The sequence below is a fragment of the Misgurnus anguillicaudatus genome, chromosome 16 (assembly GCF_027580225.2).
Source record: "Misgurnus anguillicaudatus chromosome 16, ASM2758022v2, whole genome shotgun sequence".
In the NCBI taxonomy this organism is placed as follows: domain Eukaryota; kingdom Metazoa; phylum Chordata; class Actinopteri; order Cypriniformes; family Cobitidae; genus Misgurnus; species Misgurnus anguillicaudatus.
In genome coordinates this window covers 17,237,314-17,340,776 of record NC_073352.2, presented here as the reverse complement: position 1 = coordinate 17,340,776, position 103,463 = coordinate 17,237,314, and the positions used below count along the sequence as shown (strand labels likewise).

General features: G+C 37.8%; 9 protein-coding genes and 2 non-coding genes across 18 annotated transcripts; 3 read left to right on the top strand and 8 right to left on the bottom strand.

Annotated features, from left to right (window-relative positions):
* Positions 1-2,380: 2,380 nt before the first annotated feature.
* slc9a6a (solute carrier family 9 member A6a) lies at positions 2,381-15,013 on the bottom strand. The gene is made up of 16 exons (XM_055178482.2): positions 14,593-15,013; positions 13,700-13,899; positions 13,010-13,087; positions 12,783-12,859; positions 12,586-12,698; positions 12,373-12,478; positions 11,052-11,193; positions 9,556-9,661; positions 9,372-9,460; positions 9,110-9,223; positions 8,671-8,782; positions 8,357-8,510; positions 8,189-8,219; positions 8,015-8,097; positions 6,845-6,950; positions 2,381-5,684 (listed from the first exon to the last, which is right to left on the bottom strand). The coding sequence occupies exons 1-16, from the start codon at positions 14,867-14,869 to the stop codon at positions 5,391-5,393; spliced, it is 2,082 nt and encodes a 693-aa protein (XP_055034457.2). The 5' UTR covers positions 14,870-15,013; the 3' UTR covers positions 2,381-5,390.
* A 478-nt stretch (positions 15,014-15,491) lies between these two features.
* Positions 15,492-18,025, top strand: mmgt1 (membrane magnesium transporter 1). The gene is made up of 4 exons (XM_073854201.1): positions 15,492-15,653; positions 16,801-16,853; positions 16,960-17,064; positions 17,232-18,025. The coding sequence occupies exons 1-4, from the start codon at positions 15,575-15,577 to the stop codon at positions 17,385-17,387; spliced, it is 393 nt and encodes a 130-aa protein (XP_073710302.1). The 5' UTR covers positions 15,492-15,574; the 3' UTR covers positions 17,388-18,025.
* A 2,470-nt stretch (positions 18,026-20,495) lies between these two features.
* Positions 20,496-47,038, bottom strand: ints6l (integrator complex subunit 6 like). 3 transcript variants are annotated; one of them, XM_055178087.2, is made up of 19 exons: positions 46,981-47,038; positions 44,483-44,568; positions 44,290-44,367; positions 33,508-33,657; positions 32,351-32,440; positions 32,081-32,264; positions 31,714-31,842; positions 31,415-31,578; positions 30,359-30,511; positions 27,158-27,290; positions 26,913-27,007; positions 26,445-26,555; positions 25,927-26,142; positions 23,853-23,979; positions 22,868-23,010; positions 22,537-22,765; positions 21,988-22,353; positions 21,805-21,898; positions 20,496-21,705 (listed from the first exon to the last, which is right to left on the bottom strand). In XM_055178087.2, exons 2-19 carry the CDS (start codon positions 44,552-44,554, stop codon positions 21,603-21,605), a joined length of 2,637 nt encoding a protein of 878 aa, XP_055034062.2. In that variant the 5' UTR covers positions 44,555-44,568; positions 46,981-47,038; the 3' UTR covers positions 20,496-21,602. The 3 variants fall into 3 exon arrangements, with proteins under 3 accessions (XP_055034062.2, XP_055034061.2, XP_055034064.2); XM_055178086.2 differs by lacking the exon at positions 46,981-47,038 and adding an exon at positions 44,654-44,829; XM_055178089.2 differs by lacking the exons at positions 44,290-44,367; positions 44,483-44,568 and having other exon boundaries at positions 46,981-47,003.
* Positions 46,115-51,445, top strand: mospd1 (motile sperm domain containing 1). Of its 2 annotated transcripts, none has more exons than XM_073854199.1 (6): positions 46,115-46,272; positions 47,336-47,608; positions 47,944-48,024; positions 48,117-48,344; positions 50,416-50,577; positions 51,104-51,445. In XM_073854199.1, exons 2-6 carry the CDS (start codon positions 47,455-47,457, stop codon positions 51,133-51,135), a joined length of 657 nt encoding a protein of 218 aa, XP_073710300.1. In that variant the 5' UTR covers positions 46,115-46,272; positions 47,336-47,454; the 3' UTR covers positions 51,136-51,445. The 2 variants fall into 2 exon arrangements, with proteins under 2 accessions (XP_073710300.1, XP_073710301.1); XM_073854200.1 differs by having other exon boundaries at positions 46,125-46,272; positions 47,256-47,608.
* A 1,403-nt stretch (positions 51,446-52,848) lies between these two features.
* Positions 52,849-61,269, bottom strand: pabir2 (PABIR family member 2). 2 transcript variants are annotated; one of them, XM_055178102.2, is made up of 10 exons: positions 60,336-61,269; positions 59,853-59,928; positions 59,519-59,572; positions 58,413-58,456; positions 58,120-58,174; positions 57,732-57,836; positions 57,490-57,575; positions 57,331-57,395; positions 56,405-56,501; positions 52,849-54,620 (listed from the first exon to the last, which is right to left on the bottom strand). In XM_055178102.2, the coding sequence occupies exons 1-10, from the start codon at positions 60,452-60,454 to the stop codon at positions 54,485-54,487; spliced, it is 837 nt and encodes a 278-aa protein (XP_055034077.1). In that variant the 5' UTR covers positions 60,455-61,269; the 3' UTR covers positions 52,849-54,484. The 2 variants fall into 2 exon arrangements, with proteins under 2 accessions (XP_055034077.1, XP_055034078.1); XM_055178103.2 differs by having other exon boundaries at positions 57,331-57,392.
* Positions 57,909-58,046, bottom strand: LOC129422979 (small nucleolar RNA U109). Its single transcript, XR_008637611.1, has one exon. It is a non-coding gene; the product is annotated as a small nucleolar RNA U109 (small nucleolar RNA).
* Positions 60,011-60,154, bottom strand: LOC129422980 (small nucleolar RNA U109). The gene has a single exon (XR_008637612.1). It is a non-coding gene; the product is annotated as a small nucleolar RNA U109 (small nucleolar RNA).
* Positions 61,270-64,681: 3,412 nt separating the features above from the next.
* Positions 64,682-77,214, bottom strand: hprt1 (hypoxanthine phosphoribosyltransferase 1). Of its 2 annotated transcripts, XM_055178105.2 has the most exons (10): positions 77,045-77,196; positions 72,834-73,019; positions 69,745-69,851; positions 69,387-69,570; positions 69,062-69,127; positions 67,189-67,206; positions 67,005-67,087; positions 66,843-66,889; positions 66,493-66,569; positions 64,682-66,316 (listed from the first exon to the last, which is right to left on the bottom strand). In XM_055178105.2, the coding sequence occupies exons 2-10, from the start codon at positions 72,834-72,836 to the stop codon at positions 66,269-66,271; spliced, it is 633 nt and encodes a 210-aa protein (XP_055034080.1). In that variant the 5' UTR covers positions 72,837-73,019; positions 77,045-77,196; the 3' UTR covers positions 64,682-66,268. The 2 variants fall into 2 exon arrangements, with proteins under 2 accessions (XP_055034080.1, XP_055034079.1); XM_055178104.2 differs by lacking the exon at positions 72,834-73,019 and having other exon boundaries at positions 77,045-77,214.
* phf6 (PHD finger protein 6) lies at positions 69,745-88,242 on the bottom strand. 3 transcript variants are annotated; one of them, XR_008637330.2, is made up of 12 exons: positions 88,086-88,242; positions 83,096-83,249; positions 82,770-82,871; positions 82,513-82,646; positions 82,366-82,412; positions 82,094-82,257; positions 81,331-81,474; positions 81,106-81,210; positions 80,877-81,010; positions 80,563-80,692; positions 78,876-79,292; positions 69,745-69,851 (listed from the first exon to the last, which is right to left on the bottom strand). XR_008637330.2 is itself a non-coding variant. In XM_055178099.2 (11 exons), the coding sequence occupies exons 2-10, from the start codon at positions 83,225-83,227 to the stop codon at positions 80,563-80,565; spliced, it is 1,092 nt and encodes a 363-aa protein (XP_055034074.1). In that variant the 5' UTR covers positions 83,228-83,249; positions 88,086-88,242; the 3' UTR covers positions 78,717-79,292. The 3 variants fall into 3 exon arrangements, 2 of the variants coding, with proteins under 2 accessions (XP_055034074.1, XP_055034075.1); XM_055178099.2 differs by lacking the exon at positions 69,745-69,851 and having other exon boundaries at positions 78,717-79,292; XM_055178100.2 differs by lacking the exon at positions 69,745-69,851 and having other exon boundaries at positions 78,717-79,292; positions 87,970-88,086.
* A 587-nt stretch (positions 88,243-88,829) lies between these two features.
* On the top strand, positions 88,830-97,347 carry cab39l1 (calcium binding protein 39, like 1). The gene is made up of 9 exons (XM_055178101.2): positions 88,830-89,066; positions 90,609-90,778; positions 90,882-91,046; positions 91,187-91,305; positions 91,538-91,706; positions 93,573-93,632; positions 94,195-94,260; positions 94,578-94,721; positions 95,028-97,347. The coding sequence occupies exons 2-9, from the start codon at positions 90,662-90,664 to the stop codon at positions 95,217-95,219; spliced, it is 1,032 nt and encodes a 343-aa protein (XP_055034076.1). The 5' UTR covers positions 88,830-89,066; positions 90,609-90,661; the 3' UTR covers positions 95,220-97,347.
* A 593-nt stretch (positions 97,348-97,940) lies between these two features.
* ccdc160 (coiled-coil domain containing 160) lies at positions 97,941-98,882 on the bottom strand. The gene has a single exon (XM_055179080.2). The coding sequence runs from the start codon at positions 98,880-98,882 to the stop codon at positions 97,941-97,943; it is 942 nt and encodes a 313-aa protein (XP_055035055.2).
* Positions 98,883-103,463: the final 4,581 nt, after the last annotated feature.

Below are 103,463 nucleotides of genomic sequence, written 5' to 3'. Positions count from 1 at the left end.
CGCTGCCTCACAAGACACTCACTTAAACCAGGGATAATGTATAGGCAGCCAGCTACCTGTACATTATCGGCTTATTACATGGATATTTACATAATAAGTAAGGTAAGAAACATTTAATATTGATTTGAAATATTTTATTAGCTCATTTTTAACGAATGCAGACCTTCCGCGAGGAAAACCCAATTACTTTCGGTTTTAAGAAAAGACATTCAAATGGCACGAACACGCTATTTGGTTTAATCATTTGTAAATATGAAGTCATTTATGTTATTGAAAACATTTATATTTCATTTTTGTGTAATATTAAACTGTAACTGTCAAAATGATTTGCAGCATCTGGTTTACCATGTGTTATTAGTGTTTATTATTATCTGGGAATAACAAACCTGCAAATTTCGTGAAATGTCAGAATCAAGCAATCCAACAAGCCATGTAATAATATACAGTGAAGAAAAGAAGTATTTGAACACCCTGCCATTTTGCAAGTTCTCCCACTTAGAAATCATGGAGGGGTCTGAAATTGTCATCGTTGGTGCATTTCCACTGTGAGAGACACAATCTAAAAAATAAAAAATCCAGAAATCACAATATATGATTTTTTTAAACTATTCATTTGTATGATACAGCTGCAAATAAGTATTTAAACACCTGTCCATCAGCTAGAATTCTGACCCTCAAAGACCTGTTAGTCCGCCTTTAAAATGTCCACCTCCACTCCATTTATTATCCTAAATTAGATGCACCCGTTTGATGTTGTTAGCTGCATAAAGACACCTGTCCACCCCATACAATCAGTAAGAATCCAACTACTAACATAGCCAAGACCAAAGAGCTGTCCAGACACTAGAGACAAAATTGTACACCTCCACAAGGCTGGAAAGGGCTACGGGGAAATTGCCAAGCAGCTTGGTGAAAAAAGGTCCACTGTTGGAGCAATCATTAGAAATTGGAAGAAGCTAAACATGACTGTCAATCTCCCGCGGACTGGGGCTCCATGCAAGATCTCACCTCATGGGGTCTCGGTAATCCTAAGATAGGTGAGAAATCAGCCCAGAAATACACGGCAGGAGCTGGTCAATGACCTGAAAAGAGCTGGGAAGACCGTTTCCAAGGTTACTGTTGGTAATACACTAAGACGTCATGGTTTAAAATCATGCATGGCCCGGAAGGTTCCCCTGCTTAAACCAGCACATGTCCAGGCCCGTCTTAAGTTTGCCAATAACCATTTGGATGATCCAGAGGAGTCATGGAAGAAAGTCATGTGGTCAGATGAGACCAAAACAGAACTTTTTGGTCATAATTCCACTAAACGTGTTTGGAGGAAGGAGAATGATGAGTACCATCCCAAGAACACCACCCCTACTGTGAAGCATGGGGGTGGTAGCATCATGCTTTGGGGATGTTTTTCTGCACATGGGACAGGGCGACTGCCCTGTATTAAGGAGAGGATGACCGGAGCCATGTATTGCGATTGCGAGATTTTGGGGAACAACCTCCTTCCCTCAGTTAGAGCATTGAAGATGGGTCGAGGCTGGGTCTTCCAACATGACAATGATCCGAAGCACACAGCCAGGATAACCAAGGAGTGGCTCTGTAAGAAGCATATCAAGGTTCTGGCGTGGCCTAGCCAGTCTCCAGACCTGAACCCAATAGAGAATCTTTGGAGGGAGCTCAAACTCCGTGTTTCTCAGCGACAGGCCAGAAACCTGACTGATCTAGAGAAGATCTGTGTGGAGGAGTGGGCCAAAATCCCTCCCGCAGTGTGTGCAAACCTGGTGAAAAATTACAGGAAACGTTTGACCTTTGTAATTGCAAACAAAGGCTACTGTACCAAATACTAACATTGACTTTCTCAGGTGTTCAAATACTTATTTGCAGTTTTTTAAAAAATCATACATTGTGATTTCTGGATATTTTTTAGATTATGTCTCTCAAAGTGGACATGCACCCAAAAAGACAATCCCAGACCCCTCCATGATTTCTAAGTAGGAGAACTTGCAAAATAGCAACGTGTTCAAATACTTATTTTCCTCACTGTACAAAAAAAACAGCTACTGTATAACCACTGCACCCAATGTTTATGTGTATCACTGCACAGCACCCTTAGCAATGTAAACATGTGAAACAATCTGATGCTCTTCAGTTTAGTTTACTTCATAAAAGGTGTGTTGATACACGTTTTAGCTTAAAATGTGTATTGTGTGTTAATTTTTTTATAAAAGCAATAGTGCTGTATCGTGAATAGATCATGGTTAAGTCAGCTTTGCGTCATGTTTAACAATGCCCTCCAGCCATGACTTATTGCGCGATAAACCACAGCCTCTTGTCCCTTATTGCTTACATAAAATAGGTAATAGATGCACAACATCAGGCAAACAGGTTCAATTGAAAGCACGGGCTTTTGTTTATTGACCATTGCACGCACATAAACAGATGAGAATATTTACACAGATGTAAACAGTCAGTACCTGCAACACATTAGAATAGAGGCTGCACATAGTGTGACTAACACACAGTTACGTACCAGTGAAAACAGCACATTTATCATCCTACTGAAGTCCATTTATCTTGGTTCTGCTACTTTGCACTAGCTGGGATGCACACGTTTGTTAATATTTAAACTGTCATGGTTCATGTTTGACCTTTCGGTGTTTTGGAGAAACATCTATATTGCTTCAAAACAAACAAAAAAGTTTAACAACCTAAAATAATCACACACAAAATGAGCTTCACAGATTATTTACCGTAACAATATGTTTTAAACGTACAGAAACTTCTAGTTTACAATAAAGTCTGTACTCTGAAAAAGAATAAGATTCCTCGTTTACTACCAATACAAACATCATCTAACAAATTCACCCCTCAAATATGTCATCCTAAATTTATTCATTCATCTGAAAACAACGAGGGTCTGAGGATAATGATGCGTTGTATTAACAGGTAATTAAGGTACAGGGTTGCCAAGTCTGCAGTTTTCATGCATAATTGGGATACTTTATCACAGTTGCTATAATGTCACAAAAAAAAGAACTTGATGTTTACCAGAAAACCCACATGAAATGTGATTGGCTACGATTGGGTCAAGTCCAGTTATTGGGTTCAAAATGGAAAAAAAAATATTTTAACAAACAAAACAACCGAATTTTGGCTTGAAACAACCCAGCATTGTTTAAATAACAACCCATCGGGTTCGTCCTTTTTGACCCAACATGTAATTTTTTTTGTTTTTTGGGCTAGTTTTGAGTAGCATCTGGCCTGTTTTGCTATGACAACCTGGCAACCCTAAAGGTACAAAAGGCAAAAACAAAGAATGGAAGAGTGCAAATCTGCTATAATGCTTAATTCAATTGCCTCACATCTAAATACACACACTGTGCATTATGTATATTATTAAGTAGAAGCAAAGACTACAATACTGTGAACTCTTCATCATATCATCCTGCACAGCAGGAGATAACTGTGTAGAAAGCCATCATCACGCTCGAATAAGACGTGTTTCACTTTAATGGAAAATTCTCTCAACAAGCCAGAGAATGCACAACTTTCACCATACAAACACTGTTGCTATAGAGTAAACGACATCCAATGGCTCTCATCCAAACAGCGTTTTCTACACAGTCCACCAACAGCAACAAAAACCACAGCAACATTGACCAAATAATAAAAAAAAAGATTTGTTTTCTGCTACTGTTCCTTCATTGTTAAGCTGATTGTATGGGGATCAAATTTCTAAAACTGTTTCACAATCAAGAATTCTCTAAAATGTTTCATAAAGAACCATTAAAAACTCTTGCTATTTCTAAATAATATCCAAGCAATATCCAACGGATTGGAAGTATGATTTAGGATGCACCAATCCTTCTCTTGCATACTACTTTGGGTAAATAGCACTTAAATTGGGACGCAGGCTTAAATGTAAAGATCATACTGCAATGCCATTAGCGCAGAATGAATTCGCTGCATTCATAATGTAATGTAAATCTGTTTTTCAGATGTCAGTCAGTTGCAAAAAGGTCGAGTTTTTTCTTTCCGTAAAGTACGAACATGAAAATTCATTCAGCCCTTTTTAAATAAGTCTAAAATCTGAATAGCTACAGTATTACAACTCATTTAAAAACCACATCGGTGCTGCTGTGACATTCAACATTGATCTAGACATCGCCTTTTTAATTGATTAGAAAACGTTTTAATCAGACAATAAGAACGTTGGGAGGAAACAGTGGACGGTTATGATTTTCCTCATAACGCTTCATGCAGAATTAGGAATATAAAAAGGTACAGGCATAAATCCCATCGGGTTTTTTTAAACAGATCCTGCAATTTTAATTTGTGTATACTAGATAGCCCTATACCACAAAAAGTATGAGCACTATATAAATATTTTGTAATTCTATAATATATTTTGTAATTCTATAATAATGTAAAATATAATATAATATTATGTAATACCATAATGTTGTAGAATCTATATGTTTGTTGTTTTAAACATTCATAGTTAAACATGACATCTTGTTCTTTAAACATCTTAAACATTACAAGGTGGGATCTAGAAAAAGAAGAAACAGAAATATTTATTAACTATATATAGACTGTTTTAGTAAAATTGTTGAACACGAATGGCTCTCTTTCTTTAAAATGCATCATTTGACAGTGCAAACTAACATATTTCAAGACGTGAAAACCTTCACAGATTCACAGTCATAGGTCACATTAAAAGATCCAGACCTGTACCCGGTTACACACGTCTCTACGACCATGAATGACACCCATCTGCAGCCGGTCCCAGACAAACTACAAAGCCTCCATCTAGTGGACGGCAGATAGTGTCATTTTGTTCTACGTGAGAAACTACATTCGACAGGCACTTGATTGCAACCGCAGAGCCACTGTCTCGGTTTAGACTATCAGAAAGAGAGAGAGAGAGAGAGAGAGAGAGAGAAGGCAGTTAAAAGCGTTAAACCCACAGAAATGTTGCCACTTACTCTTCAGATCTCCTAAACAAGCGGCCACACATCAAAAGAAGACACAAATAAGCATGCGTGCCAGGTCAGGGCAATATGACGCCTTGCTTTACACAATACAAGTATGCTTATTCTGTTGTCATGGTAACCTTAGAGATGGTGAGGAACCAGAGCATGCTTCCAACCTTTAAGCTGTCGTAAAGACGCTGTTAGATGTTTTGTGGCCGAGCCACGAAGACAATGAATAAATAATGCATTTCTGTGATGTCATATAAAGAAGACCAGAATAAAGAGTGACGAATGAGGTAGAGACATCAAACCAGCGACTCGAGAGACAGGAAAGCTGCTGAGACTGATTGCTCCAGATGAGAGAGAGAGATGATAGAGAAAGAGAGATGGACAGGCTCGTGCTGTCACACTTTATCCCGTTCAGCTCATTGTTTCGGGCTTGTGCCGGTGACGGTAGGAGTCCAGAGACAGTGGGGGCTCTGAATCATCCATGGGAAGGACTAATCGGGTACCTCGGATCACTAGCTCGTGATCGCCGAAGGCCAGCTCTCGATCTAGAGCATCGTCAGAGTTCATTCCCATTCCACCCACCGGCGCCCCGCTCGTGTGAGCCCCCGATGCATCTGTGCTCACGGTGATGTCACCGTAGGAGAGAGTGATGTCACTATCATTAAGAATGAGGTCGGAGTCGTCGTCATTCAGCTGCCCCTGATTCTGAGAGAGAAAGATTTTGTTAATATGCAATCATTTATTATGATTATTACAAAGTCCCTTCCACTTAAAAGAACACTCCACTTTTTTTGAAAATATGCTCATTTTCTAGCTCCCCTAGAGTTAAACACTTTATTTTTACAGTTTTGGAATCCATTCAGCCGATCTCTAGGTCTGGCGCTAGCACTTTTAGCATAGCTTAGCACAATCCATTGAATCTGATTAGACTATTAGCATCGTGGTCAAAAATAACCAAAGAGTTTTGATATTTTTCCTATTAAAAATATACTCTTCTGTATTTACATCGTGTACTAAGACCGAGAGAAAATTAAAAGTTAAAAATTAAAATTTTCTAGGCAGATATGGCTAGGAACTATACTCTCATTCTGGCGTAATAATCAAGGACTTTGCTGCTGTAACATGGTTGCAGGAGGCGCAATGATATTACGCACTGCCTGAAAATAGTCCCCTGCAATTGAAAGTTACTAAGGGGACTATTTTCGGCTGCTGCGTAATATCATTGCGCCTCCTGTAGCCATGTCACGGCAGCAAAGTCCTTGATTATTACGCCAAAATGAGAGTATAGCGCTAGCCATATTTGTCTGGAAAATCGCAATTTTTAATTTTCTCTCTGTCTTAATACACGATGTAACTACAGAAGAGTCAAGTTTTAAATAGGAAAAATATCAAAACTATTTGGCCATTTTTAGTGTGATGCTAATGGTCTAATCAGATTCAATGGATTATGCTAAGCTATGCTAAAAGTGGTACCGCCAGACCTGGAGATCAGCTGAATGGATTCCAAAACCGTAAAAATCAAATGTTTAACTCTGCTGGAAAATGAGAATATGTCCCTTTAAGTGAAATTGGTGTGGCTTTAAAATGAGACATATAATATAATGCTTTTTTTTAAATCAAGACCTTTCTGAGGATAAAAGCAAATGTTTTCATGTCTTTGTTGACTACATTATTCCTCCATTTCCTATCTATTCACACCCATTGGATAATCAGATTTAGGTTTGGTAATTCAAGTCAGCTGTTAAGAGTTTGAGGGGCTCTTATGGTGTTTATGTAATTGCAGGGACTTTTGGTGTCCTAAGTCATAATTTTTTACTTTTAATAATTTGGTACTCATTGAATCAAAATATGTACATTTGACAAACCTCATACGCTTGTGTACTGGTGAGGCATCGTGCAAGAGGGCCACAGCAGGCAGGAAGTGTGGTGGTGAGCGGTGGTCCGCTGTGGGTCAGAATGGGCTTCAGATAACTGTAGGACAACACGGTCAAGGCCTGTCTCACAAATACTCATCAAAGCACTCATAAGACTGCGTGCAGACCACTGATCTATATAAATGACTGGATTGCGCATGACGTCACAACTGTGAAGCCACCGCGCCGCCATGTTGGTATACCCAAACGTTCTATTAAATCAATGGACGCGATCAGATTTTAATGATAAAACATCACTTTACTCGTCTTCGTTTTTATATCTGAAGTTACCCTGCACATTATTACAACACAAACGTCCTAAGCATGTACATAGTTATTTACTGAAAGTTGTACATTTTAGTTTTTAATCAGTTATTATACATTCATCTTCATTACAGTAACAGATCAGCAGACAGACCGCAGCATATTTAGAATTAATGACAAACGTGCTCATTCTGAAATCTAAATAAATAATCATACTTTGTACCGTATGTGCATGCAATCATTTGTTGGTTTTATGTTATCTAAACTTACAAGTTACCTCAACTTATTTAGAGAAATAACGCTGACCGTGTAGCTGAATGTCAAAAAAACTTTATTTATACCCGTGTCATTAACAGAAAACAGCAGACACACTAACCTTAACTTTTTTTTATAAATCAATTTTCCTGCCCTATTAAAGCATAAACATTGAAAATAACACCAGAATTAACAGTTCATTTACGTACACATATCCTAAAAATAATCTTGCGTGACTGATACGCTGTAAAGCAGGTGAATTTAAAACATGATTTTGAATGGAAGTCAATGACGCTGTCTGCCGGTTGGGTATACCAAGATGGCGGCTCGAACTCTGCGCTGGCTTCACCTCAGGCTGTTACGTTAGGCGTTCTATGCGCAATCCAGTCATTTATATAGATCAGTGGTGCAGACATAAGAACCTCTCAGCTTACCATTAGAAATGATGCCTGGCTGTGTACACAACCATACTGGTTATATTATTTCTAAAGTACATAGTATATGCATGCATAAAATACCCAGGTGGCATACGTAACATGGGATACCCAAAATTAGTGCTTCAACTTTGGTGGTCACCAATAGGAAACTAAATGCAAAGGATAATTGTGATCAAAGTTGTACCAGATCCTAAACAGCCATACACTTTCCTGTTTAGTGCTTCTCCTGTCCACTCCATCAGGGCCGATCTGCGCACAAACACACAGGATTATAATCATTTTAATGATTGCACTAAATGCAATGGCACTGTATGTCTATCTACAAAAGAATAACACTTACAGAGTGGTCCTGATCTGTGTCCACTCCAACACTGTCAGAAACAAAAAAGTATTTTACTAGAAGGAAGTGAAGAGTGTTTACATACTATTCTCTCTGTGAGGAATTGCAGAAATGATGCAAACAGGAACAACTTGTTTAAAAGTTATTCATATCTGAGGGCAAACTGACCGAATTTTCTGGCAGGAGAGCATTTGAGTCGTGCCACCGCCGCAGATCCAGACGGTGAAGAAGACCACCAGCAGTGTGGTGGAGAACATCATCTGCCGTGCATACGTGGCCGTGTCCCTGATCGACAGGGCAAAGGTCATGGCACCACGAAGACCTGCGGGACAAGTAGAGGGAAAATGCAATAACATTTTTGCACAGCTTTTTATAGTATTAAATGTATTTTATTTTTGTTTAACTTTATCTTATTTACACCCAGATTAGTTTCTGGCATGTTCTGTATCTTCTTTACAGCTTAATTTTGGCTGACCACAGACCTGCAAACATCATCATGTGCTGAAAGTTGGGGCTGATCTTGTGTCTGCGGCCCAAGTTGAGCAGGAAGGAGAGAGGATAGATGTTCGCAGCTCTGCCCAGAAACACAGCCACCTGGGAGGAGACGCTGTCAAGGAGTCACTGTACAAATCCAACTAACACAGCACTTTAACATTAACTTACATTAATGTCTTTGAAAACAGTGATAATATGTCCTTCCCAAGTCCTCTACTCATAAGTAACTGGTTCTAAACCATTGACGATGAGCTGTAATAGACATATCATTAACCAGCAACTTCCTATCTGACATGAACCAGAATACTTCCTAATGCATCAACATTTTCGACCTGTTGTTTGCATATGCTAAGAATATTTTATGTACTTAATACCTTTTTTTTGTTTTGCTTATATTTCTGTTTATAGGCACCAACTTTAGGATACGAATGCACCCACTATGAAGAGTGGGTTAAAGATGTGGTTCTGAAAGGTAAACAATGTCAAGCCCATGTAGGAAAATATGAAGTTCTCAGCCAAGAAATCCAGCAGCTCAAATAACTAAAAAAAAAGAGCACATGACATCCGTGTAAATCACAGTGCAAACGTTTAATATTTGAAAAAAGAAAAACGCAAAAATAAACATTAACCTCATTTGACATTGATAAAGGAAAACATTAACTTTAGACCGAATTTAAAAAGATCTTACTTGTTTTGTTCTGTCCTGCGACTCAGGGGAAAGGTTGTTAAAGGTGTAGTGGGCTTGTGTCATGCCACAGAACAGAACCGCAACCACACCTGAGTGAGCAACAACATCAACAGGACAGAAACTAAATGTATAAAGGGATTTTGGGATGTAGTTTCTAGTATATCATGCAGGGTCTAAAGCTCACCCGTAAATCCACAGGCCTCTGCCAGCAGGAAAGTGCTCCAGGACATGAGGAAGAACAGAGCCGTCTCCAGCAGCGGTAAATCCCTCAGTTTGGTAAACTTCGTGACGTGAAGAGGAATCAAGGAAAATCAGTTCACTATAAGAAACTACTAGGACGGTCACAACATTACACTTTCACAACACAATTACCCCGAAAACATAAATATTATAGCAATATTTATTAAAACATCTTAAAAAGAAATGAATTAAATTAACAATAGTATTAGTTAAGTTGATCTGTAGTGTTGTTTATTTTGTTTTCTGGCTATTGAATTATAATAAAAAGACAATGGTTGACGTTTGTAAGCATTTGACCCCTAGGGCAAAAATTTAAATGGCTGCTGAATAATTTACGATATTATTATGTGTGTCGTATAAACACAATATCTGTAATAATGGGGGGATGTATCACGGTTATTACAACCAATGCAAAAATATTGTGACACCCCTAGAACCCACTGTGACTACACTGTAAAAAAAAAAACATTGTTACACTTACATTTTTAAGTTTAATCAACTTCAATGTACAATAAATTTGAACTTTCTTGATAAGTAAGGAGTTAATAAATTCAGTTTAATTAGCTTAAAGGGACACTCCACTTTTTTTGAAAATATGCTAATTTCCCGGCTCCCCTAGAGTTAAAAATTTGATTTTTACCGTTTAGGAATCCATTCAGCCGATCTCCGGATCTGGCGCTACCACTTTTAGCATAGCTTAGCATAATCCATTGAATCTGATTAGACCATTAGCATCGCGCTAAAAAATAACCAAAGAGTTTTGATATTTTTCCAAAAATTAAAACTTGACTCTTCTGTAGTAACAATGTGTACTAAGACCGACAGAAAATTAAAAGTTGTTTTCTAGGCAATATGGCTAGGAACTATACTCTCATTTCTGCGTAATTATCAAGGACTTTGCTGCTGTAACATGGCTGCAGCAGGCGTAGTGATATTACGCAGCACCTGAAAATAGTCCCCTGGTATTAAAGGTAAGCAAATATCGAAAAAAAAAAATTTGTTATTTTTTAGCGCGATGCTAATGGTCTAATTAGATTCAATGGATTGTGCTAAGCTATGCTAAAAGTGCTAGCGCCAGACCCAGAGATCAGCTGAATGGATTCCAAAACGGTAAAAATCAAACATTTAACTCTGGGGGAGCTGGAAAATGAGCATATTTTCTAAAAAGAGGATGAGGGTGTCCCTTTAAGTTATTTCAACTTTTTGTTTATCTATAGCAACTCCTCACTAGTCGAGAACTTGAAATTGGTTGGATTTCAAGTTGATTAAACTTAAATATTTGAAGTGCAACAAGGAATAATATTTTTTACTTCTCATTGATAGCAAAACCAGAGGGAAACATGCAGAGAAACAGAGGAAATTGAAATTAAAACATAATTTTTGAACCCATGTCTTTAGAACGAGACCCACAAGGTGCAACCTTAAATCCACAAAGGATATCAATGCAGTTACGACTCCAGTTGCCAATCCCAGGGCAAAAGAGCCACTGAAAACACCCAAAAAGATGCCAAAGGACTTCAGCATGGCCATGCCTTCAAAAGTGTGAGTGTTATCTCCTGTGGGCTGATATGCTACAATTGACCTGAGAAAAAAAATACAGATTAACACAGATTTACTCAAACATGCTATTAAAATCTACAAATGAGGAACCCAAAGAAATCTAAAGAGATAAAGAATAAAAAAAAATGCATAATGCAATAAGCCAACAGCCCATTTGTTATTTTAACTTATTTTAATCAATTTTAGTATTAAAAGAGCCACTAGAAGTGTGCTAATGTTTTGGCAACAACTGAACTCTGACACATTTGCATCAGACAGGTGTCCTTATCCAACACAGATGTGTTTTTCATGAGGTCATATCATAAAAGTCATAGTTTTGTTTTTCACACCCATTCCCAACATGGAGCAACGTGAGGGTGAGTAAATATGACATAATTGTCATTTTTAAATATTGTTCGGTTTTAATACATGCTCTTTACTGTACAGGATAGTATGCTTTCAGTTAATCATAGTATAATACATGAAGCACAAAACAGCAGAGGAAAATTTAATTCCTCATGACATGACCCCTTTATTGTTGCAAAATGTCTTTTAGATAGGGAGGTATGGGAAACAGCAGTCATATTTTTTTAAAGCATCACAGCATCACTTCAAACTATAAAGCCAACGACTATCAGCAAATACCCACAGCTCTGCCCAAACCATACACTTTGCATAACAGCAACCCAAAAAAAATCCATATTATATCTACAGGTGGTTAAAATGTGCATGGAAAGAGATTCAGTGTATTTATTACAGGTGCTGGTGTGGAGCATAATTGTGGGTCATTTACTCTTTATCTTCTGGTACAGACCAGTCAATGCACATGCTAAGGATTCATTCGACAGGCTTAAAGCTACATCTGTGGCACACCCATTGAGGGACGATCCCAGTGTCTGGTTTCTGCCCTCAGAATGATAAGCCACACCTCCATGGCTGTGATGCCCCGCCCCACTTTGCCTCCCGTAATAAAGCAGCATGCTGGAGCAGATAGAAAGTCCGGTAGGGGAAGAACTGGGTGTTAAATATTAGTTTCTTTTTCTGCACAGAGCTGTTTATTGAATGTGATTAATGTTAATGTTAACACCTGACGTTATATGAAATAATGCTATCGAGTCAATTTTGCTCAGTCACTATGCATACAATATTAATATTATTAATGAAACAGTACTGTGTATGTGTGTATATAACACTGTGTAAACATTAAAAGTATATGACTTACGAGGATAACACAACAGCTACAGCATCATTCAGAACACTTTCTCCAAACAGAAGTGCGTACAGATCTGCATCCACCTGCAGCTCGCTGAAAATGGCCAGCACTGTCACTATAAAACACAACATTAAGTCTTCAATATCAAATCTTAGAAATAGTTAAATAAAATCCTTATATGAACTGTTAGCCTTAAACCAACTATTCTGAGGTCTGTAATACCTGGATCGGTGGCTGAGACAATGGCACCAAAAAACAAGCAGTCGGTGAAGAAGAATTCACCATCCAGTTGGCCAATTTGCTTCATCAGCATCACACAGCCATACATTAACAACCTGAAAAGCAAGCACGTGCACTTCAGAACGCAGGTTATCACGCTGTCACTAAAGCTAGCATTGAACGAAAGACTGTTAACTGACCCAATGATGAAACAGGACACAACAGTTCCCACAAAGGCATAAACCAGAATGGAGCCCAAGTTCCTGAAGAAATGCCTCTGAAATTAAATTGGAGAGATGAACGGATAAAAGCCTTTGATTTGTTTAAGTCTAATCATTAAGAACTGATTGGAATTGGATAAAGCGGTTTTGTTTGGCTCTGCAACCAGTCTCAACCCTGGTCTTAAAAAATAAAAAACAGCCCTTACCCGCTTTAAACTGTATCCAGCATGAAATATGATGGGAGGCAAGAGAATATTGAAGAAGACCTCTGGGTCAAAAGTCACCTGAAATACAAACAGATAAGGATAAATACATTTTTATATAAAGGGGCCATGGCACAAGACTTTTTTAAGATGTCAAATACATCTTTGGTATCCCCAGGGCACATATGTGAAGTTTTACCTCAAAATACCATATAAAAATTATTATAGTATGTTAAAATTGCCACTTTGTAGGAGTGTGCAAAAATGTGCCGTTTTGGGTGTGTCCTTTAAAATGCAAATGAGCGGATGAAATTTAAACACTGATCACAATAATGGTGGTTTGTTGCAATTTAAACTCAATTGTGCTTTTCTCTGCACTAAATGGCAGTGCTGTGGTTGGATAGTGCAGATTAAGGGGTGGTTTTATTATAATAAGAGCTCCTTATGACATCATAAGGAGAGCCAGATTTCAACAACCTATTTTTTCATGTGCTTGTAGAGAATGGTTTACCAAAACTAAGTTACTGGGTTGATCTTTTTCAAATTTCCTAGGTTGATAGAAGGACTGGGGACCCAATTATAGCACTTAAACATGGAAAAAGTCAGATTTTCATGCTATGGCCCCTTTAATATTATTCAATTTCATTTTAGGCTACTTGTGGCCTACATCGATGTTGGAATGTCACAGTTTACCTTGCGGAGCATCTCGTTGTCCTGAATGTTATTAACTTGATTGGCACCGATCTGTCCTTTCAGCGTGTACTCATAGAATTTACCACTGACGTTCACAAGCAACGTAGCTGGACTGGCATTGACATTACAGCTCAATGTAGCATTGCTCATATCACTGGGCAAATGAATGGCATAACGCAGGACAACTCCCACAAGCAAACCTATAAAGAAAGAAAAGTCAAAACATAATTTAAACACGTTTAAAAAGCATAATAGATTTCAGTATACGTAATATGATATTTAAAGTGTCAGGATTGTCATCCCAAGACATGAAATTATATTATAAATCTAAAATATATAATGTATTATGGCTTTAAAGACTTGCTTGTGAAATTGCTTGATAATTGTAGTTTTTTTACAGTGTTCATTCATTTACAATTGAAACATGAACCTTTCAATTTCATATTTTTCTTTTATTGTAGTAGATTTAAAACAATGCATTATTCAAAAAAAATTATGGTTGTATTACACTATTAGCTTCTGTATCTAAACAAGGTGACACGTTGCACTTTTGTGCAGAAAGGCAGATTTACGAATTTTACAGATAAATAACATTCACTTTTAAAAGCTTTAACTTTGTAATTACAATTTACATTTGCATTAGCTTACACAGCATAGTCTTTGATAAACAACATAATAAGAGCCTGCAGCTAGACAGCTGTACTTCACAGGCCCTGTTTTTAGTGGTGTCTGTGCTCCAAACAAACCTTTGAACAGTTATGATTATGCATGCAGCAATTCAATTTAAGATACCATAAGCAATTGTCAACTTTATTGTACAAACGTGGTTTTAACTAGATGACTCTTATTTAAGATCATAACAGAAGCAGGTGATTATCACGCATCCATCTCACCATATATCATAGCAAGTCCAGTCTCGTGCAGAAACCTGAAGCGTCGGTGTTTGAATAACCATATTGTTAAGATTGTCAGGGTGAGGAGCAGAATGAAGATCAGCAGGTCTGCACTGTCTTGTCTGTGGCTTTCTTCTGCTTTCTTTTCTGTCACGATGTTCTCCATTGAACTGTCTTCAGCCCTGCAGAAACACAGGCAGATGGAGGTCGCTACAACAAACAACGGCAGACTTTTCCAAATTCTCATTGTGATATTGATTTGATGTGAAGAGCCCATGTTGGCATCGCTTTAGGTTGAAAGGATCAGAGGCAGAGAAATGCACTATGCTCAGGATCGCTGAACATAGGCAGAAGCGCGTAAGCAGATAGGCTGCTGTAGATTGTTCCTGATTCCCGGCGACGCCCCGCCCACTGTCACACGACCAACCAAAAAAAGTGTTCGAGCCGTTCATATTGCGCAGCCGATGCGCATATTATCTGTTCATTCTGCGTTACCATTAGCAAACAACGACACATTTGTATTTATAATTAATTTATATTAAGTATAAGTATATTATTAAGTATATTAAACTCCCATTTAGGCAAATCCTCTATTGTCCTCGAATATTTAATTTTAACAACTCTAAGGATAAATGCTTTTCTTTTTTTTGTATGTATATAAATTATGGTGGGTTTTTTTTTAAATAGACGTTTGTTTATTTGAGTCTTTTTACATGCATCGACTATAATTTTTTAATTTATTTAAAAATCAATTACAGATTTACATGATTTAAAAAAATAACAGTCTTAAATATCATCAGTAAAATTGCCTTTTTTTACTTTTTACGTGACTTGTCACTATTTAAATTATTACTATTATTTTATTTAGATTTTAAATTATCTGATCGGCAACCGGAAGCGCGATTGTTGTGTCGGTGATGACGCAGCTCTTGTGGACAGCTTCACGCGCTTCGGCAGCTCGTTCATTAGCGCTCGGGTAAAAATGGCCTCGTCCTTCTGGAAAGGTGTTGTTGGCGTCGGCCTGTTAGCATTGGCACACGCAGCTTTTTCAGCGGCACAGCGTAAGTATTATTCATTTAAATATGAGCTTAATGGGGAAACGTGGATTTATTCAGGAAGCTGTTGATGATATGGGTCAGTTGGTGTGTGCGGCCTCTGCAAAGCTGAGTGTACATGACAGTTTTAGCAAGCACATTGGCTGCGACTCAAAACCTAGTTTACTACCAACATAGATAGCAGTTTTGCCACATTATATGCGCCGATCGAACCTGCCACGGACAAAAACAGTGCTGTCTAGTTAGGTAACACAGTGGTATTTGAGACGCAGGCATCGGCCAAGAAGTTGTTATTTTCTACAGTTTAATCATTGATCTTTTATGTAACTCTGCCAAGAAGTCACGAAAAAGATCGTGTAGATGTAGATTCAAGTTTTATTACGTTGTAATTATATAATATTTGATGTTATTCATGCGTATTGTGGCATTTTGTACAGTCATTAGATTGGCAATCTGTTCTCTTTAGTGTGTCAGTTTGTCTTATTCAGATTTTCACCAAAGACAGTTTGCTAGCTTCACAAAGGTTTTTAATTTAAATGTACCTGTAATAATCGCATCCAGCGTTTGTTATCTGCAAAATAGGGTCTGCCGTTAGATGCTTCAGACCCCTAACAGTAGTGGCCTATCTGTGCATGTACCCATTAAAGGTCCACTGTGTAGTTTTTAGGCATCTAGCAGTGAGATTGTGAATTGCAACCAATGGCTGCCACAGCTCACCCCTCCCTTTTAAAATGCATGGTGAAGCTATGGTAGCCACCACAGGACAAACACGTCATCGTCTGAGACAATGTTGTGACAAAACATGACAGTGTTTGTAGATAATACGGCCCATTCTACAGTAATTAAAACATAAGTTCATTTTAATAATTTAAATGACAATAGCTGTGTCCCAATTCAAGGGCTGGACCTCAGAAGGCGAATGCTCGTCTTTGAAAGTGGTAACCTTCAAAGCCCATGAAGAGTTTTGAATTGGGACACAGCTTACATTTTACATTTAAGATCTTGTAGAAACATCCAATACATCCTTTAAAAAATATTTACATGAGAATGTAATGACTTTTATTATGTAGAGTGGATGATATATTTTAATGCAGTGATTAATACATATTTTCAAGTATTTTAATTAAGAGATTGACCTTGTTTTGTCTTCCAGACCGATCATACATGAGACTGACAGAAAAAGAGAATGAACTGTTGCCTATAGATGTAAGTTGCACAGAAATGCATTGCACTCGATCACTTTTAATCAGCAACAATGTTATGCTTTATGTTATATTTGCCTCCATCAACTGTTCTTGTGTTATATTTTCAGATAGTGTTACAGACATTGTTATCATTTGTGGTCACATGTTATGGAATCGTTCACATCTCAGGCGAGTTTAAAGACATGGATGCTTCCTCAGAGCTTAAAAACAAGTAAGCACATGCAGATGAATTGTCCTTGCTGTATCAGTCATGCATTCTTACAAATGATGAGTTTATGCTCTTGCCTTTAGGTTTGAGCATAACTAAAGATGAAGAAGAAGTAGTAGTAGTAGTAACCCTCAACTCACCTGATTTATCTACTTTTTTGCTTTAACCAAGACATTTGACACGTTGAGAAATCATCCGTCTTTCTATTTGTTCAATCACCGAGGCAGAGTACTGAACCGTGCTCCAGAGCAAGAGTCTTCCACTCCAAGCAACCAGGCTTTGCCCTCCAATCCCCTGCGTTTACGCAAGCTGGAGAATTTTCACTGAGACTGGCCTTCAGAGGGCTGCATTGCCTGTTTTTCATTCATTCATTTGTTTGTTACATCATCAGCTGGACAGAGAAAATAAGCGATTTTCCTGTCTTTATGTATATGTGAATATGCTGTACAAACATGCATTTCTTTAATGTGGTTACTTTTTTTGTCAATGGACTGTGCCAACTCCTTTTCCAGCTGATAAGTTTGTAAATACTTGTTATTGCTTGGGAGTCTTACGTCTGTAGGTTACATCTGTAGCCGTCGAGTTGGCTCATCGAAAGGGTTTTAAGTCCTTATGTTGGGGCATAAATCCTATCATGTTCAATGTTGGTTTGCAAGATTTCGACTTTGCAGATGACCCTAATGGTAACAGGTTTTGCCCTGTACCCAGGTTTAAATTATGGACCATACATTATTGTTTTCAGAAATAGTACCTATGACTACTAAACGTTAAGTTTGTTACATTTTGGAAGTGAATAAAACATGTCTTAATAAGGGCATGATAGATGAAGTAGTTTAATAGCCATTTTAACAATGCTGTGAAGAAGGAATGGTACATTTTTTTTAGGGGGGCAATGTTTTTTTCATGTTAAGACACAACTCCTTATTTTTACCTTAATAAATTGACATTTTATTGATGAATTGTAACTCGATACCCTCTCATTTGTGCAATTTTTCTAAAGTCAGGAAAATTTGGAGTACAATCTCTACATATTTAGGAATATTATTGTAGATATAATAAATGAGTCATATTAATCAACTGTCATAAACTTATTTGGGTGTGGTACGTCAACTTGGTTACCCATTGTTTTTTATGCATAGAATAGACAATTGGTTTAAATTATAGTAATCCATCACTAAGCTTTTATTTGCTTGCTTTGGCAACCCCCTTAATTCAATTTCATACTGATTTAAAAATGAATGGAGAACAAACATACATTAAGAGAGGATTTTGTCAGTACAAGTTTAGCATAACTGCTTTAGAATATGTTTTTCTTGAGTGTCTTAAATATGTTGTTAACAATAACTGATTCCTGTAGTGCAAATGGTTTTTATTAGCAACCAGCACAAATGGTTCAATCCCAGGGAACACACATACTGATAAAATGTATAGCTTGAATGCACTTTGGATTAAAGCATCTGCCAAATGCAAATAAATGTAAAAACGAAGGTTTGGTCAGGTGTAGCAGATGGGCAGCTTTTGATTCTTTGCATGTTTGCATTATACATGCATGGTAGTCTTTAATTTATTTGAATACCTTTGCAAAAGGATGTTACCAACTTCGAAGGAATCACTGTAAGGCTGATTATAGAAGATAAGAGGCTTAAAGATTAGTACTTTGCTGTTATACGATACTACATTTTTGCCATCTGTTGTGTACTTAAGAAAAATTGCACATGTTCGGAAGCTACTAAAACGTAATAATCCACATACATGTTGAGAATGCAAGGGATAACAACCAAATATAGGCTACCCACAGTTTCAAAGACAAGGCTTGGGCTACTCCTAGACTAAAACACAAGTTTGAGCTGTCTCAACAGAAAATAACTTGCACTGACAGATCTTAAAATATGCCAGTGCCATTGATTTGTCTCAATATGCACACCAGTAACATCTTTTTTTAAGGCATGTTTATAAAAGATGCTTAAACATCTTCATTTAACTAAGGCTTGTAAACCAGGCCATATAAAACATCAGCAAAAAATATTGGATTTAAACTAAACCATTATGGGGCAGTTTTTAGAACATTTAAGTAGTTTTTACAAACAAACCTTACAAAAAACAATCACACTAATATGTGTTAAGATATATTAGTACAAGGTTTTTTTTAAGTTAAGGAAGCTAGGGGCTAGGATAAGCCCTGTCCAGGAAACCGCCCCCAAAAAGATCAGAATGTTTAATAAGGCAGACACTTGTAGTGTTATGAGGATTTTTGACTCATCAAATCAAATGCAAAATACTTTATAAGATTCAAATATCTATGATGGTAAAATAAGGATTCTTAATTATTGAGAAACATCTTTTGTTTAAAGTCTTGGCTTCAACTTATATACAATATTAAGAATTCACTACATTGGTATGCATCATATAGCAGAACACTATGCAACAACATTGCTGAAAAGTATTAAAGGCAATGTAAAAGTGGTCACCAAAGAAACATTTTGTAACATTTAGGTAATGATAATTTGTAGAGATGCACCAATAAACAGATACTGATAGCTGATTATTCAAACCGATATCTGCCAATGCCAATAGTTTGGTGGTTATATTAACTTTTAATAACTAAATTCTGAAGATTAAATGTTTTGAATGTTCTTTATTCATGTAATGACCATTAATATTAAACATTAAACTAGTGAAGCCTCTTTACATTTTCTATACGCAAAGCTTAAAGGAAAACAATATTTTACTATGTTCTTACCTAAACTTAGAAGAATGAATACATGCCTATCTTTTTTCAATGCATGCACTTTTAAACTTTTTATAGTGCCTCGTGAATGTGTTAGGATTGAGCCAAGCCCCATTCATTCCTAAGGATACAAACAAATGTTTTATTTCATGCCACCATACTTACTGGTGTAACTACTCATGTAACAGTCTTTAAATAGGGAAACATGGAAGTGTTTGGTGGCTTCCAAATTCATCCCTGTCTGGATCCCAAGGAACGAATGGGGCTAGGCTAAATGCCAACACATCCACGATGCGCTGTACAAAGATCAAGTGCACGCATTGAAAAAAGATAGGTATGTATTAATTAGTCTAAGTTAAAGTAAGAACATAATAAAATATTGAAAAATGGGGTGTTTCCCTTTGAATTCATTGCATTTTTCGGTTCTCTTTTGATTGACAGGATATATTGGCAACGACTATTGGCTGTTTTTAATCTATCTGTCCTTTTATCGACCAATACCAATTATTGACCAATATACCTGTGCATCTCTAGTAATTGGTAATTATTATGCATTCAAATTTCTTAATGTATAAATTGTGTAGTTACGTTTCCAGTTGTTGTGAATTAGATGTCTATAATCAGACTATACCTAAAAAAAGCATAACGACTACATTTCAAATCATATGTGTACAAAAACACAACAATGTATACAAATCATCGTCATTTTTATTTTTTTTATACTTTTCATAAAAAAATCATAAAACTTTTCTATATAACATCAGCTTACAAAATGTTTTATACAATTCTTAAAATATTTTATGTAGGAATACCATCCAAAAATAATCTATATTATTTATGAACATTAAAAAGTAGTATACATCTGTTTTAAAAACGAACAAAAAATGGGGTTACTAATGTAACGTACGTCTGTGAAATGAGTCTTGTGACGTCTGCCTCAGATGGGCAGGTGCATTGCTTGCTAATACATTATGATCAGATATTGGACAGAATCAAAACTTTTAATGCGTTTGACCAGTTGATCAAGGTTTTACTCAAACATGACATTTCTTAATAGTGTGGCGATTATTTTTCGTTCAAGGTGAGTGTGATGATTTTATTAGACACTATTGCTTGCAGGACACTGCATGTTGAAATGTATCTGAATGACACTAATCTATGTGACATTACATATCACCACATACAGTATACAAGAACAGGCCAGATAAGATTTCACACTGTATCCACAAATTCACAAAGACCTTCATAAAGATCTGACTGGATGAAAGATATGCAACTAGAAAAACTGCATGTGTTTGGGGGGAACATTTGTATATTGGCATACTAACGATTGTTATTGCTATTATAGTGTAGTTCTCCAGACGGCTTTAAAGGTCCAACTATGTTGTTGAACCCATTGGTTTGTGGGCATTTCATGCAAACACAAATCCGACAGAGATTTTCCACACTGTTCTCGATGCCAAAAACATCAGACAGACAAAATCTACAGACATTGCTTCGCATAACAGATACTGACCTCCGCCTTGTATAACCCTGTAATTTTACACAGTGTGAGAGGCTTGGCTTTTCTGGAGTGTGCTTAGTCTTTTATGGTTAAATGATGGTCTCCTTCAGGCCATCTCTTGGGAATTGACAGTGATTCACTGTCAAACCTTGAATACCTCCCTCCATTGTGAGCACCGTACCAAACTCTGGACCAAAATGTGGCCATATTTCCTACTCTTCCTCACTACAGCTCATCTTAAAGCACAAACCCGGGTGCTCGGCTGGCACGGCCACGTTGCTTCTCGTGTGTCTCTCCGTTGAGTGTCTCACTATCTGCCGTGGACGTTGTTGAGCTGTGCAGGCAACACCTGGCTGTCTTCGATCTCCTCCAGAGCGGTCTCAAGCTGTTGGATCAGCACACGTTTCTTAAACCTGAGACAGGGAGAGAGCGAGCTTAAGCTTACTTAGATGCTTACTTTTATGTTTAAAGATCACATGGTGACCTCCGTACATGATGAGATGCTCTTAAACCTGGCTGCCTCTTTGATGGCATGATGAATGAAGTACCTCTGAACTGATGCTGGCCCTTTTACCTCCTCCAGTAATCTGAATATTGCCTCATAATCTGAACAAAAGAATAAGCAATAGATTTTAGATGCACACCCCCTTTAAAATAGTATGTAGAAATGAATGTTTTGTAATTATAATACTCACTGCGGCCAGGCTTGCGGACCTCTTTCATGACTCGAGTACGCAGCTCAGCGTTACTGCCCTCCAGGGGAATCATAAGGATCGTGCCCTGTGCCGGAGTGTCGCATTCGTTGCCCTCCATCGCCTCCTCTTGGCTTGGAGGACTCAGGTCCTCACAGTTCGGTAAGTGATCAGAGGGTATCTCATCCACACAGTTCTCCAAGCCCATTCTCTCTTCGCCAACATCTGGTGACTCCTCCTCTTCACTCTCCTCTGGAGGGGCAAAGCCTTCAACGCCATCCACTCCTCCTGGCCACCCGTCTCCAGCCTCCCCGACCGGCACTTGCTCGCCATTACTTTCTGTGCTCACTACACTGTTTCCCTCTGTTCCTGTATGAGAAAACACTTAACATGGTCTCTTGACAGATAGAGGCAATGCAAAATCTCAAAATGTTTGGGAGTCTTTCTAGGCGATTTATTTAAATAATCAACTCAAGAGCCTCATTCAGACTACAAGCACACAGTCTGGGTCAAATATGATTAAACCTTGGCTCATTTTGATTCAACGCTCACCTTTGTGGAGTGGAATGGGCTTGATGATTCCTTGCTGGCCCTGTGTCCCTGTAGGGCCCTTGCCCAGTACGTGATTTGTTATTATGGGAGGTGTTTGAGGCCGGCGCAGCAGAGGGGACATGCTCCTCCGCCTCTTTAGGGCCGCCCCCGAGTTCGGATCGCCCGTGTTCCCTCGCTTCTTATTCTGTGGACCTGCTACAAACTCATCTGCTTCGTCTATCATCATTCCCTGTTGTCAAACAACAAAGTAACACACTAGTGAGTCATGTCTAGGCTTACCACAGTAAAACCTAGTGTCGTACAGTGAAAACAATGTTTAACAAACAAGCACCTTCTTGTCCTGTTTGAACGGGTTGCCAAACGTGTGCAGTCGTTTGGGCTGATCCGTATCAAGCTCACGCAGAGGCGATGGCATCATCTTCAGATATTCTTGATAATTTCCCATTTGCGCCACTGGAATACTGTGTAAGGAATCTATGGAATAAGACAACACTGGAATAATGCAGTAATGCATTGGCATATTACAGTCAAAGGCCCATAAAAGAAGATGTTGATAAAACAATTAATGTTATCCTTTAATTAATTAAAGGTATAGCGGAAGATTTTTCTAGAATTATTGAAAAGAACCGCCCCTCCACTTTAAAAAAAAATTCACATGCACAACACTCGCAAGAGGGAACGCCTATTAAACGCGTGCACGAGAGAGAGCATGCAGGAGCCTAGTTTTTCTCTTTGCTCTGTTTACCGTGTCTGTGTGGTTCGCAACTTGTGCCAGGGCTAGCATCGCTAATCATAGCTTACATCAACTTTTACTAGCAGTGATTTTAAATGGATTTCTCCAAATAGCATGCCAAACTTTACCTGTCGAGTAGAAACTTTGAGTGGGAAGCCCAATCTGTGCTTTCTCCCAAAAACACTCTGGTCTCGTTTCTTTGTTTCTCTTCTTGTCATGCAATTCGTAAACACTTTTTCTCTTGTGACATTTTGAAAAAACATGGTGAGAACACGAGCTTCAATGAATGGCTAAAACCGTAGCCCACCACACATATACACGTGAAAGTGCGCATGTGCAGAAAGCAAACCTAGGGACGAGCACGTACGACTGCCTTACGTAAACATATCACCAGAATGATTGACAACTGGATAACCAATAGTCTAGATGATCCACCCGGAAAAAGAAAATCTTCCGCTATACTTTTAAAGAAATTGTTTTTTCTTATAATTTATGCCATATGGTTGTTAACCTGTATGTTGTTTTAATAAATATAGGTCATTATAAACCTTGCAAAAATACATTTGTGCCTTGCTTAAATTACCATCATCTTGGCCTCTAATTAGCTTTTGTGTGGTCTTCAAAAGGTTGGACCGCATTCGGGTCACTTGATCAAGAAGATTCCGTCGTGGAATATCATAGGCATTCCGAAAGGCCTGAGGCTTTAAATCCTGTAAAAGAAGGATTATAAGGTCATTTTAATAAGGATTATTAAGTAATACACTTATGTTCATACACTGTAAACTGTCAATTTCTTCCCGGATGCAACTCATGGTAAATAATGTAAAGTATGATTAAGTCAAACTTAGGTGTCCTCAACTGCTGTGTACTTAAATAAGAAAAAGCATTTAATACATTTTACTGTGTGGATGTATGACCGAATATGTATGTGCCTAATGTACTTGGCCAGGGTTCCTAAAGATTTATACGTAACAATCTTGCTTTATTTCTTTTATGGGCAATTTCAGTGCAGGAAGTACAGTGGAAGTCCTTATATGGGCACTTTAACCGGTATAGCGCATGCACACACCAACCAAGAGCTGACACAAAATCAACATCACCAAAGAAGTGTGAGGGAAATGTAAGCTTATTCAGCTTTCCAAAGAACCCAGCATTATGAAAACAATAGACGTAGTTTGTTTATCCGGGTAGCAGAGGAGTTGTGTGTGCATGTTTGTTTAACGGTGGATTTTGTTGAAATGGGGCGGTCCAAACCGAGTCGCATCAAATATCTGTGTTTTGTTGGTAATCAGCACGTAGGTCCATATAATGTAAACGACACAAACATGTAGTGAATCAGAAGCTATCCAGAGATAGTGTTTTGTGTGTGTTGCTTGCTCGGGACTCGCTCCGCCCGCGGTACGCCTCCAGGAGCTCGGGCTTCTTCGGAAAGAATCAGTACAGATGATCTGTATTTTATGAAACTTAAGACTCATTGGATATATGACGGATGTAATACTACTCTATATGTACTCAAGATTAACATGAGATAGGCAAAAACAGCGTGTGTTCAAGCGTGCCACACAAGCCCTGAAAAGTGAAGCCAAAACGTGTCCATCACCCCCCAGTGACTGGTCCTAGTATAGGTCATAAACCGCCTCCCCCATGTAATTCAATGGGAATTGAGATCAACTAAACAATTTAATTACACTTCAATTATCTTTTTTCCAAAGCTGGTTTCTGTCATTTACTGTAGTTTTGATCACATTGATGTAAATTCAAGTGTTTGTTTTTAAAATAAATTAGTTTTTAGGTAGTTATTTAATGCTATAAAAACATTGGTGTCACGTCATGATATGCACATTTTTCGAGAGCGGGGCCTTGATTTCGCGGCTTTACTTCCTGCTCACTACTGTGCAGGACTGCTCCCTAAATCGCTACTGCGCAGACTCAAGATGTCAGCGCCGTATCGGGACACTGGCGGCTTCACTTTCCACCAATGTAAGAGCGAACTGGCGTCGTCTATCTGTTTTTTCACAGTCTATGTGTGTGTTATGCAAGCTTTAAATGTAAGTACAATGTATACATTTTCTTATGTGCAGGGCTGGAAATGGTAGAAATTCATTGGGGAAACTTCAGTTTGGAGGGTGTAATTTTAGCTGACTTCTTAGATGGGTTTAAAATAACATATTACAATTGTTTGTTTCCTCCTAAGTGTTTTCTTGAGCATTTAAGTCACACGATACATCAGTCATACAGTGCCACTCAGACGTGTCACGTGTCCCTCTCGAAATTCACCCCACGGACTCCGTCCGCCCCGCGTTCCCCTCATTTTCAGCCTTGCTTATGTAAGTACATAGTAGTTAAAGACACTTAATATAATGTGTGGCTTATTGTGACATTATTATGCAACAGAAAGTGAGGAAAACAATAAAGTGATTCATCTTAGGGAGGCAATAATATGAGAAGAGCAAAGTTACACAATTACACAATCCCAACAGGTATTGTCTCTTAAATTTGTTGAAGGAATGACAGAGAAAGAAGTGAGCTTTCAACATGTTCCTCTCAAGTATTCCCAAAAAAAGCTGTTATGACAGAGTTTGAAAGATCTTTCCACCAGCAAGTGAAGATGAACGGGAATATGATTTTATGCTCTTTTGTTAGTCTATAATGTGTACCTTATTAAGCAGTGCAATCTGGAAACCAGCAAACTCTTTGAAATTCATGTCGATGAGCCGGAGGGGAACCTCGCCCGTGATGCCCTGCAGGAGCTGCTTAAAATCCCGGCGGTGTGCCAGAGACAGGGCACTCGAGTGGTTCTTCACCTTAATGCCAGTTTCTGTTGGAGGCTTTTTTCCGACAGACACAATTAAACGGTCCGATTCGATCTTTGCCTGCAAAGGCAAATAAAAACCTGGTTGATACAAATCCTGAATCACTCCTATACAGAACAGATGGGGGATATTACTCCTAATTGTTTCAAGTAAATGCATCTGCACTCAAAAATTGATTTTTCTTGCTTGCTTTATTAAAATGAGCTTGAAACATTTCATCACGCATCCTTGCACCCAATCTATTAAAAATTGTCAAACAGCAGTTTACATTTGCCTTGGGACTACATGGACGTAGTTAATGTTGAAACAGCCTAGGTGAATACATTTTTATGCAGTGAACTGTCATGAGGAGCTTAACCCACCTGTTGACTGAGCTTTTTAAGGTAGGAAATGACACTGTAACTTAGGCCACAGTCCATGTTGTCAGAGATGAGATTCGGGGCTCCCATCATCCTCAGTGCCTTCTTGAGAGGCTGCAATCAGACAGCAAAAAGACAAAAAGAGATGATAATGAGGACGCACTCAGCATAAATTGGCACATATGTGACGCAGTCTGTGAAAACCCAGCTAAAGTCGTTTTTTTTGTGATGCTGCAAATAACATTTTGTAAAAAATATAATCTTGATATCTTGATCATGTCAGGGATTGAAATAAATGTGAAATCAAACTTTAATGCTCAAAATCTCATAATTAGTCTGGATGTTCACATATCAGATTATAAAACAAATGTAACTCATAAGTGCAGGTTACAAGTGACCCTTGATTTTATCTAATGCCCATGAACTGTACATCGCCCCATTTGTGAAAGTGGGTAAGCAAAAACATCTCACCAAGAGAAAGTAAGGTGGCATGGACTTCAGATACATTTCAAAGGCCTGTCGCCACTTGAGGTTTGGCTTAAGCTTGTGCACTTTAAACAAATCATCTGTAAGGGGAAAATTAGATGATAAGTATGCACTGCATTATAGTGTAGCTCTGAAATGCATTCATTAGAGAAAATCAGATTTTTAGCAATGTTAATTTAGAACAACAAATGCAATGTATATACAAAACCACCACGTTAAAACACACTTACCGAGGAGCGGCAAAAGAACAGGAAAGTTGTAAGGCATGACGAAAAGGTTGACACAGGTGAGCGTAGTGCTGGCTTTCAGGTAACCGAATGGATGGGCAAGTTCACTGTGTTTACCGCTGCAGTTCACAAACACCTGGGTGACAGGGGAGAGAAGTTAAATACTGGTTACCCTTTCCTGAGATCATTCATCTCACATTATGTGTGTGGAAGAGGGTTCCTTAGAGACCCGTGTGCTATAATTGTGTCTAAATTGGCCTATAAATGTACAAGTTGGTTTTAATTGATCTACCGTTTATCTGTATTATATATATATTCCCCAGTGAGGAACCATGTTGCTTTGTAACTATGACAAAAGGTTTGTGTGTTTGTTAAGATATATGATCTTGAAAAAAAAATTGCTAAATGTTACTAATACAGGTATTTCAAAATTATATGGAAATACATATGAGGTGCTCAGGTGCAAAAGCAGCTAAAAAATTAGATAAATGTTATTGACCAAATGCTCTCAGCACATATTATACGTTCATCAAATACTTTCGCTTTAAATTTGCATAATCCCAGCCTCAGACCATTTAGAAATACTGGATTATTGGCAGAATCCCTTAAATGATTAGTTCACGTTCATAGGAAAATGTCTTTCTTTCTTCAGTCAAAAAGGAATTAAGGTTTTTGAGGAAAACATTCCTGAATTTTTCTCAATATAGTGGACTTTAATTGACCCCAATGGTTTGAAGGTCCAAATTGTAGTTTCATTGCAGCTTCAAAGGGCTCTAAACAATCCCATCTGCGGCAAAAAGGTCTTATCTGGCAAAACGATAAGAATTTTTGCAAAAAGTACAAATAAAATTCTATATATATTTCAGATTGTTTATGATGAAATAGAAGGGTTTTGACTGAAATTTGGACATATGATGCTGGCCCGAGTATTTTCGGGTGTTTATTGTATCACCTCCCACCTCTACAATGGTTGCATAGGTGCACTGGAACAATCCTTCCTAATATGCATTAAACTTTCGTTTACAAAGACGTGAAACTCACCAAGTGGTCAGGGGTGTTTACTGATATGCTCACACAAAAATCTTCCGTTGAGAGCTTGAATAATAGACACTCCAGCCCAGTTGGTGGCGATAATCTGCCTTTGCAAATTGCAAGAACAGAAACAAGGTTCCCGGCGCGGAGTAATACCGTACCTCACAGCACATCTAATACAAGTCAATGGAGTTGGACAAAAACTACCATAAAACTTGTTGGAGAGCGTCTTTTGCAGCGATTTTTTGTGTGGGCATATCGGTGAGCATCCCTGGCCACTCTGTGAGTTTCGCGTCTTTGTAAACAAAAGTTTAATGCATTTTATGAAGAATTGTTCATGTGCACCTATACAGCCATTATAGAGGTGGGAGGTGATACAAGATACACCCGAAAATTCTTGGGCTAGCATCATATGTCCAAATTTCAGTCAAAACCGTTCTATTTCATTATAAACAATCTGAAAACAGGACTTTAAGTGTAAAATACCGAACTTGTCCTTCAACTTCTTGTCCTGCACTCGTCTTGTGATGCGTGCCCGTGACTTTACATATAAATTTTTTGTTTAATTAATTTGTTACATATATTTAGCACTTCTTCAGCACTCAAAGTACTTTACATATGAAAGAGGGATTCTTTCAACCAGCACCAATGTGCAGCATCCCCCTGGATGATGCAACGGCAGCCATATTGTGTCAGAACGGCCACCACACACCAGCTAATTAGTGGAGAGGAGACAAAGTAATATCGCAAATTAGGGGATGATTAGTAGGTCAATGGGCAAGTTTGACCAGTATGCCGGGGCATACCCTACTATTTTTCCGAAAGACATCCTAGGATTTTTAACGACCACAGAGAGTCAGGACCTTGTTTTAACGTCTCATCCAGGCTTCTTGACCTCATCACTATACTGGGGTTAAGACCCACACAGACCACAGGATTAACCCCCCCACTACTGGTCTCACTAACACCTCTACCCGCAGCAACCTGGTTTTCCCAGGAGGTCTCCCATCCAAGTACCGACCAGGCTCAACCCTACTTAGCTTTAGTGGGCAACCAGTCTTGGAATACAAGGTAATATGGCTGCAGGATTTTACGAACTCACGTTGAAAGGTAACGCATGATGTATGCGAAACTATTGTCCAGTGCTTACAAGTGTGGAGAAGGAGGAGCGTTTAGAAGATGTTGTATGTGGAATGATACTAATAAATTTTTTTTTATTTAAAATGGTCCATAAAGTACGTGTGCGTTTTGCATACTTCATGCGTGACCTTTCGACGTGATTACGTAATATGTAAGGTCGTGGACAAAGGTCGCTAGTGCAAGATGAGAAGTTGTGTTTACAAAGGACTTTTTTCAGAGAAAATGATTATAAGACCCTTATGCCTCGGTTGGGATCGATGAGCCCTTTGAAGCTGCACCGAAACGGCAACCCGGGCCATTTTCAAACCATTGGGGTCAATCGAAGTCACCTATATTAGGAAAAATACTCAAAAAACGTATTTTCTTTTTGACTGAAGAAAGAAAAACATCAAATTGGATGACATGGGGATCAGGAAATTTTCAGAAAGTGAACTAATCCATTTTTCACCAACTAAGTGCACTAAGGGATCTAAGTGCACTTAGTGCACGGAAGACCAATTTGAGTTGTTTACCGGGTTAAAGGGGGTTTACCGAATATTAAATGTATTAGGCTACTGACCGAATTTTTGAGCCTTTTACCTTTATTCAGAAAGGACAGTAAACAGTGCACCTAGAGGGTTTTGCAGCGAAAGACATTTAAAGTTGTTTAATACCAACGAAATTACTAAAGTGACATTTGTGAAAATAAGGCATTTCAATTACTAACCAATAAAATAAGAGCCTGGTTAAAATTTATTGGAGACATGTCAGAAGGTTTTGCATCTGAAAACACAGGCCTTCATACAACCTTGACTATAAATATTTAAGCCATTAAACTTGTAGTTGATACATACTGTAGGCGTCTGTATTCTACAGCCCAGTTAATAGGAAAAGCTAAACGCCCACTGTTTCTTCCTCCTCTTTTCGTAGCAACACCGGGACATATTTCACTGTGCTGTAACCATCATGCAGTCTGACAGCTGTAGTAGATGGTTGCATGCTAAATACAGATCAGATATAACAGATTATAGGTTGTGTGAAAAACTCTCCCACCTGCCAGCACATATGAGGAGATTTCCTCTCCAGGATGTATTGTGTGAGCGGCGAAGGCTCCAGCTCGTATTTGTCAAAAGGCAATTTGTCGATAACCATCGGCTCACAGTCGACACAGGAAAACCTCACCACAGGATGGGCAGAACGAGGTGGCTAAAGAGAGAAAAGATGTGTCATTAGACAGAAATCCTCTACAATGGGGTTTTTACAGGATATATGTCAGTTAGATTACAGTTTATCCCCTGATCACAGAGCGACTGGATGATGACCCGTGTGTTTCTGGCACATGACAAGACAAGCTGTTCATACCCTCAACAGATATGAGTGAATACTAAATAAACCAAAGAAACAGAGCTGAGATGTGAAAATTATTTAACAGTTATGTAAAGGAGTATGTATGCCCTGTATGCTCTTAACCACATCTGCGCCCACTGTGCCACCGATTGGCAATATTGACATGATACCCGAGATGTCATGATGAAGGAAATGAATAGGGAAAATTACCGTACGTTAAGAGGCAAGTGATAAGCGCTAAAGCTCTGTTAAGACTGCATCAGCTCTATTCTGTTGCCAATCGCTCTTGCAGTGCCCACAAGCTGAGCCGAGCTGTGGCACTTTGGCACAGCACCAACTGCTGTCTCTACAGTGCACTTGTTCAAGAAAGAATAGACAGCGATGGGGTGGGAAACCTCAGGACACTGAGGCTTTTTCTCATGTTACCACCTCTTTATCTCCTTTCAGCCCCCTTATCTTCATCCCCATTCATTAGCAATGCTGGAGCATGAAAGCGATCCTTTAGTTTGCAGAGGTCATTACCTTTGGCTGATGAATTGCTTCATCTACTCTCTAGCAGCTGATACTAATACACATATCCAAACTCTTTGCAACCCTCTGCCTGCTATTTTTCAATTTTTTAATGCACAGAAATATAAGTTAAACAACATTTAAGTGGAAATTGGTTGTGCAGAACAAAACCAACCATGTGTTGTCAGTGTCATAAAACCTCTGCAGTTATGGCTCGTGATGAGTCTACTCTGAAAGATTATTATTATTTACCAAATTGGGAGAGTTCTGGTCCGGCCAGAAGGATTCTGGGATTGGCCAGTGACCCACAGGTACCCCCGTCTTGGGGTTGGGTCGGACATAAATGAGCTTGTGGCAGCTGTGCCAGGGTTGTGGACTGAAGGTGGTCAGAGGACGGGCTGGTTCAACCAAACCATCTGCATGAAGACAATGTTAAGTCATTGGTTAAAATCATGTATTTATTACATTCGATATATGAACAAAGCTTGCATTTATTCACAGTATCATCATAATATCTTTATGCACCATATTCAGTGCCTTCTTGCACCCACCTTCACCTATTGCAGGTGGATCTGGACCGCTTTTCTCAAAGTGTATTACAACTCCACTTAAAACTTTCTGGACGAGAGACTCAAGACACTGGTTCAGCATCCGTTGTGTCCTTACACAGTAAGAACGGCCTTGTAGAGAGAGAGATAGTGGGAAAAAGATACAGCTGAAAATTGATATAGCTAGCCGCCACCATATTTTGTGCTTTAGATGCTGTCCCAACCAGGTTCTTAACTTCATGCTTCGTCAGAAAATAGCAATTATTCATGTTTTACGAAAATACGAATTGTCTAAAGTGAAATATTCTTCCTCTTTCAAACTTTATAATTGACAGACGCTTAAGATTATTGACGTGAGCTCTGTATATACCTCCAGTGACCTCACACATCTGAGTGATAGCAGACTCGTCGGTGGGCACACTGCCCAGCTGCTCACTGTCGGGCACAGCCAGACCCGGCATACGAAGCACCAGGGCGAATAGTCGCTGGTCCCAGCGAAACGGCTCCTTAGTCAACTCACTGCCCGGCAATGGAGAATTCAATGGCAGGTGTAGCTGATGGAGAAAGAGAAGGGGATTAGACAACACCTTAAGACTCATCACTCGAAACTGAGGAACATTCATTGACATTTGTCTCTCACCTCCTCAGCGACCCCAGAGCTGTGCGTCAGTTTGTTTCCATCTGTAATCGTAATAATGACTGATGGCTCCAAAAAGAAAGGGTTGCGACCCTAAAACAGAGGAACACTGTTTAAGAAACCACCAAGTATTATAATCTCATACAATCTCTAACATACAGTGGGGTGCAAATATCTGAAACCAACTATAAAAATGATTTTGCCCTATTCTGCTGAAAATATGTTACAGGTATTTTGAGTGCAACCTTATTAAAAAAAAAATATTGGACACATGTTGATTTAACACCTACATACACAGCACATGTAATAAATGAATAGTTAACCCAAATATGAAAAATCTCTTATAATTTACTCACCCTCATGCCACCCCAGGTGTATATGGCCTCCTTTCTTTAGTTGTAGCACGTCAGTAATGTCGAATCTCATTGGTTCTTGCATGTCTTGTGAAAAAACAAGTCGTCATATCATGCAAGAACCAATTAGATTCAACTTATCGTGCAAATCTGTATGTTACCATGGTAGTCATATACATCTACTGTAGGATGGCATGAGGGCGAATTTTCATATTTGGATGTATGACACAGATGCATCTCTCTATCTGTTCTGCAGGGGTCAGCACTGAGTTTCTCACCCTGACTTTCACCCTGACCCACACTCTCTATTTGAAATTTGCTATTTTAGGTAATCCAGCCTGTTCTTATAGAGTTTACAAGAGAGACCTTACAGATAGAATCTGTATATAAACTCAACCATTATGAATTACAAATAAATAAATAAATATTTTAAAATTGTGTATACAGTGATCTAAATAATAATACATGAAGTTACTGTTGTTGAAAACATCTCCACTACAAAGCTTTCTTGGGCAGCATCAGGCTTTGGACTACAAATATTTTCCCATATGTTAGCTGGGTCACTCTCATTGCCATCTGGCAGATTTTAGATGAGCTGTGATATGGTTATTTTTAAGCAATGGCCTTTATCCAGATACTTTATAGAAAACTTCAATGCATACACAGAATGTAATTGCACTGTTTTAAACTTATTTGCTAAGTAAATGTGCATGTACTGTATACTGTAGAGACTTCAATTGAATATGAACGTTTGTTGAATACAGATAAACAATATATAGGTAATTTATTGAATAATGTCATTATTACCTGGCCATAGTTGTCGATGCCAGAGACTAATCTGTTGAGATTAAGCAGATCGAAGGCAGCGCGGAGAGCGTGACCTAGTGTAGACAATCCAGACGCCTGCAGGTTCTTCAGCTCACTCATGAATGTTGCATGATTCTCTTTCCAACCCGCCTACCATATACATCAAAACAAATAAACAGATTATGTGAAAAATACCTATATGCAATAATGGAAACATTCATGTAAGTCACTCAAATACAATAAAATACTATATACATAAAGATGTATAGCCAAACATCAAGTATAGATGTGGCACTTATTTTAAAGAAGGATAGCCCTTGCGAAAATTAACTATGGTTTTATTGTGGTAAAAGTGTAGTAACCATGATTATTATTATTATTATTTTTAACTGTAGTAAAACCATGGTTCATTTTCGTAAGGGAGCAGAAACACACGCATATATTTTCACAAGATCAAGTTTAAGGATCTGAAATTGAAAAACCAGTACACATAAATGTACAGTTAAAGGGGACATTTCACAAGACTTTTTTAGGGTTCAATTTTGTGCATTCTGACTTTTTGAAACAGTTTAAGAGTTGGTTTCCTCATGCTAAACATAGGCAAAGTGTTAAAAAAAGCAGTTGGACGTGTTACCGAGTATTTCTGTGCCGAATGCCAGGGTTCGTACAAGTTTTAAAAATTTTTTTCGAACACAGGTCTAGCTGACATATCAGGTGTGTACGCCATACATATAATTTCTTTTTATGGGCATTTCCCCCAGAAAGACACGCCCACGCGTCAATCAGCTTGAGAAGATAAAAACCGAGGATGCTAGAAGTCACAGGCATCACTTCACGTGACAGCTTTGTTTTATATCAAGACTCAACAATGGCACAAAAAAAGAAGTGTGTTTTTGGATGTAAAGAGAAGTAAGCCAGCATTATAGAAATAATGGATATAGTTTGTTTTGCGTGTGTGTTTGTTTAACGCTGGATTTTGTTGAAAAGTCCCAACCGGGTCCTGAGTTGCATGCGGTAAGACAGACTTCTGTTATGTTGGAAATAGGTGTGTAAGTGCATAATATATAAACGCCATGAACATGTTAGTGAATGATAAGTTATCCAGTTAGTGTTGTATAGTGTTGCTTGGCTTTAAGCTTTAATATGTAAAATAAATATTTGGAGTATGTATGTAAAGTTTTAGCTAAAAATTGCATATAGTTCATTTATTATAGCATGTTAAAATTGCCACTTTGTAGGTGTGACAAAATGTGCCATTATTGGGTGTGTCCTTCTAAATGCAAATGAGTTTGTGAAATGCAAACACTGATTGCAATAATGGTGGTTTCTTGAAATTATTTTCTATCTCTCTGCACTAAATGGCAGTGCCGTGGTTGGATAGTGCAGATTAAGGCGGTATTATTAAATAAGATACCCTTCTGACATCACAAGGGGAGTCCAATTTCAAATCAAGTCTCTATTTTTTCACATGCTTGCAGAGAATGGTTTATTAAAAGTTAAGTTCCTGGGTTGTTCTATTTCACATTTTCTAGGTTGAAAGAAGGACTGGGGACCCAATTATTGCACTTAAACATGAAAAAAGTCAGATTTTCATGGTATAAAAAAGAGACTATTTTGACACGTTTTGTTTCTCATTGAAACTTGACGATAGCGCAGTGTTTCCCAACCCTGTCCTGCAGGCACACCATCATTAAACATTTTCCGCTTTTCCACTTGTCCTATTCAAACACACCTGAATCCACTCATCAGGTCATTAAAAGATGGGAAATAATGAGATCAGAAATAGGAACAGGGTTCGAAAACGCTGTTTACAGTATGCTACATTACACATGTAGTTACTGTGCTAGGACACCTGTGTGAAGTTGAGGGGAACTGACTACATTCACAAAACTGACCTTGGGACCAGTTGGTCCAACTTAAAATGTATATTTTTTTAGTGCTTGGCAAAGATTAATCACATACAAAATAAAAGTGATTTTTTTTGCATAACATATTAGTGTGTGCTGTGTGTAATTATTATGTATATATAAATACACACACATATATGTATGTATTTAAGAAACAAGTGTATATATATTTATTTATATTTTTATATATTCTATATTATATCTAAACAAAAAATGGATATAGAACCCAGTGGCGCCCGCTGACTTATTTTTTCGAGGGGCGCACGATGCGAAGTTCGTCACCACATGTATGTAGCCCGTTATTTTTGGGGTTCGTAATTTCAAAATATGTGTTCAGCGCATCGAGTGAACCTATGTGCATCACGTGTCTTGTCAAAACAAGTGCCCGCCGCAGACACGTCCAAAGGGTTTATGATAAAAGAGACGTTCACGTTTGCCAGATACTCGCATAATCTCATGCATAATCAAAGTTTAGTGTTAAGGGAGTGTCTTTCTAGCGTGTATTTTGTGAACGTGTGCGTCTCTTTTATCATAAACGGTTTTGACGCGTGTGCAACAGGCACTTATTTTGACATTACACGTGATGCACATTCACATGACGCAACAAACACATATTTTGAAAACACAAGCAACACTCATGACTCTCAGAACACATATTTTGAATTTGCACCCCTCAGAAGAGCAGTCACAAGCCACCACTAAGAGAAATAAAAATGTTCTGTAGTATATATATGGATGTGTGTGCGTGTTTAAATATACATAATAATTACACACAGTACACACACATTTATTATGCAAAAATGCACTTTAATTGCGATTAATCTTTGCCCAGCAATAATATTTTTCACTAAATGGCTTTAGTGTGCAAATCTTTTATGTCCACATATTGCATGTACCAACATGATCAAATTTTACACACATATACTATTACACAACAAATCATTGTGGCTTTCTATTCTAGTGCCTGTCAGTCATATTATATCTAGCAAGATCAAGTGGCCTAGAATTACAACATAATAACCTACAGTTATTAAGTAACGTACAGATTAAGCTTAGGGGGCATGAGATAAACTCAACTAGACTACCTACACAATGAGTGAGAGAGAAAAAGAGAGCAAGCAAACTAGGGAGAAACATAAAAAAGAGCCAGAGAGACCACAGGACAAGCTTTGCAGTAGGTGTGGTAGACAGGGGTAATGGGTTCGAGCACCAGAGAACATGCATACTGATTAATTGTATAGCGTGTAATGCACCGTAAGTCGCTTTGGTTAAATGTCTGTTTTTCGCATGTGTGCATGTGCATGTAGGCAGGCTCATAAAAAGCTGCACAGATCCGCTTCATACAGCTTGACTTGTACTATCTTTAAAAGACATTATGTGGTTAGTGTGCATCTGCCCCTGACCCACATTGCTCCTCGCTGCAAAATAATGCAGTTTTTACTGTACTGCTGCTTACTGAAAGTGAACAAAACAATACAGAAGCCAAGATAAGAACAAAGGTTAATAGTTCACTAAAACTAATGTTAAAAATTATTTTGGCTTTACGTTTTATTTACTGAATAATTGTGTGAATAAATTAACATTATATCATCATGCATACATTGCAAATCCAAACAAAGCAATTTTCAATCTTTGACATTGACTTTACTCAGTCAATGTTAAAGATATCAAGGTTATATTTCACAGCATGTTCTTTACATTATGCAAGATGGTAATATAATGAATAAACATAAATGATGTAGAAAAAAAAAACTTAAAGGTGCAGTGTGTAACTTTTAGAAGGGTTTCTTGACAGAAATGCAATATAATATACATAACTATATTATCAGTGGTGTATAAAGACCTTACATTATGAACTTTATTGTTTTTATTACCTTAGAATGAGACGTTTTATCTACATACACCGCGGGTCCTCTTACATGGAAGTCGCCATTTTGCACCGCTATGTTTCTACAGTAGCCCTAAATGGACAAACATTTGAACGCATTTCATCACCAGATTGTCTCCCATGACAACACGTTTGTCCTGTGTCAGGCATCGCAGCTTCTCTCTGCGTTTCGAAAATGGAGGATTGAGCCTAGGTTGCAATGCGCAATTTCACTGCTAGATGCTGCCAAAATCCACACACTGCACCTTTAAGCTGGGTTTTCAAAGACTGCGTCACAAATTTCATTTGCATAAATGGCTGAAAATAAAGTTATTTCGATTTATAGTTATTTTACTTGTAGAAATACAGCACGTTTGTTTTTGAGATTAGGGATATGGTGTGAATTAAAGGTCCACTCTGTAGATTTTTAGTGGCCTCTAGCAGTGCATTGCAACCAATGGCTCAGTCCACAGCATTATCCTTTTGAAACGCATAGAGAAGCTACGGCAGCCACCACAGGACAAACATGTCATCTTCTGAAACAACGTAGTGACAAAACGTGCTCTGTAGAGAAGTTTGTCCATTTAGGGGTACCGTAGAAACATGGCGTGCAAAATGGCGACTTCCATGTTTGGAGACCTATGCAGATAAATTCTAAGGTAATAAAAACAATTCAGTTCATTATGTAAGGTCTTTATACATTACTGATAGTATAGCTATGTTTATTATATTGCATTTCTGTCAAAGAGATCATTTTAAAAGTTACACAATACACCTTTAAGGTGAATCTAAAGTATTTATAACTAGCTGTGTATATATAAATCAATAGAAGTCTATTGAATGTCCTAATTTAGACAGCTAACTATATAAAGTGTATGTGTATGTGTGTAAATGTAAGTGTGCCTTGGTGGGGCACTGTGCAGAACAAATAAGGCACAGATTTGTCAGTAGGGGACATGAGAGTTCATGTCTCTATCCATGTATGGGGAAACCTGTCAAGCAGGAGATCTTCTAACTGGCACTCAATAATTCAAGCAACCGAGTAATTCAGTTTTTCCCATCCGTCTTTCTTTCCCTCCGCATTAACAATTTATTGGCTCTGAAGAAGTGTGACTGCAATCAGACCCTCCTTTAATCACACACTTACCCGGCGAGGCAGAAGAAGATGGGAGGGTATATGGATACACATAAAAGCAGAGATAAAGCATAATACCCCAATTGTAGCTTTAGGAGAGGATATGTAAAATCAAACCCTTATTTAGAGAAAGAAATACAATCAAAAATTCCTAATAATGAGCGGAAAGGAAAACATTCCCAAAATGTCTCGTTTTGCAAGTATAGCCAATATGTATGACCCATATATGTCCTCCAAACATTACCAATGCTAGATAAACAGAAAGCTGCTGTTTATTTAAAGGGAGCAAATTATCTATCTCGTCTTTGTCTCAGAATTAGCATGCCATAAAACACGGCCCCGTCTCGCCTCTACAAACGCAGGACAGGTGGTGGGAACAAATGAGTGCTTTACATAAACTGACAGATAAGGACTTGTTCCCTGTTAAGCTCCTGATCTGAAGAAAGCAGCAGCCATACAAATCCAGCTCTTGTGATCAGGGAATCATCACAACGGAAAAGCATGTGATGACCCAGAGTGGATTCATACGACTAACACAACACACACACAGGTTAAATACTCTCAGGAGCGTCTGCCCTTATGGCCTGAGTATTATTCCGGGATCAGGTTGCCTCGTTTTGGGTTTTATTCTCGACTGCTGCCTAAAGATTGAGCTGATCATAGATAAAAATTGCTCTTGGTTACACAAAACCACTGGGTCGGCTTGCAGGGTGATCATTGTAGTCTTGTGTGATGATAAAGACCAGTTACTCAAATGGTATGAGTGCTGTTAAACAGCCAAAGCACTGATCAGGACAGGTCCAAACGGATCTATATTAACATTGAGTTCTTCATCTAAATATTTGTAAAGATCATGAGGGTTTGATTCACAGGAACACACCATAGTGATTCGAAGGAACCCTGAATGCACTGGAAGTCTCTTTGGATAAAAGCACATAAATAATACAAATGGAATGTTAAGAAGTTATAGCTAAACTCACAGCACAAAAAGCCAGACAATATATGTGCAGTTATATGACCTCTGCATGTGAAAAGGGGGTTTGATGTGGACTTACACTAAAGAAATATCTGTCCTGCATATCTGTCACGAGAAGAAACAAAAGCCACTCCCCCTTAACAAGATTCAGAGCAAGATAAGTCATGGGGCAGTCTACAGGATAAACATGCCTGAGATAAGGCCACTGTTCACAAACCAGATGCAATATGCAATATGTAATATTACTGTGGACCTGGAAGGTATTTGAACTCCAAAAATGAATGAGTTTCGTTGCATTAGATAAGGATCAAGCCATGTGGCAACTGCAAACAAAAGATGTTATATCTTTACGCAGCTGGCTTTAGGTTCATTTTAACTGGCAGCATAAAGTCAGTTCCCATAAAGTGCCCTAGCAGTTTAAATTAACTATTGATCTGCTCCACTTAATTTGACAACCAAGTATATTGTTTGATAGTGTAATTTCTAAACAAAACCTGTATGAAATGGTTTAAATATTACGGAGCCTCTAGGGGGACATGGAACAAAAATTAAATAACGTTTAGTTTCGCGTGCGCACGTGAAAATACCGCGTTTAGTTTCGCGTGCTAGATTTTTTTATTCCAATGTCACCTTAGGGGCTCTGTAAAAATATATTAAACTTTTTTTGACAAAAAAAAAAACATTTAGCTGTTTGGTTGCCAATTGTTTTGATATTTTGATATATGTGACCCTGGATCACAATATAAGTAGCATGGTTATATTTGTAGCAATAGCCAAAAATACATTGTATTATCCCTAGAATATCAAAAGTGTCTAAAGGTGGTAGATCTTTTTCATATCTAGCCCCTAAGCTCTGGAATGATTTACCAAATAATGTTCGAGAATCAGACACAGTCGATCACTTTAAGTCTAAGCTTAACACATTCTTCTTTAACAAAGCATTCACATAAAATGTCAAGTAAATGTACCTATCGCGCAACAGCTAGTTTGTCCAGAACAAAGCATTCACATAACTCATCTGGGTAATATACTTATGCTGCAATAGTTAGCCTGTCTGGAACCAAGCGGATTTTAAACCACAATACTGTCTGACACTTGCATTACATGCGAACGGGCCCTACGCTAATAGGATTCTGTTTTTCTCTCCCCGTCTCGTCCTCGACCCCGAGGACAATGAGACAAACAGACCCAGTTCCTGCTGCTGTGAAGGTCATCACGGATCTACTGACCATCCTTCAACGTGAAGCCCAGCCGATACGCGACCAATGACCACCGGCTGAAGCAGTTTAATCCGCTTACCCGTTTCCTATCCCTATATTGTGTTTATATATATAAAAATATGTATCTCTCTCAAGGGTTTTTCTCCTCCTAGGAGTTTTCCCACAGGGTTTCCTCCTAGGGTTTTTTTCATCCCTGGGAGAGTCAGCCAACATTGGCTTAACTTAGCACTTTACTATATACGTTACATTATTACTGCGCTCGCTTGTACGGTTTATTCTTAGCCGCTGTTGTCGTCTTCTTATATTATCTATAGATTACTCTGTGTTTTTCCCTACATATATGCATGTAAACCTGTTTTAAAACAATTAACAATTGTGAAAAGCACTATATAAATAAAATTGAATTGAATAGTAATTTTTTATAAAGGCAAAAATCATTAAGATATTAAGTACAGATTTTCTCTACAGTTAATAATAAAGTTAATTTGTAAATTTCCTACCGTAAATTTATCAAAGCTTTATTTATCATTAGTAATGTGTGTCGCTAAGGACTTCATTTGGACCACTTTAAAGGCAATTTTCTAAATATTTAGATTTTTTGAACCCTCAGATTCCAGATTTTCAAATAGTTGTGTCTCTGCCAAATATTCTCCTATCCAAACATTTCGTAAATGGAAGGCTTATTCATTCAGCTTTTAGATGACATATAAAGTTTCAAAAAATGTACCCTTATGACTGGTTTTGTGGTTCAGCTTCACGTATAATATACACGATTCTGCAAAAGCCCTGGGCCACCACCAGATTTATTGTTTTAGCAAAGTTTTAATGACTATCCATTTACTTTCACTTTCTTTCTTTAGACACAAACAAAACGTATATAAAATATGTACACAAATGTTAAAAATGGCTGCTTCTGGCAAAAGTCAGTATTTAGTATGACCTTGCTTGCACTAAGGACATCTTGAACTCTGAAGTCCTGAAGTCATTAGATTAAAAATTAGATTTTTCTTATTTATGTTTAAGAGATCTGCTATTGTTTAAGTATAAGGAAATATTACAGTAAATTTTTGACATTTAGCTTTTAATTTTATTCTGTTTTTTAATACTGCATACAATTTTTCCCAGTATTTTCTGGTTGTAATTTAAAAACAAGACAAAAAAATAATTGATGTCAAATGCAAAATCGCTAAACCACACCTGTTTCAAAAATCTGATAATGAATACCGAATGTTCTCTGCACGTTTTATACATTTATCAAATACTTTCACTTCAAATCCACTTAATCCCGGCCTCAGGCCATTCAGAAATAGGCCCACCTCTTTGTATGCAGAATCCATCATGAGTCTGATAAAAATGCTCATTTACAAGAAAACATGTCAGACACACTTCGAGGGTTTGGCACATGAGCTCTTCGATTACGTACATATGGTCACTATACCATTGCAATTCGCAAAAACAACAAATCTAAGGTGCTGGGGTCTCTAAGTGGCCCTAGGGGACCTGTGAGTCATTTAATGTAAAATTATAAACTTAAAGTACTCACATCTGAGGAATACCAAACAAAGATAAGATTTCATTACAATATGGATAAAACAAGGGCTTAATGGCTTCCAATACAAAATCATAATGGTGGCCCTGGTCCCCATACACCACTGACAGCTCATACATGCCAAAAATATGATTAAGAAAAATGTAAATGAAAAAACTTTGTAAAACGGCCAGGCTAAGACTAAAATTAAGCGAGTGAATCTCAGACACCAAGAGAGTGCACAAACAGGAAAAGAGAGCTTTGTGGAAACTGGAGGCTGACTGAAACTGTTCACTGATCAGCTGCTGAAAATCTCATAAATAATTGACAGGAAATAAAAAAGGCAGTCTGTCAGACACAGAGGCCAGATTCTTGCTCGGCTTGTATTTGCCAAGTGTATTCTTGACGAGAACTGTGTTAGTCTGGTTGCTAATTCTGAGGAGGCCCTGCTTGGTTAAGAAATATTTTTTAAACAGATATAGGAGGGGCAAGCAAGCCAAGAATACCTCAGAGAAGGCTAACAGCCCATGTAAGAAAGCAGTTATACGCATGTCAAACAAAGAGATAGTAAGGAAACAATGTAAAGCATTTGCCACTTACTCATTCACATTCCGATCAACCTAAAGGCTTAATGCATATATAAGTATATGTATTACATGAGCCATTTAGTTCATAGTACCCAACAAGGCGCTTTGGAAGACAGACTCAGATTATCCAGGATAAGGAGGAATAGGGTGGGAAAACTGCAGGGGAAGCATGGAGTAAAAAACCTTCCCAGGAGAATGACTGGCTACCTGCCAGATTATCATACTAATGAACCTCTGAAGTGTAGAGCTACTCTCACTGCCATTGTTAAACTACAAATAAAGAAGACAAAAACCTGGGCACCGCTGTGAAACGTGTACGTCAGTAAGTGCCAAAGTGAAAAACACTCATCATTACCCATTACCATATTCAACATAACTTCACATCGAGAGAACTTTAGCATTTAAAAAAAAACTATGAATTAGTGAACAGTGGATGAATGCGAGTTGTGGATGGTTTCAACATACTGTGTGTCACACATGTATGATTCAACATTGGTGTATTTATTTATTTGTTAAAATGTTTGTAATTACATAATACTTCCAGTGTGTGACTCTTGCCAAGAGATTAGCTTATTTACTACATTTGTAGTGCCAAAAGGCCTATTTTGGCCTTTTTTACGAATCATTATTATTGTTTTTACAAAAATTTGACTCGTGTGTGAGACTTTGGTCATGGGTTTGAACCCAGAGAACACACATACTTTGAAGTCACTTATTTGGATAAAAACTTCTGCCAAATGCATAAATGTAAATGATGATAATATATGGAAATAAAACTACAACCAAATAAAATTACACAAGCTGATTATGATGGCTACGTTTCAGCTAGTTTTCTAAATAAAGTTAGCTGTTTGCTTGAATATAATCATGCTTTATGACAGGGATTCAATCATTTCTCATTTGTTTTTGAGTTAACTTATTCAGTGATGTAAAAGAAAATAGTATACGGCATAAATAACTAGTTTGGCATTTTGTGTTTGGGAATTTTACATGAGTGGGAGGGAGGTGAATGTATTGATCAAGTGGAGAGGGAAGGAAGTTGTTGCTTGTTTTTCACAACCACCTCTCATAAAGTGCAATGCAAAGTGAACCCAAAAAACAAACAAGGCCAAGGGAGAAACATATTCTCATTTGCTTATTGACGGCCGTTTCACAAATCAAATCACGTTGATTTGCTCAGGCTACAGTGGCCAATAAGAATGCGCCGAGGTTAACCACAGAGCGGATGCAAGTGGAGGGCACGCGAAAGAGGGCAGTCTGCTTGTCCAATCCAGGCCGAGCTGGCCCGTCAACACGTCACGCAATACGTCACAGTGGATAATAAATCTCCCCGCCTCCATCTCAGCGCTCGAGAGCTTTCCCAACACAAAATCAAAATGTCAGACATGTTCAGAGGATGCGCTGCACAGGGTCTGCGGATATTTTAACAAAAATTAGCCGTTTTCGTCACCGGGAGACCGCCCGACCCGATGCTACGAACCAGAGGGACAGTAGAGTCTCACTGTCAGAAAAACACTTCCGCTTTAATCACATACAAGCACAATTTAGTAGTATTTATTTACCTTTACGCCGTGTGGTGGATCATCAAATGTAACTAGCATGTACCTGTCGCCTCTACTAGCCGGGTCTCGGGCACGCAGCTGTTAAAGAAAACGAAACAATAAACATTCATTTAAACCGATCGTGTCACAGGGATCCTTCACTCCAACAAGGTACAACAGTAAGCGGAAAAAGTCGGGGTAAAATTATGATTACCTTCATAAAGATCTCAACCGCGCCTTTAGCAATGTCCAGATACGTCGTACCCAAATAAGTGCGCTGATTCATAGAAGCGGACGTGTCTATCAGGAAAAGTAAAATAGGCATTTTGAAATGTATAGATATACGTCTAGATGTTTGCTAAAATAACTACAATCGGCATATGACCTATCTTGCGGCCCTGGGCATGCATATATGTGTGTATATATTTTGTTATAATCAGACCCCCCCAAAAGAGGGTCGTACTGCCACCCTTTGCAGCCGCCTGATTCTCTATCTGTCTTTTCTGAGCAGTGCTGGGCTCGCGCTGTTAGAGAACTTCTCTTCCGAACATATCGAAACGCCTTCGCCCCGCCGTTGCCATGCCATTGGCTGAACAAAGTCGCGAAGCCACGCCCTTTCATGTATAAATATGCAATGAGGTCGTGGAATGCCTCTTATCCTCTCAGTTCTCCATACTCGAGAGCGTGGAAAGGGATCATACGTGTGTTGTTGGTGTATTAAAGATATTTGTGTTGTATCGTGTGTTAACCGCTATGTTGTTGACATTTACTGTAACGTGCCCGTGTTTTTAGTAACTGGTGTAAACCAGATTGACTTTAGTATCATCATCGTCGTCTCATAAAGGACGGACCCCCCTCCTTGGCTGATCGTCTACTCTAGCTGTCTCGGTGGGGGTAGGGAGTAGTATGTGTTCTGTGTGATTTTATAATAACTGACCATCAAGAAATGTTTCATCTTCAATTGCTTCCCCCACCTCTCGTTTATCTCCTTACAAAGAGAGAGAGAGAGAGAGAGAGAGAGCATAGGGAAGCGCCATGTTAACACAACAATCTGCCCGAGTCCGTGACAGCAGCAACACAAACACGAGAGGAAAAGGCGCTGGCTCCTCCTAAACGTGCTGCTCAGTTTCCGTGGTGTCTTGCTGCACATGCCCTTTGCAACTGTGTGAATGTCATAAAGGGACGGAACTACCAGGCAACCCTGTTTACCATAATCCTAGACAAGACACATGCTACGATACCTTATAATGCGTAACACATAGAAATATGCGTATATTAGATACTGGGGTATTCAATACTCCATCATAGGGTAATCCCTAGACCAAGCCTGTGAACAAGTGCCGTTGATATGTATTCGTTTTTATATTACACCCATAGTCAGTCTTTATTACCATATTGTTGCATTATTGCATATATCTTGTTATACGTTTTACTAATAGTCGTTGGTATACAAATATTATTCATATTCTCTTTGTTTGTATCAATATGTACAGTCGGTCAAACAAATGATTTTATTTTAGGTTGCGCCTATTTTTCAACAGTCTATGGTTGCGCCCTAATGTGGTGGATGACTCGTCTGTATATGCATTTAATTTAATTTGGCGTGCAGATTTGTTACGGGTGAGTAGTTTAACGGGGTCAAACCAAAACTACGAAACCACATAACAAACCTGAAATATTGTAAAATACGCAGGCAGCAAGCATTTAAGCTTATCTGCTAAACCTTAAAACTCTTACCAAGAGTTCAGTCAAACTGTAAAGACATTAAATATCGAACAATCCTTCAAACTTTTTTATCTTTCACTAACATTTACAAAGAGGATTACCTAAACAAATTAACTGTATACTGTCGAGACTCAATTACGTCATAGAAGGACATTGGCGGAATTCCTGAGACCTCCAGTATCCCATCATTCAACGGGCGCTTTGCAGTGCATTGTTGACAGAGAGAAAACGAAACGGGGTGGGATTTAAAATAAATATCGGTAAACGGTACACTGTGAGGTAAACATATTTTTAAATTGTTTTATATGTATTTTAGTTAACGATGAAATGATAATATATGTTGACTGTTTCATTTCCGTTTTATATTATTGTTATGCTAGCAAGATGCTAGGTTGACCAAAGAAAAGCAGTAACGTTACGTCAACATCCAAATGCAAACCATGAATAATTCTCAATATATTAATTTAACTGCTATTAACAGTAACAGCATTTGCAAACCGCAATTTTTATTCAGTTTATACCATGGATAAGTTGAAATGACAGTTTGCTAATGCGGATTTTGGCAGGTAACAGTTACTGACATCTGTCTAAAATGTAGTAAACGTTATTATATACACACATCAAACCGTCTATAAATGGCAATTTTTGTAGCATATTGAAGTTTTAGTAGAATAATTGAATAGAATGTAAATGTCTGTGTTATCTGTCGCGTTTGGCTAAACACAATAGCTTTTAAGAGGACAAAAGACCTGGCACGACGTTATCCGATCTCCTCTATCCAGCCATCAATCATTCGACGAGGATTTTCAAATGATAAAAAATACATTTTAGGATTTAACTGTGGAATATTTATTTGATTTGTCGTGGCTGTATGTGTTCTGTATAACCACTTTAAACTAATTTCTAGATTCATACAATAAATATGAGAGAACAAACATAACGTTGCATGTTTTATTTGACAGCTGTCATGTTTGTTATACAACTTACTGTTTGGATGTTAAACGGTTAAGTTCGATGGCATTTCTTTTGGATTTGTTTCGGATGGATTGCGAAATCTTTGGGTTTGACGATACTTCAGTAAACACGGTCACATGACTAGCCACGTGGACCCAGAGGCTTGTTTATGTAAAGAGATCTTGGCCATCATCCATTAGTCTTTATTACATTCACACTATTATGAGATTATGTTATCACGTGGCTTTTAGTTTCCTTAATTATTACATGTTGTAATATCATGTTGTTTCTAAATATTTTATCACCAGCTTTGCCTTGTCAGTAAGTGTGGTGTTCCTATTCCTGTCCGGAGTATCATGATGAAATGACCCAATTTCTGTCATCTCAGAGGTGAACGTCATGCTGCCAAGGAGCTGAACTGGCTGCGTTACAACTGGATCTCTGCATCATTAGAGCCCGGAGAGGGAAAACCATTAAGGGAGGAGGAAGTGAGCTCACATTGAGCCAATGCAGCAGCAGAGCCGGCAACCTGACCTTGTGGAGGGAAGCCTTCCAGTATTTGTGTTCCCCACCGAGCTGGTGTTTTATGCAGATGAGCAGGCTTCACATAAGCAGGTGCTCACCCTCTACAACCCCTATGAATTCGCTCTTAAATTCAAAGGTGAGTTGTTTTCTGTGAAAGATTTGTGTTAATACTTATGAGTGCCCTCTTTAGTGTGCTTCAGAACTGGCAGCTGTTGATAAAAATATAGTAAAGTTCAACTAAGGGTTCAAAGGGTTGACAGGTACACAGTGACATGCCTTCATTCTTGAAAATCATTTACAAAAATGAACAAGATAAAAGCATATACAACTACATTTACAATTGTCACTCACATTATTTTTTGCATTCCATCTTTGTTTTTTGTGCTATTTTTTTGTCTACTTGGCATAAATACTGGGCCACCGCTGCAGAGTTTCTTCCCTTTGTGACTACTTGTCGTTTTGTCTTTTCAGTTCTGTGCACAGCGCCAAACAAGTACGCGGTGGTGGATGCCACAGGTGCTGTTAAACCACAATGTTGTGTGGATATCGTGAGTCTCCAGGCCTAATAGAAATGATAATGTTTAATCATGCTTTGCCTGAGGTATTCACTACTTTTTTTTATATATATATATTAAACAGCGTGATCCGCCACAGGGATGTGCGGGCTTGCCATTACGGGGTGATCGACAAGTTTCGACTGCAGGTGTCTGAGCAGAGTCAGAGGAAGGCTCTGGGCAGAAAGGAAGTCATGGCCACGCTGCTGCCCTCTGCTGCTCAGGAGCAGCCCCAGGTCCGGCCCCAGGAAGAAGAGCGCAGGATGAAGGAAAAGCTTACTGACAGAGTGTTTTTTGAACAGACTGCATTCCAGACAGGTGCTTAGAGAATATCAATATAACAGAATAAATGAAGAGTTTGGTTCCAAAACCCAATAAATCCATTTTGACAAATTTTGGTAAAAACGTATTTTCTATACCAAGAAAGTGACAAGATGAAAACAACTATTTTCTGTTACAAACTTTCACACAGCATCTTTAGGTTATAAAAACATAAAAAATTCAAATCCAAAAGTTGATTTTCAAAGATTTATTATAAAAACGGATTATTTTTTCCACAAAATGCAATAAATCCATGACAAGTTTTTATTCAAAATGCTATAAATCTATTGAATCAATAGCCTATATAAATGTGCATTCATCTTTGCCATGTTATATTCATTTAGTTGACTAGTTGTACACACTAATTAAAAATATAAACATTAATGTTATTAATCAAAACACTTACTTTGTCATATTAAGAACCCTGTCATTGCGGTTACTTGACGTCTTCGCTTAACGTCTTTCACAGCGATCATCTGTAAAATGTTTTGGTCCTGCTCGACTTTCGTTGACTTTGAGTAAAATAATGGAAAGTTTTTCATAAGATCCTCTGGGGCCCGTACCATGAAAATGGTTAAACAAACTCAGGGTTACAGGATTAGTTTCAGGTTGACAAAACCAAGCCAATGTGCAGACCTTGTTGGTAAAAGCTATTTTCATGGTACCCAAAACCCAGGATTTGCACAAACTAATCCTAAACAAAGCTGGCTAACCAACTAAACCAGCTTCATGGTATAGGCCCCTGGGGTCAATGTGTTAGCATGAGAAGCTTGATGCTGTCGGGAGAACAAGCACCCGTCTCCCGAGTGCCTCTCAGGGAAAATATTAGATGCTGATGGCTTACGTTTCTTTCCCATCACAGAAAACCATCACAGGTTTATCAATGCAATTAAAGTATTATTTTGTTTTGTTTGTTGATCACGTAGTACAAAGTAGATGAGGAAAACCAGGACTCCGTGTACTCAGCGCGTCCGCCATTGTTTGTTTACATTGCGTGAACGGTGGGCTGTAATATCAGAAATGGAGTTATTGCGTTCTGTAAAAAAGGGGGAGTGGCGTTTGTCGCATTTTGGGAAAAAAGGGAGAAAAGATGACAGAATAACACGGCGGATATTGGATTTTGCGTAAAATTAAAAATTTACTTTTAACTACTGACCTGATATAATGCTGATTTTGGCAGTAACTCATTTTTTTAAAAAATGGCGTTTATTGCGTTTTGGAACCAAACTCTTCAAATGCTTTTCTGCTCATTATGTAATTTAAAATTATTTGTGTAAGGCTTTAAATATTTTTGGTGTACATTTGTTGTTATATGTATGGGCATGAGTCTTATAAATTGACAAAGCACTAGATGGTGCTGTGTTCATGCTGTTTGGTTATTTTTTAATGTTAAAGGGTTAGTTCACCCCAAAATTAAAATTTTCTCATAATTCACTTGCACACCCATGTGTTGTTCTAAATCACCAAGTCCTTCGATTGTCTTCAGAACACATTTTTTATATATTTGATGAAGACCGAGAGGCTTGTTACTGTCCCATAGACTGCAGTTTGGTTTTCACAATCATGCCCAGAAATAATTGAATAATAATATTATGAAGCGACGGGAACAATTTGTGCGCAAAGAATGGTTTTATTCAACAATTTGTTCTCATCCTAGGAAAAATTGCAAATGCTGCTGACGTGACCTGCTCAAATAGTTGCCAATGTTTTTTATTTTTATTTAAGCCATTCTAAAAACATTGTAAACAATACTTATACAGCCCATATAAATGCACAAATTACTTGCCAGCGTATTCTGTGTCAGGAGGTCACTTCACCAAGTATCTTTCGTAGTCTGCATGTGAAATGCGCACTGAACGATCAAGGAGGATACCAAATTGTTGAATAAAACTTTTTTTCTTTGCGCACAAAAGTATCCTTGTCGCTTCATAATATTATTATTGAACGACTGATGGACTTTTTGGCAATATCTTTCATTCTTTTCTGGGCTTGATTGTGAAAATCAAAGGTGATTTATGATCAAATTTTGATTTTAACCCTTTAAAACCTCTCCTTCTGCTTTGTACAGAAAGCCGTGCAGCCTCTGGGGGCCCAAGCCTCCTAACTGTCCTTTTAGGCCTGGTGTGTATGGCGGCCCTTATGCTCCCAACTTTGGGAGAGCAGGAATCCACAGTGCCTGTCTACCTCCACTTAAGTGTTAACAAGAAACTTGTAGCTGCATATGTTTTAGGTGAGCTAAACTACTGCTATTTTCGAATGGAATAGATATTCGAATTAGATGTTGACTTTAAAGGTGCAGTGTGTGAATTTTAGCAGCATCTAGTGGTGAGGTTGCAAATTGCAACCAACAGCTTAGTTCACAGCTCACCCCTCGCTTTTGATACGCATAGAGAAGCTACGGTAGCCCCCACAGGACAAACATGTCATTGTTGGAGACAACTTAGTAAAAAAGTTTGTCCGTTAAGAGCTTCTGTAGAAACATGCCGGCACAAAATGGCGACCTCCATGTAAGGGGACCCACGGTGTATGTAGATAAAAACGGCTCATTCTAAGGTAATAAACACATAACAGTTTATTATGTAAGGTCTTTATACACCACTAATAATATAGTTTTGCATTTTATTTTGCATTTCTATCAAGAGATCCTCCTAAAAATTACACACTGCACCTTTAAGACATAACAGCAGTTATATATTCATTAAATGTGATTATAAAGTCATTAACAAAGTGGTCATGTTTTTTCTAATTTCGCACAGGTCTTCTTACAATGGTTATTTTACGCACTTGAAGTGCTCTTGACGAAAACTAAAAGAAAATGATGGAGAGGGGAAATATGGACCTTCAACACAGCCAGAACAGTTTTGAGGATGAGGAAATATGTCAGAGGAACTTCCTCTGAATGGAGATTAACTTCTTTAAAGATATCACAAACGTACAGACACAATGAAGATACAAACATCTATGGTGTAGGGCACCATTCTGTTTACAGGCTGGACACTGACTGAGCTTGCAAATGGGCCAAGCGTACTATCATGCTAAACAGAAGGGGGATTTGAAGAACATGAGTATATTAATTAAATATATTGTTCATATTCATATTTTGGGTGTCTGTGGCATTTTTGTTGCTGTCTCAAGACTCGAGGTCCTGTTCTCTAAATGAACATGCATTCTTTGTCACAAGGGTAAAGTCTCATACCCTTGTTTCTTTTGCTGCTCAGATGTTTGTCTGTTGCTCAAAAAAATGCTTTTCCACAAAAAATAAAGCAAATTGATTTTTCAATGGCATTTCTTAAAATCAGTTTGATGTTCAAAAGTAGCAACCATGAATTAGGGATCGATCGATATGGATTTTTGTTTCATCAGCCTTAGCCGATGACCGATACAGGCTGCCGATTTTCTTGAGCCGATACTGCTTTTGCTCACTCAATTTGCATCATAAAAATGACAAAATGATGATGCCACATGTTACAAGTCTCAATTTAAAAAAGTAACATTTATTGAACTTAAAAAAAACTATATTTAACAAATAGTAAAAACAGGTGAGGGTGCTATGGAACCATGAATTGCGCTCTCCACAATGATGAGGAACTATCAGCAAAGGATATTGATTTCTAGCACTTTACTACTACAAATATATATAGGGGTGGTTTCCAAGACTAGAGAAGACTAGAACTGGACCTTAGTTTAATTAGGAAATATAACTAGTTTTAACAAACGTACTTGTGTCCATTTTGAGGCAAAACACAGGGCGATGATGTATTTTAAGATATGTTAAAAAGAGATGTTATTAGTTTGGAAAGTTCTTAAATTTATTTAACATTTACATTTATTTATGACCTGCAATCGCTTGCGGCTTCCAGCACTGTCTGTAATAATGCCGGAAAAAATCGGCGAACACGGCAGCCATGTAGCGGCCAATGCCGATACACATAAAACTTGCAAATATCGGCCCGATATATCGGTCTATCACTACCATGCATATTGACAATATAATGTTAGTTTGTTAGGTTTAGAGGGATAATTCACCCAAAATAATTTTGTCATCATTTACTCTCCCTCTTGTTGCTCTGTATGAGTTTCGTTCTTCTGATGAACAAAAAAGGATATTTTGATAAAACATGAGAACCACAGACTTGACAGTTCTGTTTGACTGACATTTTAGCAAAAATAAACACTATGGATGTCAATAGGTACCATCAATTGTGTTGTATTTTAGCATGCTTTAAAAAAATTGACACTGCAATGGAATATTAAGTTAGAAATGGATGATTGTTAATAATTGAAAAACCAACAGGCAATAACCCTACTAAAAGATGTCATCTCTGAAGTTTTTACCTTTACATTGAACATTAACTGTTGTCATTGTGATTCCATTACAGAAATAGCAGTTTTATTATGGAATAACCAGATAAATGTCAAAAACCGTTTCAAAAAACACCACCACCACAGAGAAATTTTGCATTTTTGTTTTAAATCCAAATGAGTTTATCACAAAGCAAGGTGACAATAGCTGAACAGTTTATTTTTTACATCTGGAAGCCTCTGATATGAACACATTTTTGTTGTGGGAGACAACAGCACAACTACATTTTCTTAGGAAAGCTCTCAGGTATTCCCCAATAGATACAGGCTTTTGAAAAGTACTGGTAGTTGAATGAAAATTAAATAACTAGACACGTCCACAAACAAAAACAAGTCAGCAAAGCAAACTACAAATATATTTTACCCATCAATACAGTACAGAAACCGGATCCACACGACCCACTTACTGTTTATGTTTTTAAAGACATTGAGGAAAACTTACAATGCAGTTTCATGTCGGTCACTCTTTCAATTTACAAATTAAAATTCAGATTTTACAATCACTTGAAAATGAATGTATGTTACATCACATCATGCTTAAAGAAATAAAGCAATTCATGAATGAAATCCATATGGAAAACAAAAGAAAAACTATTTTCCTAAAGTAACACTACAGGCCCAATCGAAAAACAACTTATACACTTACAGTTGTACATTTCTCTTATATACAGACTTGATGAAACGCTGTTTAAGTGTCAGTAGATAACATTTACCTTTCTTTTGAAACATCAAACAAGCCACAAATAAGTCTGGATGGGAGGGTTTCCCCTTAAGTCTGATTCAATTTTAATCGGCCACTTTTAACAATACCTTTAGTTTAGCCATTGACCTGTAGAGAATATTCTCACCCGAATCCTTTATTTCCCAAAAGGGAATAACCAGGGCTACAAAACATACAAGAGACATAAATCTGATGTTTACTTTTCAAATTGTCACATTGTTATCCTCATGTCTTTAGGAAGACACGTAACCTCACGACATCACACAGACAGTACATTTTGCTGTAGTGTTCAAATCGAGGATTTAGTGGTTACAAACAACTGCAATATTAAATTCAATCTGCATTTGTTGTATATAACTGAACAGCCCACGATGACCATGAACATCATTCTGACAAAAGAGAATGAAGTGTGAAAAAATGTTCCCTTCACCTACTTGAAAAGAGAAAAAGTTCCTGAAAAGTCAAATACACAGATTCAGACATAGCCCAAAAAAATGTATTCAGCCCCTTTTTAAAGTGCAATTGCACCACTAATAAAACTCCAAGAGAGGCAGCTGTCAGTTTGCTCTTTGCCTCTAAACATTTCACTGCCGATAATAGGACGACTAATATTAAACCATATGTACATACTTACATACAAAACAAATCGAAAGCAAATAAGTTAAGTTTCCACACAAAATACCAGCGGGCAATTTGAAACCGAACAGAGTTTTCTTTCCAAAACGTTCTTTTGGGGAGACAAATAATTCAAAGATTTGTGTTCCTTGCTGTAGCATTCCTCTCCACTAAAGTCCATTTATAGCAGCTGATGCAAAATAAGCATCCACAGCCTTTCCAAGCTTTTGCAGGGTCATGGGGTCTCTGTCCCACATGGGATATATTTCTGTAGGCGGTTTTGCTTTAATGCAAACAACCCACATTATCCACTAGCAAGCAGACAACAGGACGATTTAAAGCAAAAACAAAAGCCGTGTTGGGAAGGCATTGAAAAAGAAAGCGAAATTCGCAGAAGAGGATCTGAGAAGCAGCCCCAATCCGCAATCTTTTCAGCAGATCACTTGGGAGAAAGATCCTGGAGGGGTGTGTGGGGAGAGTTACTGGAAGAGGGCGACACTCCTTCCATCTTAGCGGGAGAGTCTGAGGAGGAGCCGATGCTACTGAGACTTCCATCAAGAAGATCAGGAGAAAGACTGGTGGAGACAGACACAGCTTTAATGTTTTGGTGTAATGCTAAAGATTGTTACAGACAGCGGGAACAAGTCACCCCCGTTATCGCATACCTTCACTGGTTATCTGTCCATACAGGATTAGTTTTAAAATGTTGCTACTTGTTTTAAATCTCTTAATGGTTTAGCACTAAGGTATCTTTCCAACTTGATTCATCTGTATGCTCTGCCGAGAGCACTTAGGTCTGCTGACCATTTGCCTTTAGCTGTCCCATGGGTAAAGTTGAAAAGGAGGGGTGACCGAGCCTTTGCAGTGGCGGCACCAAAGCTCTGGAATATTTTGCCCCTTTGTATTACACCGGCTCAAACACTAGTGGTTTTTTAAAACTGGCGTATTTTTATAGTCTAGCATTTGACGCTATATGAGAGCTGCTTTATTTTGATGTTTTATTGTGTCTTGACGTCTTTTCATGGTGTTGAATGATTGTATCAGTCACATTTTTATTCTTCTTGTGTATACAGCCATTTGATAAACACGTGTTTTTTAAAGTGCTTTATAAACTTTTGACTAAGATCCATCATGTCCAGATTCATGTGCTGTGTTATTTTGTGTTATCCACTTATTTCATAAAATGTGGTCACATAGTTGAAGGTACCCACTGACTTGCATAGTAGGAAAAACAAATACTATGGAAGTTAGTGATGCACCAATGTATCGGCCAATTTTTGATGAATTTAAAACCATCGGCATATCGGCAATAGCACGAGAAAGGCCGATACCGATTGTTTATTAATTAACCGCATAAAGGCAATGAGTTGCATGTCTGTTGTTTATTTAAATTATTTAATGTTCTGGTGTGCACTATACTCAAGCACGGACAGAATACCCTTGTTGAGCTGGCTCAAATGTCTTAGACAATAAAAGAAACAAACTGCACTTTAGTGGGGGAAAAGAAGTCCAACTTTTTTTGAAGTAGCAATATTTATATGGTCAGTTGAATGTTAATTAGATCCAATCCATGTTCAGTAAAAATAATTTGATGCAGAAATAAACTAGCTAATTGACCAACTGTATAGTATTGTACACAAGTGTTTAATATCGGTATCGACCAGAAGTTATCGGTATTGGTATCGGCCCAAAAAATCCTAATGGAAGTCAATGGGTACTGTCAACTGTGTGCTTACCATCATTTATCAAAATATCTTTTCTGTTCAACAGAATGTATGAGAAGAAACTCATACAGGTTTAAAACAACAAGAGGGGCGAGTAAATAGTAATAGTATTTTCATTTTTAGGTGAATTAAGCCCAAGTTTACCCACTGAATATGGAGAAAAATAGAAATTTACAGTTCACGCGAAGTACACTTCAATCAGGAACTTTTTTAAAGCCCAGAATACACTGCAGGATTTTTGCCCTCTTATAAGATCATTAACTTATCACACTGTGCGACATGGATCATTTAAACTCGGATACAACAGGCATGTAGACTGTACGATGATGACACGGAAGCTTCGGCGGCACCAGCATGCGCTTGTGGTAAAAAATACCAGTACGCAGGTCGTAGCAGCAAACACACTGTGCAGTGATCATGCTGAATTTCTGACACTTTCAGAAAACTATCGTAGGCTATCTTTGGACACAAGACCGGGAAAACGTCCATCTTTGAACCTCTCTCACTGTACGACATAGGACCACAGATGAAGAGCCACAGAAATCGGGGCGATTGTTTCACGATGGCAATCTTTCGACTAGGACAGCCAATAATAGTGCAGTGTATCCCGGGCTTTAGTGTTAAAGATGACTCACCAAGTGTTGAATTCTGGCAGGTGGGACACCTCTGTAGACAGCATGTTGGTGGTTCCCTGAAAGAGTCTCTTAGGCTGGCTTTCGGTCTCCATTTCACCTAGATGATATAGATAAGAAATATAGATGTTTTGTCCTAGGCACAATATTACTTAAAGGGACACTCCACTTTTTTTTTTTGAAAATACTCATTTTCCAGCTCCCCTAGAGTTAAACATTCGATTTTTACAGTTTTGGAATCCATTCAGCCGATCTGCGGGTCTGGCGGTACCACTTTTAGCATAGCTTAGCATAATCCACTGAATCTGATTAGACCATTAGCATTGCCCTAAAAAATAACCAAAGAGTTTCAATATTTTTTCCTATTTAAAACTGGACTCTTCTGTATTTACACGAAGACCGACAGAAAATTAAAAGTTGCGATTTTCTAGGCCGATATGTCTAAGAACTACACTCTCATTCTGGCGTAATAATCAAGGACTTTGCTCCCGTAACATGGCTGCAGCAGGCGTAGAGATATTACACACTGCCTGAAAATAGTTCCCTGCCATTGAAAGTTAGTAAGGGGACTATTTTTGGCTGCTGCATAATATCATTGCACCTCCTGCAGCCATGTAACGGCAGCAAAGTCCTCGCAACTTAATTTTCTGTCAGTTTTAGTACATGCTGTAACTACAGAAGAGTCAAGTTTTAAATATAAAAAATATAAAAAATCTTTGATTATTTTTTAGCACAATGCTAATGGTCTAATCAGATTCAATGGATTATGCTGATCTATGATAAAAGTGCTAGCGCCTGACCTGGAGATCGGTTGAATTGATTCCAAAACGGTAAAAATCAAACAATTAACTTCAGGAAAGCGAGAAAATTAGTATATTTTCAAAAAAGTGAAGTGTCCCTTAAAGATGTATCGTGAAAATACTTGTTACCTTTGCGTTTTAGAGGGCCCAGTATGCTGGGTCTGATGCAGTTAATCGGGCTCTGACTCCGCCTGCTAAACAAAAGCATTTCATTGGAGTGATACAACTCGAATTAAGTCATCTATACAAAGATATGGGAGTGTGGCAGGATGACTTCACAGAACTCACCTGAACCGGCGTGTTGGGCTGGGAACAGGGCTTGGCGTCAGCCCATTACTGCTCACCAAAATTTGAAGAGAAGGAGAGAAGCACTGCTACTCAAAAGAAAACAAAGCAAGTTTCAATTTCTAGTGTTTACAGTCTTATTCATTATGGTAAATTTCAACGTATAGCACACAATCGGAGCCATTCTTATGAAATTTTGGCATGTCCAGGTTATGATCTTCATAAGTTGGAAACGTAAAAAATACCTTTTTTCCAATCCCTCTAGTGGGTGAAGGAGCAGGAGAAACAGGCACAAAATCGATCCGCTTTGGAGATGAGGATGATGAAGATTTCTCAAGGTCATTATCACTCTGTAGAAAAAAAATAGCAATCATCTCACACACGCATAAATACTTAATAAACATCCATTAATGACACAAACGCAGTGTCGGAGCCTTATACTACCAATCCAGCCTGGGCTCGAAAGACTGGTGGCCCTGTCAACTCCATTAACGTTTCTCTAGCATGCTTCAGTTCAAAAACCCCATCAATTAGGGAAAGTGTAAGTCTAATGCATGCAACCAATTGTTTTCAGTTTTCAACAAATCACCTATAATATGTCATTTGGGGTTTAACCTAAATTATCTCTCTTACCAGACTAAGGCTTTCCTCCCAAGACTGGCTCATCTGCATTGCTGTCTGCACCTCTCTAGAAAGATTATGGGGAAGACAGCAAAAAACAGATGTCACAGAATAAAAAAACACTTCCCCTTCAACCTGATCCAAGCACGCTAATAGGAACCCTTATATAAGACCAAGAAACTACGAAATACACATCAAACTCATTTAATGAATATAACGAACACTGGCAACAGCCATGCTGTCAGAAACTGATAAAAGAATGAATGCCCCAGGGTTTAGTAGATGCAATGAGAGATAACGTTTACCGTTCATGAGCAGTTTCGCGGTTCATCAAATCAACGCCCTCTTCCTACAAACAGACAGGAACAATAGAATCTCCACAGATAAATAATTTTGTATACCCAACCCACCAAAAAAACACTACATTTATTAACAGTGACTTTACACATATCTAGAATGGCATGTTGGAGCTTGGTACTACCAATCAGTCTGTTTGATTGATGGTTTGCGAAACTCCAAAAAATTATTTTAGCATGTTTTTTAACGCACACTCCCATATGGACATGTATGAGAATGGCGTATCTGACATGCTAAGCAGGTTGCCTTCAACTACCTACCTTGTAACGGAAACTAAAAAGAATTTAGAAGGAAAACCAGGAATTGCATTTCCAAATTTAGTTGCGTTAAAAGACTTAAAAACACCAGGTGTAAGGTCTAATCCGTCTTTTTGGTCCACTTTCAAATGCTTCTGTCCAGGTTACTTTGGGGGGTCTGCTTTCGTTTTAACGCGAGCAGGAGAAACGATGGGTTTAAATTGACGTGTACTAACATTAAGTCAGAGTCTCCTGCTTGTGTTGTTAGTTAACATGTTGCACAATGTTTTGTATGTTTATGTAAGAGCTTTTTGTGATATTTACGAGCAATTGATGAAATAAGCTCATGCAACTTCCACATGGTCTCAAAATGAAAGAACAGTGGAGAGCAGCCCCTTCAGTTGTCAATGAAAGCCTAAAGATCATGCTGAACACTGTGGGTTCGCGCTAGAATTCAGGTCCAAGGTAAAAACATTGTGCTCGGTACATCACATTAAATTAATATAGAGAGAGAGGGTGGTCTTTTGTGGCTGCTTAAGTACATTTGACCCGATGCGTCTACACCACAAAAGCAACCTGGTTTTAATGGGTTTTCTACTACTTCTGAATGTGGTCGAAAGTGGACGAGCTCAAAACGTTTCACACCCCGTTTACACCTGTATTTAGCGTCGTCCACTTGTGATCCAACCAATCAAAACGCATATCTATAAGGCTGTTTACACCTGGTATTAATATGTAAACTAAGCAAACACGAAATGTCTAGTTTGACCGACTGAAACATCTTATGTCTAAAATAACATTAAATATATGGTTCGTACCTGTTTGATCTTTTGAAGTCTTGTACTGGGAACACGTACCGGTGAAGATGGGACCTAAAAGCATTAAAAAATCCAATTAATTTTGTGTGTGCGCGTGTGACCCTGTCTGTGAAATCCAGGCTGAAGTCTCTTAATCTGACATTAATAAGACATAACTCAGTCAATAATAAAGATATTAAGGTTATATTTTCACAGAATGTCCTTTATATTATGTAGATGATTTTACATAGAAAACAGTAAATTACAAAATGACTTTTTAGCTGGGTTTTCACAGGCAGGGTCACTTATATGACCATGTCAATGTATACTATATTCTGAGTGCTTTGTACATTACCACGTTTGGTCGAACAATAGTTGTACTGTTTCTTCTGCTGCGGAGAACTTCTCTCTGGAACACATGTGAAGCGTCACTGGGGACAGAGAAGACGACCATTATAAAATGGCTGTAAGCATCTACTAAACCCTTTATTTAAACAAACACTGTTGATAGGCAGATGTATGAGTCTTATACTACCAACACAGTCTGTTCTTGAGAGACTGGTGGCCCTGTTGACTCAGAAACATGTTATTTTAGCATGGCTGCACTTCAGTCCGGCCTACCGATGAGACAGACCATTTACCACAACAGCCATGCATGGTATAAAACCTAGACTGATGTCAATCTAAACTGCATTTTGGGATACCATAAAAGCTGGCTGGAAACCCACCCATGCTTCGTAGGTAAACACCATACCAAGTTCTTCTAACCTTTCAATGTTTAATAACGTCTAAGGATTCCTATTATAGAAGTTATTTAAAAAAAAAAGCAAATGTTCACCTCAGGCCGTTTATCATAGGCTCGCTGTTCGATCGCCTCAAGTTCCCATCGCCCTGAAGTGATGGGATGTCCAGGTCCAGCTCCATCTTCTCTTGTGACATGACAATTTGATTGTTCATCTTTGTTATTATTATCTTCGTACATATGTTGCAAACATGCACGTAGTTTGCAAAGCTACATTGTTGAAAGGCAGTGTTCTTGTTATCCAAGCAGACTTATGTCTCAGTTCCCTAGGTGCTCATTTTGTAGCGTATCGGATTGAGGCTACTTGCGATGCTGTTTGGGATCAATACAGGTCCAAGTCAATGCCCCGTTGACTTTTCCAAAACAACATTCTGCTTCTCGGGCCTGTACGTGTATCTTCATAAAAAAACTTTTTACTTTCCGAACCAAACTTCCGTTTGGTTAGCTGCAAGCTAAAATGGGTTTGGCCCATGCAAACAGACTAAAGCTGTTCCGTTAGCTTAGCTCGATAAGTTAGCTCACGGCGCATAAGCGCCACAATATAAGCAGTTAAGATCAGAAAAATTACAAGTGTATGTGCATATGGAAAGAATGCATACAAAGGTAAACGTATACGAAGGTAAAGACTTTACCCGGCGATGGTTAAAACGTAAGCGCAATAATAATAATAGGAGCTGAAGGCACAACAATGTTCAGCTGGCCATCATCATGTACGCTAACTAGCCTCCTGATCGTGATGCACTGCTGGCGTTACTCTTTAGATGAATGCGAATCAATGGACAAACGCGCAGCTCCACTCCGACGTCTTTTGTTTGCCAGTCTGAAGTGTCGGCATCTAGTTGACTGTGTTTGTAACTAAGTTGCATCAATCATAAGTTACCACAGTCTATTTATCTACTTGTGGACGCCGCCGCACATCCACACAGATGAGCTAGAGTCCCGCCCTTTCTCTTCCTACTGGAATGACTGACGGAGTAATAAACCAATCAGAAACTCAGTGGTTGCCGGCAAATAGCCAATCAAATCACAAGCTTTAAACTATTTCCTTGTGATCCTGCACACGCCTTTTAGTGCATGCGCATTTACTTGGTGGCCCTGAAAAAGCAGAAATAAAATATATTGTTGTTAAGTTATGTCTGGAGATTGTAATAAGTCATTGTACACTTTTTTATTTAATATCAAATAAAATAGGGAAACTATAAGGTAATACAGATATGCTAATAGATACACATTATAACTTCTGCATTGTTTTTAAACTTAATAAAATCAAAATATGATTTGATTACTCAGTAAGTCGATTCATAATTTAATACATTTGAAGTAATTAAATGTACCTCCCATTCATTCTTAGTTCAAGCCTTACTGATTACTGTACCATATACATAAATGTGTCACATCCACTGTTGTGTGTAACCAATGGACTTGGTGTTGGTTGTTTACCACCTACTGGTAAACAAATCCCTGAATTTGAACATTTGTAAAGGCAATAACATTTCTGAATGTCGTATGGCCCTCCCTTTCTAAGCATGGCCATAACATTACACTTCACTGTGTTATGACACTCTCCACCCAAAACCCAATTTTGCATAAAATAGCTTCACACACAGAGAAGACACCAGCGATGAGCAATGTCAGAGTCACATGTTTTTACGGCTCACTGTAAGGCCTCTGTCTGGCAGCACACAATGTTTCCTTTCTCTTCTGCTAATGAGAGACACAAGATTTTAAACCAGGCGACTGCAAGGTCATTACGCAGGTCAGGTGATGGTTACTGTGAGTTTTTGTATAGAAAAATCACTTACATTTTCATGTATGCAGTTTGCAGACACCATAGTGACTTACAGTGCATTCAAGCTATACTACATTTCCTTGGGAATCAAACCTAACCCCCTGGGCTAACACAATGCTTGACCAACTGAGCTACAAAACACTACTATTAAAATAATTTAAAACTTGCAAGGAAATGCATCTATAAGCTGTAAGAAGTAAATAACAGTTGCGTTAAGTTAAGGGTCCTAGGCAAAATATTATTGAAACAATTATGATATTGAATTATAAAGCTTTTTCAAACAACCCACTTTATTTGAGCCAGAAACATGTTTGTTGAGGCGACAAGTTGGCTACTTCAAAAAGCATGACAACATCCTGAGGGGATATACTGTAGTGTGCTTTAGTATTAAGAACGTGGCACGACACTGCAGTTGCACTCCTCCTCCGTTACTCTACGGGGGATGATATACAGCTCACGCTCCCACAAAGCTTTGCAGGAGACCATACAATGAAATTTGGTGCGTTTTTTTACATTTCGGCGCCATTTTCGATTGGACCCGAGGTAAGTTTGGATTTTTGAGGCATTATTTTTCGGGATTTTTCTTTCGTCGTTCTCACGCTGTCAAGTTCTGCGTTGTTCATTTATTTCTGAAATGCCTGACCTTCCGAATGAGACGGAGGTGTTTCACGCGCATATTGTGTCTTTGTGTTTAGTCGCCTTCAGGACTTTTGAGTCTTTGTTTGAAAACTGTGCCGTAGTAGAGCGCAAAGAAAAGTAACAACCTTTAATGCAACTTTGTCTACATATACAATATCAAGTTCATTCTGACGAGTGTCAATCAAAAGTTCGTTTTCCTCATCTCTCCTTTGTATTTAACTTGTATTTCTCAATATACCCCCCTAGCAAGCATCCTCTTTTATTATTAGCACGAAGATGTCTATTTAGGGAACCTGTATAATCGCAACTGAGGAAACACCCCATGGTCGGTTGATATACAGTTTTCGACGAAAAAGGGCAACTAACATTTCATTTGGAAATATATATTTACGTCTTTAAATTTTGATCCCATACACTTTTACTCTGGGATACGTCGGTGGTTATATACAATTATTGTGAAAATGCTGAGTAGGCAGCAGTTAACTACACCCTGTATGTGGCATTCAGCTGAATGTGCGTAACTTATGCGTCTGTTTTTCTTTCCTTCTCTCAGAATGGACTATAAAACTATTTATATAATACTTTTTTAATAACATTCCTAATCTTATTAATAATAATAATAATAATATATAATTTTTGTTTGTGTTTGTGCATTTTCCTCATGATTCTGTTTAAACAATGTTTTTAGCTTGCTTTTGCAGTCTAATTTTGACTAATGGTTTTATATTATTTATTTACACGCACACTTTATTAAATGTATAAAAAAAGAAAAAAGAAGGTAAGGTCGCTCTGAGCCCTTAACACACCAGACCTTGACGTGTTGAATTGAGGATATGTCTGGTCATGTCTGACTTGCCCAATGCTTTTATTTTGTGTACTTAATTAGTTGCCAACCAACAAGTACGTACTCAACACAGCAGTACTTTATTTGATGTATTGCCTCAAATTAAATAAAGATGTGTCCCTACTTATACAGACTATACTGACAACTACTTTGTAAAATTTTGCACTTATATACTTATTTATTTAATACCAGTGTATATAGTATATATAACAAAAATAAATGTTTATGTCTCTGATTATCGGATCCCTAAGATGAAAGTTTGTGGCCTATGTAACACCACAACAAGCTGTTATTCCTCTCATACCCATCAGGGCGCCCTCGTCTTTTTAATAACATATACAACTTCGTACAGAATTATATATATATATATATATATATATATATATATATATATATATATATATATATATATATATATATATATATATATATATATATATATATATATATATGGGATGCACCGATACCACTTTTTTGGAATACGAGTAGTACTTGCCGATACCGATACAGAGTACTTAATAAAAAAAACATGATTTAAATTTACAAGTAACAGCTTTATTCATATAATTTAACAAAAAAGGGACTAGTTTTCCAGTTTGTTGTAAACTCTGCCTCTTTGGACAACACAAGAGGCATTAACCCCTTACATGCCGCTCAAACGTAGACATTTCTCAGACCATGGTATCAATCCCCGGTATCGGGGGACTTTAAACGAGTACTTTAGAAAATGTGGTATCGAGGCCGATACCAGTATCGGTGCATCCCTATATATATATATATACACACATACATATAGACATGAGCACAATGTAAGTGCTAACTAATATGTGAAAAATAAATTTCTAAATAATATTATGTCTTCACATACTGATAAAATAAAAAATAACTGTTCAAAAACACATAGGGGCAGTTTCCCAGACAGGGTTTATCCTAGTCCTAGACTAAAATGCATATTTTAACACATATCAGTGCTATTGTTTCATCTCAAGATGCACACCAGTATCATTTTATTGTAAGGTTCGTTTGTCCTAAAATAACTAAGGCCTAGTCCTGAATTAGTCTAAACCCTGTCCGGGAAATTGCCCCATAGAGTTGAAATAATAGACATGATCGCTTTATAAATGTTTATTAATGGAGTACTATATCTACATACTAAAATATGCTGGGTTATTTTGTTTACACCAGCAGCACATCACTTTATGTTTTAAAAAGGGAGATCATGAGGAGCTACTGGTGAACCTTTGGCTATCTTTCGTTCCTCCGGCAACAATTCCTGAACAATGCGCAAGAGGAAACCAGTTTTGAAGGGAATGTACTATAGCAGCACATAAATACTGGAGGTGAATGTGGTGTTATCCAGTATTACTGTTCTGCTATAGTACGGCCTGTCAGCACTTACAGAAACCTATGAGCTGCACTCGCCAAAGCTGACAATACATGCATTTATGTGATGATTCTTGCCTTCTTTGTATTGTAGATGACCAATGCAGTTACCATAAATAAATCAGAAATTATCAACATGATCTGACTTCTTTGCATCCAACTTAAAAAAAAATAGCAGCAAAAAAGAAAGAATGAAACAAGCTTGTATTGGCAATGTTACTAACATTTTATGACATTCATATTAAATAAAAACAAATTCAAGTTTGATCCAATGCCATTAACGGACAACATGATAACAGGATTTAATAACAATGCCTTGGGTCATGTCTTTTAAAAGATATTTGAATGATAACTAAATTTGGGAAAACACTGTAAATTATTTTAAATAATTTAATGACAAGATTTAAGATTGATTAAAAAAATAAAATGTCACTTTAAACATTTTTCTTTTCATTACAATATTTGTATGGTAGCACAACAAGTTGTACAACTATATAAGGCTCCATACAATTATTTTAATTTCTAATTTAACATAATTTTTAAAAACGCCAATGTAATTGGACAAATAAATACCATGGCAGAAGAAATTAACACTGCTACAAATAAAAACTGAAATAAAATGTGATATTTTGCTTTAAAATGTCAACAGGTTTGAATTGTGATTGGAAAATCAGGTTCCCTGTTGCTTTTCTAAGTACATTCAGATGTTAAAGCATTCAACCTCCAACATTAACATTAAAATCATTACACTGATATTAATCATTCAAGACAGGGCACATATTACAGTGGTATTTTATGATGCAATACACTGCAAATAGTCTGGGAAATATAAATGTTCTCCATTTCGCCATTAGAGCAAATTTACAAATTATGATCTTTCAAATACTGAATAGGCAGGGCCAAGCAACCTAACAGCATTATTCAGTGTGATCTATATAAGTCTTAATCACAAGCACCTATTCAAAATATCACACACAAATCATTTTAATAAATTAAAGGGATTTTGGCCTTAAACCATTTTTTTTAAAAACGCTTTAAAGACTCAGAGCAGCAGTCTTAAAACCACTATTGTCATGTACTGAATTGTGAAGTGTTTGTGGTTACTAATGTGTGCTTGAAAATCACAAGATGCCGTTGGAAGTAAAAGCAAATGTAAATGCAAGGTGCAATAACAGCACACCTCACCAGAGACCCTGAGTGGAGGACCTGCTTACCCAAGATGAGCTGCACAACTGAGAAATACGAAATTAATAAGAAATGAAATATCTATTAAAAACAAATGATACACAGCTAGAGGGGGAAGTTCAGGGTTTCTCATGCTTTGTACTTCTCCTTTCCTGTTTCACTGATCACACAGATGTGCTGCAAGTCAAAGAGGGAGACAAAAATGAGCAGAAATTGCAACACTGCTACTAAAAGTGAACTGCATCATGTATATTGATGGGTCACTACTTTACAACTACTTTGAACTTAAAATTTAAATTATGAAACGTATTGCATATTCTAAACGATTAAGTAAGTATGTCGTCACTACTTACATTTAAATCTCTAAAATACTCGTTGTAGTCAAGTGCGTATCCAACCACAAATTTGTCAGGGACTTCAAATCCTACAACTGGAGGATGAAAATAAAACCGATAACAAACATAAATGTGCATTTTGAATTGATGTTGTCTACAAAGGTTTTATTTATTGTGAAATGGTAAAAAGTGTGCAACCTTGTGGCCAACTCTCAGCATTGCACTGAAATGACCACATTTTATTAACAATCTTTCAAAAGTTTAATACAATAAATCCTGACATCATTGGCATGCATCCATTTATAAACATAACGTATGAGTACTCAACTGAAGTACTACATTTATTAAAGTGCTTTTCATAAACTTACAGTCTGGTCTGTAGCCAACACTCCTTGGTGTTCTCTTCACCAGCAAACTTCAAAGAAAATGTATTTGTATAATTGTATAGTTAAACTCATAAGTTAACACGTAAGAGTTACTACTACACAGTAAAAATTACATTGTCAGCCATGTTTACAAAGCTTACGTACCTGGCCACTTTCACCATTTTTGGATTATATTGCTTGAGAAGTTCTAACAATGTCTTCATTGTCTTCCCAGTGTCAATGATGTCCTAAAAAACAGAGTAAACATTACACATACTCTTCACACATTTAATGTATAATACAATATTTCAAATTTCTCAATATAATATGAAGAACAAATTTAAAATACCTCAACAATCAAGACATTCTTTGGTGCCAGAAAATATGCCAAAAGGAGAAAACAAATATTAACATTTGAAACTGCGACAAGACAAGTATTTTATGAGCCACTAGCTGCATTTCCAGTAAAAAGTTTCCATTAAAGCATCATTTTGTTCTCTCACAATAAAGCCCGGAGTATAGACAGTTTCAGCAGTAACAACATAAGCACGCAGCGTTTGTGGTCATCACGTAACTTCCAGTAAAGTTCTGCGAAGAATAAATAACAACAAAGTCCTTTTAAAAAAGTTTATTTATATAACAAGCAAAATAAACAACACGTAGATTACATAGGAATCCAAAACATTTGTTATTTTCGACGAGGTATTTGTTTAAGAGTTTAGTTTCAGCAACTAGTCAGACCATTAAACAAACAGAAACCGGAAGAAAAGTTTGGAACAGAAGATTATCGCGTCACCGCACGTGCGCCCGATGAAACGGTCTATAGTCTGTTTTTATGTTTTTTACCTGATATATGCGCACGGTTAAAGGCACAGATTTGCAAAGTATAGGTTATTTGAACAGAGGTTCAACAAATGCAACAAACTACATTCTCCTGTATGCGCGACCTACGTGTACCCCGTACGCGGGGGTATTAAAAATTCTGGTAGTGCGCGTACAGTACAGGCACACTCTTCTGATGATGAAAATTGCATAACAAGCACTGTATGCAGACCCTCGCGTACACGTAAAAAAGGGACCATATTTCTGCCTCAAGTCATTCCAAAAACCATGGTGTCGGGTGTGTTCGACTTCATAGACACTTTTATGGTACGTTCACACTTCCCATTCACTTTTAACGGGTGACGTCATGCATTGCCGATCTGAATTGGGGATTCGTCGGCGCGTCGTCAGTGATGTTTCTCGCGGGAAACAAGTTAAACATTTCTCAACTTTTAAAGCGGCAACGCGTGCGTCATCCAATCAGATCACCTTATGCAAATAACCTAGGCAGAGCCGGCCAGTTACGTTTATAGAAGACCGGAACATGTGTAGCGGCCACTGTGATTGGCTGTTGGCCACACTTCAGATAAGCCTTTGGTTAAGCGTTAACGCTTTTGTCCCGTGTGAATGTACCGTTACAGCCCACGTGATCAAATAGTTAGGCGCGCATTTTGGCAACGAAAGTGGTGTTGTTCGAATACCACAGACAACATATTCATAAGCATCCAGTGACTTATATGCTCGTAATTTCCCTCGGGAGTGCACGCTCGGTTTCTCAACTAAATACCTTACGTTATCTGGCCACGTCTGCTAACGTCTTCTATCCACTCCACTATAGTACATGGATCTGGTAGCCGGATACCATTTGATAAAGTCAACTTTTTAAAATAACTTTCACAGTCTGTGTTGCTTAATCCGCTCCTGTAGCTTGACACACTGCTGATTCTCGCAATACTTCCATTGCCAAAATGCACGCGCATACGTGTCATCATTGTGTACAAACAGTAAAAGGGTCTATACAGCGACGCGCAGACGACATGGGATGACATCAAAATACAGGAAGAGTGACTCAAAAGCATACAGAGCATTCGACTCCTAAATCGCAATAGCAGTATTTTGATGTCATGTGTTTGTCGGTTCTTGTGACGCCGAAGTCGACCACACATTCCCGAGAGTAAAAACGTTTTTACGATGTATGGGCATCTATGTAAAATTGCCTTGTTTCAATTGGGCACATTTTCAATTTGCTATTTTAATTTGCGCAATTTGAATGGTAATGGAAATGCAGCTACTGAAAATAACATTTATTTATAAAAACATTAATATATAAATACATTTTAATATGGCGAGTTTGTTTAACTGCATGATTCATAAAAAATATCAGGATTCATAATATTTACCTTTCCTGTCAGAGTAGACAAATCATCTCCACCAATCACTTTGATTTCACCCGTAGATTGGTCATTCTGTTTAACACATTAAAAAAGGAGAAAGCAAGGATCAATATATTTAACTCAGTTTAAATAGGACAATTCTGTGTAATACTGACTATGGTCAGGTCACAACACTATTGATCAACACTTATTCTTAAAACAACAAGTTATTATGGTGATTAAACATACACGTTGACACAACAAAAGGATGTGCTTATTAAGAGAGAATGTCTTGATTTATTCTAACAGAAGAAAATCCACATATAAAAGATAAATGATTAATAGTCTTTACTTGGTAACTCTTGAGGCGAATGAAGTCCACTGTCATTGGAATGGAACGATCACTGTTGCGATTAAGGGCTTTGATATAATCTAACAGGTCAGCGAAAAACTTGTAGCCTCCTTTGAGCACACAAAGAGCTACGATATGGTGGCCGCCCATGTCCTTCATGATATCTCTGGCCAACCGTTCAGTTCTGTAGAGGTCAAGTCAAAGAGTCTTATCAGCTCTGCTTACTTGAAATGTCAACAAACAAACATCATTTGCAATTTCATTACATACATCTTCCTCTAAATGATGTAACACGTTGGATATGACGATCGTGGGGAAATATGATTTATTAAAAAAGGAAATGGTGTTTGCAAGATACCTGTCCAAAATGAGTCCATGTGGAATATACACCCGTTCCAAGGAAGATGCATAATGTTTTGGTATACAGAAGAGGTCTAGGTCATAGCCTTGCTCTTCATCATTGATCTAAAACACAAATATAACATTATTTAGTCATAGCATACCTGCTGATAAGGGGGTAAAGGACAGTGAGTAGTCTGCTTTACAGATAAAATCAAACAGACGGCAGCATGATTCATGAAATAGGGTAGTAGGGCAAAGGTGCTTTTTCCTTTAAAGGACAAGTTCGGTATTTTACACTTAAAGCCCTGTTTTCAGATTGTTTATGATGAAATAGAACGGTTTTGACTGAAATTTCGACATATGCGGCTTCCCCGAGAATTTCGGTATTTGTTGTTTCACCTCCCACCTCTACAATGGCTGTATAGGTGCACTGGAACAGTCCTTCCTAAAATGCATTAAAGCAACACTATGTAGTTTTTTTACCTTTAAATAATGTCTCTAAAATTATTTCAGTGATAGAACAACTTTTAACTGGACAAATTGTACTGTTGCTGCAACCTGAGCAGCCACCTAGGTCAGTGGTTCTCAAACTGGGGTCCGGGGCCCCCAGGGGGGCCGCGAGACGGTGCCAGGGAGGCCCCAGTGTTATGACATTTTATAAAACACATTAATTTATCATAAATTTTGTGTAATTAAACCCAAAAAATAAGCCTACTAACCAACATCACTACTTTGTACAATGTAATATGTTTTGTTTAATTTAAATGTTACATTTTAGAGGTGGTGGAGGGTAGAGCACACAGCCCCGCCCCTCCCCCTGCCTGCAGAAGAGTGTCTGATACCAGGCACTGTTGCACTTTTCAACCACATGGGGGATCTGTAAGTCATTTTTTACATGGAAACTACATAGTGTTGCTTTAAACCTTTGTTTTTAAAAATACGTGAAACTCACCGAGTGGTCAGGGGTGTTCACTGATATGCTCACACAAAAATCGCTGCAAAAGATGCTTTCCAACAGGTGTTTTAGCATTCGTTGTAAACTTGTGGACCTATTTTTCCAAACGCCTCACACCTGTATATTTTTCCGTTGAGAGCTTGAATAATAGACACTTCAGCCCAGTTGGTGGCGATAATCCACCTTTGCAAATTGCAAGAATACAAACAAGGTTCCTGGGGCGGATTAATACCGTACCTCACAGCACACCTAATACAAGTCAATGGAGTTGGCAAAAACTACGATAAAACGAATGCGTATTTTGCAGCGATTTTTGTGTGAGCATATCAGTGAACACCCCTGACCACTCGGTGAGTTTCACGTCTTTGTAAACGAAAGTTTAATGCATTTTAGGAAGGATTGTTCCAGTGCACTTATACAGCCATTGCAAAGGTGGGAGGTGATACAACAAACACCCGAAAATTCTCGGGGCAGCCGCATATGTCGAAATTTTAGTCAAAACCATTCTATTTCATCATAAACAATCTGAAAACAGGGCTTTAAGTGTAAAATACCGAACTTGTCCTTTAACCTTGGTAACCCATTGTGTAAGCAACTCGAAATCATTTGAGCCACAAGTTAACATTGGACATTTTGTGTCATATAATTTGTCTGTTACATTTGTATTTATTTTTAGCCTGACAATTTTGAAGTTTGATTTCAATCATTGATTTCACATTCATTTGAATTGTTGTCACAGTCTTAGTCAATATTAAAGATATCAAAGTTTTATTTTCACAGAATGTTCTTTACATTATGTAGGATGATTTTATGTAAAAAAAAAACTGACTCTAGCTGCGTTTTCGCAGAATGGGTCACATATTAGCTTACAGACAATTTCTTCATCCACAACAGGGTGAGAATGTTACACACAATGTCATGAGTGTGACTTTTTATGAATATTCAGTCTTGGCTCTGTTCTTTTAATAGCTGCAGATCTAGATCATTCTTTTTAAAGTATCCTCCCTTTGAAACGGACCTAACATCTTTCGCATTTAAGGGCAGATGTCATTGGCACCACTTAGCCTAATCAATTCCAAAGATGCTGAGAGCACTTAAAGGCGGGGTGCATGATCTCTGAAGGCCAATGTTGATATTTGAAATCATCTAAACAAACACGTCCCTAACCCAGTAGAATCTGGACCTTCTTTTGAAAGGCCCGCCCCACACATACGCAACCCAGGCAACGATGTTGGTTAGTACATAGATATTCATAATAAAGGCTTTATTATGAATATCTGTGGGTTAGTAGACATGCCCCTTATTGCTGATTGGCTACAAGTGTGTTTTGGTACTTGGCCCGACTCCCTTTTTCAAAGTGTTTGTTAAAATCATGCACCCCACCGTTAAAATGCAAACATAAAAAACAGACATATGGGACCCTGGAAAACAAACCCAGTCATAAATGTCAATTGAGATTTATATATCCTCTGAAAGCTGAATAAATAAGCTTTCCAATATGGTTTCTTAGGATAGGACAATATTTGGCCGAGATACAACTATTTGAAAATCTGGAATCTGAGGGTGCAAAAAATCAAAATATTGAGAAAATGGCCCAGCAGTTCACTCCATGGAAAAAGAAAAAACAAGACCCGCAAATCCATGATCACAGTTTTGTAATTTGTACCCTCAGTTTATAAATTGTACTCGCACGCTTTCACAATCCAGTTTTGCAAACTGTTCTCACGTATTTGTAGCCCCTCCCACATTTTACAAATCTGCAGTTCACAAGCACGACAACAGCTCCGCAGTAAAGAACACAATAGGGCGGTTTGCCAGACAGGGATTATCTTAAACCAGGACTAGGCCTTAGTTTAATTAGTTAATATAACTAGTTTTAACAAACATGCCTTACTAAAAACATTACTGGTGTGCATATTGATGCAAAACAAAGGGCACTGATATATGGCACTGATATATTTTTTCAGTTTGGACACTCTTACATAGTCTAGGACTAGTCTAATCCCTGTCTGGGAAACTGCCCCAATGTGTTAAAACTTCATTTTTTAAAGAGTACCTATTTCACTGCTAAAAACAACATTATTTTGTATGTGGTATAATACAATGTGTTTGCGTGGTTTATGGTTAAAAACACATTAATTTCCACATACCATACATTTTTGTAGCTCCAGATTTCACTCTCTTCCTGAAACACACGGATTTGAAAAGCTCTGTGTCCCACATTGGCCAGCTAATCTGTGTGTTGTGATTGGTCTGAATAACTCTGACGTCAGCCGAATATATGACGCTCCTCACCATGTCGCAATGCTAACAGGAGTTAACCAACAGGCTTGAGTCTGAAGTGGGAGGAATGAAGATAATGTCGATCTTTACTACATCACCAATCCCAGGAAGTAAACTGTTGCCTACAATCTGTGTGTATGTCCAAGAAAAAAGATGATAACTCACCGTCACGTCATTGTTTACTTTGGGGTGTGTACCTTTTGCATGTCGTTAACATGTACTAGTACACAACAAAGGAAATTAAAAATCATGAGTAATGCTGAGTTTACACCAACCGCGTTTCAGGCGTCAAAATCACGTCTACCGCGCCTAGTTTGCTGCTTGAACACTTTGAATGCATTCGCGCGTGTAGAGCGGAGTAGATGCGCGGAAATAGCAAGCATTTGACGAGCGTCATAGGTAAACTCCGCTTCTTGTGGGAGGGGCAAGTGCTATGTGGTTGTCTGTTTGCAAGATGACTGATGTTGATTGTGCATTTATCAAGAGAGTTACCGGTTTGTATTTGATAACCTTACTAAAGGGGAAAATAAACAGCGCGGGTCGATAAACGTCACGTGACTCAAAAGTAAAATGTGTATTACAGGTTGCCCAATGTCCTCACTGACTATCTTCCAAGTGAAGTCCTTTTTATTACTGTCTCTATAGAAATAAGAACTTGTGTCGTATAGCTCCGGGTGACTGCTCACGGACAATATCAAGCGTTCCTTCATGTTGAATAAGTGACTCCGAGAGGGGCTGCCTCCACAGCAGTAAGCAGGCTCCTGATTGGTTAACGCGGCATGAAATTTCCACCAAAGATCAAATTTTTCAACTCGGGCGTCAGCCGGCAGTTCGCGTCAAAGACAAAATGCACTAAAAGCACCATTTGCGCGTATCGCAATGCTCAATTCGCGCAAGCTAGACACGCGAATGAGGCGGAAACGCCTCATCCGCGCCGCGGGACCTGACGCGCGTCAACGCGTCTTCACATTGACTTAACATTGAAATCACTCTACCGCAGTTGGTGTAAACGCAGCATAAGACCATTGGTTCTCTTTAAAATTGAGAATTTCCTCAATTTTCTAAAAAAAAGAAAAAAGATAGAGAATTGGATTATGTTACCGTGTCAACTTTTAGAGAGGGGGGGGGGTACAAACCAATACAATATGAATGATGCACAGATTTTTTTTCAGTGTTTGGCTGAATGCAATTTTTATTTAATAATAACATTAACCAAATAAGTCTTTAAATAATTATATAAAATTGCATAACTATTAAAAATTGCATGCTACTTTTAAATGCACATATGAAAGTAGCATCCGATTAAAATATTACATAAGTATTACAACGTAAATATTACAACTTAAAGCACATTTCCAGTTATGAAAGTATACATTTAACCTTAACACAGTAAAAACTTGATTATTAATTAATTAATTCCTGAAAATATCTGGAATAGAAAGATTTGGAAAGCACAAATAAAAGAAGCAAAGCGATAAAAAAAATGAGGGAGTGGTTACAAATCCGTGAGTACAGTTTTCAAAAACGTGAGGACGGATTGCGAAAGCGCATGTAGGGTTTATGAATTTGTGAGTAAGGATTGCAAAAACTGAGAGCACGGACTGTTAACTCATGCATACTAATTAGTGTGCACGGTTTGTAAAACTGAGGGAACAGTTTAATAATCTGCAAGTATGGTTTATAAACTAAGGGGACAAATTAGAAAACCATGATCATGGATTTGCAGGTCATGGATTTTTCCAAGGCATGACCTGGCGGGCTCTGTATCTTTAAAGATGTCCAAATGAAGTTGCAACACACATTACTAATGATACATTTTTTAATATATTTACAGTAGGAAATGTACAAAATATCTTCAAGAAACATACCGTAATCTTTACTTTTGGCATAAAAAGTTGATAATTTTGACCAATACAATGTATTTTTGTTATTACTACAAATATACCCATGCTACCACTACTTATGAAAGGTTTGTGGTCCAGGGGGCGTATTACAGAAAAATCCTAACTTTAAAATCTTATCTTAACTGTTTGGTAACCATAATAATTTCAGTTAGGTCCTCATTTAAGACAAAAGCTATTACAGAATGACGTTCCTAAATGCATTCTCTTATCTTAACTCCTGATAGGAAAGTGGTATTACAGAAGCATCCTACCTTGACAAAACATCCTAAAAACGGTCTTAACTTTAGGGAAACCTCACAGGTGTCCTAACTTAAAACTTTAATGATAGCCAGCTGAAACAATCACATTATGATAGAGCTGCGGGAGAATGAGATTAAATTGTTATCAAAGTGGAGGATGAAAAACAGCAATGTTTGTGTTTGGATTACTCTTTGAATGTTTTTTACCTTCACGCATTCATATAATCACAATGTTTCTCACTAGTGGAGCGATCTTCAATTTCTGTCATCCCTCATTATTAAAAAAGAGTTAAGTGAACACTTGATGGGATCATAATAAATACAGTAAACACTTGACTCAGCATCTATTTCTTCTCATGTCTCTATCAAATTTTGAAATGTACAATAGCACTTAGGAAGAATTGTTTTTTTTTTCATTTTTATAAGTCACATTTGCTAAATGTTTAAACTTAATAATAACTCACAGATGATGTGCTAAAATACTAATAATAAACACAGACTATGATTACAATGAATTTAATAAAATGTATTTTTCTGCCCCATTAAAATGAAAAGGATAATTATTTAGTTTACTGTACAGCAGCAGCTCACGCATTGTTGGTTTCTTGGTAAAAGTTGATAGCCGAACATGATTAAGCGATTTGGGATTTCCTAACTAGAGATGAGATAAAATTTGGTGAGATAAGATGAGAATCCTAAATCAACTTAAGATTTGCTTCTGTAATATGAATTTGTGAAAAATCTTAATATAACACATCATATCAAGTTAAGACCTAAGATTCTTAATAAAAGTTTCTGTAATACGCCCCCAGGGCAACATATTGCTTTAACTATTTAGGATGGGCCAGCACCTGTGTGTTATAATTCCAGGGAAGCATAAGTATTTTGACCCATTTTAATGTTTGGTCTTCCCATTAAATTTATCACAACGTCCTTGAAGGACCAATAACATGCACCTGTTGGCAAGGCTTTAGTGGGAAGTTTACTCCCTCCTTAACACTGGTTTGAATAAACTTCACATTTATGTTTTTGGCAGACGCTTTTGTCATAAGCAAATTACAGTGCATACAAGTAAATTTTCTCTGCGTGTTCCCTGGGAATCAAAATCTATACAACACCTGATAAGAAATTGATTTTACATTCTCACATGGCCACCAGAGTGCACATTACTCACAGAAGCTGTCAGACTTTTGGACCATATATGTAACACAGGCACCTACATAAATTTCCTGCTTATGTCGCATGGGTGTCACGTGTGTCCTCTGTCAAGAGTACGGAACCCAGTTTATGCATACATTTGCATTGAGGGCAAAACCGTGTGATTTTTAAACTCTTTATGTAACATATTTCATTTGAATGTTAAATAGTTAACGGAACAAGGTCCATGATTTCTGTTACAAAACAAAGTGAGCTTCCTACATACGCAGCAGTCTGTTTTCAGTGACAGTAACGTTAGTTCCCAATGAGATTAAAAAAACAAATGCAAACTCATTGTTATTATTTAGCACCATGCGGGACACAATGCCCGTTATCTTTACTATTTTACACACAGAAATCCAACAGTATACATTTAATCACACAGGTCACAGATTCTCATTCTGTCTGACAACTTAAACCTGAATAAAAACCAAACACGTTCAATGGAAAAATACAGTTGCTCATTTTCTACTTGGTTCACGTGCAAAAATGAATGAGCAGACCATCACATGTGGCATGCGTGAAACGTGCTCCCTCCCTCGAGGCTCGTTTTCTTAACCACAACACAAAAATAATCCATTAGAATACGTTCTTAAAATCAAAAAACTGTAGTTAAAGCTATACGGGTTATCGTCTAAATCCTATAAATTACTCGGTTGATTATTCTGCCTGTGCATTAGTGACTCATCAAGGGTCGCAGACTGTAAAAATGACTGAAGTGTGTACAGTTGCACTCACCACAATACAAGAGCTGTCAGACGCCATGCCAGTCCTTATATCGAGCTACTGAACTCCTCGAATGTGACCAAAAATGAGTTATGGTAGTCCGAGTTTAACCTCAAAACAGAGAGCGCGCGCAGTTTCTATCTTCCGTACATGGGTGTTTTCTATGTTATAGTATTTAGGGGAGGAATGGCGACCGCTAACCAATCAGCGTTTAGTTAACCAAGTTCTATTTAAAGAGATACTCACCAGATGATACACGTCTACAATGAGGTCGCATTAACAAGGTTATTTATACTTAAAATATTAACCAAATTATTGTGTTAATGTGTGGTATCTTGTATATAATAAGTCAACTGTATTTTCTAATTTTATGTATTGCAGTGGTTCTCAAAACTTATTCGGTGTGTGGCCCCCCTTGTGTATGGTGCATTAGTTTGTGCCCCCCAAAAAATAAATATTTTAAAACTTAAAATTTGAATTAAACAAAAAATTAAATTTATTCAGTGTAGTGCTGAGGTTTAATTGCACAGAATATATGATACATTAATGTTTTATTTGATAAATTGACAAAACTGGGGGCCCCTGGTTCAATCTTGGGGCCCCTCAGTTTGAAAGCCACTTAATAGCAAATAGTTATATTTCTTGAAGGTTATGTTTAGAGACCAGTAGGTTAGCAAAACATATAACTATCCTCCAAGTGTATTTTACATCTATCAATAGGAAATGACTCAAATGCCCTTTATTTTATTTAAAACACCTATATGATCTATGATATAAATCACCATTAGCCTACATTGTGTTATCTAAAGATTTGTTGTAGGTGCTCACAGTGATAAACTAAGCTAAGCCCAAAGTATAGTCTGTTTTTACGTGTACGCGCACAGTCAAACTCACAGCATAGCCTTGCATCGTAGTTTGACTCGTACGAGTAAGCAGGCATTCAGCGCATACACATTGCGACATGGGGTTTTAAAAATCTAGTAGTGCGTGTACATTACGCACACACTCTTCCGTTCATGCATACGGTATGTGGACCCTAGCATTAAAAATTTACCATAGTTTGGGTTCAAATATATAGTTCACCCAAAAAATATAATTCTGTTATCATTTACCCACTCTCATGTTGTTACAAACCTGTATAAATTTCTTTGTTCTGATGAACACGAAGGAAGATATTTTGAGAAATGTTTGTAACCGAACCTTTTATAAGCCCCATTGATTTCCATAGTAGGAAAAAAGAATACTATGGAAGTGAATGGGGCTTATGATTTGTTTGCAAAAAGCTCTGAACATGAGAGTGAGTAAATGATGACAGGATTATTATTTTTGGGTGAACTATCCCTTTAAGGCTTAACTGTCCTTCAGCCTTAAAGCTCTTTTAAACAAACAATCTTGTTGCTGTCTTCCTATTAAAAGTTTTAAATACATTTTCATTTCATGTCAGGTTAAATGTTTAGTATTTAAAATTTTAAAATAACAACTTCTTTAGCATTTTATAAATGTGAATCTTGATGCTCTTCGGAAAGACTCTTATTTTGAAAAACTGAAACCATATGGGCAATTACAAGTGTGAACCATAGACTGTAAACCATACAGTGTGTAGTTAGAGACATGTGGACCTGTGCTAGTGTCTCATACTAGTTATGTGAGGAAAAAAAAAAGAATGACACCGTGTGAGACTGGGTAAAGAAAAGTGCATGCTAGCCAATATTCTTTAATTCTGACTCGTACTATAAAGAAAACCACATATATCCAATATTATGAGTATAATACAGTAATAAAATATAATACATGTTGCAAGAGGGAAAAAAGAGGTAAAGACAGTTCCATGAAAGAGAATTACTTTTGAAAGGCTTTGTAAAGTTCATGTCTTGGAGGTGACACCATATATTAAGTCAAAGAGAGTCTCTTCTGTGTGGGTCCTGTCAGAGAAAAGTCTGCCAAAGAGAAAACTAGGGGTGCAAGCACAAATAGATGAAACTGTTCCATCTATTCAGTCATGTGTTTGTAAGTATTATTATACCATGTTTAAATAAAACCTATCCAGCTATGTTATGACTTACACTGCATTAACATATCAATGTCATCTGATATTGAACTTACATTCATTCACAATGTCCATGAAATACTGCTGTCAAAGAGAGTAAAACAGAAATTGTCAAGAGTTGTGACTGAGCTGCCCCCTAGGTTCTAATTAAGCGTTATACAAAAATATGTCTTTTGCCCCCATGGTATTGTGTCTTCTGTCTTCATGCACCATCTGAAAAACACACAGGAACTAACATAATCACAGGTAACTTAAATCATCTCCATTTCCTTCCATTGTAACCTGGTTGGTCAAACATACCACGTGTGTATAGCTGAGATATATATACACACACACTCACCTAAAGAATCATTAGGAACACCATACTAATACTGTGTTTGACCCCCTTTTGCCTTCAGAACTGCCTTAATTCTACGTGGCATGGACTCAACATGGTGCTGAAAGCATTCTTTAGAAATGTTGGCCCATATTGATAAGATAGCATCTTGCAGTTGATGGAGTTTTGTGGGAAGCACATCCAGGACATGAAGTTCCCGTTCCACCACATCCCAAAGATGCTATATTGGGTTGAGATCTGGTGACTGTGGGGGCCATTTTAGTACAGTGCACTCATTGTCATGTTCAAGAAACTGATTTGAAATGATTTGAGCTTTCTGACATGGTGCATTATCCTGCTGGATGTAGCCATCAGAGGATGGGTACATGGTGGTCATAAAGGGATGGACATGGTCAGAAACAATGCTCAGGTAGGCCGTGGCATTTAAACGATGCCCAATTGGCACTAAGGGGCCTGAAGTGTGCCAAGAAAACATCCCCCACACCATTACACCATCACCACCAGCCTGCAGAGTAGTAACAAGGCATGATGAATCCATGTTCTCATTCTGTCTCTACCATCTGAATGTTTCAACAGAAATCGAGACAAATTGTAGCCTCTTTTTCCTATTTGTAGTGGAGATGAGTGGTACCCGGTGGGGTCTTCTGCTGTTGTAGCCCATCCACCTTAAGGTTGTGCGTGTTGTGGCTTCACAAATGCTTTGCTGCATACCTCGGTTGTAACGAGTGGTTATTTCATTCAATGTTGCTCTTCTATCAGCTTGAATCAGTCTGCCCATTCTCCTCTGACCGCCCACAGGACTGCCGCATACTGGATGTTTTTCCCTTTTCACACCATTCTTTGTAAACCCTAGAAATGGTTGGGCGTGAAAATCCCAGTAACTGAGCAGATTGTGAAATACTCACACCGGCCCGTCTGGCACCAACAACCATGCCACGCTCAAAATTCCTTATATCATCTTTCATTCCCATTCTGACATTCCGTTTGGAGTTCAGGAGATTGTCTTGACCAGGACCACACCCCTTAATGCATTAAAGCAACTGCCATGTGATTGGGAGATTAGATAATTGCATTGAGAAATTGAACAGGTGTTCCTAATAATCCTTTAGGTGAGTGTATATGTATAATACATAAGCAGAATCCCACCTAGCTGCCGTTGACCTGAAGTGGAGGATCTGCTCTGTTGTCAAAAGCAGCTCTCTCTCTACTGCGATTCTCCCGCTCCTCATCTTCCTCATCCCTTTCCTCATTTCCGCTGTGATTCTTACAGTACAGTCTAGGAATAAACATTAGATTTACTACAAATTCTTAAGCAAGAAAGCATTTTTTTTAAGTATGAGAACGCAAGAACTGCTTGACGCAGGTGTCCAGGGTCACAAGCCTTATTTTGCCTACGATTATAGTGCCAGATCATTAAAATGTGATAAGTATTAACATAACAATTAACAGGCAGATCTTACTTGTAAATGCCTCTAGCCATATTCTCTATGTATTTGGCCTTGTCTTGTAGGCCACAGTGATAATGATAGGTCTTCACACAAGCTTTTATCTCACATCCGATGGTTGCTCCAAGCTGGGCACACAGAGTGCATTTCTGAAATTAAAGTAACTTCGTTTTAAAATACTTATTGAATGAATCTTAATCTGTGAAAATACATGTCATCGACCATATAACCAGAAAAATCTCACCATTCTTTTTCCTCGCTTTATTTCCTGGATAACCGTTTTAATGTCAAAGTTCCCAAATTCGGCACGTGAGGTGGTAGTTAGCTGGACGGTTCCCGAAGAGAAAAGCTGTAAAAATTGAAAATTGTATTGGAACAAGCTAAAATAGACCTGTTCAAACCTAAATCAAATACAGTTTTAAAATTGTTCAAAAATAACCCACAGATTTAGATTTTTAGGAAGCCTCACCATGCATTTGTAATGAGCAGCAACCTTCTTAGCACTGTCGGAGTGAAGCACACCCCGCAGTTCATTCTCTTCATCACCAGCATGACAGAAACCACAGCGAAGGCCTGAATCACTAGGGCTGCCTCTAAGAGGAGATCGATCCCGCTGTAACACACACAACCACACCACTATTTATCAATATTTATTGTGTATACCTTGCATACACTGTGTAAATATTTTGCACAATCTGTGTTGCGTATAATGAGTATTGTATATTATGTCTATATTGCAATAATCTCTGCATTGTCTGCAACATGCGTTTCGATTTGATTAGTTTTTTTTACCACCCATGCAATTCAGGAATGAAGCAAAATGAAAAGTAATTTACCAAATTTTCCTAACTCAATATCATAAATCTAATCAAACAAAGGGTATCTAAAATATTGCATCTATTAAGTATTATGAGTGAAGAGGATGGGAGATTTTTACACCCCCCAACAAAAAAAACACACACACTAAAACAAGATATTGGTTAGAATTTGGACATTGCAAGCATAGTTAAATTGGGACAATTCATGGGTTATCATTCATTGGCTCAGATAACCAAATCCCACTTAGACTATACTGTCTTTTCTTTTTTATATTAGATATTTTGTGAGGGAACCATTTAAAAAGCAAAACTTAGATACCGATAATACAGAATAACAGAAATGGTATAATCCAGTGAGTCAGAGTAGTGACTATATATATATATAAATAGTAGGTTTTTATTGCAGTGGCTTACATGCGAGGAGCTCTCTGTGTCATCATTGCCTTGTGAAGAGGTGGATCGTGTATCATCCGATTGTCCACGCGATACACCTCTGATTCTGCTTTTCTCAAAACGCCCCCTGCCTCTGCTCCTTGGGGGAGACGAATCGGAGTCATTGGCTCCAACTGCCTGTTCATCTGGGAATAACAAATTAATAGTAAATGCAAATATTTCTCAGATAAATTGCCACCAATAAACAAAGTAAGTTCTTGATGTATTTCTTCCAAATAAAGAAAGACCATTACCATCACTAGCGTCTTGTGAGGCGTCTCTGTGTTTCCGACAATATACACTAAAAAGAAAAACAAAAAGTGAATAAATAAATAAAAATAAATAAATGTAATAATAATCATACAACTAAACCGATAAAATAATAAAATTATAATGCCCACAGGTAGATTCCTTGAGAGGGATTCTCCTTGGTCTGAGCCTTGTCCCACAGAGCGCAGTAATAGTGATACGTTCGCCGACATGTCTTCACATCACAGCCAATCGTTGCCCCAGGCCGGTGACAGGAAGAGCACATCTGAACAGGAAATAACCAGGTAACAGGAAACTCGTTTTGCAGTACCTGCTGCTATTTTGATTCTCTATATTTAGCCCAACTAAACCCCTGAGTTTAACTAGGCTAGTTGGTTTGGATACTTACCAGTTTATTTCCTCTCTTTATCTCCTTCTTTACATCTTCAATCGAAAAGCCTCCAATGTTTTCGTTTTCTGAGTGTGATGTTACCAATGCTGAGGAGAAAAGCTGAGTATAAAGAAGGTAAAATGTATAAAATTAAGTCAGATATACAAGTAAAATAACGGTCACACCACATTAGATTATGCACATGTTAATTTACCCCGAGACCAGTGCTCAGGCATTCAACGCCACGACTGCAGTTGTTTCTCCAGTAATAACAAAAAAGGAGCCACCGTATATCCATCCACCCCTAACAAAATGAAACAAAGCAGGTGGACACGCTCATTTACCAAGCATTTGTGATGGGCTGCCACTCTGTGGGTTTCTGATACCAGTAACTGTCCACACTCCTTGTCTCGGTTGGTTCTACAGAAGGCACATTTTCGAAGACGTGCTGAAGCTCCTTTTCTCTGTCCGGACATGACCTGTTTTCATGAATCTGTCCTAAAGCACAAAAAAAAAGACTGCAATGTACAGGGAGGAAAGGGATAACATTGTAGCTGCTCAGATCCACAAAGACAACCCTTTAGGTGTAGGTGAGCATATACAGCAAGAATACGCCATCATGCTAAGCAATTTATAAAAAGATATCTGAAACTAATTATCTGCTTCTGTTATCAAAGTAATTTATGAGTAATTACTCTCTAAACATGAGTACAAATATTAAAATCACACTCAACATATTATGTAAGTATTTGTAATGCAAGTATAAACGTTGTTTTGAATATTTGTTGTCATTTCTCTCATGTTCCCATGAACTATTATAACACCTTTTTCATTCTGAGCAAATCAAAATTTGTCAAAAACAACATTTTTTCTTGGCAATACAGTTATAGTTGGTAATCATTTTGTAGATTATTTTCCCCTAAGACTTTAATTCAAACCATGTTAGTCTTTTGACTCCATCTTTTGTCATAGTCCTAACTAGGCCAGGACTAATTCTTGATGGGAAAACAAAAGTATTGAGATTTATGCATCGTGATGTTGGTACCAGTTGGTTTGACTCACTTACAAAAATAAAATATAGCTGCAAGCAGCAATTACCGGGGCCAAGCCAAAAAGAGCACAGAAGGAAGTAAAATTGAGTTTGGATGAGCAGATTAAAGAACCTAGGAAAACCTCTTGATTTCAGACGTAAGAATATAAAAGCTATTAGCAAAAAAGCTGTTTTCTCATTCAGTGCAACCTCTCCCTCTCTTCTCGAGGAGCATTGTTGGCTAAAACACGGGTCACAAAATGTTACAGTGGGGTTAATGAGTTAATACAGCCCACCTCAATGTCTCTACGATGTTCTGATGCAGAGATATAGGCGAAAGCGGTTGATAAGGTATTCTCATTGGTTGCTAGGGCGTGAATTGACATTCACCAATGATTATACTCCAAGCCATGAAAGGAATAATCACTGATGACTCAAGGTTTAAGATGTACAATTTCTCTCTCTCAAAACCACTAAGTGGCGCAATGACAAAATTGTGCATGCAACCTCAGGTCATAACTGTGTTACATCTAGCTAGTTTCATGACTATACACTTTAGTTTAGCAAAGAAACACATAAGGCTTGCTTAATATCAAAGGTTTTGTTCAATTATAAGGCCAACTATTGGTGCAAGCATACAATTTTTTGGTGTGGCCTCAGACTCTTCTCGTAAATCAGCGTATCAAATCTGGTGAAAAAAAAAAAACAAATTTCGTTGCGGAGTTATAACCATTTACGTGTAAACAAAACACAAAATTTGAAGGTAGTTTTTCGTTTCTTGCAATTTTTGGCGATTTCTAATGGAAATTTTAATATAATGTAATGCATTGTTCTTCCTATGGTGGTTTCGAGTCGATCGGAATAATGCTCGATCAGAATATTCACGAGTTTTTTAAGTGCATGTTTGGTATAGTTGGACTAAGCAACTATTTATAACTCCAAGGAAACAAGTCCCGTAAAAATACGTTGATCGCAGCCAAAGTTTTAGGCATGTAAACATTCGTCTGACCACTAGGTGGCACTGGACGAAGCTGTGCACGCACCCTCAGTACCTGACTGGCATCACAACTACCAAGTGTCGTGACAATACGCGTGACTTTGGTGAAGATACAGCCTCAAATCCATTTTATTGCGCACTGCATAAAATTCTTTGACGCTGTATACGGAAACAAATTTGCGAATCGACATTAATTCCATAGATTTTTGTCCTGAGTGTCAGTAGATGCTACACACCGATTTTCACGCAAATCAGCCAAAGCTTTAGGACGAGTTCAAAAAGTATGAATAATTCAAAATGGCAAAAAATTGTCACGACTGAAAATGACATCATAGGGTCCAATCAAATCGTCTTCTTGAGCCAAGGAATCACAAGAAACAAGAATTTTGCTACTAAGACCTGCGGGACAGAAGTTATAAACAAAAACGTAAGTGCAAATTTGGACTGTTGGTGGCACGAGCAGGTTTGAGATAGAGACTCAAAATTTGCTGTGGATATTATTTGGACAGTCCTCTATCAGTGTCCCAAATTTCATAACTTTCCTACGTACGGTTCTATGGGCTGCCATAGACCCCCAGACTACAAATATGACGTACTTTCAATAAAGATTAATGTTTCTACGGGTGAAATGCTCCTTTAAAGAGCCCCTATTACATTGGTTAAAACGATATTACTGTATTTGGTATAATACAAAGTGTTTGTGGTTAAAAAACACATTTTCCACATACCGTACATTATTGTTGCTCCTTTATTCCCTGCCTCCCTGAAACGCTTTGATTCTGTACAAAGCTCATCGTTCTGAAAAGCACAGTGTCCTCCAATTGGTCAGCTAACCAGAACATTGTGATTGGCCTGAATACCTCTGACATCAGCTGGAAATGTGACGTTCCTTACTGTATTTGTAAGATTGGCTCCCAATGCAATACTAACAGGATGTAATAAAGCAATAACCCCCAAGAAGAAGTGGGTTACAGTGAATTTTATAACAGCTAAGGGGCGTTGTTAGGCACTTAGTGAATTGTACTTATATTAGTACAAATATTCCACTCTTCCACCAAACAAAGTAGTTCCTCAGAATCAAGTGTGGCTGCAATAGAGCAGTTTCCAAGCAACACAGATGCAGCAAAGACACAATGAAAATATGATTAAAGACTGTGGTGTTTATTTTTATAAGTTAACATAGTTTGTTTATGAGTACTAATTTCATTTCTAAATTAATTTCAGCGTGTCTTCTTTGTTCATCCATCTCTTCCCACCACTCATCCACGCCAAGCCCACCCAATAAATCCAAATTTACAGTCTGAAGCATGGGGTTACCACCAGGGTATTTTACCACAGCTTAGAACGCTTTCAACCAATCAGAAGATCCAGAACTGCCAGTTTTATGATATCGTCTTTACTACCTTATCAATACAAATCTAATCCAGAAAATTCAGATGACCATGCTGATCAATCAACTTTGACAGGGCGGCTTGAACAGAACGTAACAGATTGGTAAGGTAAGGAAACTTAAAACATTAAAACCATGTCTGCATTTGTGATCGTAGAAACGACAAACAACAAGCGCTACTCTGTCTGCACTGCAGAAAGCTTGCGTTCGAATCATGGTTTAGGCATTGTAAAAAAAAATTTATATGAAAACAGACTATTTACGGGTGTAAGTCAGAAGCGGGCAGAATTATGATAATGACGTTGTTTCCACGTCAACAAGCAGTAGGCAAAGGAAGTTAACTGTTGCCTACAATCCGTGTGTTTGTGGTAGTCCAAAAAAAGAGATTTAAGTTGGAAACGATAACTCACGTCATTGTTTACTTTGGGATTTGTAACTTTTGCATATCGTTAACATGTACTAACACACACGTACACACCAAAGGATATGTAAAATCATGAATCGGAAAATAGGTGATCTTTAAAGGCAATGCATAAAAGGATTGACCAACATGACAGAAATAAGCAGTGTCTTGAATAGGTGCAATTGAACTGATGTGTGTGGTGCATGTCAAACCTTTCTAAAAAATATGTGCCCAGCTTGACAGTCATTCATTCAGAATTCCTTAAAATTATCTTTATGGCAAAAGATGACAAATGTAGGCGTCTTCTCAAATACTACAGTACATGAACACTTTGGGGCACAATAACTGTTTACTACTGTTAATCTTTTAACTCAGAATCTTATGTTCATCTTTAAGTAAGATGTAGTAAAACAACCCTGTTGCTTAACTGAGACCTTACTTTAAACAGTACACAAAGATGTATAAAATGTAATTAAATATTTAAACACATTTATCTCTGTTAAAGACTGCAAAATAAAGTGCACTCTAGGAATTCATGACTTTAAACGGCGGGAAAATTCCCAAACAACAAAACTCCAGATTATGTACAAAAAAGTCATACAAAACTAAATGAATGTAAGTTTTTGGTAACTACACCGTCATTTTCGCCAAAAAACAAATTAGCGTATGAAAAGTAGATGGGTGGCGTGCTGGAAACACTGCAATGCACAGCTCTGACCGAGTTGGCAAACTAAAGATGGCTCCTCCATCATTTTTACAGAACAAAAAAATCCCAAACATATATAAATAATGATCATTAATATACAATATGGCGTATTAAGATCGATAACGTTGTTTTGAGCCACGTTGTTTTTGTCCGCGTTCCCGCGATACAGCAGCGCCGCTGCCATGATAGCTGTGAAACTGCTCTCGCGCTACAACACAAACAGCAACGCAACACACGGCGCGCGACACACTCTATCCAACAGAACAGCTGATACAACCTGCTCACAAGACTCAATGAAACCCCTCTAAAATGTTCAAGGAACATTTAAGCATACCTTAGATTGCGTTCACACATAAAAGACGAGTAGGATGTACAGGCCTTCAACAAAGGATTTGTTTAGTCCCCAGACCTCTTTCACTTTCTACTTAATAATAACTATTATAAGGCTATGCCAAATATGATGCCCCCCAATTCATTCAAAAATTGTATTCTTATTAGTGAACCCCGTTAAGGCCCAGTTCAAACGATAGTTACAACAATACAAATAAGCACAGTTGTGATCTTAAAATCTAAATTTGAACTTCTGTGATTATTATAAAGAATAATTTTGTTTTATGTTTACAATAGGTTTTACGATGCGCTATTATTTTTCCGCTTCACGTGTAGAGACCCGCCACACGAAAAGGATTTACCTATCGCACCAAAAAAGACGAAGCTATCCCGGACATTTTTTTTTCCAATCACCCCATTCCTTTTCTAACTCCAAAACTTTAAGCTACAGAGTCAATGTGACATTAGAAGTTCTTACCGCTGCTGTGTTGAATGGGGTGATAGATTTAGACTGGCTGGGAGCGCGTGCTCTTCCTCTCTCTGTGTACTGAGAGCGCGCACGCTCAGCCTCTCACCATTGCGAGACGTACGAGTGACGTCACGCACTGCAAAAAGCAAGTTTGTCAGACACTAAAGCGCACGCCCCTTACTGTGGTCAAGTTAGATTGAGGAACAGGCCTAGATGAGCAAATGCGGATGAACTGTATTTAGTAACATATTGTATTTAATTTTTTGTGAAGAAACGATCTTTAAACATCTTTATGTTTCGAAATTCGAAACACAGACGTATGATGCACATTTTGGTTAACGCATATTTAAGTTTGTATAAATAAATTATTGATGTTTTTGTTTTGTTACAAATCTTAACATTTGGCCGTTTTACTATAGTAACTATAGTAAACTATAGTAATCAAATTATCTACTTGCTGGATTTGGAATTATATAAATACATTTACATAAACATGTACAGGCATATTCATTTAACAAAGTTTGAGTGTATAAATGGTACAAATGTAAATTGTCCAACATTCGTAATTAAATGAAAATGCGCTTTCTTTTCTAGTTTTGTTCCCTCATTTCATATTTAGCTTTAAACATTTAAAACTTTAAAAACATCTTTAGCTCTATGTTTGTACAGGGTGTGCGCCTCTGTCTCGAGATCTGATTGGCCAAGAGCTTGCGTCAATTAAAAAAGTGGGCGTGGCGAAAACTCTTCTCAACTTCCCTGATAAAGTAAAGCGGCAGAGGCTTGTAGTGTGCAAGCAAGCAGCTCTTTCTAAATGAATCGCAGTTAATAACGCAACAAATTTATATTTTAAGGCCGTTAAATATATCATGTTCGTCATAGTTTAAACTGAGTTGATATTTTTCTGTCTAGCTGCCTACAGGTCGAGTATTTTCTTTATTTTCTTTAAACCATCGTGGATTGTAAAGTGGACGTTTGAGTCTGGTGTATGCGGTGAGTATCTCTGCCTTTCCTCCATCTAACACACATCCACTTAGGCTGACATGTTGCCTGTCATTTCCCGATCTAACTTTACAGCACATGTTAAATACACATTTTAAGTATTTGCTTTATCGTTTCTTATAAATTAGTTTTGATTATTTTCCTGTTCGCGATGCAATTGCACACTACACGCAAGTGGATCAACTGTCAAAAATGTCATTGAAAAGTTAAAAGGTTCAACCCTAACTGCGTGCCGAATAGAAACTTTACACGGGGGGAGCCATATGACTCAAAAACGATACGGTCTATTACACGGACAGAATAAGTTGATGATAAGTAATCTAAGCAGTTAGTTTCCTGGTTTATGACTTATTGTATCTGGCTTGTTTGGCCATGATGATCATGCCAGACAGAAGTCAGCTAGCCAGCGAGCTAAATAGCTAAATGTCCAGCCAGCTGAAGGATTGGAAAAGTTCAGGATTTTGTGTTGTTTGTTTATTGGATTCATTGTAAACTGGCACAACATGACATATTACACGTTACAAAGACTATGATCAGTAATGTTGTTGAGTTCCTGAGAAGTGTTGATCGATAAGTCTTGGGTGGAGGTTAGCTTAGCTCACCGGGTACTTAGCTGTTCTTCAAATTGAACAAACTGCTCAGTTGCCCGTGAAAGGTTTTTATAGTACCTTAACATGTTTCACATTTATTATGCTTACACATCTGGTTAACTATCTAGTTTGTAACTCTTGGCGTTAAGCGTATAATAGACCAAAAAAGTTATAGCCTTTCAAACTTAGTGTATGACAGTTTTTAAGACTTCGTAACAACTTTTAGTCTGGGACCCACCAACATATTTTTAAATAGAAATATGAGGAAACACATTTTTGTCTCTTTTACAATAGAGTAGTTTTTATGATCCTTGTCATTTTACTAATGAAATGTAAGTTTATGTGCTGTATCAAAATACCTTATCATTCTCATTGTTTGTTATAAGTTGGACTAAACCAGTGGTTCTCAAACTGGGGGGTGCAAGAGGGCCCCCAGTTTTGTGACATACATTAATTTATAATAAATTCTGTGTAATTAAACCTCAAAATTAACCAACAGCATTACATTGTATCATTTAATATGTTTGTTAAATTCAAATTCTTAGTTTAAGATTGTTTTATGTCATGAATTTTCTTTGGGGATGGGGCCAAAAAGTTTGATAACCACTGGACTAAAATGGTTTTCATTCACCGCTACAACCAAGCGACTTTAGATGACCCACAAATGGTTCCCAACCTACAGTTTAAAAACCCTGTTTTAGTCTACGTCTTATAATAAAGAAAGTATTTAATGCAAGTAATAAGGTGTATAAAGCTTTTAAGCTAAAATATTGATATAACTTTTAAGATACAACCATGCTATGGAAATGAATTTAATATTATAGTACTGTTGGAATATAGTAATTCTATTTTTAATACCAGGCCACCTTTACACTTCTGTGGTAGCAGCACACATCATTGCACACAATATTGTACACCAATCATTTTCATTGTTTCATTAAAGGTGAAACATTTCTGTCGTCATTCAACATCCAATACATACCCCATCTAAACATCATGCCATTCCCATTTGGGAAGTCCCAGAAGAGCCCTGCAGAGATAGTGAAGAGTCTAAAGGAGCATGTGGCATACTTGGAAAAGTTGGAACCCTCTGAAAGCAAAAAATGTGAAAAGGTTAATCTTTTTTGTTGCGTGTTTAACCATACTCTTGTCTCGGCCAGCTGTGGATTTCATCAGTTTCGCTCCGATTCAGAAAACCTGACTGTTTCTTCTGTAGGTTGCAGAGGAAGTATCAAAAAACCTAGCGTCATTGAAAGAGGTGCTGTGTGGCACCGGAGACAAGGAGCCTCAGACTGAAGCAGTGGCTCAGCTTGCTCAAGAGCTGTATAACACCAACCTCCTCATTTCCCTCATAGCCAATCTGCAAAGGATTGATTTTGAGGTATTTTTTGTTGAATTGAAATGTTTGTTTGGATTACAAATACTTCCGCAATGCTGCCAATTACATAATGTAAGATTGATTGCTTCGTGCCCTTAACTCTCATTTGTTGTTTGATTTTCATAATGCGTTGTTCATCAAAGGGAAAGAAGGATGTGGTTCATTTGTTTAGCAACATAGTACGACGCCAGATTGGCGCTCGCACCCCAACTGTAGAGTACATCTCTTCCCACTCGCAGATCCTCTTCATGCTGTTGAAAGGGTAAGTTTCCAAACCCCAGGGCATAGCCATGGATCAACACTTTTCAGAAGCTATTGATTACACTGGCTTTTCCAATTGATGTTATGTTAGATTGTGGTTGTACATTGTTACTTCCTGTCCAAGTGGTTAAGCGGCCAATGGTGGTGTTCAGCTTTAACAGCAGATACGTATAGTTATTGACACTGTCGTGTCGTATTATGTAGTTTATGTGTATATGTCTATGTTCTCTTAGCTATGAAACCCCAGAAGTGGCTCTTAACTGTGGCATGATGCTGAGGGAGTGTCTGCGTCATGAACCTCTGGCCCGAACTATTCTGTTCTCAGAAGAATTTTATTGCTTCTTTCGCTATGTGGAGCTGTCTACCTTTGATATTGCCTCCGATGCTTTTGCGTCCTTTAAGGTGTGTCATTTGAGCAGTGCATCATACATTTTGTTTGAAAATTCATGTTGCTTCAAACCTGTATGACTTTCTTCTTTGGAACACAAAATGTGAAGTTAAGCAGATTCTTAGAGAGGTCACATTAACCGAAAATTTTCCATCACTGACTGATCATATGTCATTTTGACAGGTTACACTTACAATTTGTAAATGTAATTCCCAGCCCGGTTCGGTTGTTGGCAAGAGCGTATTTGACTTAACGCAGCACTGCGCAGACTGATCTATGTAAAGTTCTATCTGGTCTTGAAACTCTCGCAGTACTTTGATCTCATAGGCTGATAGATTTTGTACAAATAAAAACACATTTCAACTGTTATGCTCATCTTGTAAGTTTATCATTAAAAATGAATATTTAAACGAAAACAAAGCTATTAATGATATCGTTAAAATATAAAATGACAAATAATAATTGATAATGTCAGAGTTTCTACGTCCTTGTCTGTCAAAATGATGGACAATAAAAAAAGTCTAAGGGGCGGTTCACATTTCGCAACTAAATTCACGCAGAAAACACAGCTGTCTGTTGGTTCTTGTCATGACCTGCGGTGCGCTTGCGGCATTGTAGAAAGTTCAAATGTTTTAACATGATGTGGTGCTGACGCGCCTAGAAAAAACGACCGTGTCACTTCCATTATGAGTGCGCATACCGCGCGCCTACATTTGAAATAACGAACTTGAGCACACAAAAGACGCGAAATGTGAATCGGCCCTAATGCCACCCTTTGCCGACAACCCCGGTCACTTTGATTGCATGTGAAGAAAAAAAGCCCCATCACATTTCTTAAATATTTTAATAGTAGGACTGCACGATATTGACGGAAAATGCAATAATACGATACACAATATGCAATACAAATATGCATTAAATTCTCAATGGACGAATTCAAGTCCAGCCCTACAGTTTCTCATTTCATAAGCTGTTTCACTGGGATATGTGTCACCATGGGGACAATTGGTACTTCTGTTTCATGGCGACTTTAAATTATTGCGTTATTGCAAACCATTGCGATATGCGTATTGCGGTTTGCGCTATTACGATAATTCCTATGTAACTTGCGGGCCGAGTTTATAGAAAGTGAAAGTTTTACAGGTTTGAAATGGCATGAGTATGCATACAAATAAAATAATTGTTACTTTTTCATGTGATATGACTATTAAGGGGCGTGCACACCAAAGCTTTTACGCCGGCGGCTGGCATTTGTTTTCAATGGAACCGCTGCGTTTTTCAAATAAGCCTCTCGCTGTAGGCCGAGAGTTGAAAAATATTCGACTTTGGGTGAAAAGCTCAGCTCATCAATGTTAGTTCTCACACAGCTGTCCAATCACAGTGGAGGGGGGCGGGATAAACATCACAACAGCCAACCAGCACATCGTACAACGACTGATAAACAAAGCAGAAATATCACAGCAACCAAAGCGCTCAGCTGAAGAAAGCTGTCAGTCGGGGTCCGCCTGGCGTTTTCAGCCACGTTTAAAAGCTTTGGTGTGCAAGCCCCCTTAAAGATAGTTGTTTTAATTATATTAAGGCATTATTAACCCAGCAAGCAATTTTTGTGTTTAAATAGCCGTTCAAATGTATTGGCAAAATTTGGGCTGTTTGCAAGAATAAATAAAATGAAATTTATGAATAGATTAAACCAAACATCTTGTAATCACTGTTGACTTACATGATGGATTATCTTGCATCTCGCTTATTTTTGCTATAAATGAGTTAATCATAGCTGGACTATATAAGGTCTATAGTTAACCTAGATGGTGAACTGGCGGCTATTGCTTCCTGGGACGCCTACTGTTCAATGTAAATTTACTTTATGACTGTGTTTGTAGGACCTACTGACAAGACACAAGATCATGTGTGCAGATTTTCTGGAGACGAATTATGACAGAGTAAGTTACTCATCATGTTTGCTTATATTTCATGTATAAGTGCTTCTATAGTGGTTCCACTCTACAGACAGAATGAGCTGTTGTACAGCATGGCTATGATTCAGCTATAGCACAAAGCCACATTCAGTACACTTACATGAATAGTGTAACATTGCATTTCTGCAACAGTTCTCTATACACATTAATACTTCAAGTCTCTCTTTACCTTGCACTATTTGTATACTCTTGCTGAGAACATAGGCAAGATTGAAATGGAGTGAAACACCCCAATGCTGTTATACTACATATAAGCGCTCTTGAAACACTGCTTATTCATTCAAATTAGTGGATTATAATTGAATTGAGCCCAGATGCAAAACCCTCAAAGTGCATCTGAGATGTTTTCTTGTAAATTAGCATTTGTCTCTTAAGCGGTATTTCTGAATGGACTGATGCCGGGATTAAGCAGATTTGAAGTGAAAGTATTTGATGAACATATAATACACGGCAAAAGCATTTGATTGATGTCATCATTTAATTTTTTCGGAGGTGGCGTTCCTCAATTACCATCTTATGTTTTTAGGTGTTCACAGAGTATGAGAAGCTTCTGCATTCTGAAAATTACGTCACAAAGCGTCAGTCTTTAAAGGTAAGGACATGCCACCGCTTTTGCGATATGTAACGTTGTTTGTAATCAAAAAAATGGACTGGTATTTAAACCCTTAAGGCAGCAATTCAGCCATTAGGATGTACACATAATAAACATTTAATTGAAGTCATCCGCTTAAAATGCAGTTACTTTGTTTGTAACTTGAATAGCCACATACTTTGTTTTCCACTAAATACTTTGTCAACTCTTTTGCAATCAGTTTAATAAAAGAAGGCATATGATGGGTGGTTTAACTTCATTCTTACCGCATACTTTTTGTCAATGCTGTGTTTTACTGACTATTGAATGATATCCAGCTCTTAGGAGAACTGTTGCTGGACAGACACAACTTCACAGTCATGACCAAATACATCAGTCGAGCTGAGAATCTGAAACTGATGATGAACATGTTGAGAGACAACAGCCGCAACATCCAGTTTGAAGCTTTTCATGTCTTTAAGGTATGCATGTTTTTGGCATCAATGCATATCTTGTTATGTAATACATTTGAAGCTAGCATACCTGGTATAGCATAGTGCTAACAAAGATATGCTCAAGATGTATAGCTTTAAATCACTTTGTATAAAAGCATCTGTCAAATGCATAAATGTACGTTCTAGCCGAGTGGTTCCCTGTCCCACTTCCATCTACGCTTGTTGAATGTGTGATCAATTCAGTTATTGATTGAATGGTCAGTTGCTAAGGTTTATTTGAGTTCAGCCCATGGATGTCGTTTTAGTTTTTTTGGGTTTTTTGTATCCTCTTAGGTGTTTGTGGCTAACCCAAATAAGACGCAGCCTGTGATGGACATCCTACTCAAGAACCAGTCCAAGCTTGTGGAGTTCCTAAGCCACTTTCAGACAGACCGTTCTGAGGACGAGCAGTTCTGCGATGAGAAGAACTATCTCATTAAGCAGATTCGGGACCTCAAAAGGCCTGTACCTGCAGAAGAGTCCTAAAAGAAAGAGGGATTAAAACCAGGGAGCCCGGCTAGTGATGTGGTTTGTTTACGTGGGAATTTAAACAAAATAAGTAAAAGAAAGAAAGGCGCATCGCATAGGACTAAATCTATTTGCATCCAGAAATCTAAACAGGTAGAGAAATGTTGTTGTCAGTATGTGCAAACTCTGTCTTTCTCTTTACTTGGGGGGCAGGCAGGCTTTTGCTATGTAAGTGGAAACCAAGCACTCCATTTATCGCCAAATTATTATTATTATTATTATTATTATTTTGTGGATAAAGATATTAATACTGTTGTTAGTGCAACGTTTATAAAAATAGTTTCGCTTTGGTCACGTTCTTGATGGTGAATCTTAGCAAAAAGATAAAAATATACCCAATGCCACCTCAAGGCCTTTTAACGTTTTTAAGATATGTTGTATTGGTACATGTATGGCTTGGCATATTTGCACTGAATCTTGTAGATTTGCTCCAGGAAGGCCATTAATGCCAGTTCAGACTCAAAATCGAATTGTACAAGCATTAAAAAATGTGACATGGTGGGAGACAACAGTAACTTATAGGTCATTACAAACACACAAATTAACTGTATACACTTACATTAACCTGTCAAACGGTCAAACTAAGTGAGACTGAAAGTACACCATAGCGTTTAGTTGTCGTCATTCCGCGCTCAATTTCCATCTCAACTCGCTGCCTTATTTAAGTACAGTAGCTTGGTCAATTTGGGTCTTCTATTACAATTTTATTTATCTATAACATTGGATTTGTAGTAGTATTCTGTATTTGCTTGGGTTAACACTTATAGGATTAGTTTCATTTAAACTCTTAAAAACGACTCTTTTATACACACAATAGAATTTAAATATTTTTCTATGAACCATGCAAGGAATTCACGGTTCATAGACATAAGTGAATGGTACACAATTACAGTGCAAGACATGATAACCCAACACACTGTAATATTGAAAATATGTCGACTGCTTGAACTGGGTATGTCATGACATCCCTTATGCTGCAGTTTGATGGACAGCTCCGACAAGCCAATGAAAAGTTTAACAGATGGTTGCAATAGGAAAGACTGTTTTAACCATTTTCATGTCTTGCACTGTCAAACTTGAATGAGCCAAAACTGTGGTAACACACATTGTATCTTATGCCTACAATTTCAGTGCCTCATGGAGGTTTTGGATGAAATACAGGATTCTACTGATGTTCATTTTAATCATTAGTCTCTATACCTTAATTTGAATATATATATTTTACATACTCTGTTTGCACAAAGTCCTTTCTCATATACCTCATAGGTTTTAAGTGCTGTTTATTTTCACTCGGCATGTGTTTCATTACTTATATTATTGTGTATGTGGGTGGTAGTCTGAATTATGCAAGCAATACAACATGGTTTTAAAATGCTGGAAAGGACCTACAAGGGAAACTAATTCTGTTTTGCAGTTAATGGATACACAGAACATCACAGGTGTGAGAAGAGCACTCACTGTTTATTTATATGAGCCACAGTTTTAAACAGATTACGAATGTCAGCTCATCACCAAAAGCAAATTTTTCAAAGCGGTTTGACTTTTGCATGTGGATATATTGTATTGTTTTTGGAGGTGCAAGTATGAGTAAGAAAACCAGACATACTTTGCTTTTATTAACAACACCGAGTATTAAATCACATTGCTTTTGTCTTGAACCATAGCATATACGGATTTATCTGCCTTTTTTCCCCCAAAAGTATAGTTATTGAAAACAAAATATTACTTTTGTTTCACAGATGTGATTATTTCACCTTTATGGGGCTTTACAGAAGTCATTTGTCTAAGATAAGTTAATAAATGCTTTGTACCTTCAGATTTTCCATCTAGCAAAGGTGATTTTAGATAAAGAGATCGAAAATGTTACAGTAGATCTTTTGCAAGTTAATATTACATCCACCTTACATTAACTTCAGCATTTGACTCAATGTTTGCTATGCTAAATTTTACTCTGTTCTCGCTCATTTCCTTTTCAGTTTCCTGTTATATTTTCTACTGTGGGAGAGGATTATATATGTACATAGTTTTATTTTAAAAAAGCTAGCTAAAGTGTGGCAGCATATTGAAAATAAAATAAGCAATGGCACTCTTTGACTCTTTAACATGTTTTTTTTAATGGGGGCATGAATATGAACATTGAATGCAAAATGTATAAAATTTACAAAGTCTTTTGTGATTTACTGTTTTCTACATAAAACCATCATGTATGATGTAAAGAACATTTAGTATAACCTTGACATTGACTGAGTAAGGCCGTGTCAAAGATTGAAATTAAAGTGACATCAAACTTGGATGCTCCTAATCTCAAAATTAGATTAGGGGACTACAGCTGCATTTCACAGACAAGGTCACAAATATCTTGGTTAAAAAAACACATTTAGTACAGTGTTATTACAGTCATGTCCTTCTTGATCTAGACCAGGTGTTTTCAACTTCATGATAGCAGGGACCACCAACATATGATGAACTTTCAGCGTAGGACCACTTATTTAAAATTCATAATTGTAATTTTATTAAGACATCTTATTGTTTCCAATACTTAAATAATTAGCTACATTGTAGATGTTTACAATTTGTGCTTTTTCTTCTCTTAAAATTTTCTGGGACCCCTTATAACCTCCTGGGGTCTCAGTTTGAAAACCCCTGATCTAGACACACATTTTTCTGTATCTCTACCAATCATTGGCTACTAAAGTGTGTGCGTAAAAGGTCGAGTGCTGCACGGCCCCGGGTATGACTGTCCCTCTCGGCACACAGTTCAGCCTTCACCTGCTCCAGCTCTCTCTGAAGCTTCAGAAGAGCAGCTTCATTTTCGATCTGAGCCACCTTTTCCAGTTTGTCTCTTTCGGTCTTCTGTTGAGCTTGTACTCTGCCCAATTCCAACGCAAGACTGGAGCGCTCCTGCTCAATCTGGTGCATGTCTTTCTTTACTTTGCTCAGATTTGTCTTATACCCATGTACCTCTTCTTCCTTTTCCCTGACCTGTATAGCAAGCACGTTCATCTGGATGTTCATTTGTTGGCCCCCAGTTTTCAGATCATTAATGGTAAGGGACTGCCGTGCAGATTTTTTTCTTGAGAGGCTCAACTGTTCCTCCAGCTCCTCCACCAGCTCCTGCAGTCTTCTCCTCTGTTTACGTTCAGCTTTTAGCTGTTCCTCTGTATAGCTGAGCTTGTGCATAAGTCGACACCGGTCCCTTGTCATCTCTCCAAAACCAGTTCGTAATTTGGTGATGTCTGTCTCTTGCCAAATACATGTCGGTTTTTCATCCATGCTTTCATTGCAGTGTGGACTCTGTTCAGGAAGGTTTTCACAAGTTGGTTTCTCACCGTGCAGTCTATTTACAGATGGCTCGTGTCTAATTTTCTTTGCTAGGGCCTCTTTTTTTTGCAACCTCTCAATGTGCTGCACCTCTTTCAAAGCAGTTAAGTAGATTTGCCTTCGATTGCCCCTCTGGGGTTCTTCTGTGCCTGTGAAATGTTTTGCACTTGCGTTGGTCTGGTTCTCCAGCAGGTTTTGTATTGTGAAATGAGGAGGGAAGAGTTTCTCCACCCAGTGATGATCTTCTGTGGAATTCGGTGGTATTGACGCCTGTTCAGCATTTTCCTTTGTGATTTCCATGTTTTCCATAAAACGAGCTTCCGTTTAAAATGCGAGTTTGTTGTTTAATGTAGAAGAGAGGGCTTGGATCACAGCATACCGTTTTAAAAACGTCCTTGCCACTAAACCGACCGGGTCTGAGCTGTTTTTTTAATATTGATTCATTATGCTAATAATTCCCGTGCAATGTAACGTGTAAGATTATTTATTTACTTATACATGCAAGTAGATATACATATAGGATTAGCGGACGGTACTTACAAAAACACTCTTGGCGTCGTTGACGACAGTGAATGTGTTCAACAACTTCCGGTTTTATATGAAAGCGCGAGAAACGCCACGCGCCCTCTGGTGGTAAAGTCATGCAATATTTTTCCATGCTCCTAAATGCAATACATATATGCTATAATCCAACACGTAACGTCTTCCTCTGTGTTAACCTTACCTCACTTTAAAATTGCACATTGTTTTAAAATCCCTTTTAATAGCGATGCTTATTTTTTTTATTAAACATACATGTTTATTACATAGATGTCGTTTTACACGCACAACAAATAATGTTCAAAACAGTGGCCGTTGCTCAATCTGAAGGCTGCAGCCTGCGGAGGTCGCATATGCAGGCTGCATACGTCATCAAGCCTGGTTTATTTAAGTTAATTGTGCCTTGCATTCGCAAGTCATAAGCATATTACAACAATTTACTATTCATTTAGAGTAATAGTCAAATTTATCTTTGTTAATATTCTGAAATAAGACAGTCTTGATTACGTATGCAGTCTGGAAATGCGACCTCCGGAGGCTGCAGCCTTCGAAATGAGAAACGGCCATTGTGTTTGTTCAAAATATAAAATCAACTAGAAACACTCTCCCTAACCAAATTGTATAAATTATGCGTTTCATCTTCTGTTTACTGTTTAAACAATGGGCAAAAATGTCACAAGTAAATGTATATCTTAAAATTATCTTAAAACATTATATGGCACTGTCCTTTACTCTTAATTCATTAGCACTACTCTGGCATAATAAATATAGACATTAATATACACACTATCATGTTCCTGTTTTTCTTTTGATGTAGCTTACTTTGTGCATGGGGGGGGGATTAAGTAGGTTAAAGTTCAAAAAGATGCTTATAGCAATCCACCTATTTAATAGAGTTAGTTTGATTTTGTCATTTTTTTTACTTATAATCTTTTTAGAAAATTGTTAATTTATATTGTGGGTTTTGATAAGTGTTTTAAATGTTTAAAATATGTATTTATATTGTGTTCAAGCAGTTAGACAATAAACACACACAATGACCTTGTGTATAAAATGACGCAGGAATGCTAAAGGAAATTCTCTTTGAAGCCTAATACAATAGTTCACATACAGCACACTGTGAGGTAGTGGGGGTTGAGTGAACCAGGGTCAGAGGTCACTGAAGCCTTCTGTCTCACTTTTGACCACAGGATTTATAAAACAGCTAGGCCAAACATATACAATGTGTTCACTCCAAACTACTTTTCGATTTTATGTAATGTTTGGATTTCAAGGTTTCCAAGCATTTTGATAAGCAGGAAGTTTTTACTAACATGCAGGCATTTTGTGTTTACTTTCCTTAACCCCTACCCCCAACAAGAAAAAGGGATGCTCTACAATTACATGCATGACATAACGTTTTGTTGACTATCACGAGTGGAGGCATGGATTAACATGAAACATCTGCACAGTACTATACTGAGACCTTCATTCCCAGAGATTACTTCAGTTGTCAGGTATGTGTGTGGCCTATTTAATTGATGTGTGTTTGAATTAATATGATTTGGTTTATTACTTTTGTTTGCTTTTCTAAAACAACAATGCACCAAGTTTGCTTTAGAAAACTTTTATCGGCCCCAAAAGCGTATTTTGACAATTTTCTGGCAACCTAAAAAGTAAGTAACGTTATTAATAAATCATAATAATGTTTATACTTATTAATAATACGATCTATGTAAAGTAACCCTCACTTGCAAACTGACCCATTGTATCAGTAGGCAGGATATAGGAGAGCGGGGGGATTGAGTGAGTTGAGTGGGGAGGTGGCTCGCGAGGCCCATCATCACATGACGAGACGTTCGCGCCTCTTTCGTAAACTTACAACCTGATGAGTCTAAACAGCTCCTAAGTTACGCGCTTATTTAAGATCCGCCGAGGCCTTTAATGGACACCAAAGCCACAGCTTATTTGGTGTCGCGGCCAGAGTTCACGCGTGGCTTTATGCTGTGGCAAGAAATGATTGTGGAAACTTTGAGATTGTTGCGATGTTTATCGGTGGGGCAGGCTTTGTGTTTGGAGCAGCAGCTGAGGAGCTAACAGACAATGTAAAGTTAAACTGCATGACTGCTGCTTGGAGAAGATTGATCTATGAATGGACTCGTGGGCGCTTAACGTTATAGATATAATTTGGAGGTGTTTGCTTGACTTAACTGATCACATGTAAGTGGAAATCGTTTTTAACAATCATATATATTTTTAAATTACGTCAGATAAATAAACACAACCCAAAATGCTGTTATAATCACATCTGTTTTTAAAGTAAATATTTTTTTTGTAAATGATACAATTACTCTTTACGTTTCAGTGATGTGTAGATCAATTTCGTTGTGTAATTTACAGACTAGTTGTAATTTCACTTAACGTGCTGCAGAGTGAAATAAATCTGAAGCATGTTGTAAATTTCCTGTTTTAAACTCTCATTGCTTCGTGCTTCACCTTGTTAATATAGCTTTATAGGTAACGTTACGCAAACTAAATCATTAAAAAGTTTGGGCGACTTCACGTGGTTCCTCCACCCTTCTCCATAGCACTGACCAGTCAATCTAAAGCTTCACTCAGGTGTGATAATGTTACGTGCAAGTCTCTTTAACATTTGGTTTAACAAAACATTGTCGCCTGTCATTAAACAAAATGTGGAGCCAAACATTTACTCACACAAACACGGTTCTGTTGTTATTGTCAGTTCCTAAATGTCGCCAAGGACTTCATTTCCTGTTGAAAATACCCACTCTTTTGTAAACGCATAGTTAAACATTTAGTGGCTGTGCTTAAAGCGTTAAGTAACGTTTGTTTATTAAATGGCACACGTCGATTAAACGTCAGCCTGTTGCGTTTTTGTCAAATTCAAGTTTATGTGCCACACAAACAGAAAATTGAGCCCCGACCCTAAGGCCTAGTTCGACCTCACAAACAAAGTAACGTTATGTTTCCTATCAGTCGTGGACTGATTTTTTGTTTAAAACTTATTGTATTACGCCTCTCTGTGTTATGTAACGCGTGAAAGAGTTTTAAATTTCAAATAAATACAGACAGACAGCGTCAACTTTACGTGTTTTGTACGTTTAAAATGGGACTTACTTTTTAGTTCGATGTTTTGGTTGTATGTTCGTTAGTTAATTACACAACAGTAATTAATTGCTTCCTACATAATGAATCTTCAGATGATGATGATGATGATCCTCCATTTTGAAAAGCCAAATGAAAAACGAGCAAAGCGCGCCAAGCGTCAAGCGTACGCTGACCTTTATAAAACGTCAAGCACATGGCTTATTTACCAAGTTATTTACTATTTACTAAGTTTGCTTTGTAAACATTAAAGCGTTGTTTACTTTAATTCTTTTTTATATTCTGTGTAGTTCACTGATTGACCTCCTAACGTGTTTTAGTTGTTTTGCAAGGTATAAAGATTAACACTTAATCATTTGTTTCTGTTTTATCCTAGGTGCTTGAAGATTCCTGAAGAATTTAGCCAAAATAAACTTGCTATGCTGGGCTGGCCAATCAAGAAAATAAGAAATTCCCACATGAACTCAGTAACATCCAGTCCTCCTGCTAAGGTGCATCTTGTGTAGTCAGTGAAGTAGTCTAGTATCTACTGCACTAGGTGCTCCTTTCGGCAGGAGTAGCTGTATTTTTAGCATTTGGAAGCAAAACTTCATTAAGTTTTTTTTTTCATACAATCCCTGTTGTACACTGGCTTTACCATGTTATTAATCCAACATGTTTCAATTGACTTTTTCCTATGTGTTTGTCCTGGCAGTACCAAAGTGCTCACAGTGCGGGTAGTGTAAGTAAATCTACTGCAGTGTTTGCACTTAAAGTATTGCCGGTCACCTTCTGCCTGACACTATATGAGCTGCAGCTAATGGATCAGCCCTGTTATGTAGGATAACAGTGAGTTTTGCAGGCTTGCATCCAGCCTTATTTTAACACGCTGTGCAAATCCATGCAAAACTCGCTGCAGCAGGGAAAAACTGCTCTTTAATCTACAATCAAGAGGATGTTCCCAACAACACACATATACATACAGTTAGGGTCCAGAAACTGTGTATTTTAGTAAATTGCTGTAATTCTAACTAAAAAAATTATGTATATATACATGCATGCATTTTAATGTGCCCTGTTTGGTGAAAACCCATCTAAAGTCTTTTTTTTGTGATTTACTTTTTTTACATAAAGTTATTCTGTGAAAATCAATATAACCTTGATATTTTTAATACTGACTATGTAAGGCCATGTCAAAGTTTGACATTAATGTGAAATCAAAACTGACCAAAGATGCTCCTAATCTCATTATTACAG

What these genes read in the sequence shown, in the direction of transcription:
- slc9a6a (XM_055178482.2), bottom strand. Translation starts at nt 14,869, where the DNA reads ATGGGCTCTTCACATCAAATCAATATCACAATGAGAATTTGGAAAAGT. An exon ending in GTGTCCTGTTTCATCATTGG is followed by an intron (nt 12,699 to 12,782) that starts GTCAGTTAACAG and finishes CTTGCTTTTCAG; the next exon opens with GTTGTTAATGTATGGCTGTG. An exon ending in AGAGGCCTGTGGATTTACGG is followed by an intron (nt 9,461 to 9,555) that starts GTGAGCTTTAGA and finishes TTGCTCACTCAG; the next exon opens with GTGTGGTTGCGGTTCTGTTC.
- mmgt1 (XM_073854201.1), top strand. Translation starts at nt 15,575, where the DNA reads ATGGCCTCGTCCTTCTGGAAAGGTGTTGTTGGCGTCGGCCTGTTAGCA. An exon ending in AGCTTTTTCAGCGGCACAGC is followed by an intron (nt 15,654 to 16,800) that starts GTAAGTATTATT and finishes TTTGTCTTCCAG; the next exon opens with ACCGATCATACATGAGACTG. An exon ending in ATGAACTGTTGCCTATAGAT is followed by an intron (nt 16,854 to 16,959) that starts GTAAGTTGCACA and finishes TTATATTTTCAG; the next exon opens with ATAGTGTTACAGACATTGTT.
- ints6l (XM_055178086.2), bottom strand. Translation starts at nt 44,678, where the DNA reads ATGCATGCCCAGGGCCGCAAGATAG. An exon ending in GCATCGACAACTATGGCCAG is followed by an intron (nt 32,441 to 33,507) that starts GTAATAATGACA and finishes CCTCTGTTTTAG; the next exon opens with GGTCGCAACCCTTTCTTTTT. An exon ending in CGTTCAAACAGGACAAGAAG is followed by an intron (nt 22,766 to 22,867) that starts GTGCTTGTTTGT and finishes GTTTGACAACAG; the next exon opens with GGAATGATGATAGACGAAGC.
- mospd1 (XM_073854199.1), top strand. Translation starts at nt 47,455, where the DNA reads ATGCAGCAGCAGAGCCGGCAACCTGACCTTGTGGAGGGAAGCCTTCCA. An exon ending in ATGTTGTGTGGATATCGTGA is followed by an intron (nt 48,025 to 48,116) that starts GTCTCCAGGCCT and finishes TAAACAGCGTGA; the next exon opens with TCCGCCACAGGGATGTGCGG. An exon ending in ACAGACTGCATTCCAGACAG is followed by an intron (nt 48,345 to 50,415) that starts GTGCTTAGAGAA and finishes TGCTTTGTACAG; the next exon opens with AAAGCCGTGCAGCCTCTGGG.
- pabir2 (XM_055178102.2), bottom strand. Translation starts at nt 60,454, where the DNA reads ATGAACAATCAAATTGTCATGTCACAAGAGAAGATGGAGCTGGACCTG. An exon ending in GACTTCAAAAGATCAAACAG is followed by an intron (nt 58,457 to 59,518) that starts GTACGAACCATA and finishes GTCTGTTTGTAG; the next exon opens with GAAGAGGGCGTTGATTTGAT. An exon ending in CGCGAAACTGCTCATGAACG is followed by an intron (nt 58,175 to 58,412) that starts GTAAACGTTATC and finishes TAATCTTTCTAG; the next exon opens with AGAGGTGCAGACAGCAATGC.
- hprt1 (XM_055178104.2), bottom strand. Translation starts at nt 77,071, where the DNA reads ATGGCGTCTGACAGCTCTTGTATTGTG. An exon ending in TTCGCCTCAAGAGTTACCAA is followed by an intron (nt 69,128 to 69,386) that starts GTAAAGACTATT and finishes TGTGTTAAACAG; the next exon opens with AATGACCAATCTACGGGTGA. An exon ending in AAAATGGTGAAAGTGGCCAG is followed by an intron (nt 66,890 to 67,004) that starts GTACGTAAGCTT and finishes TTTTCTTTGAAG; the next exon opens with TTTGCTGGTGAAGAGAACAC.
- phf6 (XM_055178099.2), bottom strand. Translation starts at nt 83,227, where the DNA reads ATGTCCGGACAGAGAAAAGGAGCTTCAGCACGTCTTCGAAAATGTGCC. An exon ending in TAAAGAGAGGAAATAAACTG is followed by an intron (nt 82,647 to 82,769) that starts GTAAGTATCCAA and finishes TTTCCTGTTCAG; the next exon opens with ATGTGCTCTTCCTGTCACCG. An exon ending in CTCACAAGACGCTAGTGATG is followed by an intron (nt 82,258 to 82,365) that starts GTAATGGTCTTT and finishes TGTTATTCCCAG; the next exon opens with ATGAACAGGCAGTTGGAGCC.
- cab39l1 (XM_055178101.2), top strand. Translation starts at nt 90,662, where the DNA reads ATGCCATTCCCATTTGGGAAGTCCCAGAAGAGCCCTGCAGAGATAGTG. An exon ending in AAAGCAAAAAATGTGAAAAG is followed by an intron (nt 90,779 to 90,881) that starts GTTAATCTTTTT and finishes TTTCTTCTGTAG; the next exon opens with GTTGCAGAGGAAGTATCAAA. An exon ending in ATGCTTTTGCGTCCTTTAAG is followed by an intron (nt 91,707 to 93,572) that starts GTGTGTCATTTG and finishes CTGTGTTTGTAG; the next exon opens with GACCTACTGACAAGACACAA.
- ccdc160 (XM_055179080.2), bottom strand. Translation starts at nt 98,882, where the DNA reads ATGGAAATCACAAAGGAAAATGCTGAACAGGCGTCAATACCACCGAAT.